The sequence below is a fragment of the Lolium perenne genome, chromosome 3 (assembly GCF_019359855.2).
Source record: "Lolium perenne isolate Kyuss_39 chromosome 3, Kyuss_2.0, whole genome shotgun sequence".
Lineage (NCBI taxonomy): Eukaryota > Viridiplantae > Streptophyta > Magnoliopsida > Poales > Poaceae > Lolium > Lolium perenne.
The window spans coordinates 120,949,774-121,093,952 of NC_067246.2; the positions used below are offsets into that span (position 1 = coordinate 120,949,774).

The 144,179-nt window shown below is 42.7% G+C and overlaps 3 protein-coding genes and 3 long non-coding RNA genes across 8 annotated transcripts; 4 read left to right on the top strand and 2 right to left on the bottom strand.

Annotated features, from left to right (window-relative positions):
• The first annotated feature begins 19,582 nt into the window (after window positions 1-19,582).
• On the top strand, window positions 19,583-19,966 carry LOC139837976 (uncharacterized). Its single transcript, XM_071827313.1, has one exon. The coding sequence runs from the start codon at window positions 19,583-19,585 to the stop codon at window positions 19,964-19,966; it is 384 nt and encodes a 127-aa protein (XP_071683414.1).
• A 186-nt stretch (window positions 19,967-20,152) lies between these two features.
• Window positions 20,153-20,476, top strand: LOC127339583 (uncharacterized). The gene has a single exon (XM_051365419.1). The coding sequence runs from the start codon at window positions 20,153-20,155 to the stop codon at window positions 20,474-20,476; it is 324 nt and encodes a 107-aa protein (XP_051221379.1).
• A 7,838-nt stretch (window positions 20,477-28,314) lies between these two features.
• On the bottom strand, window positions 28,315-40,476 carry LOC127342240 (uncharacterized). Its single transcript, XR_007876423.2, has 6 exons — window positions 39,596-40,476; window positions 38,658-38,733; window positions 38,392-38,504; window positions 30,727-30,802; window positions 30,461-30,573; window positions 28,315-28,649 (listed from the first exon to the last, which is right to left on the bottom strand). It is a non-coding gene; the product is annotated as an uncharacterized lncRNA (long non-coding RNA).
• Window positions 40,477-63,709: 23,233 nt separating this feature from the next.
• Window positions 63,710-78,061, top strand: LOC127342242 (uncharacterized). 2 transcript variants are annotated; one of them, XR_007876426.2, is made up of 5 exons: window positions 63,710-64,029; window positions 64,118-64,214; window positions 64,380-64,456; window positions 65,515-65,591; window positions 65,720-66,657. It is a non-coding gene; the product is annotated as an uncharacterized lncRNA (long non-coding RNA). The 2 variants fall into 2 exon arrangements; XR_011755329.1 differs by lacking the exons at window positions 65,515-65,591; window positions 65,720-66,657 and adding an exon at window positions 77,951-78,061.
• Window positions 78,062-83,492: 5,431 nt separating this feature from the next.
• Window positions 83,493-86,513, top strand: LOC127342241 (uncharacterized). 2 transcript variants are annotated; one of them, XR_007876424.2, is made up of 5 exons: window positions 83,493-84,281; window positions 84,370-84,466; window positions 84,632-84,708; window positions 85,594-85,667; window positions 85,837-86,513. It is a non-coding gene; the product is annotated as an uncharacterized lncRNA (long non-coding RNA). The 2 variants fall into 2 exon arrangements; XR_007876425.2 differs by having other exon boundaries at window positions 83,498-84,281; window positions 84,370-84,403.
• Window positions 86,514-139,135: 52,622 nt separating this feature from the next.
• LOC127339585 (MEIOTIC F-BOX protein MOF-like) lies at window positions 139,136-140,234 on the bottom strand. Its single transcript, XM_071827314.1, has 2 exons — window positions 139,349-140,234; window positions 139,136-139,206 (listed from the first exon to the last, which is right to left on the bottom strand). The coding sequence occupies exons 1-2, from the start codon at window positions 140,232-140,234 to the stop codon at window positions 139,136-139,138; spliced, it is 957 nt and encodes a 318-aa protein (XP_071683415.1).
• Window positions 140,235-144,179: the final 3,945 nt, after the last annotated feature.

Genomic DNA, 144,179 nt, shown 5'->3' on the forward strand with positions numbered 1-144,179 from the left:
TAATCAATAATAACTGTGTGTTAGACGTACAGACGCAAAAGGGGCCTGAGAGCAAGGAATTATGAACAAGGAGGGGGTTATCATCAATTATGCCTACTCTCCTACTAAGTTATCACCGTTGACCGACACAGTGGTGCCTTTTTATTTTTCTGCACTCGTTGTGTTCGTAGGACTGCAATTGTAAGACGTGCTTCACTTGACTCGGCCAGGCCATGTCTAGCAGAAACCACCGTTTCAGTGTAGCTGACCACACTTCCATAGAACATTTTTAGCCACATTAGATACATATATCAAACTAGTTATTTTTCACTTTTAGAATCACCAAGTAAATAATCTATATTTTGGATTTTCTACAAATGTTACATCGATTATAATGTTGACAAAAAAATACACCTGGTGCTACACAATGTACTTGACATGTTAAATAAAGTGAATTGTGCATAATCAATATATATACACACGGCATATTAATAAAAGCGCCGGCAACAACATGCCGGCCCCTTGGCCTAAGGCGCGAATCAGGCACGCCAGCGCCTCAAGACGCGGGAAAGTTTGGGCGTGGGAGCCACATATCAGTAACGCTAGGGAGCCACGAGAGATATTTTCACCCACGATGCCCGGCCGGAAACTCTCCCGCCTGCCGTGTAGGAAATTCTACCGCGTAGGAGGTTTCCCGCCTCGCCGACAGTCTATATTATCCCACCACCCCCGCCTCATTGGTTCAAACAACATAGAAATGGAAAAATGTTCAATTCATGGGACGACGTCGCGCTAGAGAGAACATCAGGTAGCGGTGCAATAAAAGCGCTAGGAGACGCGGCCGTTGCGGGACAAGCGGCGGCGACTGGAGGAGGAGGAGGAGGAGTTCCCGCGACGGCGGCGGGAGGAGGTGAAGGAGCAGCTGGGGCTCGATGAGGAGGAACGGCTATTTCGGGGATGGGGATGGTCGGGGATCGGTGCAGCGATGGTGGAGGTTTCCCCAGAGATCCCAGTACCCATCGCCAACTTGACCCATACCAAAGTGCTAACACATCGGTCAGTAAATGAAATGTTTATATCACTTGTTATAATAAAAAAAAAGATACAACGGGTGTCGGATAGAAGATGATGTGACACAATTTACTAACAATTACAATCGTTGTTACTAAACTGCGCAACATCACCTTATATCCATACACAGTTTTACCTCAACATAAATGACACGTGAGAGGAGTTGAACTCACAACCTATGCATAATACCTTCGAACCACTAGGACAAACCATTCTGTGTGTTGCAATCCTTATCTAATGTATCAAATACTAGTACTTATACTACATACTCTTCCCCCATTATTAAATTCTGCTGACTGCCAAACAGGGTTAGGTTTATCCAGTCCTCCGAACCAGGGCGTCGTGCAGCTGCGCTAATCAGTAGCAGCACTGCGCAGCATAGCAGCATCAACAACCGACAGGAGCACTGACAAAATCAATCTTCAGGACTGCTGATCTACTATAAGTCCTCTCACCGCTAGTCAACCTATACTGAGTCCCAAATCCTCAAAGGTAATTTTGTGTCAATTTTGCTTTTTCTGGTCTTGAATTAGGGTCGTCATGCCGGCGGGGAACCTGCTCTCACAGGCGAGTAATTTAACAGGATCTTTTTAGAAGTGGCTGTAATAAAAGATGTTACTATGCTTCCTATTATTATACGGTTTTGTTTGGTGCTGCAGCTGTACTTGTCTTAAGGTAAGAGATGTACTTCACCATACTGGGACCTGTACCTACCCAACGAAACCGAAAGATTGCAGATAAACAAATAAATAACCAGTTAAAAACAACAACACCTTGAATAACCAATAGACTGTTAATGCTTACAATACTGCCTTATTATAAGATTCTTCAATACAACCGAGACATAGGTACAAATAAAAATAAAAAATCCTTGACACAAACTTCAATAAAATTTCAACACATGGTTTGAACAAAATAACTGCATTATAACTGACTTAAAATACTTCACTAGCAATACTTCTAAAGTTTTTGGACACTTCTTCATATCTAAAAGCCAAATTCAAATCCATTTGTAACGGTAGGAACAAACCACATAGGAGACTCCACAATATCACCCCAGCCAGCCGCAGCATATTCGAAAGAGGAGCCAATGCCAACTCCACCATTGAGTGACATCCTACACCAATCTGGAACAGGCTGTGGTACTTGGTGGAAACGCTTGTGAGTAGCAAACACACAGTCTGATGTGAAAACTGAAGCTGCATTGACATCGTTGAGACCAGCTGCCTCGGGAGGACCAAGCAGAAACGGGTAGTTTATACCAAGAAACAAAGATGTGCCTTGTAGACCTTCAAGCCTGACCCAATTTGGTGTGGCAGGGTCATCACCATAAGAATCTTTAGCATAGACATGACAACGCATCGACGGGTAAATCAGTAGCTCCCTCCCCATATGATCGATCGGATTACCTTCACTGGGTTCACCATGACCTCTAACATTAATCCAAAGAATAGTGCCTTCATAGCCCGGAGAAAGGAACCACGTGACGGGAGCAATGTTGTTGCCATCATGAACACCACCATGTAGATTTGGCTGCTCAACAATCTCTGGAGCAGCTATCACCTGAGGAGCAGCACCGGCACCTGTTTTTTTTTTTGCTTAAACGTGGTCAAGATAGATCGGATACTATATAACTATAAGAAAAACGTGATGCAAAAAAAGTATAAAATAAGTGAAGAAATAAAGAAAAACAAACTATAAGCACAAAAATCAAAAACTCACCCCAAATAGTTGGATCCCAAACAAGGACATCCCCTCTGGGTGCAGTAACAGCGTAGATCCTACCACTGGTAAGAATGGCATCAACATACCTTGACGGTGCAAGGTAATCGTTGCGAAGGATCCTCCACTGCACGTCCCTACTACCACCACGCATGATTGCAATCATCTTATCAAACACTGCTATGACATAGTAGTTCCATTTGTTTCCAACCCTGTATGGTTCAGCAGTTATCTGAATCTTCAACAACTGCATGTGTGCCAAATCATACCGATACAAGAAAGGCCCATCAGGAGCGATGCCAACGTTACGAACGGATGGCAGAGGGATCTCCTCGTCTGTGTAGACGTTAAGCAGAGACCACCGTGCTTGCTCTTGAACAACTGCAACCCATTCGCCATTGGAACCAACCCAGTGCTTGTCGCCTGGCCCGACCTGTGTACAAGGTACAAATGCTTTTGCGAAAGGAGCGTCTAGTGGCATCAGCGATGCGTCAATACCCTGCGAATTTTCGAATTTTCTAGTATGAAATACAGTACACAAACATTTTGTTGCAATCCATGAAAAACAATGAATACCTGTTCAGTGCGATCAGCGGGCCATGAACTAGGATCAGAATGCAGCAGACACGGCGATCCAAAAGGAAACCTTGCATCCTCACGGATAGCATTGCGCATACCTGGCATACCTCGGGACATTCTAGCAACGGTGATGACGTCTGAGTGAGCACTGATATGCGTCAATGGACCAGAAGCGATCTCAGAAACGAGAGAGGAAGAACCCTTCTCCATTGATGAAGAAGAGTCGATATTCCTGTACAGCAGTATGTTGTTGTTTCTCAACGGATGATGTGATAGAGATACAAGGAAATGTTCAGAATATAAGAACTGGAGTTGGCAGTTAGTAGTAGCGGTTGCTAATTATAGACCATGAAAAACACTTATGCGCCAACACCTATGAAACCGTCAAAAGTAGTGGGGGTGAAAGCAGTTACAGGAGTGAGGGGGTCGTCCATCAGTTCCAAAAATAAGTTTAATACAGAGCATTAAAATCATCCATTTCATGATATGCAACCGTACTTACGCATCCATTGCATGCTATGCAACCATATTTATGCATCATGTTGTACAGCAGTATAGTGCACCTGCTGGTTTAGCACTCCATCAACAACATAAATGTACCTATGCAGCACATCGTTCGGTACTTATACATACTATGTAATAGTACTCGTGATTCTGATTGCACAATACTCAACTGGGATCAGCTGTACTCTACCCTATTACAAACTGTACCTATCACATAAAACAGAAGAAACAAACGGAAAAAAATCTGGTTCTCATCTACATGACACAACTGTCCTCGATTTAGTTGCAACACTGTACTCTACGCTATTACTAACTGTACCTATCCCATAGAACCGAAGAAACCAACTATACCGACAGAAACAATCTCGTACTCCTCTCCATGCAGCACCTGTACCCCAGGCGGGGCGGCGACAGCCTTCAACTTCCTCGACGCCCGGGGCACCTTGTCCTTGCTTCCAATAGGGCGACCGCGTCCCCGCTTCAGGTTGCTGACCGGGGAATTGGACGCCATACCTTCAGTCCTGAACAGTTTTTGGAGCGACGGATGAGACTCAACGATTCCTCTCTCGAGGCAGATCCAACGGCACCATAGCAACTGCCGTTCCGCATTCGCGGCGAAGATACTAGCAACATGTCACGCGTCCTGCCACATGCCACCGGAGGTACATGTGCAACCTTGGTTTAACCCTTACCAACAGTCTGTACCCGAGTTGGTGCCACGCCTGTACTCCCGCATACAGCACAACCGTACTACATAATATCAACAACATTAGATATTACAGAAAACAGAAACTATCATCTAAAACCAAAAAAGATACAGTTTTTGATCTTCGTGCCGCATCTGTAATTTCCCCAGCTGCAACCAAAACCAAAAGAAACAACCTGGTAATAATATTCATTATTAAAATAATGAATATTATCGTTAGAGTACAAGTGGTATTGTTCAGAATATCACAAAATCCAACAAAACCCTGACGTGGTGGGTCCCACAATATCAACCAATTCGTCTTCTACATCTATATTATAGCTGTATTAGGGCAAAAACCTACATACTCAACTCTAATCTACTCAAACACCCACGGAAGAACTCACCGCAAGGACGCGGTACAGGCCGACCCCGTTCAAGAACTTGTCGGAGAATCAAGATAGTCTCCACTGCTTCTCCATCCGAGGTTAGTTTCCCATCAAGCAACAGACTGCACTACGATGCCTGAATTCGTTGTCTCCACACCTGTATTCCTTTTATACGAATTAAAACACATAGACTGTGCGACAGCTCCCATTTCTTCCCCCACCACCGGTCCAGCAAAAAGTAAGGGCAAACCCTAGCGAGCCGCCAAACACCTATCCTCTCTACACTCCACTACTCCTCATCAACCAGCGGTGAAGGAAGCTGTGGAGATCTGAGTTATTGCTGCGGGGATCACAGTGGCTACTATACTCACTCCGCCGACTCCGTCGGCCACCCTTCAATCCGCGATGGCGCGTGCCTTTAGAGATCTGTGAGTTCGGGCACAGTATGGATCAATTCCACCGATGGCTCATCCTTTAGTTTCTTCTCCAATGGTATATAGAAATTAAGGAAGTAAATGGCATCTGCGTCTAAAGCAGACCTTTCGTTATTAAATATTTGTTTGCTTATTAATCTGACTGTTGTAAACAGTATTAGCTCTCTAATACACTCTGTAACTGCAGGTACAAACCTTATTAATCTAAGGCAAAACTACAACCTTATGTGTGTAACCATGAGTAGAAACCAAGGAAAATTTAAATAATAACTTTACCGCCCTGCACATATTGCCTTATCAATTTAAGACATAATTACAGCCTTATGTGTGAAAGTGCGCTAAGACACTCATCTTAACAAAATTAATTTAAGAATAGTTTCCATGATAAATTTAAACAGTTGCTTTCCTCACATGCAGATTTTTGCATTTCAATTTCAGGAAGAATAGCAAATCTCCGGTATGACAAGTCAGCAGCTATCACCGTCCTTGAATGAAGGTAATGTACAAACTTATCCCTCGATGCAAAAATGTGTTACTCTTATGATTCCTTTGAAGTCAAACCGGTTTATCTATAAAGCATATTAAAACAAAAAAATTGAAAATTTCTAATATAAATTTTTTCTGGTACTTACCATCCATGACAATGAGTTTAAGATTAACTAAAACGTCTCTACAACTAAAATGCGTCTGTATAAAAGTATAATAGCTTCAAACAATTATATTAAATTTTAAATACGAATTCCATGTATTAACCTTTGGATAGATGATTTCTGCGAAATTATTGCAGCCACTATAAATCATGAGGAAGCTCCAATTGCCCCACTAAACTTGAAGCCACTGGCGGTTGTGTTCCCAGAAGAACAAGACAACATAAATGCATTCAATGCAAATATACAGTCTAAAAGGAAAAATTGTGAAGCAAGAACGAGCGCAGATTCCTCTAAAAATATTGCGACAGCAGTCAGACTGCCTCCTCACAGAAACATTTTGAATAGCCTTGCAGGAAGAAAGCACAAGAATATATCATCAGAGAAAGAGGCAGCAAGAATGGAAAAAGAGTCTGAAAACATGTTAAAGAAAACTGCCGATATTGGTTCTAAAAGTCCAAGGAGAAGCAAACGATTGTCATCTACAAAAGAGACAGTAGTCACCAGCTCTAGCCAAAGTGCTCCAAATATCAATGAAGAAGAAAAAACACAGCCTACAAAATCTGCCAAAGAAGGAAAGAAATCAAAAAACGCCGCCGCAATAAGAAAATCGTATCGCAATACCAAACATCACGCTGAGCATGACGACAACGAAGAGAACAACACAAGCGAAAAAGAAAACGATGAATACAACGAGGTAAATATTATTATTTTTCTTAGTACCTTGGATCCAAAATAAATGCATTTATTATATTGTTAAACATTTTTGTCTAACACAATTGATTTTAATCATGCAGAACATATCTGAAAATTCAGAAGATAAAAAAATAAAGGCAATAAACAGGAAAAGGCAAGAAGGATTGCAAAAAAAGCAAAAATAAATTTTATGGCCAGAACGATCAACAAGACAGTAAGATGCTCACTTAGACAGCTATTCACCTGTGTTGAAATATTGGAGGAACGGCATATAAAAAGACTTCGGGATGCAGGTTTGGGTCCCTTGCTTGACAGCAAGATCAGGCAAAACATTAATATCCGACTTGCCTGCTTCCTTATGAATAGAATAGATCCAACAACCATGACTCTGAATCTAGGAGTAGGAAACAAAGTAATTGAGATTACATCTTATGCTATCCATCTGCTTTTTGGACTGCCAGACGGTTCAAACACAACTCCTAGACCATCAGAAAGTGGCAACGACAAAACATTGCATGAGCTGAAGATTGAGCTTGGATTTAGGAAAAATGAGGATATGAATACTGATGACCTTCGCAAGCTCCTAAGGCTGTTGGTTAAAGACGAAGCAAACGACGATTTGGCTCTGAAAGTATTTGTGTTGATAATGTACATGAAATTCATATGCCCTGGAACAGCTGTCCGTGTGTCAAGGGAGGCAGCAATGGTAAAAAATCTGGACATATCAAAGTTGAAGGACATGGATTTGTGTCAGTTGCTTGTAGATGAGCTCAAGAGAGCAGTCATTCAGTACAGAAAATCTAAATCAAAATGGACTGCCCTGCCTGGCTGCATCATAGCACCAGTTCTGTTATATCTTGACTGTTGTATGAAACAAGGCCTTTCAGACCTGGACACAAGAACACCTCGTACACACTTCATGGATTATGAAAAACTAAAGAGCATCGCTGCAGCAGATCGTGCTAAAAAAGGCGGGAAGACCCCAATACCTGGATATTTGGAAACTTACCTGTAAGAAAATTTCAATGACCCTTTATCTTTTTTGTTAATTGTATCTCATATTGCATAAGTTAATACAATGTTTTCATTTTCTCATCCCAACAGTGGAAAGCACCAAATGACATAGTTTACTACCAGAAAAGGAATCCACTAAAAAGAATGTATCCGCATCATGAAGACCAAATGATGTCGGCAAAGCGTACTTTCAGAAAATCAAGCATTCCAGCTGGTGGTTCCATTGAAGAAGAAAACACCAGTGTATCAGAAGATACATTGGAACAGATTGACAACCTGCTGACTAGCGCATACGACCTATCACACAAAGTACCAACTACATTTGACCGCCTCAAAAATGGAACAGCTGCTGAAAACCAAGCATCTACTGTCAAAGAAATTTCTGACAACGAAGCTAAAGTTATAGAAAGTTTACAGAAGACAACATTTCATCTCAGACAAACTTTCGCATTGTTCAAGAAAGCACAGGATGAACGTTGCAAGCAAATTCAGCAAGATGAAAGGATAGCAAATAATGAGGTACGACAAAAGACATAATCACACTGGCAATTTTTTGTTGTGTCTGTTCAAATTTAACTAATCGAACTACTTACAAATCATAATTTTAAATTTCCAAGTACAACAATATAAGACTAATAAAGTTTAAATACAAAAAACCAGGTTGACAAAGAAGCTGCATCTCCAACTCAAGAAGGCACTGCAGAAAAAACAAGAAGTGGAAAAAATGTGAGTTAACCTCGACTACATATGAGTTAACTTCAATTACAAATACAGCAACCGTTTAAATTATTTTTCTAACTTGTTAACATATCGTAACAGGTTGCGAAGTAACCTGCTTCTGCAAAAGAAAGGATTCAGGTACAATCAAACAATGAAGATAATATTAACTTGTTCATTGAATACAAAATAAAGTAATACTATTAAGTTGCTGTGGTGAATTTACAAAATAAATAATTTTTTTATAATAAACTTTTTATGTTATATCTTTGATTTACAGGTGCAAGATGATGGCCCAATGGAAGCATCAGAAAACTTTTACTTCTACAACTGAAGTGTGACGAATGTCTGTACTAAGACGTTAGTTTGAACTACCTACAACTTTTTTAGTATCTGTACTTTTTGTAAACGTCTGCAAAGTTGAAAATCCGCAAACATATCATTGCATAACTTCCTGATTCGAACCAGTGATTATCAATGTGAAACAAGTGTACTCTTTTCTAACCATGTTGGTTGCATTGTACCTCGCAGGAAAAAAAAAATCAAAAACAAAATCTTGCAGAACAAATTTTTGCTCCTCTTGGTGCGGACACTGTACTCGTATCTCCATCACCTTTTGTACTCCACAATCCTTGCACATGTAACTCCGCCAGACAAAACAGAAATTGTTGCAGAGAAACAAAAAAAAACACGGTTGGTACGGACGCTGTACTCGTCTCTATGTCACCTCCGTACTCCACAATCCTTCCACATGTACCTCCGCTAGACAAAACAGACATTGTTGCAGAGAAACAAACAGAAACACGGACCCCTGCTCCCATTGGTGCGGACACTATATTTGTCTCTCTGTCACCTCCGTAATCCACAATCATTGCACATGTACCTGCGTTAGACAAAACGGAAAATCACAAAGGGAAACAAAGGGAAACACGGTATAGTGCTCCTCACCGTGAGGATGCTGTACTCGTTTCTCCCACACATCTGTACTACACAAGCCTTGCACCTGTACCTGCGCTAGACAAAACGGAAAATCACAAAGGGAAACACGGTACCGTGCTCCTCACCGTGCGGATGCTGTACTCGTCACTACCTCATATCTGTACTCCACAAGCCTTGCACCTGTACCTGCGCTAGACAAAACGGAAAATCACAAAGGGAAACACGGTACCGTGCTCCTCACCGTGCGGATGCTGTACTCGTTTCTCCCTCATATCTGTACTCCACAAGCCTTGCACCTGTACCTGCGCTAGACAAAACGGAAAATAACAAAGGGAAACACAGTACCGTGCTCCTCACCGTGCGGATATTGTACTCGTCTCTACCTCACATCTGTACTCCACAAACCTTGCACCTGTACCTGCGCTAGACAAAACGGAAAATAACAAAGGGAAACACAGTACCGTGCTCCTCACAGTGCGGATATTGTACTCGTCTCTACCTCACATCTGTACTCCACAAGCCTTGCACCTGTACCTGCGCTAGACAAAACGGAAAATAACAAAGGGAAACACAGTACCGTGCTCCTCACCGTGATGATGGTGTACTCGTCTCCACCTCACATCTGTACTCCACAAGTCTTGCACCTGTACCTGCGCTAGACAAAACGGAAAATAACAAAGGGAAACACAGTACCGTGCTCCTACCGTGAGGATGGTGTACTCGTCTCCACCTCACATCTGTACTCCACAAGTCTTGCACCTGTACCTGCGCTAGACAAAACGAAAATCACAAAGGGAAACACAGTACCGTGCTCCTACCGTGAGGATGGTGTACTCGTCTCCACCTCACATCTGTACTCCACAAGTCTTGCACCTGTACCTGCGCTAGACAAAACGAAAATCATCCAGAGGAAACACAGTACCGTGCTCCTACCGTGAGGATGGTGTACTCGTCTCCACCTCACATCTGTACTCCACAAGTCTTGCACCTGTACCTGCGCTAGACAAAACGAAAATCATCCAGAGGAAACACAGTACCGTGCTCCTCACCGTGAGGATGTTGTACTCGTCTCCACTTCACATCTGTACTCCACAAGTCTTGCACCTGTACCTGCGCTAGACAAAACGAAAATCATCCAGAGGAACACAGAACGTGCTCCTCTTGATGCAGACGCTGTACTCGTTAATCCCTCACCTCCATACCAACCAAGCCTTGCACCTTCAACTACAATAGACAAAAACGGGAATAATCCAGAGAAACAAGGTCAAGTGCTCCTCTTAGTGAAGACGCTGTACTCGTATTTCCGCCACCGCTGTACTGTACAAGCCTTGCACTTGTACCTGCGCTATTGTCTTTCCTATTATTGTCTTTTTGAGAACAATCCCATCCACACATCGGAAACTAATGAACCACAACATCAACAGCATGCTGGAACAATATAATATATGTAAAAGGCACTGGACGACAAAACACCGCACTAGGTCCCGTATGTCATAAAGGCAGAATACAATAAGTGTAAAAGAGAGTGGACGACAAGACCTCACAGTAGCTCCCGGATGTAATAGTGGCAGAATAGAATAAACATAAAACAGAGTGGACAATAATGCCCCCAAGTAGGTCCCGAATGTATAGAGTCATAATAGAATAAATATAAAAGTGAATGGACAATAACACCCCGAAGTAGGTCAGAAATGTCTTTGGGTAAAAACCACACCAAAACTACTCTACTTGGCTTCTAAAATCAACAGTTCCACACCAACCGCTTTGCAAGAATCCACCTCCTTATCCAAAACAGGAAAAGAAAGCAACAACAGCAAGGGAGCATCACCGGCATCTCCATCACAGCACACCAGCTTCAATTCGGAAAACTATCCCAGGTTTCGGATCATTGGTATGTATATCTCCAAAACTTATAGATTCGGTGGAAACTCTATGTTATAAATAGATCAGTCGCATACCACAATAATGCAGAAAACAGATCTAGGGTCTACTGGAAAACAGTCTCACTACGCTTTCTTTTGCCACCTCGTGAATCAAGCACGAACTTGAAGTTTCGCTCATGGATCTAATAGGAACAAACATCACACACATACATCGTATTCGAGGTCAACCAAGGGAAAAAGATCAAATGTCGGCGGACACAGAGATATCAATAAGTATATAAAGTTTTCATTCCAAGTCAACCAAGAAAACAAGGTTAAATGATTAATATAGGTCATGAACAATATATTCGTTGCTAAAATATACTAATATTCCACACTATGATATTTAAATGACAAATAAGAAAAGATATAACTATAAATCAAATGAATTTCATTATCACTTCGAACTAAGTTGAAACAAATAAATTATTTATATCCAAAATGTATTTGTTTGCATTAGTGAATAATCTGTAGTTCCTTGGTCTCCAAAATATATTGCAAGCATATGCAATTTGATGGTTACCTTTTTGTTCTACATAGAAAATGCTCTCAAGACTGCAAAAGGATGCACACAACAGGGCAAAGAAGTACGGATACTTGTGCAGAAGCTGTCCAATATGCGAGGCCGACCCTCACTACCAGGTTTCAAAAAATATATTACTCATCAAATACAATGAAAGTTGACCTAAATTCAATTTAAATATGATTTACAATGAATGAATTAATAATTGAAATGTCATATCTAGGAAACACTGCTTGCAAGAATTCAGGAGACTGCGCAATCAAGGGCAGAGGAATACGGAAACTTGTGCAACAACTATCCAACATACGGCGTCGACCCTCAAGACCAGGTTTTAAAATAATCATAAGTTAATGCTTAGTTGCGTATAAACCATATTACTTCATGTCATGCAATGAAAGTTAATTTAATTTTATTTAAATCTTAATGCATCTAAACTATATGATCTTAATGCATCTAAACTGTAGAAAAGTCACGCAACAGGTAATCAGGGTACAACCAACACTGCCACTAAAAAGAGGCAAAGCAATGATGAAAGTGACAACAGCACGGAAAAAGGTGTTGACAGAGATATTGATGAAAGTTATGCACAGTTTATCTCAGAGGTGTTGAACAAGATAACTGTTAGAGGTACAAATAGTAGCAACCAAAAAAGCAAACATTACAGTGAATATATAGTTTTCAATGAAAAATTTATAATACCTCTTGATTGTAGGACCTGGACTGTATGGAAACGAAAATTTTGACGAAGCATGCGTCTTTGGAAACCACGTGGAGATGAATTACACTCAAGTACTCCAGCTGACAAATGAAGTCATCACGAACCAGACACCAGCTATTAAACATTATATTTGCACCATGACTAAATCATTTGTTACAAGAGGCATATCTAAGATGGTAAGTTTATCGGAGTTTTCGTAAGTCTATCTCGTCAATTATATAAAATACTTACTGTCTTCATGACAAGAAAACTTCTGACATACTGTACAACAAAACTAATAATGGTTCGTTAATATCTTCTTAGGAATTTTCAGAAGAATTCACTAATGAACACATTCAGGGATTCATACAAGAACCGGTTAAAGTTGCTGTCAGCTGCACATCCGGAGACATTACAATGTATGCTACCATGAAGATGGATAAGAATGGGAAAGCTATGATAAAGAAAGGTTTCTGAGATATAGTTCAAGAATTTTACCTGAAAGAAGGAGACATTTGCTCATTTAGCTTCAAAGATGAAAGAGGATCTCCATTCTTACATGGCAGTGCCTGGCTCAAGCTTGTCATAACAAAGCTAAAATGTGAGGCGTAAGTTAAAATAAGTACAATGTGTCGTACAGAAACAATGTGAACCACGCAACGAATTACGTTCAAGTATTTGTATTTGGTTATTAGTTAATGCTAGTGTCACGTGTACTTTTCAATATTTTATATGTAATATTTGAGAAACTACTCGAATTTATTGACACTGTAATGTTAATGGTAGTGTCATATGTCTGAAATTCATTTGCTGCGAACTGTACTCGACTCGTCCTCACCGCTGTACTCGACAAGCCTTTGCACCTGTAACTACACTAGTGAAAAAGGAAAGAGACACAGTCCTGTACTCCTACATAAGTTGTACTCGACTCCCGGTCACCCCTGCACTCGACACGCTTTTACACCTGTACCTGGGCTAGAGAAAACGGAAAGAGACAAAATCATGTACTCCTTTTTGTGCGAAACATGTACTCGGTTCGCCATCACCGTTGTACTTGACACGCATTTGAACCAAGATCACTGCGATGGAGAAGCACAGACTTGTACTCATTTTGATGCGAAACCTGTACACGACTAGCCGTCATCGCCGTACTCGACACCCAACAGAACATGTACCTACGCTAGAGAAAGCGGAAATCTTTCCAGATAAATCAAAAAGAAAAACACAGTACCGTGCTCCTCTTCCTACCTAACCTGTACTCGTATCTACGCCGGGGATGTACTTCACCACCATTCGAACATGTACCTGCGCTAGAAAAAATGGAAAATCTTTACAGATAAATCAAAAGAGAAATACAGTACCGTGCTCCTCTTCCTACATAACCTGTACTCGTCTCTACGCCGGGAATGTACTTCACAGCACTTCGGACGTGTACCTGCGCTAGGGGAAACGGAAATCTTTCCAGATAAATCAAAAGAGAAACACAGTACCGTGCTCCTCTTCCTACATAACCTGTACTCTACTCTACGACGAGGATGTACTTCACACCCCTTCGGACGTGTACCTGCGCTAGAGGAAACGGAAATCTTTCCAGATAAATCAAAAGAGAAACACAGTACCGTGCTACTCTTCCTACATAACTTGTACTCGTCTCTACGACGAGGATGTACTTCACACCCCTTCGGACGTGTACCTGCGCTAGAGGAAACGGAAATGTTTCCACATAAATCAAAAGAGAACACAGTACCGTGCTCATCTTCCTACATAACCTGTACTCGTCTCTACGACAAGGATGTACTTCACACCCCTTCGAACCTGTACCTGCGCTAGAGAAAACGGAAAATCTTTCCAGAGAAACAAACAGAGAAACTACCTCGTACTCCTCTTGGTTCCGACGCTGTACTTGTCTCTACGACGAGGATGTACTTCACAACCCTTCGAACATGTACCTGCGCTAGAGGAAACGGAAATCTTTCCAGAGAAACCAAAAGAGAAATACAGTACCGTGCTCCTCTTCCTACATAACCTGTACTCGTCTCTACGCCGAGGATGTACTAGACACCCAATAGAACATGTACCTATGCTAGAGAAAGCGGAAATCTTTCCAGATAAATCAAAAAGAAAAACACAGTACCGTGCTCCTCTTCCTACCTAACCTGTACTCTACTCTACGACGAGGATGTACTTCACAACCCTTCGGACGTGTACCTGCGCTAGAGGAAACGGAAATCTTTCCAGATAAATCAAAAAGAAAAACACGGTACCGTGCTCCTCTTCCTACATAACCTGTACTCTACTCTACGACGAGGATGTACTTCACACCCCTTCGGACGTGTACCTGCGCTAGAGGCAACGGAAATCTTTCCAGATAAATCAAAAGAGAAACACAGTACCGTGCTACTCTTCCTACATAACCTGTACTCGTCTCTACGACGAGGATGTACTTCACACCCCTTCGGACGTGTACCTGCGCTAGAGGAAACGGAAATCTTTCCAGATAAATCAAAAGAGAAACACAGTACCGTGCTACTCTTCCTACATAACCTGTACTCGTCTCTACGACGAGGATGTACTTCACACCCCTTCGGACGTGTACCTGCGCTAGAGGAAACGGAAATCTTTCCACATAAATCAAAAGAGAACACAGTACCGTGCTCCTCTTCCTACATAACCTGTACTCGTCTCTACGCCGAGGATGTACTTCACACCCCTTCGAACCTGTACCTGCGCTAGAGAAAACGGAAAATCTTTCCAGAGAAACAAACAGAGAAACTACCTCGTACTCCTCTTGGTTCCGACGCTGTACTTGTCTCTACGACGAGGATGTACTTCACAACCCTTCGAACATGTACCTGCGCTAGAGGAAACGGAAATCTTTCCAGAGAAACCAAAAGAGAAATACAGTACCGTGCTCCTCTTCCTACATAACCTGTACTCGTCTCTACGACGAGGATGTACTAGACACCCAATAGAACATGTACCTACGCTAGAGAAAGCGGAAATCTTTCCAGATAAATCAAAAAGAAAAACACAGTAACCTTTTCAGAGAATAAAAGAGAAAACGTAAGTACATGTTCGAACTGTACTCGACTCGTCCTCACCGCTGTACTCGACAAGCCTTTGCACCTGTAACTACACTAGTGAAAACGGAAAGAGACAAAATCATGTACTCCTCTTTGTGCGAAACATGTACTCGGTTCGCCATCACCGTTGTACTTGACACGCATTTGAACCAGTACCTGCGATGGAGAAGCACAGACTTGTACTCATTTTGATGCGAAACCTGTACACGACTAGCCGTCATCGCCGTACTCGACACCCAACAGAACATGTACCTACGCTAGAGAAAGCGGAAATCTTTCCAGATAAATCAAAAAGAAAAACACAGTACCGTGCTCCTCTTCCTACCTAACCTGTACTCGTATCTACGCCGGGAATGTACTTCACCACCATTCGAACATGTACCTGCGTTAGAGAAAACGGAAAATCTTTACAGATAAATCAAAAGAGAAATACAGTACCGTGCTCCTCTTCCTACATAACCTGTACTTGTCTGTACGCCGGGGATGTACTTCACACCCCTTCGGACGTGTACCTGAGCTAGAGGAAACGGAAATCTTTCCAGATAAATCAAAAGAGAAACACAGTACCGTGCTCATCTTCCTACATAACCTGTACTCGTCTCTACGACGAGGATGTACTTCACACCCCTTCGGACGTGTACCTGCGCTAGAGGAAACGGAAATCTTTCCAGATAAACCAAAAGAGAAACACAGTACCGTGCTCCTCTTCCTACAAAACCTGTACTCGTCTCTACGCCGAGGATGTACTTCACACCCCTTCGGACGTGTACCTGCGCTAGAGGAAACGGAAATCTTTCCAGATAAACCAAAAGAGAAATACAGTACCGTGCTCCTCTTCCTACCTAGGCTGTACTCGTCTCCACGCCGAGGATGTACTTCACACACCTTCGAACCTGTACCTGCGCTAGAGAAAATGGAAAATCTTTCCAGATAAATCAAAAGAGAAACACAGTACCGTGCTCCTCTTCCTACCTAACCTGTACTCGTCTTTACGCCGAGGATGTACTTCACACCCCTTCGGACGTGTACCTGCGCTAGAGGAAACGGAAATCTTTACAGAGAATAAAAGAGAAAACAGAAATCTTTCCAGAGAATAAAAGAGAAAACGGAAATCTTTACAGACAATAAAAGAGAAAGCGGAAATCTTTCCAGATAAATCAAAAAGAAAAACACAGTACCGTGCTCCTCTTCCTACCTAACCTGTACTCGTCTTTACGCCGAGGATGTACTTCACACCCCTTCGGACGTGTACCTGCGCTAGAGGAAACGGAAATCTTTACAGAGAATAAAAGAGAAAACGGAAATCTTTCCAGAGAATAAAAGAGAAAACGGAAATCTTTACAGACAATAAAAGAGAAAACGGAAATCTTTCCAGAGAATAAAAGAGAAAACGGAAATCTTTACAGACAATAAAAGAGAAAATCAAACAGAAACCTTTCCAAAAGAAAAAAAATAGAAAAAAAAACAACAGTTTGATGCACCGAAGGCGCCTTGATACGAGGCGAAGCCGAGCCGTAGCAATCGCTTCGACATATGGGGGTAACGACAAACGGGGACAACGACATATGTCTGCCATTCATTATGTTTATTAATGTTTGATGCGCCGAAGGCGCCTTGATACGAGGCGAAGCCGAGCCGTAGCAATCGCTTCGACATATGGGGGTAACGACAAACGGGGACAACGACATATGTCTGCCATTCATTATGTTTATTAATGTTTGATGCGCCGAAGGCGCCTTGATACGAGGCGAAGCCGAGCCGTAGCAATCGCTTCGACATATGTCATCTCGTAGCACTCTGTTGGAATTAAAAAAAATTGTAATTTGAAAGTGCTACCTCCCTCCCATTAATTCCCCAGAAAACTCACAGACCGGAAAGACAAAGGGAAAAAGCAAAAAAGAAAGTCCCGCCCAATTTTTTGAAAACGTACTGCGCGCGTAAAGGGAAAAAGAAGATTAACGGGTCCGCATATTGTTAACGGGTCTACCGGCGCGTAAAGGGAAAAAACCAAACCCGGAAAACGATTCGCGTCTTTTCCCGGGGACACGTTCCGCGCGCGACACGTGTCGTCGCGAGAGCGCGCGCGGGGGATGGGTTTTTCCCTTCTCAAAGGTCGGCCTTCGTGTAGTGGCACCCCGTGCATAAGTGTACGTTTATGCAATTGTTGGCTTGGGGGCCTATGGAAGCACTCGCTGTTTATGGGCCTAACGTTGTAGACCTCAAGCCAGTTTTCTTGGATGACCTCCAACAGCTGCAAGTCGCTTGTGCTGGGCCTTGGGCCATTGCGGGTGATTTCAACTTGATTTTGGCAGCATCCGACAAGAACACTCCCATTGTGGACAGGCGCTCCATGGGCATGTTCCACCGCTGATTCAACGACCTAGAGCTCCGTGAGGCACCTTTGCTTGGGCGTAGATTCACGTGGAGTAACAAGCGCGCCTCTCCCACGTTGGTCAAGCTGGACCGGTGGTTTGCGTCGGTAGAATGGAATGAGTTGTACCCCAAGGCGTCGCTCTCGGCCGTGTCCTCATGCCTCTCGGATCACTGCCCCATCCTCATGACCACGATGGTGCAATCGTTCGTCGGCCGGCGCTTTCGCTTCGAGTGGTTTTGGTTGAAGCTAGAGGGCTTTGCAGATGTGTTAAAAGGTCTTTGGGATGACCCCTCTGGCGATGTGCCTGCGGACCCGTTATGTAGGCTGGAATTCAAGCTTCGGAGAACCAGCCGTGGCCTACAGAGTTGGAGTCAACGCGAGGTTGGCTCCATCCGTAACCTCATTCTTGTTCCCAACGAGGTAGTTTCGCGCCTTGACGTGGCACAAGAGGGGCACCAGCTGTCCGTGGAGGAGCGTGACCTACGTTGTGGGTTGAAGCTCAAGGTTCTGGGCCTCGCGTCGCTCAAACGCACCATCTCTAGGCAGCATGCTCGGTGGCAGGGATTGTCGAGGGAGATGCGTCCTCCAAGTTCTTCCGTATTATGGCATCAGCGAGGCGGAGCCACAACAGCATCACCACGCTGCGTTCTGGGGAGCAGGTGGTGACTGATTTGCCAGGCAAGGTGGCGCTGGCCACTGATTACTTCGTGTGGTTTCTTGGGACGGTGTAGCCAAGGGACTTTGGCTTGTCTCTTCAAGCCTTAGGCCTCCAGCCTCTTGATTTGTCAGCTTTGGAGGGTCAGTTCTCTGAGGCCGAGGTTTGGGCGGCCATCCGCGTCATGCCCACCAACAAGTCCCCCGGGCCGGATGGTTTTTCTTGGGAGTTCTATCGGCATTGCTGGCCAATAATCAAAGTGGATGTGTTGGCTTCCCTGTGCGAGGTCTGGCTTGGTAGAGACCAAGGTTTCGATGGTCTGAATGAGGCCCTGATTACCTTGCTGCCCAAGAAGGAAGGGGCGGTTGACCTCAAGGATTTCAGGCTGATCAGCCTTGTGCACAGTTTCGCGCGCCTCCTCACCAAGGTTCTGGCATGTAGGTTGGCACCACGGATGCCTGAGCTTGTGGATTCGAATCGGTCGGCCTTCATTCATGGTTGCTGCATCCAAGACAACTTCCTCCTTGTCACGAATTCGGCGAAGCTCCTGCACTCGAGGAAAATCCCTTCCTTTATGCTCAAAGTGGATGTGGCCAAGGCTTTCGACAGTATCTATTGGTCCTTCCTCTTCGAGGTTCTCAGGCAGAGGGGTTTTCGGTCCTCGGTGGTTACGGTGGATCGTTCTGCTTCTGCGCATGGCCAGCACATGCGTCATGGTGAACGGCTGTGGGGGTTGAGCGTTTCGGCATGGTCGTGGGCTCCGGCAGGGAGATCCCATCTCCCCGTTGTTATTCATCATTGCCATGGATGTCCTTTCGGCCATGCTCCGGGTTGCCGAGCGAGCTAGTGTTCTTTCCGACCTCACTCCTCTCGGTTTTAGGAGTAGGGTCTCGCTGTACACCGATGATGTGGTTATCTTCGCCAAGGCGATGGTCTCGGACCTCCAGGCGGTATGGAGCGTCCTCGACTGCTTCAGAGCGTCCTCGGCTGCTTCGGAGCGGCCTCGGGTCTCAAGGAGAACCCACCCAAGAGCACTGCGGCCCCGATTGGTTGCTCCAACGATTTTCTTGCTGTGGTGGTGCCGTTGTTGCCGTGCCCTCTTGGGCGTCTCCCTTGCTCCTATCTAGGGCTACCGCTGTCTATTCGGAAGCCTAGGAAGGCGGAGCTTCAGGCCCTTCTGGACAAGCTCGCGTCCAAGCTTCCGTTCTGGAAGGGGAGGCTCATGACGCGTGAAGGGCAGTTGGTGTACGTCCAAGCCGTCATGACGGCCTCGGTTGTCTATCACCTTGCTCTCGATGTGGATCCTTGGTTCATCAAGGATGTGGACAAGCTATGACGTGGCTTCTTCTGGGCTGGGAAGGATGATGCTAGGGGAGGTTGTTGCATGGTTGCTTGGCACCTAGTTTGTCAGCCCAAGTCCCTCGGTGGGTTGGGACACCATAACCTCCACTGGCTCAATGTTGCCCTTCGCACGAGGTGGCTTTGGTTGCAGCGGTCCGACGAATCCAAGCTGTGGCAGGGCATGGACGTGCGGGTCAGCGGTGAGGCTCGTGCTTTGTATGACGCCTCGATGCGGATCAAAGTTGGGACTGGCGCTGCTGTACATTTTTGGGAGGATGCCTGGATCGGCGGCCTCACGGCCACGACCATTGCCCCTGACCTTGTCAAGCGCGTCAGGGTGGCCGTGCATCGTCAGTGCTCGGTTCAGGAAGGCTTCCCAGGGAATGCATGGGCAGCGGACATAGCCGGTGAGCTCTCCGTGGCGGCGGTGGTGCAATACTTGCACCTTTGGGCGACCATCGCAGAGGAGCCATGGAGCGGGGCTGCGGAGGACCGGTTCATCTAGAAATGGAGCAACGACGGCCACTTCTCCTCTAAGTCCTCTTACCGCGTGCTCTGGCACGGGATGTGCGGGCTGCCGGGGCGAATTTGGTCTGGGATTCTTTTTCGCGCCTCTACAGTATAAGCTGCATGCCTGGCTAGCGTTGCAACGTCGCTGTTGGATGGCGGACTGGAGGCTGCGCCGCGGCTTGCCCACCCACACGTTGTGCCCCTTCTATAACGTCACCGATGAAACATTAGACCATCTCTCGCTCTCTTGCTCCTTTGCACAGGGGTTGTGGATAGGTTTGGTGGCTCGGCTAGGCCTCCCAAATATCGTTCCCGCCAGGGATGACGACATCAATGACTGGTGGCTTTGGGCGGTCAGTCGGTTTCCACCGGCAGATAGCAAGAAGGCCAACACACTCATCATGATAACCATGCGCGTGCTTTGGCTAAAACGCAATGCAAGGGTCTTCGATGGGAAGTTGTCCACAGTCAATGTTACTTTGCACTTAGTCCTTGAGGAGTGGAGGATTTGGTGTGAGTGTAGAGGAAGGCGGCTAAGAGATGTCCACTAGATACACCCTTCTTTTTTAGGGCGGTATGTGTGGTGGCCTCTCTGTGTTTGTATGGGACATCTTGGTCCACTTCTTATGCTTAATACAATGACACGTGGATCTCCTGCGGGTTCTGAAAAAAATGGACTCCATGGAATCTCGCGTATGAAAAGTTCGGGTTTCTTGAGGTTGTATGTAGGCATGGCTACATCAAATAATCAGTCTATCCAGGGGGCCATGGCGAACGAGACGTTCGATCTCGAGGCCGAGACACGGCAACACGTGCCGCATGACATCATCTTTAAGATCCCGCTGCTGATGCGCTATGCCTGCGTTTGCAAGGCCTTGCCCAGCACCATCACTTCCAACCGGTGTTTCCCGCGCAAGCACCACCGCCTCCAGGAGCTGCACGTGCTCATCGCGCCGCGGGTTAGAAGCAGCATCGGTGACAGGGGTGGTGCTCCTCTTCATACGACCACTCCAGGCCTATACCGATGGGAGAGAAAGATCTGGTAGGGCAACTTCGCTACGACCCTCGTTCAGCGCCATGGACTCCTTTCTAGCCATGGAGTAGGCAAAGAGGCACACGCTTGCGCACTACCACGGTCTCATGCTGGTGCCGGCGGAGGGAGGCATGGTGCGCGTGCTCAACCCGGCCACACGACGCGTCCTCACCCTGCCCCGAGCCCCCAATGGTGTTGCCCCACCGGTTCCAACCATGGCTTTTAATCGGGCATTAGGTCTAGGGCACGACCCTCGCTCTGACACCTACAAGGTTGTTTGCTTCTTTTACCGGTCCATGGTTGAGCTTACCACGGGTATTTGTGGCTTCTTACCTGAAATGACCCAGCGTACCACTGCATGGTGTATTACACAAGTCGTTGACATAACACAAGTGAAACACCGTTCCACTCATATTACATCTCTCAGAGTGGTACAACAGAAACATATGTGAGTCTAAGGTATGTCTATAGAAGTACACACGAACTGTTTACATAAGATCAATACAGCCTCCTACTTTACAGTGAGGTAAAACTTCAAATAAAGCTCCAGAAGAACGACTCGTAGTCTATCTTATTGCTAACTCAAGTTTAAGAGTTAATTGGCTTGCTATAGAACTCTAGCTACTTAGGTGCTAGGATTAGGGAAAGGTTCCCTACTATTACTAGTCTAGGTTTCCATTATAGCTGATGCAGAAGTTGACTCCATTGACTTCTTTGATTGGATTCTTCATCTTGCTGCAGTTGACTCCTTTGTCTTCGAGTTCCACGGTTGTTTCTCCTTTGGTGCCTTGATCTAATAAGGGGGTTCAAATGGGAGGGAATGAGTACGAGCATACTCAGCAAGTTCATAATAGGAAATAGGTGTATCATGCACTAGCTACAGCCATAGACCAGAAAGTCATAGGCCAATGCAAGTTTTCATAAACATTTCTTCAAAAGGTTTATTTTATTCTGAAACTATGCCCGGCAGTCTTCACAGGTTGACCAGAACTTCGTGGAGTTCCTTTCCTGCCGCGTTCGCAGTTCCCTTCCCGGAACAGGGAGTGACAGTCACAATTCAGTATCCTCTGCAGAGGTGCGTTACTTTTCCCATAAGAGATCCCACCCTTTTTTCCATCCGCAGGGATTTGACCCCGTTCACACTTCCTTTGGTGTGAGGCCAGGTATGAAAATCCAAGCCCACACCGCCTTCTCCGCGACCCTGCAAACCCACCCTTTTGTCCAACCGTACACCCCCAGTAGACATCTCCCGTTAATACGGCTTTACTCACGATGTACTTTGGACAATCCATCATAGACCGTAGAGCTCATCATCACACATGGATGGGGATTTAAAAGGCTATCCCAACCTACGGCAGTGCCTCCAACACCCCGCAGCTCTACCAGTATGTTGGCATGCAGGAGGGAAAAGATACGGCTGGCTTCCCTAGAGCCATTATAGATCTCATGGTTAACGCGGTATGTACGGCGCTAGAATCACTGGACGGCATTGGTACTTAGTCCTAGATGAGTAGTACCCATGCAATGGAACCTCCACCATATCAACACATACCATGGTTCCATTGCCCACCACATAGTCATATTCATAATTGTAAAATAATACTTTGCTTTTCAATGCATGAGTGATAAGTATAGTACTTTGCATATAGTTTGATACAAATAATCAAATGACATGAGCAAGCGATGAAATTGCCTTTCTTCACTACAAGATTATGCAGGGAAAAGCTTCGATATGTGATAACTCCAAATTCTGAAATACCATCATCGTCCGGTAAGGAAAAAATGTTTAAATAACTGGCAAAGATGCTATAATGTATAGTATAAGATGCAATCGTCCCGAGCGTAATCTAACCTCGATGATTTAGGATCTATGAGTTGTAAAGATTTCTTTAGGGTTGGTTGCACTTTTAGAATGGTTCTCAAACAAGGTTCTTATTAGGGTTTGGTTATATTAGCATCATATCCAAGTGATATAAGACATCATAACAATCATACACATAAAGAGTAGTGGTGGATGACACGCGTACAGCACGCGGCCGTTGGGAACCCCAAGTGGAAGGTGTGATGCGTACATCGGTAAGTTTCCCACTGTTAGAAACCAAGGTTTATCAAACCAGTAGGAGTCAAGAAGCACGTTGAAGGTTGATGGCGGCGAAGTGTAGTGCGGCGCAACACCAGGGATTCCGGCGCCAACGTGGAACCTGCACAACACAACCAAATTACTTTGCCCCAACGTGACAGTGAGGTTGTCAATCTCACCGGCTTGCTGTAACAAAGGATTAGATGTATAGTGTGGATGATGATTGTTTGCAGAAAACAGTAGAACAAGTATTGCAGTAGATTGTATTCGATGTAAAAGAATGGACCGGGGTCCACAGTTCACTAGAGGCGTCTCTCCGATAAGAATAAGCATGTTGGGTGAACAAATTAAAGTTGGACAATTGACAAATAAAGAGGGCATGACCATGCACATACATGATATGATGAGTATTGTGAGATTTAATTGGGCATTACGACAAAGTACATAGACCGCTATCCAGCATGCATCTATGCCTAAAAAGTCCACCTTCTGGTTATCATCCGAACCCCTTCCAGTATTAAGTTGCAAACAACAGACAATTGCATTAAGTATGGTGCGTAATGTAATCAACAACTACATCCTTAGACATAGCATCGATGTTTTATCCCTAGTGGCAACAGCACATCCACAACCTTAGAACTTTCTGTCACTGTCCCAGATTTAATGGAGGCATGAACCCACTATCGAGCATAAATACTCCCTCTTGGAGTTAAGAGTAAAAACTTGGCCAGAGCCTCTACTAATAACGGAGAGCATGCAAGATCATAAACAACAAATAGATAATAGATTGATAATCAACATAGCATAGTATTCTATATTCATCGGATCCCAACAAACACAACATATAGCATTACAGATAGATGATCTTGACCATGTTAGGCAGCTCACAAGATCCAACAAGGAAGCACAATTAGGAGAAGACGACCATCTAGCTACTGCTATGGACCCATAGTCCAGGGATGAACTACTCACTCATCACTCCGGAGGCGACCATGGCGGTGAAGAGTCCTCCGGGAGATGATTCCCCTCTCCGGCAGGGTGCTGGAGGCGATCTCCTGGATCCCCCGAGATGGGATAGGCGGCGGTGGCGTCTCTGGAAGGTTTTCCGTATCGTGGCTCTCGGTACTGGAACTATTATCGACGAAGGCTTCTTATAGTCGGAGAGGTAGGTCAAGGGGTGACGCGAGGGGCCCACACACTAGGGCCGCGCGGCCAGGGGGTGGGCCGCACTGCCCTGGTGTCTGGCCGCCTCGTCGCCCCACTTCGTATCTTCCCCGGTGTTTTGGAAGCTTCGTGGAAAAATAAGATCCTGGGCGTTGATTTCGCCCAATTCCGAGAATATTTCATTACTAGGATTTCTGAAACCAAAAACAGCAGAAAACAACAACTGGTTCTTCGGCATCTCGGTAATAGGTTAGTGCCGGAAAATGCATAAATATGACATAAAGTATGCATAAAACATGTAGGTATCATCAATAAAGTGGCATGGAACATAAGAAATTATCAATACGTTGGAGATGTATCAGCATCCCCAAGCTTAGTTCCTGCTCGTCCCGAGTAGGTAAACGATAACAAAGATAATTTCTGGAGTGACATGCCGTCATAACCTTGATCATACTATTGTAAGCACATGTAATGAATGTAGCGATCCAAGCAATGTAAATGACATGAGTAAACAAATGAATCATATAGCAAAGACTTTTCATGAATAGTACTTTCAAGACAAGCATCAATAAGTCTTGCATAAGAGTTAACTCATAAAGCAATAATTCAAAGTAAAGGCATTGAAGCAACACAAAGGAAGATTAAGTTTCAGCGGTTGCTTTCAACTTGTAACATGTATATCTCATGGATATTGTCAATGTAAAGTAATATAACAAGTGCAATATGCAAGTATGTAGGAATCAATGCACAGTTCACACAAGTGTTTGCTTCTTGAGATGGAGAGAAATAGGTGAACTGACTCAACATAAAAGTAAAAGAAAGGCCCTTCGCAGAGGGAAGCATCGATTGCTATATTTGTGCTAGAGCTTTGGTTTTAAAAACATATAGAGAGCATAAAAGTAAAATTTTGAGAGGTGTTTGTTGTTGTCAACGAATGGTAGTGGACACTCTAACCCCCTTGCCAGACAAACCTTCAAAGAGCGGTGATGACCCACAAGTATAGGGGATCGCAACAGTCTTCGAGGGAAGTAAAACCCAATTTATTGATTCGACACAAGGGGAGACAAAGAACACTTGGAAGCCTTAACAGCGGAGTTGTCAATTCAGCTGCACCTGGAAACAGACTTGCTCGCAAGAGTTTATCAGTAGTAACAGTTTTATAGCAGTAGCAGTAGTGAAATAACAGCAGCAGAGTAACAGAGACAGCAGTAGTGATTTTAGTAAACAGCAGGATTAAAATACTGTAGGCACGGGGACGGATGACGGGCATTGCATGGATGAGAGAGACTCATGTAACAATCATAGTAGGGCATTTGCAGATAATAATAAAACGGTGTCCAAGTACAAAGCAATCAATAGGCATGTGTTCCATATATAGTCGTGCGTGCTCGCAATGAGAAACTTGCACAACATCTTTTGTCCTACCAGCCGGTGGCAGCCGGGCCTCAAGGGATACTACTGGATATTAAGGTACTCCTTTTAATAGAGTACCGGAGCAAAGCATTAACACTCCGTGAACACATGTGATCCTCACATCACTACCATTCCCTCCGGTTGTCCCGATTTCTGTCACTTCGGGGCCATCGGTTCCGGACAGCGACATGTGTATACAACTTATAGGTAAGACCATAAACAATGATTATCTTGATGAAACAATAACATGTTCAGATCTGAGATCATGGCACTCGGGCCCTAGTGACAAGCATTAAGCATAACAAGTTGCAACAATATCATCAAAGTACCAATTACGGACACTAGGCACTATGCCCTAACAATCTTATGCTATTACATGACCAATCTCATCCAATCCCTACCATCCCCTTCGGCCTACAGCGGGGGAATTACTCACACATGGATGGGGGAAACATGGCTGGTTGATGTAGAGGCGTTGGTGGTGATGGCGGCGATGATCTCCTCCAATTCCTCGTCCCGGCGGAGTGCCAGAACGGAGACTTCTGGCTCCCGCGACGGAGTTTCGCGATGTGGCGGCGTTCTGGAGGGTTTCTGGCGACTTCGACTTCTCTCCGTGCGTTTTTAGGTCGAGGCCGATAAGTAGTCCGAAGGAGGGCGTCGGAGGCCGGCCGAGGGGGCCACACCACAGGGCCCGCGGGCCCCCCTGGGCCGCGCCGCCCTATGGTGTGGGGCCCTCGGGCCTCCACCTGACTTCTCCTTCTGGCTCCGTTAGTTTTCTGAGAAAATAGGGCCTTCTGCATAAATTCCGAGGATTTTCCCGAAAGTTGGATTTCTGCACAAAAACGAGACACCAGAGCAGTTCTGCTGAAAACAGCGTTAGTCCGTGTTAGTTGTATCCAAAATACACAAATTAGAGGCAAAACAATAGCAAAAGTGTTCGGGAAAGTAGATACGTTTTGGACGTATCAACTCCCCCCAAGCTTAGCTTATTGCTTGTCCTCAAGCAATTCAGTTAACAACTGAGCGATAAAAGAACTTTCATGAACACATTTGCTCATATGATGTATATATTCTCATGCTATGGCTAATACTTAAGCAGTTCATAATGAGATACATGCAAATAAGATCATCTAACAGCTATGTCAATCATGGAGAGGTACCAACAATTAATAATAAGCATCATGAATCATGTATATAAGCAAGATTGCAATGTTCATAAGGGAGTATGATAAAGTGGTATCTCGCTTGCCTGTATTTGATTGGCAAAACATAAATGCCCGGGCACCTCTGGAGTTCATAGAAAGACTAGAAGTAGTGATTGTCAAAAGATAAATGCATCAAAGTTATACCACAATCAATCATATTTTGAGACAAGCATATTATACTAAGAATGACAGTTGTGCTCTCAAGATAGTGCTCAAAGAAATAATGGAGACACAACATAAAAGTAAAAGATTGACCCTTCGCAGAGGGAAGCAGGGATTAACATGCGCTAGAGCTTTTCATTTTTATAAAGACAGGAGTAAAATTATTTTGAGAGGTGTTTGTTGTTGTCAACGAATGGTAATGGGTACACCAACTACCTCGCCAACCGGACTTTCAAGAGCGGCTCCCATGAATTATTGCATATTTATTTGGCACTCCTTCCAACCTTTCTTGCACAAACCATGGCTAACCGAATCCTCGGGTGCCTGCCAACAATCTCATACCATGAAGGAGTGCCTTTTTATTTTAGTTTTATTATGATGATGACACTCCCCCCAACCTTTGCTTACACAAGCCATGGCTAACCGAATCCTTCGGGTGCCGTCCAACAATCACAAACCATGGAGGAGTGTCTATTTAAGTTAATTAATTCGGGACTGGGAATCCCATTGCCAGCTCTTTTCGCAAAATTATTGGATAAGCGGATGTGCCACTAGTCCATATGAGAGTCCGTAAAAAGTAAATGACAAGGTTGAAAGCTAAACACCACATACTTCCTCATGAGCTATGAAACATAAACACAAATTGAGAAGCATTTTGAAGGTTTTAAAGGTAGCGCATGAGAATTTACTTGGAATGGTTTGAAATGCCATGCATAGGTATTTATAGTGGACACTCTGGAATAACTTGGTTTTCATGTGTTTGGAAGCACGAGCAGCGTTCCTGTGGGGACCCCGGACTAGCTGTCCGAAATTCCCTGTTATGTATACAGTTCACGATCCCATGATCAGTGCGCCGTGAACACATAACCGAACTGATATCAAATTACACCATCCAATACAAAGCGGAATAAGAAAATTACAATATGGTCACATGACCAGTACTTACATAATAGCCTCGGAGGGCCTAACTAAACATCAGAGTAACATCATCACTTCAGCAGCGCAGTACCCAAGTCATCTGCCATAACCCTACAGGCAACTGACTGGGAAGACGTTCCTAGCTCGCATAGACGTCACCAACTCCTTCTTCATCCGTCGTGTTCCTCCAAATCTGGCCAAGTAAATAGCCAGGGACAAAGCCGTGAGTACATTTGGAATTGTACTCGCAAACCATCAAGAAGGTGATAAAAATTCTAACTAGAGAAGGCAAGAGAGGAAAAATAGTTTCTCTCGTGGATGTAGCATGTGGAAGAGAAATAGTTTCTCTTGTGGATATAGCATCCCGGCATCTCGAGTGATGCGAATACTATGGTGTTTTCAAAGACATCATGCTAACCTAATAAGAGGGAGGGTAGCATACCGCCCTCTCAATTGATGGGGACGCTAGGGAAGTCCTATGACATAGCTATATCTTTATTGGAGAAGAGTTAGCATATCGCCACCTTATTTGATGAGAATGCTAGAGAGATCCTATGACATATCTATATCTTTATTGAAGAAGAGTTAGCATATCGCCACCTCATTTGATGGGAATGCTAGAGAGATCCTATGACATATCTATATCTTTATTGAAGAAGATACTTCAAAAGAGTTCTACAACATAAAACACTAGGATGGGGGTAACCCAATTTATTTCCTTTCCGACCATCTCCATATGGTCAACCAAACCATTCCCGTACCCTTCCGGTACTCCGAAAACAAGTTCATTTCTTTCCTTTGTCAAACACTTTCATAAACAAAACACATTAGGCTAAGCAACAGCCATTCCAACCGTCCATGACCGCGGACACGGCTATTCGAATAGATTTGACTCTGCAGAGTTTGCACACTTTCCCCACAAGATCCGCGAGTTTATCATGTGGGCATCATCCCTGCATATCAACTATGCCATGACAAAAACTCGGACATAGCCTTTCGCCTATTCGACTTAGCACGGGATCCTACCCTATGGAGTATGTACCTCCCCGGCACCGTGGCAGCTCACCTCCTTTGAGCGTGGCTCCACCGCCAAGCCAGGAGACCCATAGTGTCTTCCGGACGGGTCAGCCCCGAAGGCCTCCCCGTTATACTATTGTCTCCACCAACGACAATCCGGATTCAGGGGTAACCTTACCCTTATATAGTTGTGCGGTGTCCCATGTTAAGAAGAACAAACTACGAGCTAAGCCCCGTCCCACTCCAGGGTAATGTGGTTGCGCGGGTTAATTGTCACGGGTGAATACTTAGGCGCCAAAGTTTTCGAAAACAAGATTTTCTTTCCAACCTTCTTTGCCAAGATCCTTTCCTTTCATAAACACACACTTGGGTAAGTCCAACTCACCCAAGGTTTTCAAAAACATTTACAACAAGGTAAACCTTGAGGGGTTCCCATCCTATAGTTTCATGAATGGAGCTAAAACATCACCATGGCCGAGATGAAGGTCATCACGCCCATGAGGGGATGTGTGAGTGGCGTAAAGAGGATCATACTTGCTTAAGGTAAGCATGTATAATGACAACATAAGAGGAAGCATTTTCAGATTGGTGGTGCTAAGTGTAAAAGTTAGATAGTGGAGTATCACTATCCAACCTACTTTCCCATGGGTACACGGCATACTTCTCTCAAGTTGAGAATACGCCAAGATCATGACATTGATACCTCTATACTACAAAGAGGGTGGATGTGGTGTAAGTTACTATCTTGAGATGGAACATGCTCAAGTTGAGCATACAAGATAACCAAGTGAAATAGCACGGCCATGATACCATGCATCCCATAATCACAAAGACAATAGTGGAGTATCACCACTAGGGAGTTCCCCACTTGAAATCACACATAGATGACATAAATAGAGAGAGTAACACACATAGAATTAAGGTGCTTTGGACATCAACAAATGACATCCAACTAGGCACCAAATCAGAGATCAAAAGATGGCTTGCCTTGGCTTATTTGTCCCTGTACTTCTTCAACTCCATCAATATAAGAATCCCAACAATATAAATAAAATCCTTGTCCAATTCCACTTCTTCTTCTTTTCCGGAATTGCTCGCGTCTATCGCCGGAAAATATAAAAGGAACACAATCAATCACATTGCACCAACAAAACAAACATACAACAACCATAATTTAACCATTCAATAAAGAGCTACCATACAAAGGACTTATAGATACCACAAACAACTTAAAGAAAACCCATGTTATTTACCTAGTAAAGGTATGAGAGTATCACAACTTAGCAATTTCCTCTCTCGGTTATCACCATAGTATAAACCAAACATCCCCTGGTAGATAACATCATAAAGAGGACAAAAGCATTAGTTTGACATCAAATACATTCACAAAACATTTTCAAACATTTTTGGAAAAAGAAGAAAACAGTTTTCCTCACTTAGTTTGCTCACGTAACACCACACAAGAATAGGAAGCAAATGATATGCCCTACCATTTGAAAACTTAAGCAAAACAAAAGAGCTAATGCTAAATTGCAGAGATTTTGTTTTGCAAACATAAAACAAAGGTTGCCCACCTCTACTAAAAAGAGTTGGTCAAGGGTTTTAGACAAACCGAAAAGTTTTGTTTCAACAATGCATGTCACACATAAACATTACTAACAGCAACAAATATGTATGAACAGAGACTAATAATATTTTTCCTAGATAGCCAGTACTAATACAAGACTAACCCAATTGGAATCACTCAAAAAGGTTGAACCTACAATTTTAGGACCTTGCTTGAATCTGACTGTACAGAAAACAAGATCTGTATGCCAAAAATTGTAGAAAAATCCTAAAAATATGAGGTCAGTTGCATCTGAAAGGTATTGACAATACGGTTCTAATGCAATTGGTTTCACTCGCAAATTCATCTCCAAGCTCATGGTATAAACAGACAAATTCAGATCTGACCAGAAATTGATCTGTGAATCATTTCAATTCTATGTGGTCATTTGAAGTGAACCCAACGCCAAAATGAAGGTACTGGAGAGGGCTTTCACCCAAAATTGAGTTTGCTCAAAACGGTTTTGTAAAACGGAAGAAATCTAACAAACAATGATTCTGCATGTTTGCAGAACTTTATTTATCATGCAAAATCCGTAACGAATTTGAGGATGAGACCAACGCCAAGTTGTAGATATTTTCCGTACCTATCTGCAGAACTTTGAACTACTCGATTTGGATCTGCACACGAGATTTGGCGGATTTTACAAGATCGTACCAGAATCTGAAACAGCAAGAAACAGAAATTACTGCAAGGTTTTGGACGAACTTTGCTCAAGAACTTCAGATCTGAGGATAGCTCAACATTCTCCATGCTTGGACCAACATGCACCTGCATCAAGATCCAATCTTAGCAATGGAGGGAGAAGAAGAGGAGATTAAACCATCTAAGGTTAGGGAGAAGAAGGAGAGGGAGGCTCTCATGGTGAGGATGAGCTTGAGGGAGGGGGAGAGCTTCATCTTGGTGGCTTGCCATGGCTATGGCCGGCCATGGGAGCAAGGGGAGCACCATTTTCGTGGGGAAGTGGAGGAGGAGAGTGTGAGGGAGTGGAGGAAATAGTAGGGAGTGAAAAGAAATGAGGCAAAGGAGAGGAGTGGAGAGGAGTGGAGAGTGGGAAATGAGAGCAAGTGAGGAGGGAGTGGGCTGCCAAGCCCCTTTATATAGAGGGAGAGGGGGTGGGTTGGCTGCCTCCTCATTGATTGAGTTGGTTGGGAGGTAGCCTCCTCATTGATTGAGTTGGTTGGGAGGCTGCCCATTTATGGATTGGGGTAGGTGGGAGGCATGGCTTGTATAAGAAGGAAAAGGGGAGATAGTGCTGGCCGAATTTTGAATGCAAACACAAATTGGCCGGCTCCATTCTTGCCAAACAAAAATGAACAATGAGAGAGAGATGCACATCATCCATGTGCATGATGTTGAGGAGGTAATGTTGATGGAGGTTGAGACATAGAGATAGAAATGGAGAGTGAGAGTGATATGCATTAAAAGGAAAATTTGTTATCACTTTGTTTGTGGCAAACAAATGATGGAAAGAGATAGATCCAAGGTTTAGAGGGGTAGTGATGGTAGTACAGATACAATACCAATGGTGACTATGGTGGCATAAAATCAATTCAAGAGGTCAAGGTGTTGATGGAAAAGAATGGGGGAGTGAGATAGGTATGAGGAAAAATAAGTTGTTCTAAAAAAAAAGAGGTCAATTGGGAGTGGTTTGAAATACTCCCTGAGTCTAGGGTTCAGTTGAAGGGAGTCCATTTGAAAGTATCAAATGATCATCCATTTGATCAAGAATTGGAGGATGAGGGGATACAATGTGGTAAATCAGTGATGTGCATAAGATGTGCAAGGATTGTCATTTGAAAATAAAGAATTTATTTGAAAGGGATTTGAAACACCTCAATTGGGAATGAACTCAAGTGGAATGGAATTTGAAAATGTTGAGAGAAACTAGTTGGAACATAGGAAGTCAAAATGTTCTACTTACTTTCTCAAGTGAAGTAGAGTTTTTCTCAAATGTAAAATAAGCAAGAGGAAGACAAGAAATGGTATAGGTACCATAAACAAGCCTTTTGTAAAATGGAAAACAAAATAGAAAATAATGTTTTAGAAATCAGTACTTGGTAGAAATGGGATGAAAAACAAAACCCATTTCAGTTCTTTGTTTTCTTTGAAGAAATATCCTGAAAAGATTTTATAAAACTAGAAGTAGTTTTGTGATCAAAACTAGAGAAGGAAAAACAATAGGGTTTTTGAGAAAGAAAACTAATTTAGGGAGGAGTGTTCTCAAGGGTAGATGGTGGCCTCAAAATGTACCCATCATTCCCAATCTTGGTTTTGTGAAGATTAAACTTGAATAAAAACAAGAGGTAAAAGTGAAGGAAGTGATCTTGAGGTAAAACATTGGATAGGGTACAAGATCAAGTTGAAAATATGAGCTGCAAGGATTGACTGAGACATGCAAGACGTGGAGGTTGAAGAGGATGTTGCATAGATGAGATCCATGCATTGAGGTCAACAATAACAGTGGTGGTTGCTTAGATATCAACTGCCAAAGTCTGGAACTTATAAGCTTGCCAAAACAGATTGTTGACTTGGCTTCAGAATCAACCTATGATGAGTGGGTATAAGAGAAGGATGTGATGAGGGTAGATGATCCCAAATTTTGGATTCAAGGATGGTTTGAGCTGGACTAACACAAATAGGAATATCAAGATGGCACACTCATGTTGCCATCAGGAGAAGAGTTTGATGTAGTAAAAAGGAAAACAATTTTACCTAAGTCACACATGTTTTTTTATTAGGTGAGTTGTATGTTTGACCACTAGAGGTGTTGTTCTTTGAGGTACTCAACACAGAACTCAACAAGAAATCAAGACAATATATCTAGCGGCAGATCAAAGCAATTCATCACAACAAATAAATCAAGGCAACTCATCTAAATTAGTCTATAGAAAAAGTTTTTGTTCCCCCTAATTTTTGAAATATGGACAATTAATCAAGGTTTCAAAAGTTGGGGTGTTACAGATCTTCCACCCTTAAAATAATCTCGTCCCGAGATTACTGAGCGTAGAACTGGAGGGGTTGTAAAGTTTAACGAAAATTAGACTCCATTCTTATGCATTTGTGTGGAGAGGGTCGCAACTTCAGGTTGTGAGAGACATGATGGATTTCTGACGATGGCGAGCTTCATGAAGAGGCTGACGACTCCGTGCAGAAGTTGGATCTATACCTTCTTAATGATCCTAGCGGGGTTCATGATTGTGGGAGAGTTAGTGCACCCAATGGTGCTTGAGCAGGGTTGAAAACTTTTTAGAGTTAGCTTAAATTTAGTGGAAGACAAAGTCTTCCACCCTTAAAATTGTTCATCGGGGAGGGGGCGTTAAAAACTGTAAGCTTCGGCCACGGGTCTTGTCGGGCGCTTTTTGGAGAAGCCATTGATCTTTGGAGTTGAACATCTTCAGCGGGCGTTGAGTAGTCCACGGCTTCAAGAGGGGTTAGTGCATCCCACATTTCCAACGATGTGTTAGAAAGGTTTAAAATATTAGGGTTAGCTCCAACTTTTAGTGGAAGACTTCCACCCTTAAGATTTTTCATCGGGCTTTCGGAAAATCTTAGAGCTTCTGCCTTGCGGTCCTGTCGGGGGCTTCTGAAGGAGTCATCGATCTTCCGTACTCAGTTGAAGAATCTTCAGGGGCGACGTGCAGACCGCAACTTCAAGAGGCACTCACGGTGTTAACTAAACCATAGGGGACGCGCCGTGAGTTAATAAGTTGATGAAACGCCTGGTTGGTACCCATATGAAGCCGCAACAGGGGTCGTCGAAGACAATCTTCAGCTTGAGGGTCGGTGCTGACTTCAGTAGCAACTAAGAAGTTAGCGGGTAAACTACGCCTAAAGTCTTGAGTCTTGAGGTATCTTCAGGAGCCTTCACTTGATGAGTACCAGATGAACCATGTGATGTAGCTTGGCTTTGACGCTATTGTTCACTCAACTTGTTAGACGGTGTGTTAGAGGGTAGTTTTCAAGAAAATATCCTCGAGGTTAGCGCGATTATGCTCCAAGGTTAGTCCAAATTAGTATGTCTTCTCGCAGAGGTGCAGTCGTTCTTGAAGGTAGGGCTTCTTCTTTCTTGGCGTAGTCGAGATGCTCCAGCTGATATTGAAGGAAGTTAGCGTAGATGGGGGTTTGGGTTAGTTTTCCTGACAACTGCTAATGGGGGTAGAGTTAGAGCTTTTCGTTAACTTATCCAACTAACTAGCAGTTAGCAAAACACCGGCGAGGTAGGTGAGGGTGAAAACATCTTTGGGAGGCTTTCTAAGCTAGTTTATCACACTAAGGGTGTTTTTCAGACCGAAAAGCCAAGACAATTATACACACAACAAACAAACAAAAGACACTCAAGGCAGCACACAAGGGAACTACAAGCAATCATCAAACCAGGCATGGTAACCTAAGTACCCATGGAATGCCTAATGCGTGGGGGTAGCTCAATCAAAGCGATTGAGTTTGTCCTATCCATCCTATTGGTTTGGGGGGGCTGGTCATATATGTTGCCGTCTTCATTTTGCTCTTATGGACTCCAACATGGATTTTCGGGGCAGTTGGTTGCGAAGCAGGCCTGGTGTTCGGTCTTCTATGTTGAGGCGGAGGAGAAAACTGCGTAGTCTTCTTGCTCAACATCCCGGGGACGTGAGGTCTTCGAAGAGGTAGTTGTTGAGGTACTCCCGAAATCGTCAACTTCTTGTAGCTGGCCTAAAAATTACTAGTCAAGAACCGAGGACTTGATCCCGTATGACCGCAAAAAGTGCAAGTCCTCGGAGGTAGTAGGTCAGCTCCTTGACAGACTTTGGTGACAACCAAAGACATGATGTTATCATCCCAACAAGCACACGGCTACGTCGGCATCCAATCTTCAATAGCTGCAGTTGGAGATATATGAGTCTTCCTGAGGGATTGAGCCATCTTCGAGTTCGAGTCTCCAGTCTGAGTTGGGGACATCGTCCAATATGTAGGTTTGAATTGGCTGAGACAATAGAGTAAGAATTTTCAAACCTTTTTATAAAGCGGAGAGGTAAGAATTTTAGAAGCTTTGAATAAATAAGAGGAGTAGAAGCTATACTTCCGACTAAAGAAACAATTTGTTTTGTAAATAGTTTTGTCCAAGTACTTGTTTCCTAACTAACGTCCATGCTAACTAAGGTCTCCTACAGTCAGGATGGCTCTGATACCAGCTACGTGGGGACCCGGACTAGCTGTCCGAAATTCCCTGTTATGTATACAGTTCACGATCCCATGATCAGTGCGCCGTGAACACATAACCGAACTGATATCAAATTACACCATCCAATACAAAGCGGAATAAGAAAATTACAATATGGTCACATGACCAGTACTTACATAATAGCCTCGGAGGGCCTAACTAAACATCAGAGTAACATCATCACTTCAGCAGCGCAGTACCCAAGTCATCTGCCATAACCCTACAGGCAACTGACTGGGAAGACGTTCCTAGCTCGCATAGACGTCACCAACTCCTTCTTCATCCGTCGTGTTCCTCCAAATCTGGCCAAGTAAATAGCCAGGGACAAAGCCGTGAGTACATTTGGAATTGTACTCGCAAACCATCAAGAAGGTGATAAAAATTCTAACTAGAGAAGGCAAGAGAGGAAAAATAGTTTCTCTCGTGGATGTAGCATGTGGAAGAGAAATAGTTTCTCTTGTGGATATAGCATCCCGGCATCTCGAGTGATGCGAATACTATGGTGTTTTCAAAGACATCATGCTAACCTAATAAGAGGGAGGGTAGCATACCGCCCTCTCAATTGATGGGGACGCTAGGGAAGTCCTATGACATAGCTATATCTTTATTGGAGAAGAGTTAGCATATCGCCACCTTATTTGATGAGAATGCTAGAGAGATCCTATGACATATCTATATCTTTATTGAAGAAGAGTTAGCATATCGCCACCTCATTTGATGGGAATGCTAGAGAGATCCTATGACATATCTATATCTTTATTGAAGAAGATACTTCAAAAGAGTTCTACAACATAAAACACTAGGATGGGGGTAACCCAATTTATTTCCTTTCCGACCATCTCCATATGGTCAACCAAACCATTCCCGTACCCTTCCGGTACTCCGAAAACAAGTTCATTTCTTTCCTTTGTCAAACACTTTCATAAACAAAACACATTAGGCTAAGCAACAGCCATTCCAACCGTCCATGACCGCGGACACGGCTATTCGAATAGATTTGACTCTGCAGAGTTTGCACACTTTCCCCACAAGATCCGCGAGTTTATCATGTGGGCATCATCCCTGCATATCAACTATGCCATGACAAAAACTCGGACATAGCCTTTCGCCTATTCGACTTAGCACGGGATCCTACCCTATGGAGTATGTACCTCCCCGGCACCGTGGCAGCTCACCTCCTTTGAGCGTGGCTCCACCGCCAAGCCAGGAGACCCATAGTGTCTTCCGGACGGGTCAGCCCCGAAGGCCTCCCGTTATACTATTGTCTCCACCAACGACAATCCGGATTCAGGGGTAACCTTACCCTTATATAGTTGTGCGGTGTCCCATGTTAAGAAGAACAAACTACGAGCTAAGCCCCGTCCCACTCCAGGGTAATGTGGTTGCGCGGGTTAATTGTCACGGGTGAATACTTAGGCGCCAAAGTTTTCGAAAACAAGATTTTCTTTCCAACCTTCTTTGCCAAGATCCTTTCCTTTCATAAACACACACTTGGGTAAGTCCAACTCACCCAAGGTTTTCAAAAACATTTACAACAAGGTAAACCTTGAGGGGTTCCCATCCTATAGTTTCATGAATGGAGCTAAAACATCACCATGGCCGAGATGAAGGTCATCACGCCCATGAGGGGATGTGTGAGTGGCGTAAAGAGGATCATACTTGCTTAAGGTAAGCATGTATAATGACAACATAAGAGGAAGCATTTTCAGATTGGTGGTGCTAAGTGTAAAAGTTAGATAGTGGAGTATCACTATCCAACCTACTTTCCCATGGGTACACGGCATACTTCTCTCAAGTTGAGAATACGCCAAGATCATGACATTGATACCTCTATACTACAAAGAGGGTGGATGTGGTGTAAGTTACTATCTTGAGATGGAACATGCTCAAGTTGAGCATACAAGATAACCAAGTGAAATAGCACGGCCATGATACCATGCATCCCATAATCACAAAGACAATAGTGGAGTATCACCACTAGGGAGTTCCCCACTTGAAATCACACATAGATGACATAAATAGAGAGAGTAACACACATAGAATTAAGGTGCTTTGGACATCAACAAATGACATCCAACTAGGCACCAAATCAGAGATCAAAAGATGGCTTGCCTTGGCTTATTTGTCCCTGTACTTCTTCAACTCCATCAATATAAGAATCCCAACAATATAAATAAAATCCTTGTCCAATTCCACTTCTTCTTCTTTTCCGGAATTGCTCGCGTCTATCGCCGGAAAATATAAAAGGAACACAATCAATCACATTGCACCAACAAAACAAACATACAACAACCATAATTTAACCATTCAATAAAGAGCTACCATACAAAGGACTTATAGATACCACAAACAACTTAAAGAAAACCCATGTTATTTACCTAGTAAAGGTATGAGAGTATCACAACTTAGCAATTTCCTCTCTCGGTTATCACCATAGTATAAACCAAACATCCCCTGGTAGATAACATCATAAAGAGGACAAAAGCATTAGTTTGACATCAAATACATTCACAAAACATTTTCAAACATTTTTGGAAAAAGAAGAAAACAGTTTTCCTCACTTAGTTTGCTCACGTAACACCACACAAGAATAGGAAGCAAATGATATGCCCTACCATTTGAAAACTTAAGCAAAACAAAAGAGCTAATGCTAAATTGCAGAGATTTTGTTTTGCAAACATAAAACAAAGGTTGCCCACCTCTACTAAAAGAGTTGGTCAAGGGTTTTAGACAAACCGAAAAGTTTTGTTTCAACAATGCATGTCACACATAAACATTACTAACAGCAACAAATATGTATGAACAGAGACTAATAATATTTTTCCTAGATAGCCAGTACTAATACAAGACTAACCCAATTGGAATCACTCAAAAAGGTTGAACCTACAATTTTAGGACCTTGCTTGAATCTGACTGTACAGAAAACAAGATCTGTATGCCAAAAATTGTAGAAAAATCCTAAAAATATGAGGTCAGTTGCATCTGAAAGGTATTGACAATACGGTTCTAATGCAATTGGTTTCACTCGCAAATTCATCTCCAAGCTCATGGTATAAACAGACAAATTCAGATCTGACCAGAAATTGATCTGTGAATCATTTCAATTCTATGTGGTCATTTGAAGTGAACCCAACGCCAAAATGAAGGTACTGGAGAGGGCTTTCACCCAAAATTGAGTTTGCTCAAAACGGTTTTGTAAAACGGAAGAAATCTAACAAACAATGATTCTGCATGTTTGCAGAACTTTATTTATCATGCAAAATCCGTAACGAATTTGAGGATGAGACCAACGCCAAGTTGTAGATATTTTCCGTACCTATCTGCAGAACTTTGAACTACTCGATTTGGATCTGCACACGAGATTTGGCGGATTTTACAAGATCGTACCAGAATCTGAAACAGCAAGAAACAGAAATTACTGCAAGGTTTTGGACGAACTTTGCTCAAGAACTTCAGATCTGAGGATAGCTCAACATTCTCCATGCTTGGACCAACATGCACCTGCATCAAGATCCAATCTTAGCAATGGAGGGAGAAGAAGAGGAGATTAAACCATCTAAGGTTAGGGAGAAGAAGGAGAGGGAGGCTCTCATGGTGAGGATGAGCTTGAGGGAGGGGGAGAGCTTCATCTTGGTGGCTTGCCATGGCTATGGCCGGCCATGGGAGCAAGGGGAGCACCATTTTCGTGGGGAAGTGGAGGAGGAGAGTGTGAGGGAGTGGAGGAAATAGTAGGGAGTGAAAAGAAATGAGGCAAAGGAGAGGAGTGGAGAGGAGTGGAGAGTGGGAAATGAGAGCAAGTGAGGAGGGAGTGGGCTGCCAAGCCCCTTTATATAGAGGGAGAGGGGGTGGGTTGGCTGCCTCCTCATTGATTGAGTTGGTTGGGAGGTAGCCTCCTCATTGATTGAGTTGGTTGGGAGGCTGCCCATTTATGGATTGGGGTAGGTGGGAGGCATGGCTTGTATAAGAAGGAAAAGGGGAGATAGTGCTGGCCGAATTTTGAATGCAAACACAAATTGGCCGGCTCCATTCTTGCCAAACAAAAATGAACAATGAGAGAGAGATGCACATCATCCATGTGCATGATGTTGAGGAGGTAATGTTGATGGAGGTTGAGACATAGAGATAGAAATGGAGAGTGAGAGTGATATGCATTAAAAGGAAAATTTGTTATCACTTTGTTTGTGGCAAACAAATGATGGAAAGAGATAGATCCAAGGTTTAGAGGGGTAGTGATGGTAGTACAGATACAATACCAATGGTGACTATGGTGGCATAAAATCAATTCAAGAGGTCAAGGTGTTGATGGAAAAGAATGGGGGAGTGAGATAGGTATGAGGAAAAATAAGTTGTTCTAAAAAAAGAGGTCAATTGGGAGTGGTTTGAAATACTCCCTGAGTCTAGGGTTCAGTTGAAGGGAGTCCATTTGAAAGTATCAAATGATCATCCATTTGATCAAGAATTGGAGGATGAGGGGATACAATGTGGTAAATCAGTGATGTGCATAAGATGTGCAAGGATTGTCATTTGAAAATAAAGAATTTATTTGAAAGGGATTTGAAACACCTCAATTGGGAATGAACTCAAGTGGAATGGAATTTGAAAATGTTGAGAGAAACTAGTTGGAACATAGGAAGTCAAAATGTTCTACTTACTTTCTCAAGTGAAGTAGAGTTTTTCTCAAATGTAAAATAAGCAAGAGGAAGACAAGAAATGGTATAGGTACCATAAACAAGCCTTTTGTAAAATGGAAAACAAAATAGAAAATAATGTTTTAGAAATCAGTACTTGGTAGAAATGGGATGAAAAACAAAACCCATTTCAGTTCTTTGTTTTCTTTGAAGAAATATCCTGAAAAGATTTTATAAAACTAGAAGTAGTTTTGTGATCAAAACTAGAGAAGGAAAAACAATAGGGTTTTTGAGAAAGAAAACTAATTTAGGGAGGAGTGTTCTCAAGGGTAGATGGTGGCCTCAAAATGTACCCATCATTCCCAATCTTGGTTTTGTGAAGATTAAACTTGAATAAAAACAAGAGGTAAAAGTGAAGGAAGTGATCTTGAGGTAAAACATTGGATAGGGTACAAGATCAAGTTGAAAATATGAGCTGCAAGGATTGACTGAGACATGCAAGACGTGGAGGTTGAAGAGGATGTTGCATAGATGAGATCCATGCATTGAGGTCAACAATAACAGTGGTGGTTGCTTAGATATCAACTGCCAAAGTCTGGAACTTATAAGCTTGCCAAAACAGATTGTTGACTTGGCTTCAGAATCAACCTATGATGAGTGGGTATAAGAGAAGGATGTGATGAGGGTAGATGATCCCAAATTTTGGATTCAAGGATGGTTTGAGCTGGACTAACACAAATAGGAATATCAAGATGGCACACTCATGTTGCCATCAGGAGAAGAGTTTGATGTAGTAAAAAGGAAAACAATTTTACCTAAGTCACACATGTTTTTTTATTAGGTGAGTTGTATGTTTGACCACTAGAGGTGTTGTTCTTTGAGGTACTCAACACAGAACTCAACATGAAATCAAGACAATATATCTAGCGGCAGATCAAAGCAATTCATCACAACAAATAAATCAAGGCAACTCATCTAAATTAGTCTATAGAAAAAGTTTTTGTTCCCCCTAATTTTTGAAATATGGACAATTAATCAAGGTTTCAAAAGTTGGGGTGTTACAGTTCCCGCTCAGTACAAGTGAAGGCTAGCAATAGACTAGGGAGCGACAAATCAAGAGAGCAGTAACTGTCATAATCATGCTTGCGGCAAAATAAATTAACGGAGGCATAAAAGTGATACAAGAACTCTGAAGCAATATAGATCATCGAGGCTTAATTGACTTTTTGTTCAGTCATATGCATGCGTGAGCATGTGCCAAGTCGATATAAATGAATTATTCAGAGGAGGATACCACAATGCCATACTTACTTATGAATAAAACAATGCAAACAAACATACATGACATGCTACTCATATTAATAAATTGGAGCTAAACATGAGAGATCATGAACTACTAGACTTTCTCAAATAACATATACCTCACATGAACCAACTAAGCATGCTCACATGGATGAGTATATGTACAAAAATGAAAACAAATAGAGTTCATACCAGCCTCTCACCACAATCCAATTGTTGTAGATTGTCATTATTGCCTTTTCACTTGTGTAGCTTGGATAATATGAAATGAAAACCACGCTCCAGCCACCGAAGACCATTGAACTCATAAAGAACTTTACAAACCAAAGAAGAACAGCAAATATTTTTGGTGTTTTCAAATTGCAAACAAGAACAAAAGGAAACAAGCAAACAAAGCAAAATCTTTTTGGGTTTTCTTATAGCAAACTAGCAACAGCAAATAAAGCGAAACAATTGCAAAAACCAAAGCAAACAAATGGTGAAGAGAAACAACAGAAATATTTTTGGTCTTTTTGCGTTTTGGGAAGGAAACAAAGCGAAAACAAGAAATAGCAAACTAAAAGAAACACAGAAAAGCGAGATGGCAGAAATCTGCCAAAACCTGACAGCAGTACAGAAACCGATTTTTACAAAAATCTTACGTTGCTCAGATCGAAAAGTGTTCAACTAATGAAAGTTAGATAACAACCTGGGGAACCTGCACAAAAATTGGCAGCTCAAGATGACGCTCTGGCTATTTTTGAGAATGTTTACGGTAACATTCCAGAATCTGTTTTCAGGCAGCACTTCCCCAAATATCATATTCCTCTCATTAGAAAACCACTCAAACGAACAAAACAAGTATGTGCAAGTATCCAGCAACCATAATATGCAAAGAATGAGTGCTGCCGGTATACCTCCCCCCAAGCTTAGGCTTTTGGCCTAAGTGGAGTTCAATCCCATCGATCCCATGAAGTAGTGTCTCCGTAGTATGACGAAGATGGATCGTATTCCGGGTATGTGCTAGAAGAAGCACCCGGATATGTGACGGTGTGGTCGTAGGAGGCCCCGGCGTCCTCGGAGTCATGTTGCTGGTGGAAGTCTTTTATCTTCAAATGCTCATCCACTTCCTACTTAGTGCACGACCATGATTGCCTGTCAATACTTAACAAACCTAGTTGGGGAAGAGGAATTTCTTTCTCATCCCCGTCAGAAAACAACATTCTATACACCATATTATCTAAAGTAGAATCATTGGTAACAAAATGATGACTCTTCATAGCAACAATATCAAGTTTCCTAGGGGCCAATGGCACATCATTAGGATCAATAGGAAGATTTAGATATGTTAAAACACGCAGTGCGATAGTTCCTCCAAAAATAGGCCCCCTGGTAGTCAGGCGGCGAGCAATAAGAGCACCAAGGTGATAAGATGTTTGACCAGTAAGTGCAATATTCAAGAAAGCAAGATGGTAACTAGAAATGTTGCTAGTGTTCTCCCTACCAAGAATGCTAGTAGCAATGTAGTATGCAAAATACTTAATGGCGGGGAGTTGAATGTTCCTTATCTTGCCACGCTGAATGGTGCGACAATCATCATCGGTAATCCCTCGATAGAGCTCCAACAAGTCCCGGGGGTTGTCATCAATCCTACTTGCTGTACCTACAGGGGCAATATCCAATGCACGACAAAAATCCTTCAATTGCATAGTAATAGGATTACCATAGATCCTGAATGCAACCGTCGGCTCATATTGTTTGTTGTTGAACTGGAAACTCTCGACGAAGATTTTGGTGAGCATATAGTATTGCTCCCTTTCATCTCCCATATAGGTGGTTAACCCTGCCCTGTTGACAAGGGTTAAGAAATCCTCCAATATCCCTGCATTCCTTAGAAAATCATAGCATGGAAAAGTCGAAGCATTAGGAGGCCCGTTGTCCTCTTCGGGCGCGAAGCTAGGCGCGATGATGTCTTCATTGTATGATCGCCTAATCCGGGTGGCGGCCCTGGAAGGCCTCCCGGTGCTGGTTGTCCCTTTCTTGAACAACTCTCCAAAGTTAAACTTCTTCATAGCTTCTCTGAAATTTTTAACAAATGATATAAAATTTGATTTGGTGACATATAATTGAGGGAAACTACCATAGGAACTTGCTAGAGTACTAATCATGCATCAAACTAGTTTCTACCACTTAGAACAAGCATGCAAGCTCACTAAACATGTTACCTACAGCAGCAAAATATTCAAGATATACTCAACCAAACAAAATTCTACTTGGATGGGTGGAGGAGTCACATACCGAAGAGCAAATGTGCCAAATTTCAGACAGAAATCTGGGCTGAGCAAAGAGATCGAGAAATATGGAGCTCTGGAGCAAAAACGCGAAAGAGAGGAACTTGGTACGAGTTTTTTCGGGAGAGAGAAGGTGCTGGGAGAAAGAGATGACAAAGTGGGGCAAAGGGGGGCCCACACCACATGGTGGCGCGGCCACCTCCTTGGCCGCGCCGGCCTGTGGTTTGGCGCCCTCTGGTGCCCCACAGGTCATCCTCTGGTGCTCCCAGGTGCCTCGGCGAAAAATAGGACCAACGGTATAATTTTTGTGAATTTTTGAAAATTTTGAAAAACGCACATTTCTGGGTATTTAGTTTATTATTACTGGCCAGGAAAATTTTTGAAATCTTCAAATAACTAAGGAACTTTGCAAATTAAAAATGCTACAGCAACTAGAGCAAGTGGAGGAAGAAAGATATGTTGTTTACCTCCTCTATGCATATAAAAAGTATCCGTTAACAAGGTTGATCAAGTCTTGTCACCAAATAACTTTTTCATAGCATAAGAAGAAATAAACCTCAAATCAATCATGTTACCTTGAATTGTATTGATATGGATCCAATCACGAGAGTTTGATATTCTTCTTTAGGCTCATATATAGGACAATCAATAGTTCCCACTTTGATAGTTCTCACATTAGAAATAGTATTAACTCCACACGCTTTTTCAATCCTCTTGGGAAAATAAACGGTATGCTCCCTATCATCAACATTGAAAGTAACCTTTCCTTTATTGCAATCAATAACAGCCCCTGCGGTGTTAAGAAAAGGTCTCCCAAGAATAATAGACATATTATCATCTTCAGGCATTTCCAACACAACAAAATCAGTTAATATCAAGCAGTTAGTAGTAACTTGAACAGGAACATTCTCACATATACCAACAGGAATAGCAGTAGATTTATCAGCCATTTGCAAAGATATATCAGTAGGTATCAACTTATCTAAGTAAAGTCTCTTATAAAGAGAAAAAGGCATAACACTAACACCGGCTCCCAAGTCACATAGAGCAGTTTTAACATAATTATTCTTAATAGAACAAGGAATAGTAGGTATACCTGGGTCGCCCAACTTCTTTGGAATTTTGCCATTGAAAGAGTAATTAGCAAGCATAGTGGAAATTTCCTCATTGGGGATTTTCCTTTTGTTAGTAACAATATCTTTCATATACTTTGAATAAGGAGGCAATTTAATAGCATCAGTCAAAGGGATTTGCAAGAATAAAGGTTTCATCCAATCACAAAATTTATTATAGTGTTCTTCTTCCTTTGATTTTAGTTTCTTAGCAGGAAAAGGCATTTGCTTTTGCACCCAAGGTTCTCTTTCATTACCATGTTTCTCAGCAATAAAGTCTTCTTTAGTATACTTTTTATTTTTAGCATGCTTTTCAGGTTCTTCTTCAACCTCTTCTTTATCAGGAGTATCATTCTTATCATTATCATTATCATTATCATGTTCGTTACCACTTTCAGTTTCAGCATCAGAAATAGAAATACTATTAGGATCATTAGCAGGTTCAGAGGATTCTACAACATTTTTATGTTTCTTCTTCTTTTTCTTCCTAGAATGAGCACTAGGTTCAATGCGTTGAGAATCTTGTTCAATTCTTTTGGGATGCCCTTCAGGATATAGAGGATCCTGGGTAGAGACACCACCTCTAGTTGTTACTTCATAAGTATGTTTCTCTTTAGAATTACTCCCTAACAAGTCATTTTGCACTTTAGTGAGTTGATCAATTTGAGTTTGAATCATATGGAAATGCTTAACAAGCATCTTAACATCATTGGAGGTTCTCTCCACAATATCATGCAATTCACTAATAGCTCGAGAATTTTCCATTAAATGATTCTCTACTCTCATATTAAAATTTTCTTGCTTAACAATATAATTATCAAACTCATCTAAGCATTGTGCAGGAGGTTTTGAATACGGAATATCTTCCCTAGTAAAGCGTTGAAGGGAGTTTACCTCAATCATGGATGAAGGGGGAATTATCTCACATATATCTTCTATAGGAGGTAGATTCTTCACATCTTCAGATTTAATACCTTTCTCCTTGAGAGACTTCTTGGCTTCCCTCATATCTTCATCATTCAATTTAATTAAACCCCTCTTCTTCAATATTGGCGTTGGAGTTGGTTCAGGCGTAGTCCAATCATCATGATTCCGGCTTATTTTAGCCAATAATTCTTCAGCGTCGTCTGGAGTTCTTTTCCTAAAAACACAACCAGCACAACTATCCAGGTATGCCCTAGACTCAATGGTTAGTCCGCTATAAAATATATCAAGTAAATCATGCTTTTCCAGATCATGCTCAGGCCGAGCTCTAATAAGAGAGCAAAATCTCACCCAAGCCTCAGGCAATTTCTCTTCATCTCCCTGGTCAAAATTATAAATTCTCTGCAAAGCAATATGTTGAGCACTAGCAGGAAAGTATTTGCGGAAGAAAACATCAAGCAATTCTTTTGGACTTTTAATAGAATTAGGTGGCAAATTATTATACCAAGTTTTAGCGTCATCCTTTAATGAAAATGGAAATATTTTAGCAACAAAGTAAGTACGCATCTTGACATCATCAGAAAACAAGCTACTTAGAGTAGATAACTCAGTCATGTATTCAACATCACTTTCTTTTTCAGTACCACAAAAGGGTGTTTTCTCAACAATAGCTATATGAGATAGATCAAGAGAAAAATCATAATCTTTATCCCTAATGTTTATAGGAGATGTGGCAAATTTAGGATCAGGAGACAGTTTATATCTAACAGCATGTTCTGCAAGCAACTTTTTAATTTTTCTTGCATCAGTAGTAGCATTGCATTTTTCAATAAAATCATCATTAAGCTCCACATAATCTTCATCAGGATCATCACTAAAATAATCAAGTTCAGGTGAATTAACAGGTGTAGTAGCATTAGGAGTTTCAGTATTTTCAATTTGTCTAGACCTAGCAATTGTAGCATCTAGAAAGGATCCCAAAGAACCACTATCATCAAGCACAGTAGAAATATTATCAATATTATGAGAGTGTTCAGATTCAGCAGATGTACCCGCATGCGAAGCATGTGGCGGTGAAACAAGTTTATCAATCACAGATGGTGAATCAAGAGCAGCAGAGGTATTCAGAATTGTACCTTTTCTTGTAGTGGATGGTAATATGGCGATCTTAGTATCGCGAGGTTTACCCATGATGGAGAATTTGCAGCGAACAATATCAATCCAAGTGAACTTCCAAATAAAGCTATGCTCCCCGGCAACGGTGCCAGAAAATAGTCTTGATGACCCACAAGTATAGGGGATCGCAACAGTCTTCGAGGGAAGTAAAACCCAATTTATTGATTCGGCACAAGGGGAGACAAAGAACACTTGGAAGCCTTAACAGCGGAGTTGTCAATTCAGCTGCACCTGGAAACAGACTTGCTCGCAAGAGTTTATCAGTAGTAACAGTTTTATAGCAGTAGCAGTAGTGAAATAACAGCAGCAGAGTAACAGAGACAGCAGTAGTGATTTTAGTAAACAGCAGGATTAAAATACTGTAGGCACGGGGACGGATGACGGGCGTTGCATGGATGAGAGAGACTCATGTAACAATCATAGCAGGGCATTTGCAGATAATAATAAAACGGTGTCCAAGTACAAAGCAATCAATAGGCATGTGTTCCATATATAGTCGTGCGTGCTCGCAATGAGAAACTTGCACAACATCTTTTGTCCTACCAGCCGGTGGCAGCCGGGCCTCAAGGGATACTACTGGATATTAAGGTACTCCTTTTAATAGAGTACCGGAGCAAAGCATTAACACTCCGTGAACACATGTGATCCTCACATCACTACCATTCCCTCCGGTTGTCCCGATTTCTGTCACTTCGGGGCCATCGGTTCCGGACAGCGACATGTGTATACAACTTATAGGTAAGACCATAAACAATGATTATCTTGATGAAACAATAACATGTTCAGATCTGAGATCATGGCACTCGGGCCCTAGTGACAAGCATTAAGCATAACAAGTTGCAACAATATCATCAAAGTACCAATTACGGACACTAGGCACTATGCCCTAACAATCTTATGCTATTACATGACCAATCTCATCCAATCCCTACCATCCCCTTCGGCCTACAGCGGGGGAATTACTCACACATGGATGGGGGAAACATGGCTGGTTGATGTAGAGGCGTTGGTGGTGATGGCGGCAATGATCTCCTCCAATTCCCTGTCCCGGCGGAGTGCCAGAACGGAGACTTCTGGCTCCCGCGACGGAGTTTCGCGATGTGGCGGCGTTCTGGAGGGTTTCTGGCGACTTCGACTTCTCTCCGTGTGTTTTTAGGTCGAGGACGATAAGTAGTCCGAAGGAGGGCGTCGGAGGCCGGCCGAGGGGGCCACACCACAGGGCCACGCGGGCCCCCCCTGGGCCGCGCCGCCCTATGGTGTGGAGCCCTCGGGCCTCCACCTGACTTCTCCTTCTGGCTCCGTTAGTTTTCTGAGAAAATAGGGCCTTCTGCATAAATTCCGAGGATTTTCCCGAAAGATGGATTTCTGCACAAAAACGAGACACCAGAGCAGTTCTGCTGAAAACAGCGTTAGTCCGTGTTAGTTGTATCCAAAATACACAAATTAGAGGCAAAACAATAGCAAAAGTGTTCGGGAAAGTAGATACGTTTTGGACGTATCAAGCGGCTCCCATTTTATTTTTATTTTTGGGTGGCACTCTTTCCAACCTTTCTTTCACAAACCATGGCTAACCGAATCCTCGGGTGCCTGCCAACAATCTCATACCATGAAGGAGTGCCTTTTTATTTTAGTTTTATTTAGATGACACTCCTCCCCACCTTTGCTTTCTCAAGCCATGGCTAACCGAATCCTTCGGGTGCCGTCCAACAATCACATACCATGGAGGAGTGTCTATTTTTGTGACATTGTGATGGTTAATTAACTTGGGACTGGGAATCCCATTGCCAGCTCTTTTTGCAAAATTATTGGATAAGCGGATGAAGCCACTAGTCCATTGGTGAAAGTTGCCCAACAAGATTGAAAGATAAACACCACATACTTCCTCATGAGCTATAAAACATTGACACAAATCAGAGGTAATAAATTTTGAATTGTTTAAAGGTAGCACTCAAGCAATTTACTTTGGAATGGCGGAGAAATACCATGTAGTAGGTAGGTATGGTGGACACAAATGGCATAGTGGTTGGCTCAAGGATTTTGGATGCATGAGAAGTATTCCCTCTCGATACAAGGCTTAGGCTAGCAAGGCTATTTGAAACAAACACAAGTATGAAGCGGTGCAGCAAAACTCACATAAAAGACATATTGTAAACATTATAAGACTCTACACCGTCTTCCTTGTTGTTCAAACTCTTACTAGAAATTATCTAGACCTTAGAGAGACCAATTATGCAAACCAAATTTTAGCAAGCTCTATGTATTTCTTCATTAATAGGTGCAAAGTATATGATGCAAGAGCTTAAACATGAGCACAACAATTGCCAAGTATCAAATTATCCAAGACATTTTACCAATTACTACATGTAGCATTTCCCGTTTCCAACCATATAACAATTTAACGAAGAAGATTCAACCTTCGCCATGAACACTATGAGTAAAGCCTAAGGACATATTTGTCCATATGCAACAGAGGAGCGTGTCTCTCTCCCACACATGAATGCTAGGATCCATTTTATTCAAACAAAACAAAAACAAAAACAAACCGACGCTCCAAGCAAAGTACATAAGATGTGATGGAATAAAAATATAGTTTCACTAGAGGAACCTGATAATGTTGTCGATGAAGAAGGGGATGCCTTGGGAATCCCCAAGCTTAGACGCTTGAGTCTTCTTGAAATATGCAGGGGTGAACCACCGGGGCATCCCCAAGCTTAGAGTTTTCACTCTCCTTGATCATATTGTATCATCTCCCTCTCTTGATCCTTGAAAACTTCCTCCACACCAAACTCAAAACAACTCATTAGAGGGTTAGTGCATAATCAAAATTCACATGTTCAGAGGTGACATAATCATTCTTAACACTTCTGTACATTGCACAAAGCTACTGAAAGTTAATGGAATCGAAAAATCCATCAAGCATAGCAAAACAGGCAATGCGAAATAAAAGGCAGAATCTGTCAAAACAGAACAGTCCGTAAATACGAATTTTATTGAGGCACCAGACTTGCTCAAATGAAAATGCTCAAATTTAATGAAAGTTGCGTACATATCTGGGGATCACTCACGTAAATTGGCATAATTTTCTGAGTTACCTACAGAGAATTAGGCCCTGATTCGTGACAGCAAAGAAATCTGTTTCTGCGCAGTAATCCAAATCTAGTATGAACCTTACTATCAAAGACTTTACTTGGCACAACAATGCAACAAAACTAAGATAAGGAGAGGTTGCTACAGTAGTAACAACTTCCAAGACTCAAATACAAAACAAAAGTGCAGTAGTAAAATCATGGGTTGTCTCCCATAAGCGCTTTTGTTTAACGCCTTTCAGCTAGGCGCAGAAAGTGTGTATCAAGTATTATCAAGAGACGAAGCATCAACATCATAGTTTGTTCTAATGATAGAATCAAAAGGTAACTTCATTCTCTTTATAGGGAAGTGTTCCATACCTTTCTTGAGAGGAAATTGATATTTAATATTACCTTCCTTCATATCAATGATAGCACCAACAGTTCGAAGAAAAGGTCTTCCCAATATAATGGGACAAGATGCATTGCATTCAATATCCAAGACAACAAAATCAACGGGGACAAGGTTATTGTTAACGGTAATGCGAATATTATCAACTCTTCCCAAAGGTTTCTTTGTAGAACTATCAGCAAGATTAACATGCAAATAACAATTTTTCAATGGTGGCAAGTCAAGCATATTATAGATTTTCTTAGGCATAACGGAAATACTTGCACCAAGATCACATAAAGCATTACAATCAAAGTCATTGACCTTCATCTTAATGATGGGCTCCCAACCATCCTCTAACTTCCTAGGAATAGAAGTTTCGCGATTTAATTTCTCTTCTCTAGCTTTTATGAGAGCATTTGTAATATGTTTCGTGAAAGCCAAATTTATAGCACTAGCATTAGGACTCTTAGCAAGTTTTTGTAAGAACTTTATAACTTCAGAGATGTGGAAATCATCAAAATCCAAACCATTATAATCTAAAGCAATGGGATCATTGTCCCCAAGGTTGGAAAAAATTTCAGCAGTTTTATCACCGCTTTCGTAGCTTTAGCAGTTTCAGGCAGTTTTTCACGCTTTGCATTAGAAGTGGAAACATTGCTAACACCAATTCTTTTGCCATTAATAGTAGGAGGTGCAGCAACATGTGGAGCATTAGCATTACTAGTGGTGGTAATAGTCCAAACTTTAGCTATATTATCTTCTTTAGCATTTTCTTCTCTTTCCCACCTAGCACGCAATTCGGCCATCAATCTTATATTCTCATTAATTCTAACTTTGATGGCATTTGCTGTAGTAACAATTTTATTATCAATATCCTCAGGTTTAGCAGCCATTTTATTAATTAAGGAAGATTGTGACGCAGACATGTATGAGATTCGGCTTTCAGCATTTGCAAGTTTAGTTTGCAATCCAGAGATCTCCATATTCAGATTTTCAAGTTGATTTCCTATATTCTTCAACAAGGTAGATTGTTCATTCATAGTTTTAGTAAACAATTTATTTTGATCATATTGTGATTGCATAAAGCTCTTGGTGGATCTTTCAATATCTAACATCTTTTCCTCATTAGGTGAAACATATCTACCATAAGAGTTACCATTAGTAGGATATGGCCTAGAATCATTGTAATTGTTATTTTTAATGAAATTCACATCACCATGTTCTTTTTGAGCAACCAATGAAGCTAATGGAACATTATTAGGATCAACATTAGTCCTACCATTCACAAGCATAGACATAATAGCATCAATCTTATCATTCAAGGAAGAGGTTTCTTCAACAGAATTTACCTTCTTACCTTGTGGAGCTCTTTCCGTGTGCCATTCAGAGTAATTAATCATCATGTTATCAAGAAGCTTTGTTGCGTCGCCTAGAGTGATGGACATAAAGGTACCTCCAGCAGCTGAATCCAATAGGTTCCGCGAAGAAAAATTCAGTCCTGCATAAAAGGTTTGGATGATCATCCAAGTAGTCAGTCCATGGGTTGGACAATTTTTAACCAAAGATTTCATTATTTCCCATGCTTGTGCAACATGCTCATTATCCAATTGTTTAAAATTCATTATGCTACTTCTCAAAGATATAATTTTAGCAGGAGGATAATATCTACCAATAGAAGCATCCTTGCATTTAGTCCATGAATCAATACTATTCTTAGGCAGAGGTAGCAACCAATCTTTAGCTCTCCCTCTTAAGAGAAAGGAAACAATTTTAATTTTATAATGTCACCATCTACATCCTTATACTTTTTCATTTCACATAATTCAACAAAATTATTAAGATGGGCAGCAGCATCATCAGAACTAACACCAGAAAATTGCTCTCGCATAACAAGATTTAGTAAAGCATGTTTAATTTAGAAGAATTCCGCTGTAGTAGCAGGTGGAGCAATAGGTGTGCATAAGAAATCATTATTATTTGTGGTTGTGAAGTCACACAACTTAGTATTTTCAGGAGTGCCCATTTTAGCAACAGTAAATAAAGCAAACTAGATAAAGTAAATGCAAGTAACTAATTTTTTTGTGTTTTTGATATGGCAAACAAGATAGTAAATAAAGTAAAGCTAGCAACTAATTTTTTTGTATTTTGATATAGTGCAGCAAACAAAGTACTAAATAAAATAAAGCAAGACAAAAACAAAATAAAGAGATTGGAGGTGGAGACTCCCCTTGCAGCGTGTCTTGATCTCCCCGGCAACGGCGCCAGAAATTTAGCTTGACACGCGTACAGCACGCGACCGTAGGGAATCCCAAGTGGAAGGTGTGATGCGTACAGCAGTAAGTTTCCCTCAGTTAGAAACCAAGGTTTATCGAACCAGTAGGAGTCAAGAAGCACGTTGAAGGTTGATGGCGGCGAAGTGTAGTGCGGCGCAACACCAGGGATTCCGGCGCCAACATGGAACCTGCACAACACAACCAAATTACTTTGCCCCAATGTGACAGTGAGGTTGTTAATCTCACCGGCTTACTGTAACAAAGGATTAGATGTATAGTGTGGATGATGATTGTTTGCAGAAAATAGTAGAACAAGTATTGCAGTAGATTGTATTCGATGTAAAAGAATGGATCGGGGTCCACAGTTCACTAGAGGCGTCTCTCCGATAAGAATAAGCATGTTGGGTGAACAAATTATAGTTGGGCAATTGACAAATAAAGAGGGCATGACCATGCACATACATGATATGATGAGTATTGTGAGATTTAATTGGGCATTACGACAAAGTACATAGACCGCTATCCAGCATGCATCTATGCCTAAAAAGTCCACCTTCAAGTTATCATCCGAACCCCTTCCAGTATTAAGTTGCAAATAACAGACAATTGCATTAAGTATGGTGCGTAATGTAATCAAGAACTACATCCTTAGACATAGCATCAATGTTTTATCCCTAGTGGCAACAACACATCCACAACCTTAGAACTTTCTGTCACTGTCCCAGATTTAATGGAGGCATGAACCCACTATCGAGCATAAATACTCCCTCTTGGAGTTAAGAGTAAAAACTTGGCCAGAGCCTCTACTAATAACGGAGAGCATGCAAGATCATAAACAACACATAGATAATAGATTGATAATCAACATAGCATAGTATTCTCTATTCATCGGATCCCAACAAATACAACATATAGCATTACAGATAGATGATCTTGATCATGTTAGGCAGCTCACAAGATCCAACAAGGAAGCACAATTAGGAGAAGACGACCATCTAGCTACTTCTATGGACCCATAGTCCAGGGATGAACTACTCACTCATCACTCCGGAGGCGACCATGGCGGTGAAGAGTCCTCCGGGAGATGATTCCCCTCTCCGGCAGGGTGCCGGAGGCGATCTCCTGAATCCCCCGAGATGGGATTGGCGACGGCGGCGTCTCTGGAAGGTTTTCCGTATCGTGGCTCTCGGTACTGGAACTATTATCGACGAAGGTTTCTTATAGTCGGAGAGGTAGGTCAAGGGGCGACGCGAGGGGCCCACACACTAGGGCCGCGCGGCCAGGGGGTGGGCCGCGCCGCCCTGGCGTCTGGCCGCCTCGTCGCCCCACTTCATATCTTCCCCGGTGTTCTGGAAGCTTCGTGGAAAAATAAGATCCCGGGCGTTGATTTCGTCCAATTCCGAGAATATTTCCTTACTAGGATTTCTGAAACCAAAAACAGCAGAAAACAGCAACTGGCTCTTCGGCATCTCGTTAATAGGTTAGTGCCGGAAAATGCATAAATATGACATAAAGTATGCATAAAACATGTAGGTATCATCAATAAAGTGGCATGGAACATAAGAAATTATCGATACGTTGGAGACGTATCAGTGGAATAATATATAAAGAACAATTGTCAATTTTAGGTTCTACAGAACATGGTTGATGATTACTTATACTATACTTCAAAAGAATAACTTTTGAAGAACATGTTAATTAAGAATTAATGAGTATTTCAAAGAAGGATTAGGGCTTCTAAGGTTTGATTGACATTTGTACTTCAAAAGAATAACTTTTGAAGAACAGGTTAAATAAGAATATGAACTACTATACATAGGAGCTATGGCTTTCTAGGGTTTACTATTGGATTCATTTAGTTCACTAATAGGAACTAGTTGGGTTCTTTAAGTAGAATGGGTTTATATGTAGCAAGTATTGATAGGGTTATTACCATGGTTTCCCATATACATCATATCAAAGGATGGTTATTAGGATGGTTCCATAGGCTTGCTATTAGGTTTACTATGGCTTCATATTTGCTTTACCAAATAATCTCTAATGGTTTCTAAGCTAAGTGGCTTATCATTTCCTAAGTAGGGTTTAGTGGAATAGAAGCATGTGTTGTGTATTGTTACATAAGGTTGGTACTAGGGTTTATCTTATGGTTCTACTAGGGTTTAATGATTGAGGTTTATCCTAATGGTGTGGTATAATGGAGTGGTGATCAATGGTACTAATCCAATTAACAAGCTAGGGTTTACATCTAGGTGGCACTAGTGAATCATATAGGTTTCAACAAAGAATATGGACATGAAATGATAATCTTATGTGACTTGGTTTTATGATAGTAGATCCTGAGCATGTATTCAATTGTTGCTTATCAGGGTTCTATATGTTAAGTAAATCTCACATGATCACATGTGACACATAACTAGGGTTTTAGAGTTACTTCTAAGGTGGAAGGATCACATGAAATGATGGGATCAAGGTCTTACTCAAATTGAAACAAGGGTTTCTAAATTATGATCCAATTCTTAAAGTAATACTTGGTACTAGAATTAATGTGATTAAGTACTTTTCACCAAATTAATAATAGCCTTATCATTTAATTATTTTACAGGGTTTAAGGATTAAGACAAATTTGAGTTAGGGTTTAATTTCCAGAATTAGGGTTTTATAATTATGATTAGGTTTTAAACTAATGACTTGTTAATTAAAGAATTTTTAAGTTCCAAATTTGAGTTATCAAAATAATATTAGTTGTTGGTATTTTCTGGCTTCATTAATATTTAAAGAAATAGGAAATGGCAATTTGCACATTAGGGTTTATGAATTACCACTTATATTTTAATTCATGAAAATATGATCAAGAAACTTAATCTTAACATTTTATTTACTTACTGAATAGATAATATTTAATTTCGAAACTTAACTATTTATTGAATTCAAATTGGATTCAAAACAATTGAAAAGGCATAATTAATAAAGTTAAAAATAAGTGAATTTTTATTTTGACACACATTTTTGTTTTATATTTTATTTTAATAGAGTTTATTTTTTTGAGCATTTTGATATATTATTCATAATTTTCCGAGTTGAAATGGATTTTATATAATTTTGCAAAGTTTCAGTGATTTTCTGGAATTTGAAATAAACCTAAATACTAAACGTACGGATTCGAGTTACACACACTGAGACAGACAGGTGGGACCTGCGTGTCCACCTCAGCAGCCACGCGGCAAGGACCGGTCAACCTTGACCGCGGGTTTGACCTCACCGGCGTTTAACCGCCGACGGTCTGCTGAGGACAGCGCCGCCGTTTTAAAGCCTCCCGAGACGAACTACCGATGGTTTTCGACTCCCAGGAACCTCATGAATATGATGGTGTCGTCGCCCTCCTCAGAGGACCACCGGAGCTACGCCGGTGACCTCCCTCCGCGGCGGTTTACTCCGGCGAACATACGAACTATGGCTACGGTTGATGCCAGGAAGAAATAGAGGTGTCCAGAGATGCGCAAGCTCACCCTGGTGCTCAAGGTGTGGTCGGCTCCGGCGATGGTCGACGGAGACGGCGAGAAATCCTCCATTACCGGCGATGTGCTGCGGAAGGGATCGACGAAATTCGCTGGCTTGAGGAAGATCGAGCATGATTACTTCCTCCCAGATGCTCTACGGCGTCAGGCGCTCCTCCCAGACCTCACGGCAAGCTCCGGGGTGGCCTAAATTGATGGCTAGCCGGAGAACGGCTTCGACAGCACGCCGGGGTGTGGTGAACATAGGGAGAGATTGAGAGCCTGAGAGAGATTGAGGAAGGGGTAACAAGCTAGCTAGGGTTCTGGCGCGTCTCCTCAAGCTTTTATAGCTCGAGTCGAGCTCGGAATCGACAACGACGACTCGCCGGAGACGGTAATGATGCGGCGGTGATGGTGTTGAGTGCTGTGGGCACGAATCTTGGCGCCAAGGGATAGACTCGGACGCGAGAACGATTGAGCGAGGTTCTGAGACTACTGACGACGTCCGGGATTGATCTTATCGTCGGCGAGGACGTGGCCGGCGAGCTCCATCGCGCTGTCGACCCTGGAGAAGATGACGGTCTCGTTTTTTTCTTCTACCAGCAGCGAAACGGTAAGTGGTGGTGGGTTGGTTTGCTTGTGGGCTGGGCTTCTGGTGGGCTTGGTCATTGGGCTCAGATGCTGGGCTGCTCGGCCAGGTAAGCCAGGTGAGTTTCCCTCCATTTTCCTTTTTCAAATTTCTGTTTTCTTTTTCTGTTTTTCTATTCTTATATTCTGGTTTGTATTCAAATCTGATTTCTGTTTGTTCTTGCAGGTTCTAAATTATTTGAACATTAACCTAAAATATAATAATGCTTACAGTATAATTTTGTTGTTTAAATAACATTGAATTTTTTATTGGATTGATATGTTGTGAGGTTTAATTATCATAGAAATAGGTTTAGATTTTTATCTCAATTCCTTTTTCATTTTAGAACCAAATCTATTTAAGTGGTTTGAAAATTTATAACCTGTGCATAATGAACACATGATTAGGTTGAGCTAGTACTTAACAATATGGATTGTTCACATATAATTTTCATTATGGCTAGAGTTTCATATAATTGATAATGAGGTTGGAATTGTGTTATGATTGTATGTGATGAATTATTCCTATGGTTTTAAGAAGATGGTTCATAAATTTCTATAATCACTAATCTGGTTTTAGTAAACTTGAGCTTGAAATAATTAAGATGGATCCCATGTTTATAATTAGCAATGCATTGGATAATGATGGTTTAATTTTATAGAACACTACTTCATTTGGTCTACTAGGATGGAAAGGTAAGGTTTAATATTTTATGTGAAGTGATTCTATGTGAAAGTTTAGGGTTTTGGTGATGCTTCACTAATGGAAGTATTAAATAGGCATGAGGCATGGCAGGGTTCTATTTGTAATCGAAATTATACTTGTATGGAAATTCAAATGTGGTCTAGGGTTTAAGTAGTGTTCACCAATGTAATACACCACTAGGATTAGGTATAAGCATAAGCTTGATTATGTTTAATTGGCTAGGGTTCCTCCTCCTACTTAGGTCACTACTAGAAAACAGCATATCAGTGGCGCACCTGTTTTTGCTATCAGTGGCGCACTAGTGGTGCGCCACTATTATCACGCCACTGTTAACTTTTAGCAGTGGCGCACCTCCTAATGCGCCACTAGGAAAGCAAATAGCAATGGCACACTACTCAATGCGCCATAGCTAGACACTTCATGCGCCACAGCTACGGTACTAGGAAACGAAAAATAGAAGACAGGTGCGCCACCACTAGGCAATGTCGTGCGCCACCGTTAACCACACTAGGAAACAAAAAAAAAATTGCAGACTGGGTTGTCCTTGTAATAATAAATTACATTATATTTTAGGAAACAAAATTACACTGATTAACTTACATAGCAGTAAAAATATAATTACAACACACATTTATAGAAACCACCCTACAAACAAAAATCAAAAAGCAATCAAGTCCTTGTCGCTTCCACCGCCTGCTGCCCGTCGATGTTGCAGGTTGGGGCAGTCCTGCCTGGTGCACCGGCGTCAGTAGCACGGGCCGGCGTCAGGAGCAACGCGGCCACTGCCGACCGAGGCCCTAATCGCCGAGCTGCAAGCCTGCAACCACCTTCTGCCCGCCGGGGAGGGGGCCGCGCGGGAGAGAGCAGTGGAGCGGCGGCGGTGTAGTCGTCGGCCGCGTTGGTGGAAGGACCCGTCCCCAGTCGCGCCCCGCAACCTCCAGGCCAGAAGGGAATGGAGCAGGGCGTGCGGGCGGGGCCGGGCGCCGCACGGGTAATGCATCAGGGAAGAGGGGGCCTCGGCCTCGATCTCGCTGTACAGCTCGGCCTGGAGCTGCTGCATCGGCTGCTGGACGGCGGCCTGCTGCGACGCGGCGGAGACGGCAGGGGCGGCGGCGATTGAGGGGCGTAGAGCGCCGGCGCATACGGGTACCCGACGGGCGCGCCCAGCACGGAGACCGGCGGCGGGGTGGTGGATTTGGGCTGCATTCCGGCGGCGGGGTGGGTTTGGGGAACCCTAGCTAGTGCCAGAGGGAGCGAGGAAGAGGAACTGGATCGAGATGCATCTGGGCATTAACTCTGCGCTGCGGTGGGTGGAGTGTGGGTGGGGTACTGGGGTGGGGTGGGGTGCGGTGTGGGTGGACAGCACATACATAGTGGCGCAGCAGTGCAGCACCCACAGCAGTGCGCTATTACTATTTGCAGCATAGTGGCGCACCACATATAGGTGCGCCATTGCTATTAAAATAGCAATGGCGCACCTATATGTGGTGCGCCACAGCTACCCTGAGACATGTATGTAATTCAGCTAAAAAATTACTAGTGGCCTATCACTATAGTAGTGCGCCATTGCTAATAAGCTAGTAGTGGAGCACCACTTTTTGCTGCGCCACTGCTATATAGCAGTGGAGCACCAATAAAGTGGTGCGCCACTGGTAGTTTTTTACGGCTAGCCCTTTTTCTAGTAGTGGGTAGAATTATTGTATCAAGGCAATACTAGGTTTGTCTCAAATGTTTGGATAGGCAAGGTTTAATTACTATATTAACACTACATAAGGCATGAGTATTGGTCTGGATTAAGTACTATTGATATATTTATTATTTCATGTGAAGAATGAGATCTATGGATCACATATATAGGTTTAACTTATCATCTCATTTTATAAGGTAAGATCATGCATTAGACATGATCCACTTATTCCTCACCAATATCTCTTCTTTAATACTTCTCTCAACACATTCACTTAGATTCTTAGGGTTTATGATCATCACTCAATTTGTAATGATCAAAGTATTGGCCTTATAACAATTCATTGGTGAATTATGGTCTCTCTCCAAGATCAAGTATAAGTCCATATACTTGAGTATACCTCTTTAGGTTGAGCTCTTCTGAATAGGTAGGGTTCCTCTAGGGTTTATGATCATTACCAAGTTGTAATGATCACAACACTTGCCTCTCTATAATTACTAGAAGAATAGGTTCTTGCTTACCATCAAGTGTGAGCTAGGTCAAGTAGGATTTAATACTTGATTTGTACTCCTTATAGCATTAATTAATATCAATGGCTTACCTCACTTAAACATGGTTTGAATATTAACATGTGTCTCTACTCAATGAATGGTATAAACATAATAAAATGATCCTCTCCTTTCTCTGAGGTTTAATAGGAATGAGTTGAGAAACAAGGTTGGAATGATCAAAGGTTAATGAAGAATAAATATGAATGTTCTTGACTTGGTTCAAGTATTGTAGTTGAAAAGATATACCATGTGACTCATGGTAGGAACATTTATTTAGTAGAAGACATGGATAAGATAAGTATAGAATAGTGTCTTAATTAATTGAGTTGTTTGTGTTATAGTTGAATAATTATTCATGAGTTGTTGTAAGGAATGTCATGTTGAGATCCTTTTAAAAGATCTGGTAGTTGATCCTTACTTAAGGTGTTGTTTGTTGTAAAACTAATTCTATTTGATCTAGCCCATAGATCAAATCATCTCTACCCAAAACAAGGTTTTAGCAAAGGTCACAGTGAGGTTTATAGCGCTTGACTTGATGATCTACTTCAATTCTAGCAAGCCAAGTGAAACTTCAGTTACTGTGGTAAGTTTTATTTGAAAGCGCGAACATTCCCCGGATTTTCTATGCATGAATGCAATGCACACTTTGGTGTTCTCTCATTTTATTGCCTCTAAACCTGGGATATTACAGCCTCTCCCCCTTAAACTGAACTTCGTCCCGAAGTTCGAACGCTCTCAGGTTTCGGAATGTGGAACAGACTTGAACGGATCACAATCCTTTCAAACTCGCTAGTGATCTCATTAGATATAATTGAATATATCCCTTTTCCAGATCCTTCCTGAAGTCTTCTGATGTCTGGCACTGATACTTTCTTTAATTCTATGATTTCTTCCAACACTCTAAGCTTATAGGCTTACTCTCCAAAGATTCTTGGATTAGGACATCTTATTGTGTTAATGGACTTTACTAATGGTTGTGGTGACATCTTCCTATTTGGGTACTCAAAGCTTGGTTCTACCCAGTACGGTAATCCAGCTGCGGTGCCCAAACCTTAAGTCTAAAGGATTGGTTTAAAGTAAGGTATTGTTTTCCCTTACTACCATAACGAAAGTAATGGTACTTAGTAAGGTATTTATAATAGGCATGGTCCTGATGGTTTAGTCCTACGAATGGATTAGACTCATTTAGTCCATCCAATCATGGCTTCTAGTTTATACTAGTTATCTTCCTTTTGGTTTCTTTAGGTTCCATGAAAGGAATCTTTCTAATAATAATTAGTTTTGGTATGGTCAAACCCTTTAGTCTTTTGTTTTCTTAGGCTTTGATTGTCCTCCGACATCTACTTCATCCAACTTCATTTTCTAATACTTACTTAAGTTCTCTTGGTTTTGAGTAATTACCATTACTGTAACACCCCAACTTTTTGCAAGCTTGTTTAATTATCCAAAGTGCAAAAATTAGGGGGAACAAAAACTTTTTCTATAGACTAATTAACATGAATTGCCTTGATCTGTTTGTTATGATGAATTGCCTTGATCTGTTGGTAGATAAATTGTCTTGATTTGCTTGTTGAGTTTTGTTTTGAGCTACCCTTAATAACAACACCTCTAGTGGTTAAACAAGCAACTCACTAAATAAAACACATGGTGGCTTAGGAAGAATTGTTTTTCTTTTTACTACATCAAACCTCCCTCCTGATGGCAACATGAGTGTGCCTACTTATAAGATTCCAACTTTGGCAGTTGATCTCTTAGCACCCACAACTGTTCTTGGTGACCTCAGTGCATGGATCTCTTCTATACAACACCCTCTGCAACTTCCACATCTTACATGTCACATCCTCCACTTGCAACTCTTATAATCACTTGATCTGGTATCCTATCCAATGTTTCAGCACCAGATCACTTCTTCCTCTTTTACCTCTTGTGTTTATTTAATCCAATTTTAATATCCACAAAACCAAGAGTAGGTATGATGGGTACATTTTGTAGCCACCATCTACCCTTGAGAACACTCCTTCCTAAATTAGTTTTCTTTCTAAAAAACCCTATTGTTTCTCTTCCCTGGTTTTAGCCACAAAAATCACTCCTTGTTATTAAAACTCCTTAAATGTTTTCTTCAAATAACAAGAGAGATTGTGGATGGTATTTTGTATCATCCCATTCCCTTCAACCCAAAAAGACTTTCTATAAAGGCATTTGATTTTCTTCCTTCTTTTAAGTGCATGGTTTTGGTACATGTGCCATCCTTGCACCTTTTGATAACACAAGGGAAAAATCTATTTGGCATTATTATGCAAGTAGACCCATTTTGTTTTAAAAATCATTGGATCTCTTTCAAAATGTTTTCAAAGGAAAGTTCAATATAAACCCTATCCAACATTTTGATCAACTCTCATAGTGGTGGAGACCCACCTCTGTAAAGTTCCAGATCTAATTAACAACTTCCATTCATTCATCACATCTCACTCTTGTATGGTTTACCATCATCATCTTGACCTCATGTTGATGGCTTATGCCACCATATTCATCCTTGTGAGTATGGTTATTTCACTCACCATCTCTCTTAGCCTTGCTCTACAATTGTCTAAACCACCATCACCACCATCATCTTTTGGCCAAGTTGATCACTTGATCAAAGTGCTTCATTCCTCAACATTGGCACCAATGTTTATTAACACCTCTCTCTTTTCATTCTTACTTCATCAAATCAACATTACCCATCTACCTTGGCATGCTCATGCATTGTTGCATGTGGTCAATGCCAATCTTTTCAATTTTGAATTCAAATAAAAAGTTTTATTCTTCAACTATACCTTTGGATCTATTTTCATCTTATGTTTGTCACAACCAAAGTGGTGGGAATTATCCTTAGAGTACATATCACCTCACACTTCTTTTTATCTATATGAATCCACTCATATTCTTATCATCATTAAAGTCACTCATTGACGTCATCTCCTCAACATCATGCCTTGGCCTACACACATGGATGTTGTGCATCTCTTTGTTTGTTCACTTATGTTTGGCAAGGATGGAGCCGGCCATTGTCTATGCATGGCAATTTCGGCCAGCCATTCCTCTCTATTTTTCTTCCTCTACAAGACTTGCCTCCCAACTACCCCAATCAATAAATGAGCAGCCTCCCAACCCACCCAATCAATGAGGAGGCAGCCACCATCCTCCCTCTTTATAAGGAGCTTGGCCGGCCACACCTCCTCTCCTTTGCCTCATTTATTTTCACTCCCTACTATTTTCTCCACTCCCTCACACTCTCCTCCTCCACTTCCCCACGAAAATGGTGCTCCCCTTGCTCCCATGGCCGGCCATGGCCATGGCAAGCCACCAAGATGAAGCTCTCCCTCTCCCTCAAGCTCCTCCTCACCATGAGAGCCTCCCTCTCCTTCTTCTCCCCAACCCTAGATGGTTTTCTCTCCTCTTCTTCTTCCTCCCTTGCTAAGATTGGATCTTGATGCAGGTGCATGTTGGTCCAAGCATGGAGAAGCTTGAGCTATCCTCAGATCTGAAGTTCTTGAGCAAAGTTCGTCCAAATCCCTACAGTAATTTCTGCTATCTTGCTGTTTCAGATTCTGTACGATTTTGTAAAATCCGCCAAAACCTGTGTGCAGGGCCAAATCGAGTGATTCAAAGTTCCGCGTATAGGTATTGAAAAGATCTACAACTTGGCATTGGTTTCACCCTCAAATTCGTTACATATTTTCCTCGGTAAATAAAGTTCTGTAAACATGCAGATTCACTGTTTGTTAGATTTGTTCCGTTTTACAAAACCTTTTTGAGCAAACTCAACTGTGGGTGAAAGCACCCTTCAATACCTTCATTTTGGCGGTGGTTTCACTTCAATTGACCTCCTGAAACTGAAATGGTTCACAGATCAAGATCTGGTCAGATCTGACTTGGTCGAATTAAATCAGGAGCTTGGGAACGAATTTTTGAATGAAACAAACTGGGTAAGAACCACCTTTTCAATAGCTTTCAGGTGCAACTGACCTCATATTTTTATGAATCATGTACGATTTGTGGTGAATTAAACTTGTTCTGTGTGTTCTGCAGACATGGCTGTTAGTTTTTAAATCACCAAAAATCCATCTTTGAACCTAATTGAGTGATTCCATCTTTGTAGGACTGCTGTATGTTTTCTTAATCATCTCCAACAAGTTTCAAACATTTATCTGTTATGAAAATCCAGTTGTAAAGAAATTGGTAAAGACATACAGTAACCTTGTTAATCTATTTGTGAGAGTTTCAGAAACTATTTGATCCCAAATCCAATTGTGTATGCATCTCTGTTTAAATATCTTTCAAATGCCAGTGGTCTCATATTTTTAGGATTTTTCTACGATTTATGGCTTACAGATCTTGTTTTCTGTACAGCCAGATTCAAATAAATTCCTAAATTTGTAGGTTTAATATTTTTGAGTGAATCCAATTGGGTTAGTCTTGTCACTAGTAGAAAACCTCTCATCCATCTAAGCCTTTAGTACCGGTTCCCTTACGAACCGGTACTAAAGGGGGCATTAATACCGGTTCCGTGCGTGGGACATCAATACCGGTTCATTATGGACCTTTAATACCGGTTCGTAACAGGAACCGGTATTAAAGGGTTTGGGCCCGATTTCCAGGCGGTGGTGGGGCCAGGGTTGCACCTTTAGTACCGGTTCGTGTAAGGAACCGGTACTAAAGGGTCTGTGCCTATATGATCGCGCGCGGCAGCGCCCCCAGCTCCCTGCATTCTCACTTCTCCTCTCACATTTCCAAATATTCTCCACCTCTCACACTCCAATAATCTTTATTTTTCTGCACCATTTTAACAAGATTAACGGCATACATCTATCCAAGGGTTAGCAATATCATCCTTCCTTCCGGCGTTCCTAATTTAGCTCAGTTCTTTGGTAGTTTTAACTCGTACTATTTTTGTAGTGCAAGCAAGGTGTTCGATTAAATGCCTAAGTTAGTGATTTTATTTTTTTATATGCAATTTGAGCTGAAATTATGGTATGTTTTGTAGGTTTTAATTAGTATCATCCCCGTCCTTACCGCTGTCGATCGCCAGCGTCGTCCCCTAGCCGGCACGGTACCACCTCGGTGAGCCCCTCTTCTTTTATAAAAAACAATTAGTTTTATGTGATGAACTTGAATATTAATTAAGTTGGTCACTCATATATCCATGATGTTATGTACTTAATGATTTTTGATATACATATAAAATGCAGATGAGTCGACAATGGATGTACGGTGACCGGTGCCATCCCGAGTTCATTACTGGCATGCATTATTTTCTCAACGTGGCTGAGGCAAACAGGGGGTCGAATGGTTTCATGTATTGTCCATGTAGTTCCTGTAAGAATATGAAGGATTACTCTACCTCGAAGACCCTTCACGTCCACCTGCTGGAGAATGGTTTCATGCCCAGCTATAATTGTTGGACCAAGCACGGAGAAAGAGGGGTTATATTGGAAGACAACGAAGAAGAAGAGGATAGTGACAACTATCCCTTATTCACTGAAGACGGTGGTAGAATGGGGGAAGACGAAGCTGAAGAAGAGCTCATTTTCGATGAGCCGATTTTTGATGACCCGGATGACGATTTGGGTCGGGCCATTCTTGATGCGAAGATGAACTGCGGAAATGAAAAGGAGAGGTTGAAGTTGGAGAAAATGTTAGAGGATCACAACAAACTGTTGTACCCAAATTGCGAAAATGGTCAGAAAAAGCTGGGTACCACGCTGGAATTGCTGCAGTGGAAGGCAGAGAATGGTACTTCTGACAAGGGATTTGAAAAGTTGCTGAAAATAATAAAGAAGATGCTTCCAGGGGAGAACGTGTTGCCCTCTAGCACGTACGAAGCAAAGAAGGTTGTCTGCCCTCTAGGATTAGAGGTGCAGAAGATACATGCATGCATCAATGACTGCATCCTCTACCGTGGGGAGTACGAGAATTTGAATGCATGCCCGGTATGTAGTGCATTGAGGTATAAGATCAGGCGAGATGACCCTGGCGATGTTGAGGGTGAGTCCACCCCCAGGAAGAGGGTTCCTGCGAAGGTGATGTGGTATGCTCCTATAATACCACAGTTGAAACGTTTGTTCCAGAACAAAGAGCATGCCAAGTTGTTGCGATGGCACAAAGAGGACCGTAAGAAAGATGTGATGCTGAGACACCCCGCTGACGGGTCACAGTGGAGAAAAATCGACAGAGAGTTCAAGTCATTTTCAGATGACGCAAGGAACTTAAGATTTGGTCTAAGTACAGATGGCTTTAATCCTTTCGGGGAGCAGAGCTCCAGTCATAGCACCTGGCCAGTGACTCTATGTATCTATAACCTTCCTCCTTGGTTGTACATGAAGCGGAAGTTCATTATGATGCCAGTGCTCATCCAGGGCCCGAAGCAACCCGGCAACGACATTGATGTGTACCTGAGGCCATTGGTTGAAGAACTTTTAGAGTTGTGGCGTGACGAAGGTGTACCTGTGTGGGATGAGCACGAACAAAAGGAATTTAACCTACGAGCGTTGTTATTTGTAACCATCAATGATTGGCCTGCTCTTGGTAACATTTCAGGGCAGTCAAACAAGGGATACAATGCATGCACACACTGTTTAGGTGAGACTGATAGTAATTATTTGGGAAACAAGAATGTGTACCTGGGGCATCGTCGATTTCTTCCAAAACAACATCACGTAAGAAAGAGAGGAAAGCATTTCGGAGGTGAGGCAGATAACCGAACGAAGCCTACCCGCCCTAATGGGGAAGTTATATATGATATGGTCAAGGATTTAAAAGTGATCTTTGGAAAGGGTCCCGGCGGACAATCTGTTCCGCATGATGTTGACGGACACGTACCCATGTGGAATAAGAAGTCGATATTTTGGGAGCTACCCTACTGGAAATTCTTAGAGGTTCACTCTGCAATCGACGTGGTGCACGTGACAAAAAATCTTTGCGTGAACCTGCTAAACTTCTTGGGCGTGTATGGGAAGACAAAAGATACACCGGATGCACGGCAGGACCAACAAAGTATCCACGAAAGAAACAACCTAAATCCAGAGAAGTATCAAGGTCCTGCCAGCTATGCTCTTACCAAAGAGGAGAAGGAGATCTTTTTTGAAGTCCTGAGTAGCATCAAGGTCCCGTCTGGCTTCTCGTCGAATATAAAGGGAATAATAAACATGTCGGAGAAAAAGTTTCAAAACCTAAAGTCTCATGACTGCCACGTGATTATGACACAATTACTTCCGGTTGCATTGAGGGGGCTTCTGCCGGAAAATGTTCGAGTACCCATTGTGAAGCTATGTGTGTTCCTCAATGCAATTTCTCAGAAGGTGATCAATCCACTTACTCTACAAAATTTACAGAAGGATGTGGTCCAATGTCTAGTCAGCTTCGAGTTGGTGTTCCCACCATCCTTCTTCAATATTATGACACATCTCCTAGTTCACCTGGTCGAAGAGATTGGCGTTCTCGGTCCTGTATTTCTACACAACATGTTCCCCTTTGAGAGATTCATGGGAGTCTTAAAGAAGTACGTTCATAACCGTGCTAGGCCAGAAGGAAGCATCTCCAAGGGCTATGGAACAGAGGAGGTCATTGAGTTTTGTGTTGACTTTATTCCTGACCTTAAGCCGATCGGTGTTCCTGAATCGCGCTATGAGGGGAGACTGCGTGGAAAAGGCACGCTAGGAAAGAAATCAGCAACGTGTATGGACGGATATTCTTTCACTCAAGCACACTACACAGTTCTACATAATTCCATCTTGGTGGCTCCGTACAAAGAGGAACACAAGGAGATCTTACGCTCTAAATACCCGGAGCAACGTGAAGATTGGATTGATGGAGAACACATGAAGACTTTCGGCGGTTGGTTGCAAACACGTCTCATGAATGTCACCGATGACGAGCAGCTGTACTTGTTGGCCAAGCAACCATCTTCTACTATATCGACTTTTCAAGGGTACGAGATTAATGGGAACACATTTTACACTTTCGCCCAAGACAAAAAGAGCACCAACCAAAATAGTGGTGTCCGCTTTGATGCAGAAGATGGCAATGGGAACAAGGTCACATATTATGGGTACATAGAGGAGATATGGGAACTTGACTATGGACCTAATTTCAAGGTCCCTTTGTTCCGGTGTAAATGGTTCAACCTGAAAGACGGGGTACAGGTAGACCCGCAGTACGGAATGACTACAGTGGATTTCAAGAATCTAGGGTACGACACCGAACCATTCGTCCTAGACAGTGAAGTGGCTCAGGTTTTTTATGTGAAGGATATGTCTAGCAAACCGAAAAAAAAGAAAAAAAAGGCAAGAGGACACATCATACGATGAGCCAAAGCGGCACATAGTTCTTTCAGGAAAAAGAAACATCGTGGGAGTAGAGGACAAGACAGACATGTCAGAAGATTATAATAAGTTTGACGATATTCCACCCTTCAAGGTAAAAATTGACCCAAGCATCATCTTAAACAATGAAGATTGTCCATGGTTGCGTCGCAGTAAGAAGAAAGGGAAACGGGCGAAGAAAACTCAGAAGACTAGAGGAGATGGAGTATAACTTGTGTATCTCAATATGGAAATCACTTTTGTGTAATGATGTTACTGTATGTAAGATATTAACAATGGAGATGGTTGGCTTGTTTTACTAGTTAAGTCACGGGCTTGCAGGGAAATTTTTCCGAGGCGGAACTTCCGAATATGCCATATATAGGGCATGTGCACCAAGGGCATATTCGAGAAGTTCCGCCACGGGAGATTTCCCAACCCTTTCCGCAACATTGTTAGAGGAGATGGAGTCTTCCACGGGCTTGCAGGGAAATTTTTCCGAGGCGGAACTTCCGAAGATGCCATATGGCGTGTGCACCAAGGGCATCTTCAACAAGTTCCGCCACGGGAGATTTCCCAACCCTTTCCCCAACATTGTTAGAGGAGATGGAGTCTTCCACGGGCTTGCTGGGAAATTTTTCCGAGGCGGAACTTCCGAAGATGCCATAGGGCGTGTGCACCAAGGGCATCTTCGACAAGTTCCGCCACGGGAGATTTCCCAACCCTTTCCTCCATCCATGGTGATGAAACTCTCCATCCATGTTGGCTTGTTGAGCTGCTTCCCATGGTGTATCGATGCTCCTTTTATAGGCAGAGCGTCCTTATCCTGCCGACAGCTTTAGTACCGGTTGCAGACACGAACCGGTACTAAAGGTTACCCACGCGTCCTTATCCCACCGACAGGGCGTCGTGCGCTACATACTTTATCTCATCGAGCAGGGCGTCCTTATCCTGCCGACAGCTTTAGTACCGGTTGCAGACACGAACCGGTACTAAAGGTTACCCACGCGTCCTTATCCCACCGACAGGGCGTCGTGCGCTACATACTTTATCTCATCGAGCAGGGCGTCCTTATCCCGCCGACAGCTTTAGTACCGGTTGCAGACACGAACCGGTACTAAAGGTTACCCACGCGTCCTTATCCCACCGACAGGGCGTCGTGCGCTACATACTTTATCTCATCGAGCAGGGCGTCCTTATCCTGCCGATAGCTTTAGTACCGGTTGCACCCACCAACCGGTACTAAAGGTTTGCCTCGATCTGTCTTCCCGCCTATTTTCTTCCCGCGCTTTCCACCGGTTCCCGCCTCTGTCTTCCCGCCTATTTTCTTCCCGCGCTTTCCACCGTTTCCCGCCTCCGTCCTCCCGCCATTTTTTCACTATATATATGTTGGCTTGGCCACCATTTACATATCACATCTAGACTCATATCTGCAAACCTCATCACCCGGTCACATGGCTTCCATCGTATCTCTAACCCTCCGGGAGGCGGAGGCGCTTTGCGCGTCGAACTACCCCTGCCCGTCGGGCTACCGCGTCCCTACCGGCTGGTTGCTGAGCGTCGGAGGCGTACCGGTCCCTCCTGTCCCTCTAGGCGTGGCGCGCGAGATGGCCATCACGAACCACTACTACTTCGAGCTCACGCCAGAGCAGCGGAGGAATCCCCAGTGGCATCCCGACTACAGCCCGACTTGGGAAAGCTTCTTCATCAATCGGCGTGAGAGGGCGCTTGCCAGGTACGAGGAGGGTGGCCCGCCTCCTCCGAACTTCAACGAGGCCTGCCGTCGGCTGTGGTGGCGCGGCCGGACTCTCCAGGGCGTCATGGCCTACCGTGGCCCCTGCCTGCGCTACCCTCAGTCCCAGCCCACGCGTGCTCACCCGCCGACGTTCGAGTACCGCGACCCCGATGCCAGCGACGATGATGAAGGCGACTACGACGACTACAGTGGCGACTACTATAGGGCTAGGCACGAGTATGACTGAATGACTCCAACAGTCAAATCTGGCACTGTATCTTAATTTTCAGTTTAGCTATGTACTTTTATAAAATTTTATTCCCGCCTTTTCTTTCCCGCATTTTTTCTCCCGTGCGGCGTCGTGGCGGGAAAGTTTCCCGCGCGACGTCGTACGTGGCGGGAAAGTTTCCCGCGCGGACGGCGTCGTGGCGGGAGTAAAGAATAGAAATAGAAAATATATAGAAAAAAAGAAAAAGAATTAGAAAATATATAGAAAAGAAATAGAAAAAAGATTATAGAAAAGAAATAGAAAAGAAAACAAACGGAAAAGGAAAAAGAAATAGAAAACAAATAGAAAATAAAAAGAAAAGAAAAGAAACACAAAAGAAAAGAAAAAGAAACAGAAAAGAAAGAACAAACAGAAAAGAAAAAATAAATAGAAAATAAATAGAAAAAGAAATATAAAAAGGATATAGAAAAGAAATAGAAAAGAAAACAGACGGAAATTGAAAAAGAAATAGAAAAGAAATAGAAAAGAAAAGAAATTGAAAATAAAAAGAAAAGAAAAGAAACACAAAAGAAAAGAAAAAAGAAACAGAAAAGAAAGAAGAAACAGAAAAGAAAAAAGAAACAGCAAAAGAAAAGAAAACAGTAAAAGAAAAAAGAAAACAAAAAAAAACCCTTTGGTACCGGTTGGTACCACCAACCGGTACGAAAGGTCATTCGTACCGGTGGGTGGTACCAACCGGTACCAAAGGGGGTTTCCTCTCCATTTGACTTAGCCGCACCGCCAAATCCCCCCATATCCTCCACAGACGCGCAGAGACCGCCGCGCCCATGCCGTCGCCGTCGCCCACGCGTGCTCCCACGCCGTCGCCATCTTCGCCGCCGTCGCCGACGCGCAGAGAGCCGACGCGCCGTCGCCGTCGCCCACACCGTCGCCAGCCGCTCTCCCCTCCTCCGCGCGTCGGCAACCCGGCCAAGGTGAGCGCGCCCCTCTCCCCTCCTCCTCCGGCAACTAGCTGCGCCGCCGCCGCTCTCCATGCTGCGCGCGCGCCGCCGCGTGACCACCTCGCCGACACCGCCGTCCGCCTCGCCGATGCCGCAGACGCCCGCTCCCCGGCCACCGCCTTGCACACGCCCCCGCTCCCCGGCCGGCCCCTAACATGTTCGATGAAATGCCCAGCCGCCCCGCCGCACCTTGCTCGCCCGCCTCGTGCGCACATCGCCTCACGCCACCACCTCCTCGCTCGCGCGCTTCGCAAGGCCGAAGCCTGCAGCCGTCGCTCGCTCGTTGGCCCCATCCCCGCTGGCCCACGCGCCACCCTCCACCGGCCGAACTGCCACGCCCAACTCGCTGCAAGCCGCCCACGCCCACGCATCGTTTCCGCCGCCGCCAGCGCTCGCCCCAACCACGCCCAAACGCAGCGGCAGCAACCGCCCCCGCGCACGAGCCGCGCCGCGCCCACGCTCGCTCCGCCTTGCAAATCGCCCAAGACAAACTGTGCGCGTCTAGTAGCACAGCTAGCGTCGCGACCCTGGAGCTTGAAGAGTAGCAAGGGACAACTGTGTCTCCGGTTTGAGTTTACTCAATTTAGCGATTGGTTTACTCAATTTTGTTTTGTATGCCAGAAAATCGCTTTATGTTTCCAGGCTGCTATATAGGAGCGTTGTTGTTCACACTTGTACGTGCATGAGTTTTCTAAATTCTTGAAATATGCACACAAAAATCAGGACGATTCTACGAACGGGGAAGTTATGATACCCGAGAAGCCTTTTCCTATATTCTTGTTTGTCTAACTCATCTCTGATTTCACCGCTATTTCCGCAATGTACACGATGTAAAATTAATTTAGCATAATGCATGTGAACGGCCAAATGTTGTGTTTGAGTTTCAGGATATAAACCACCATTTTATCTTATCTTCTCCACGCGATTGAAAAAACTCTCAAATTTTCAGGATATAAACCACCATTTTATCTTATCTTTGTCCTAAGTTTGACCGGATTTAAAGAAAAAAAGGTATGTCGTGGATGTTGGTATATATTTCTATCTCGGTCAAACTTACACTAGTTTGACTTAGGACAAACCTACGACTTGAATTATTTTTGGAACAAAGTGTGTTTCATCCAAGATCTGAACTACCAAAATTTCCATGTGCCAAGGTTATCCGTGAAACTAGAGAAACCTCACTGCTAGGGTCGAGAAAAAGAGAGAAGAGCGAGAGGAGGAGCGCCGAGTGTTAGGGTTAGGGTCCGTAGCGGTGCCGAGTACGTGGCGGTGCCACCACGACATAGAGAGAAGAGCGCGCCGAGTGTTAGGGTTAGGGTCGAGAAAAAGAGAAGAGCGCGCCGAGTGTTAGGGTTAGGGTTATTGTTTTCTTCATTTGAATTGTTTTCTAATTGTTTTCTTAATTTTGCAGTGACATTGAGGTATGGAGGACGGCACCTTCGTCCGAGATGAGGAGGGGGAAGAAGCGGTGCAACAATTGATCTATGAGAGTGCCCGTGGTCCGGAACCCGACGATGGAGATGACAACGAATTCCAAGACTTTCTGAATGATTTCGGCGAGGGACTTGAGTCTGAACAAATTAGAAGAGACAATGAAGTGTCCATCACAAACTCCGGCGAGGTGTATATCTATGTATCAATTAGTCTATATGTTCATCCCTAGATGCATTCATTTATTTGTATTGCACTTATTAACGAATAATTTTTTCTTTTAGCCTTCTGGATCATCGACCAAGTCTGTTAGATCAAAACGAGGCCCGACGCGGGTGCTAAAGTGCGAGGGCAGGTTAGCCCTCACGGCATTCAAGGATAATGGTGAACCAGTGGAGCCCAAGGAGTTTTGCCGCAAATTTACAAGTCAATCCGGAGTTATTGTTAGGGACCATGTACCGATCAGCATTCAAGAGTGGCATAAGCCGAAGAACCCGGAGAGTGGTGCTAGTTATGTCAACAACACGATGAAAAAATTTCTTTGGGACACGCTCATGACAAAGTTCAGCCTACCGGAAGACATGACGGAAGGCCAGAAGAATAAAGTCAAGGAATGGACATGGAAGAAAATGGCCATACAATTCCAGAGCTTCAAGAAAAATTTATGGGACAAATATAAGAATGAAGATCCAGTATTCGATGATAATCTAGTGAAGATAAAAGATCACTGGGCCGCATTTAAGGAGTATAAGAAATCATCTACTTTTGTGTCCCGATCGAAGAAAAATACCGAAAATGCTGCAAAGAAGAAACTTCCTCATCATTTGGGGTCAGGTGGCTACAAGAGTGCCATTCCGAAGTGGACAGCGTTTGAGAATAAACTGATGGATCATGGAATCACTCCACAGACATGGGACTGGCCCGAACGGTCCAAGTTCTGGTTGTTCGCTCATGGGGCAGGGTTGGACCCAAAGACAGGGTTGATCGTTGCGAAGGGAAAATGGAAGGAAAAAATTGAGGCAATTGTACCGAAGCTTGTAGATGCAATTGAAAAGGTCAGAAAGGGAGAGTACATTCCCGATCGAGAGAAATACGAGCTGACACTCGCTACGGGGAACCACTGAACATGTTGGACGGGTACGAGCTCGCCCAGGTCTCACCATGAAGGAAGCGTGGCCGGACAGCGCTGACACTTATAGAAGCCGTTCGCGAAAGAAGAAGAAGGACGCCGACATTGTAACGGAGTTGTTATCTAGGGTGGAGGCTCTTGAGAGAAATCAGAGGGCACCTGATCAGCCGCTGTTTCTACAGGATCCACAAGCCGATGCTGCCCCATCTCAGCGAAGAAGCAGTGTCGGTTCCTCGCATCTTGACGGATGTGGAGGAAGCTACCCCGTGGATTATGTCACGGAGAAGACAGATTGCGAGCTACATATGTTAATCAGGACCGCGTCTGTTAAGGTGGCGGTCGGCTATGTGTACCCAAGTGAAGATGGAGCAATGCACCATCATATGCCCATTCCACCTGGTTGTGTTCGTGTCGGGGTGGATGAAGTTGTTTCGGGTTTTGAAAAAGTGGAGCTTGATATTCCTAGAGGTGAAGATGAGAGGACACTGGCCGATGTCAAGCACGGTTTCGCCCTATGGCCGAAGAAGTACGTCGTCCTTTTGCAAAGGCCACCGACTCCTACACATGAGCAGCAAATGCCATCGACTCCTCCTGGTGGCAGTCCTGGTGAGCAGCCAAGTCCGCACCTGAGAGGGACCCCAGCGTGAGTCCACCATCTCGAGATCCTCCGCGTAAGACAGCGTCCGTTAAGCGGAACGGTACGCCGCCTAGGAAGAAAGCTAGAAAGGAGAAACAACTGCCGCCTACTGAGAAGTTACCTTGGGAAAAAACTCCAGAGGAAAACGCGGAGGCCGTTCAGGCCGAGGTGAAGAAATTTTTTGCACCGAAAGTGCCAGAGATACCTTTCGAGAAGACACTAGATCGGGAGAAAGTTGTGCGTACCGTTGACAATCTATATGACCCTGTACCATCGCCGCCATCTGACTATGCGCGTTCTATTGAAAGGTCGTATGACAAGATGATCGAGGCGACAAAACCCGTTCAATCGGGTATCAGGGAGATAAAAGGGATACACAGTGTCTACCAGCTCGGACAACAACCCGTTCAATCGGTCGCCCCTCTCAAGGTGTTTGACGGGAAGACCGTTCAAAGTTCTCGACAAGACGCAACTGATTACGCCTTAGCTGAACGAGCATATCAGTTTGTTCAAGGGAAAGATTTGGTCGAGAATCTCAGGAAGGTACCAACATGTATGCGTAACTTGCATTCGTGGTACCTTAAGGCCTCAAAGGAAGGGATCCAGACTATCATGGTGCGAGTTAGGGAAGAGCACTACTTCCAGGAGTACTGTGTGAACGTTGACTTCGCCGAACTCTTTCAGTTATACAATCTCCGGGCCCTCGACAAATCAATCATCAGTTGCTATTGTCTGTAAGTGATTTATTTATTTAATTTGAGAAGTCGTTCATTGTCTGCAGATTATAATCTTTTGTGCGCTATATTATGCAGATCGAAGATGCTTTCGAATGCTAAAGGGACGATATCACAGACATTGGGTTCATTGACCCGAACACAATGCATGTTAAAACCATAGAGAATCCCCTCTATAACAAGGATACACCGCAGACTTTGCTAAGGTTTTTGAAGCGACAACGTGACAAAAAGCTAATACTTTGGCCTTACAACTTCGAGTGAGTCTTACTGTCTTATAACACATTATATTTTGCTCACCGTATGTCAAAATTTTAACTAATGACTTATATATATGACACTACATATTGAAACGTGCGTAGGTTTCACTTTATTCTTCTCGTCATCAATTTGGAAATTGGAGAAGTTGAAGTCTTGGACTCACTAAGCAAAAAAAGGATCTATACATGTCTTGTTTTTTAATGCTCAGAAGGTAATTTTAATTCTTATCGGTTTGTTTCGTTAATTTTGTCGAGCAGCGTATGACTCTTTTATGCATTTTCTTTTGTCGAGCAGCGTATGGCAAACTTTCATCAAGGAAGATACGTCCCGTGAATGGACACCGAAGCTGCGATGGCGTGCGAAAGTAAGTAGTACTACCTAGGTCCACACACATTTTAATTATCATACTTGACTATTGTTTGATTGAATTATATTCTTGTAAAGAAATGCCCGCAACAACCTCCGGGGACCGATCTCTGTGGATTCTTCGTTTGCGAGTACATTCGCAGAATTGTCAACGAGAGAACGAATAATGAAAGAAATAAAGAGGTACAAAAACAATCTTCACAAATTTGTTTTGTTATCATAAGTTGTGCTGAGTTTCAGTAATAGTTGTTTCATGTATTCATTTGTATCTTATTCTTTTATAGTTGGCAAGAAAGCGGAACAAGCTCTCAATCGATGACCGCTTCATAGCAATAGGCGAGGAATTGGCGGGATTTTTCCTTCGGGACGTCATACCACAACTCGCAGAGCACCACTATGAATGAAGATCTACATGTTACATATATAGTTGACTCGAAGAGTACCACTATGCTACATGTAATAGACATATATAGAGTACGCCTCGGAGAGCACCACTATGCATGAAGATCGATCTTCATGCATAGTGCTACTTAATTTGCGATCTCATGCAATAACATGTGTGTTATATTATATGCACCAACTTGCTATGCATCATCTTGATCTTCATGTACTACCTAAACGCAAACGCGTTTCTGGTGCATCGACGCGATATGAAACAAACCGATATCCCTAAACCTCTCCAAAACCCTAAAAAGCCAATTCTCTGCCGCGGCAGAGATTTGGGCAAATTCCCTGCCGCGGGGGGAACCTTTGGTACCGGTTCGTATTACCAACCGGTACCAAAGATCCTTAGCCCTGAGCTCTCCTGGTGGCCCACGTGGAGGCCCCTTTTATACCGGTTCGTAAGCAACCGGTACGAAAGGGGGGGGGGGGCTTTAGTGCCGGAAGTTTTATACCGGTTGCAAAACCGGTACGAATGCCCCTCTGGAACCGGTACGCATGGACGTTTTTCTACTAGTGTGTATTAGTACTGGCCATCTAGGAAAAATAGTGTTAGTCTCTGTGCATGCATATTTCTTACTGTTACTAATGTGTATGTGTGACATGGATTGTTGAACCAAAACTCTTTGGTTTATTTTTAAACCTTTGCCCACTCTTTTATTTAAAAATTGGTCATCCAATGTTTTATTCTTGCAAAACAAAACCTCTGCAACTTAACCTTAGTTCTATTGTTTGGCTTAAGTCTTCAAATGGTGTGGCATATCATTTACTTCCTATTCTTGTGTAGTGTTGTGTAAGCTTTACAAAATAGAGAGAATGATTTCCCGCTTTTCCAAAAATGTTTCAAAAAATAATATGAATGTTTGTAATGCCCAACTAATGCACTTGTCCTCTTTATGATGCTATCTACCAGGGGATACTTAGTTGTGCCATGGTGATACCGAGAGAGGCAATTGCTAAGTTATGATACTCTCCTACCTTTACTAGGTAAATAAAATGGGTTCTCTTTTAGTTGCTTTGTAGTATCTATAAGTTCTTTGTATGTTAGCCCGTAGTAAGGTGGTTAGCTATTGGTTGTTGATTGTTGAATGTTGCATGCTTGTTATGATTGGTGCAATGTGATTGATTGTGTTCCTTTTATATTTTCCGACGATAGATGCGAACGATTCCGGAGAAGAAGAAGAAGTGGTTCGGACAAGGATTTTATTTATATTGACGGGATTCTTATATTGATGAAGTTGAAGAAGTCTAGGGAAAAATAAGCCAAGGCAAGCCATCTTTTGATCTCTGATATGATGTCTCTTTGGATGTCATCTTGTGCTATCAATAGCATCTTGGTTCTATGTGTGATGATCTCCATATTGTTGTCATCTATGCTTGGATGCAAGCATGGTACCTCTAGTAGTTTTATCTTGTCAAGGTCTTGGTAATTGGTTGGGTGTATGGTATCATGGCCATTGCTATCCAACTTGCTTTCTATATTTAGCTTGAATATGTTCCACCTCGGGACAAGATTCATACTACACCCCCTTCTAGTGTAGATGTATCAATACCATGTTTTTGGTGTATTCTCAAATTGTGATGAGTATGCCTGTTTTCCCTTAATGGTGTTGGTGTTGGCCAATTCTCATCCCTATCTATCTATTGATTGGGTTAGATAGCACCACAAATCTGAAAGTATATTTCCTCTTGTGTTGTCATAATACATGCTTAGCTCAAGCAAGTATGATCCACTCCAATACCTCTTTTTCATACCCTCAATGGCGTGATGACCCTCATCTCGGCCATAGTGTTGTATTAGTTCAACTCATGAAACTTTAGATTGGGAACCCCTCAAGGTTTACCTTGTTGTAAATGTTGAAAACCATGGGTGAGGCAATCTTACCCAAGCGTATGGTTTATGAAAGGAAAGGATCTTGACAAAGATGGTTGGAAAGAGGAAGGTGTGTGACTTGGGTTTTTGAGAAAAACGACACATGGTTCTTTGTATTCGCCCGGAACAACTAAACAGCGCAACCATAGCTACTCCAACGTGGGCACGGGGCTTAACTTGACGTTTGTTCTTCTTAGCATGAGGCACCGCACAACTATACAAGGGTACGGTTACCCCTGAGTCCAGGTTGTCATGGTTGGGACAATAGTATAACGGGAGGCCTTCGGGGCTGACCCGTCCGGAAGACACTATGGGTCTCCTGGCTTGGCGGTGGAGCCACGCTCTAGAGGAGGTGAGCTGCCACGGTGCCGGGGAGGTACATACTCCATAGGGTAGGACCTCGTGTTAAGTTGAATGGGCGAAAGGTTATGTCCGGGTATCCGTCGTGGCATATGTCGTTATGCGGGGATGATGCCCACACGATAGGTATCCGGATAGTTGTGGTGAAAGTGTGCAAACTCTGCAGAGTCAAAACTATTCGAATAGCCGCGTCCGCGGTCATGGACGGTTGGGATGGCCGTTACAGAGCTGTGTCGAGTTTTGGTTTTGAAAATGATTTCCAAAGGAAATGTGTGTTGGAAGTACCAGAAGGGTACGGGAAAGATGGTGTGCTGACCATGTGGAGATGGTCGAGGAAAATGAAACAAAAGAGGGTGACCCTTCCTAGTGTTTCATGTAGAGGAACTCTGCTTTAACAAAGATATAGGGATGTCATAGGACTTTCTTAGTGTCCCCTTCAACTGTGATGTGGGATGCTATATCCACAAGAGAAACTGATTCTCTTTCACATGCTATATCCACCAGAGAAACTATTCTTCCTCTCTTGTCTTCTTTAGTTAGAATTGTTATCACCTTCTTGATGGTTTGCGAGTACAATTCAAATGTACTCACGGCTTTGTCCCTGGCTATTTACTTGGCCAGACCTGGAGGACTTCGACAGATGAAGAAGGAGTTGACGACGTCTATGCGAGCTAGGAACGTCTTCCCAGTCAGTTGCCTGTAGGGTTAAGGCAGATGACTTGGGCTCTACGCTGCTGAAGTGATTCTGCTACTCTGATGATTAGATTAGGCCCTTCGAGGCTATCTTGTAAAGATGGGTCATGTGACCTTATTGTAATTTTCTTATTCCGTTTTGTAAAGGATGATGTAATTTGATATCAGTTCGGTTATGTGTTCACGGCACACTGATCATGGGAATGTGAACTGTATACATAACAGGGTATTTCGGACAGCTAGTCTGGGGTCCCCACAGAGCTGGTATCAGAGCCATCCTGACTGTAGGAGACCTTAGTTAGCCTGGACGTTAGTTAGGAAACAAGTACTTGGGCAAAACTATTTACCAAACAAATTCTTTCGTTAGTCGGAAGCATAGCTTCTACTCCTCTTGTTTCTTCAAAACTTCTAAATTCTTATCTCTCCGCTTTATAGAAGTGTTTGAAAATTCTTACTCTATTGTCTCATCCACTTCAAACCTACATATTGGACGATGTCCCCAACTCAGACCGGAGACTCGAACTCAAAGATACATCAATCCCACAGGAAGACTCATGAATCTCCAACGACAGCTATTGAAGATTGGAGGCCGACTTAGTGTGCACATAAAAGAATGATAATATCATGTCTTTGGTTGTCACGAAAGTATGTCAAAGATCTGACCTTGTTCCTCCGTGGACTTGCACTTTTTGCAGTCGTCAGGGATCAAGTCCTCAGTTTTTGACTAGTAATTTTTAGGCCAGCCACCAGAAGATGCCGACTTTGGGAGTACCTACACAACTAACCCTTCGAAGACCCCACGTCCCCGGGATGTTGAGCAAGAAGACTACACAGTTTTAGCCTCTACCTCAACCTCGACTACTCAACACCAGGCCGCATCACCACTCTCTGCTTCAAGAATCCTTGTTGAAGACGATGTCAACAAGCTGAAGACTGCAACATATGTGACCAGCCCAAACCTATAGGATGGATAGGACAAAACTCAATCGCTTTGATTGAGCTACCCCCGCGTATTAGTCATCCATGGGTACTTGTGTTACCATGTCTGGTTTGATGATTGCTTGTAGTTCCCTAAGTGTGTTGTCTTGAGTGTTTTTATTTGTTTGTTGTGTGTTTGATTGTCTTGGTCTTTAGGTCTGAAAAACACTCTTGGTGTGATAAACCAGCGTAGGAAGCCCCTCTAAGACGTTTTCACAGTCATCTACCTCGCCGATAAAATGCTTACTGCTAGCTAAATGGATAAGTTAACCCAGTTAACCATCGATTCTCAACCGTCAGAGAAACTGACCCAGACCCCTATCTACGCCAACTACTTTCAAGATCAGCTGAAGCATCTCTACTAAGCCGAGAAGACAGAAGACCCTACCTTCAAGAGTGACTGCACCTCTGCAAGAAGACATGCATACTAACTTTGTCTAACCTTGGAGTATAATCGCGCTAACCTCGAGGATATCTTTTTGAAACCACCCTCTAACACACCGTCTAACAAACTGAGAGAACAATAGCGTCAGACCCAAGTTACATCACATGGTTCATCTGTTCCTCATCAAGTGAAGCTCATGAAGATACCTCAAGACTCAAGATTAGGTGTATTTTACCTGCTCACTTCTTAAGTGGTATAAGTCAACACTGACCCTCAAGCTGAAGATTGTCTTCGACGGCCTTTGTTGCTGCTTCATATGGAGACCAACCAGGCGTTTCATCGACTTACTAACTTACCGCGCGTTATATGGTCTAATAAACACCGTGAGTGCCTCTTGAAGTCATGGACTACACATCGTCTCCTGAAGATTCTTCAACTGAATACGGAAATCGACGACTTCTTCAGAAGCCCAGACAGGACTACAAGGCAGAAGCTCTGAGTTTTTCCGAAACCCGATGAAAAATCCTAAGGGCGTCTTCCACTAAAAATTGGAGCTGACCCTAAAAATTTAAACCTTTCTAAAACACCGTTGGGAATTTGGGATGCACTAACTTCCCTTGAAGCTGTGGACTGCACCTCACTCCCTGAAGATGCTTCAACTCAAGACGAGAGAAAGATCACTTCTTCGAAAGCACTGACAAGACCCTTGGCCGAAGCTTAGAGTTTTTAAACCCCCCTATGAACAATTTTAAGGGTGGAAGACTTCGTCTTCCACTAAAATTTAAAGTTAACTCTAAAAAGTTTTCAACCCTGCTAAAGCACCTCTGGAGTGCGCTAACTCTCCTTGAATCGTGGACTCTAACACCTGCTTGGAGTATTCAACCTCTTCATGAAGCTCACCATCGGCAGGAATCCATCATGTCTCCCAGAAGATGAAGCAACGACCTTCTCAAAAAAATGGCACATCTACAAAAGAATGGAGTCTAACTTTAGTTAAACTTTACAACCCCTCTAGTTCTATGCTTAGTAATCTCGGGACAAGATTATTTTAAGGGTGGAAGATCTGTAACACCCCAACTTTTTGCAAGCTTGTTTAATTATCCAAAGTGCAAAAATTAGGGGGAACAAAAACTTTTTCTATAGACTAATTAACATGAATTGCCTTGATCTGTTTGTTATGATGAATTGCCTTGATCTGTTGGTAGATAAATTGTCTTGATTTGCTTGTTGAGTTTTGTTTTGAGCTACCCTTAATAACAACACCTCTAGTGGTTAAACAAGCAACTCACTAAATAAAACACATGGTGGCTTAGGAAGAATTGTTTTTCTTTTTACTACATCAAACCTCCCTCCTGATGGCAACATGAGTGTGCCTACTTATAAGATTCCAACTTTGGCAGTTGATCTCTTAGCACCCACAACTATTTTTGGTGACCTCAGTGCATGGATCTCTTCTATACAACACCCTCTGCAACTTCCACATCTTACATGTCACATCCTCCACTTGCAACTCTTATAATCACTTGATCTGGTATCCTATCCAATGTTTCAGCACCAGATCACTTCTTCCTCTTTTACCTCTTGTGTTTATTTAATCCAATTTTAATATCCACAAAACCAAGAGTAGGTATGATGGGTACATTTTGTAGCCACCATCTACCCTTGAGAACACTCCTTCCTAAATTAGTTTTCTTTCTCAAAAACCCTATTGTTTCTCTTCCCTGGTTTTAGCCACAAAAATCACTCCTTGTTATTAAAACTCCTTAAATGTTTTCTTCAAATAACAAGAGAGATTGTGGATGGTATTTTGTATCATCCCATTCCCTTCAACCCAAAAAGACTTTCTATAAAGGCATTTGATTTTCTTCCTTCTTTTAAGTGCATGGTTTTGGTACATGTGCCATCCTTGCACCTTTTGATAACACAAGGGAAAAATCTATTTGGCATTATTATGCAAGTAGACCCATTTTGTTTTAAAAATCATTGGATCTCTTTCAAAATGTTTTCAAAGGAAAGTTCAATATAAACCCTATCCAACATTTTGATCAACTCTCATAGTGGTGGAGACCCACCTCTGTAAAGTTCCAGATCTAATTAACAACTTCCATTCATTCATCACATCTCACTCTTGTATGGTTTACCATCATCATCTTGACCTCATGTTGATGGCTTATGCCACCATATTCATCCTTGTGAGTATGGTTATTTCACTCACCATCTCTCTTAGCCTTGCTCTACAATTGTCTAAACCACCATCACCACCATCATCTTTTGGCCAAGTTGATCACTTGATCAAAGTGCTTCATTCCTCAACATTGGCACCAATGTTTATTAACACCTCTCTCTTTTCATTCTTACTTCATCAAATCAACATTACCCATCTACCTTGGCATGCTCATGCATTGTTGCATGTGGTCAATGCCAATCTTTTCAATTTTGAATTCAAATAAAAAGTTTTATTCTTCAACTATACCTTTGGATCTATTTTCATCTTATGTTTGTCACAACCAAAGTGGTGGGAATTATCCTTAGAGTACATATCACCTCACACTTCTTTTTATCTATATGAATCCACTCATATTCTTATCATCATTAAAGTCACTCATTGACGTCATCTCCTCAACATCATGCCTTGGCCTACACACATGGATGTTGTGCATCTCTTTGTTTGTTCACTTATGTTTGGCAAGGATGGAGCCGGCCATTGTCTATGCATGGCAATTTCGGCCAGCCATTCCTCTCTATTTTTCTTCCTCTACAAGACTTGCCTCCCAACTACCCCAATCAATAAATGAGCAGCCTCCCAACCCACCCAATCAATGAGGAGGCAGCCACCATCCTCCCTCTTTATAAGGAGCTTGGCCGGCCACACCTCCTCTCCTTTGCCTCATTTCTTTTCACTCCCTACTATTTCCTCCACTCCCTCACACTCTCCTCCTCCACTTCCCCACGAAAATGGTGCTCCCCTTGCTCCCATGGCCGGCCATGGCCATGGCAAGCCACCAAGATGAAGCTCTCCCTCTCCCTCAAGCTCCTCCTCACCATGAGAGCCTCCCTCTCATTCTTCTCCCCAACCCTAGATGGTTTTCTCTCCTCTTCTTCTTCCTCCCTTGCTAAGATTGGATCTTGATGCAGGTGCATGTTGGTCCAAGCATGGAGAAGCTTGAGCTAGCCTCAGATCTGAAGTTCTTGAGCAAAGTTCGTCCAAATCCCTACAGTAATTTCTGCTATCTTGCTGTTTCAGATTCTGTACGATTTTGTAAAATCCTCCAAAACTCGTGTGCAGGGCCAAATCGAGTGATTCAAAGTTCCGCGCATAGGTATTGAAAAGATCTACAACTTGGCGTTGGTTTCACCCTCAAATTCGTTACATATTTTCCTCGGTAAATAAAGTTCTGGAAACATGCAGATTCACTGTTTGTTAGATTTGTTCCGTTTTACAAAACCTTTTTGAGCAAACTCAACTGTGGGTGAAAGCCCTCTTCAATACCTTCATTTTGGCGGTGGTTTCACTTCGATTGACCTCCTGAAACTGAAATGGTTCACAGATCAAGATCTGGTCAGATCTGACTTGGTCGAATTAAATCAGGAGCTTGGGAACGAATTTTTGAATGAAACAAACTGGGTAAGAACCACCTTTTCAATACCTTTCAGGTGCAACTGACCTCATATTTTTATGAATCATGTACGATTTGTGGTGAATTAAACTTGTTCTGTGTGTTCTGCAGACATGGCTGTTAGTTTTTAAATCACCAAAAATCTATCTTTGAACCTAATTGAGTGATTCCAACTTTGTAGGACTGCTGTATGTTTTCTTAATCATCTCCAACAAGTTTCAAACATTTATCTGTTATGAAAATCCAGTTGTAAAGAAATTGGTAAAGACATACAGTAACCTTGTTAATCTATTTGTGAGAGTTTCAGAAACTATTTGAACCCAAATCCAATTGTGTATGCATCTCTGTTTAAATATCTTTCAAATGCCAGTGGTCTCATATTTTTAGGATTTTTCTACGATTTATGGCTTACAGATCTTGTTTTCTGTACAGCCAGATTCAAATAAATTCCTAAATTTGTAGGTTTAATATTTTTGAGTGAATCCAATTGGGTTAGTCTTGTATTAGTACTGGCCATCTAGGAAAAATAGTGTTAGTCTCTGTGCATGCATATTTCTTACTGTTACTAATGTGTATGTGTGACATGGATTGTTGAACCAAAACTCTTTGGTTTATTTTTAAACCTTTGCCCACTCTTTTATTTAAAAATTGGTCAACCAATGTTTTATTCTTGCAAAACAAAACCTCTGCAACTTAACCTTAGTTCTATTGTTTGGCTTAAGTCTTCAAATGGTGTGGCATATCATTTACTTCCTATTCTTGTGTAGTGTTGTGTAAGCTTTACAAAATAGAGAGAATGATTTCCCGCTTTTCCAAAAATGTTTCAAAAAATAATATGAATGTTTGTAATGCCCAACTAATGCACTTGTCCTCTTTATGATGTTATCTACCAGGGGATACTTAGTTGTGCCATGGTGATACCGAGAGAGGCAATTGCTAAGTTATGATACTCTCATACCTTTACTAGGTAAATAAAATGGGTTCTCTTTTAGTTGCTTTGTAGTATCTATAAGTTCTTTGTATGTTAGCCCGTAGTAAGGTGGTTAGCTATTGCTTGTTGATTGTTGAATGTTGCATGCTTGTTATGATTGGTGCAATGTGATTGATTGTGTTCCTTTTATATTTTCCGACGATAGATGCGAACGATTCCGGAGAAGAAGAAGAAGTGGTTCGGACAAGGATTTTATTTATATTGACGGGATTCTTATATTGATGAAGTTGAAGAAGTCCAGGGAAAAATAAGCCAAGGCAAGCCATCTTTTGATCTCTGATATGATGTCTCTTTGGATGTCATCTTGTGCTATCAATAGCATCTTGGTTCTATGTGTGATGATCTCCATATTGTTGTCATCTATGCTTGGATGCAAGCATGGTACCTCTAGTAGTTTTATCTTGTCAAGGTCTTGGTAATTGGTTGGGTGTATGGTATCATGGCCATTGCTATCCAACTTGCTTTCTATATTTAGCTTGAATATGTTCCACCTCGGGACAAGATTCATACTACACCCCCTTCTAGTGTAGATGTATCAATACCATGTTTTTGGTGTATTCTCAAATTGTGATGAGTATGCCTGTTTTCCCTTAATGGTGTTGGTGTTGGCCAATTCTCATCCCTATCTATCTATTGATTGGGTTAGATAGCACCACAAATCTGAAAGTATATTTCCTCTTGTGTTGTCATAATACATGCTTAGCTCAAGCAAGTATGATCCACTCCAATACCTCTTTTTCATACCCTCAATGGCGTGATGACCCTCATCTCGGCCATAGTGTTGTATTAGTTCAACTCATGAAACTTTAGATTGGGAACCCCTCAAGGTTTGCCTTGTTGTAAATGTTTATGAAAACCTTGGGTGAGGCAATCTTACCCAAGCGTATGGTTTATGAAAGGAAAGGATCTTGACAAAGATGGTTGGAAAGAGGAAGGTATGTGTGACTTGGGTTTTTGAGAAAAACGACACATGGTTCTTTGTATTCGCCCAGAACAACTAAACAGCGCAACCATAGCTACTCCAACGTGGGCACGGGGCTTAACTTGACGTTTGTTCTTCTTAGCATGAGGCACCGCACAACTATACAAGGGTACGGTTACCCCCGAGTCCGGGTTGTCATGGTTGGGACAATAGTATAACGGGAGGCCTTCGGGGCTAACCCGTCCAGAAGACACTATGGGTCTCCTGGCTTGGCGGTGGAGCCACGCTCTAGAGGAGGTGAGCTGCCACGGTGCCGGGGAGGTACATACTCCATAGGGTAGGACCTCGTGTTAAGTCGAATGGGCGAAAGGTTATGTCCGGGTATCCGTCGTGGCATATGTTGTTATGCGGGGATGATGCCCACACGATAGGTATCCGGATAGTTGTGGTGAAAGTGTGCAAACTCTGCAGAGTCAAAACTATTCGAATAGCCGCGTCCGCGGTCATGGACGGTTGGGATGGCCGTTACAGAGCTGTGTCGAGTTTTGGTTTTGAAAATGATTTCCAAAGGAAATGTGTGTTGGAAGTACCGGAAGGGTACGGGAAAGATGGTGTGCCGACCATGTGGAGATGGTCGAGGAAAATGAAACAAAAGAGGGTGACCCTTCCTAGTGTTTCATGTAGAGGAACTCTGCTTTAACAAAGATATAGAGATGTCATAGGACTTTCTTAGTGTCCCCTTCAACTGTGATGTGGGATGCTATATCCACAAGAGAAACTGATTCTCTTTCACATGCTATATGCACCAGAGAAACTATTCTTCCTCTCTTGTCTTCTTTAGTTAGAATTGTTATCACCTTCTTGATGGTTTGCGAGTACAATTCAAATGTACTCACGGCTTTGTCCCTGGCTATTTACTTGGCCAGACCTGGAGGACTTCGACAGATGAAGAAGGAGTTGACGACGTCTATGCGAGCTAGGAACGTCTTCCCAGTCAGTTGCCTGTAGGGTTAAGGCAGATGACTTGGGCTCTACGCTACTGAAGTGATTCTGCTACTCTGATGATTAGATTAGGCCCTTCGAGGCTATCTTGTAAAGATGGGTCATGTGACCTTATTGTAATTTTCTTATTCCGTTTTGTAAAGGATGATGTAATTTGATATCAGTTCGGTTATGTGTTCACGGCACACTGATCATGGGAACGTGAACTGTATACATAACAGGGTATTTCGGACAGCTAGTCCGGGGTCCCCACAATTACCCACTCAAGTTAAGGTCTAACCCTTACTTCCTCAAGATATGCACCTCGGCTTCTGGTCTGACAACCTCCTGAGAGTACTTTTAGATGGGTACTTCCCAACAACCTTATAAAAATAAGATTGGACTTCCTTTCAGTTCAGACCTTTTTCTCCGTCTATCACACTACAAATAATATCTTAATACTTCTCCTTCAGCCTTCCTCTCCCCCTTGGAGTTTACTAATGATCTTCAAACTTCCTTTCTTCTAATCTTTAAACTCCAAGGTTAGAAGATTAGTCTTGGTCTAAGTCTGGTTTATATTTTGTACCTTTCTAAAGTCTCACGCAGAAAGCTTTGTGGTGTATCCACACAATTGTGGATATCCATTGTAAATCCTACAACTAAATATTTATTAGCTATGGAATACCAGCTAAGGAATCCCTCTTCCCTTTAGAGTGAAAGAACGATTAAGCTGTGGACTATTTGTTACCAGCTGCAGACTATCTAACACAAGATGTGGCTTACTTGATATCAGCTGTGGGCTATTTTATGGTTCTAGTCAATATCTACCTACCAGCTGTGGCTACTTTTATAGTTTTAGTTAAGATTTACCTCACTTCACATACTTTCTCTTCATGATTATCCTATATCAGCTGCGGTCTTATTATACCAGCTGCGACTTCACTTGTCTATTTTCCTTCTTCTAGGGTTAGTTTTGCAAGATAACCACTTGTTGATACTATGAAAATAGTATTGTAAGTGACTTCACTTGCATTCCCTTCTTCCATAATGAATACAGCTCTACTTCTTCTGCTCCATATTCACTTATTTTCTCACTTTCATGATACTTCCATATTGAAGTACTCCTTGATTCAGGATAGAAGTAAGTTTTGATTGGTCCTTCCTTCAGATTGTTGTGGTTACTTTCCACAATTTGACTTCCTTCTTTAAGTAAACCTTCATCTTGTCTTCAAAATCTTCAGAATTCGTCACTTCCTTACACGAATACCTTTACCCTCTAGATCTATAACATCAAGTAAGAGCTTGATATTGCAACATGCATTTGCATATCAAAGTCAAACTTCATGTATGGATCTAGTCAAACAATGAAAATCCAATAAAATCCAAGAAAATCAGCTTTGTGTTTATAATACACATCCTTATATACCTGAATATAATAGTTGGGTAAGACATCCCTAAACATCAGGTGTAGATGTGCAATATATAACACCACATAAGATAGGTTTAGGTTGTGATACTTAGCACGAATACGTGAATTTCTACTATTTGTCTCAACATTTATCTTAATTGCACATTTGCAATGAGACAAACTTGAAACAAAATGGCCTGGGATGGTTGAAATTAACCTAGTTTTCTTTGGAAGTACTAACAAAATAGTATACCATATATATGTGCTATTGAGGACTACTTCCTGTAATACAATTAGTTCTAACATGTCTACTCTGAACACATGATTGTTTAGGATATACCACCTATAACTCCCGGATTTCTCTATGTGATATGCTCTAAATAAGCCTTCTTTAAATTAAGGACTATGGTTCTAACATACTTGGTACAGTTATTAGGATTTTAAGGCCTAAGCTTTCGAATTATTCCTTAAATCCTACTCCTCATCATACTTCTGTTAACTCACTTATGATGTTCTACTCCCTCACACCATGATTCTCAAGTGAATCATATATGGTCACCAACTTTACCATGAAAAGTAGACTTAAATACTCCTATCACTCTTCCTTACCTCCTATAATTGACTCACCATAGACATATACTACCTCATATTACTTATCTATATTACTTAACATCAGTCATTTGACATTTTAAATGACTCTTACTTAACCATAACTTGCGTTGGTATACTTCTTCCAATAGGATATCTTCCTTATGGTTGTATCCTCTCTTTGGACTACCATATATTTTATACCAACTGTGGTCTACTACCACCCATTATCTTAAGCTTCAAAGGTGTTCTAGTTATTTGGAATGAAGCAAGATAACTAATTAACTTCATTTAAGAAATATTGATAAGAAAGATTGACTCAAGTGTGTCAGGATTATTCTCAAGTGAATACCCATCTCAAGTCAAAAGAATATTTGGTTTAGCATAGTTGACTTAGCTAATACACTTCCTACAGATACTACCAAAACCTATAGGTCTCCTTTAACGGTCATGCATTGGATGGATGCCCGGGCATTGAGAAGGAAGGACGCTTTCAGAGGCGAAAGGCCATGGGGAGAGAGCGTCTGTGATCCATGGATCTCCGATCGGGAAACCGCCTGCCACTATAGAAAAAAGGCGTTGATGGATCAATTTCTGTAGGTGGGTCTCAACTCGGAGTAAGACATTCGGTTTTAATCCTAGGGTCAAAGAATTTGCTCTGATACCAGCTGAAATGACCCAGCGTACCACTGCATGGTGTAGTACACAAGTCGTTGACATAACACAAGTGAAACACCGTTCCACTCATATTACATCTCTCAGAGTGGTACAACAGAAACATATGCGAGTCCAAGGTATGTCTACAGAAGTCACACGAACTTTTTACATAAGATCAATACAGCCTCCTACTTTACAGTGAGGTAAAACTTCAAATAAAGCTCCAGAAGAACGACTCGTAGTCTACCTTATTGCTAACTCAAGTTTAAGAGTTAATTGGCTTGCTATAGAACTCTAGCTACTTAGGTGCTAGGATTAGGGAAAGGTTCCCTTCTATTACTAGTCTAGGTTTCCATTATAGCTGATGCAGAAGTTGACTCCATTGACTTCTTTGATTGGATTCTTCATCTTGTTGCAGTTGACTCCTTTGTCTTCGAGTTCCACGGTAGTTTCTCCTTCGGTGCCTTGATCTAAGAAGGGGGTTCAAATGGGAGGGAATGAGTAAGAGCGTACTCAGCAAGTTCATAATAGGAAATAGGTGTATCATGCACTAGCTACAGCCATAGACCAGAAAGTCATAGGCCAATGCAAGTTTTCATAAACATTTCTTCAAAAGGTTTATTTTATTCTGAAAACTATGCCCGTCAGTCTTCATAGGTTGACCAGAACTTCGTGGAGTTCCTTTACTGCCGCGTTTGCAGTTCCCTTCCCGGAACAGGGACTTGCCCCCGTTCACACTTCCTTCGGTGTGAGGCCAGGTATGAAAATCCAAGCCCACACCGCCTTCTACGCGACCCTGCAAACTGATACGTCTCCAACGTATCGATAATTTCTTATGTTCCATGCTACTTTTATGATAATACTCACATGTTTTATACATACTTTATGTCATATTTATGCATTTTCCGGCACTAACCTATTAACAAGATGCCGAAGAGCCAGTTGCTGTTTTTTGCTATTTTTGGTTTCAGAAATCCTAGTAAGGAAATATTCTCGGAATTGGACGAAATCAACGCCCAGGGACTTATTTTTCCACGAAGCTTCCAGAAGTTCGAAAGGGAAACGAAGCGAGGCGACGAGGCGGCGACACGCCAGGGCGGCGTGGCCCAGGCCCTGGCCGCGCGGCCCTGTCGTGTGGGCCTGATACGCGTACAACACGCGTCCGTTGGGAACCCCAAGAGGAAGGTGTGATGCGTATAGCGGCAAGTTTTCCCTCAGTATGAAACCAAGGTTTATCGAACCAGTAGGAGCCAAGAAGCACGTTGAAGGTTGATGGCGGCGAGATGTAGTGCGGCGCAACGCCAGGGATTCCGGCGCCAACGTGGAACCTGCACAACACAAACCAAGTACTTTGCCCCAACGAAACAGTGAGGTTGTCAATCTCACCGGCTTGCTGTAACAAAGGATTAGATGTATAGTGTGGATGATGATTGTTTGCATAAAACAATAGAACAATTGCAGTAGATTGTATTTCAGATGTAAAGAATGGACCGGGGTCCACAGTTCACTAGTGGTGTCTCTCCCATAAGATAAATAGCATGTTGGGTGAACAAATTACAGTTGGGCAATTGACAAATAGAGAGGGCATGACCATGCACATACATGATATGATGAGTATTGTGAGATTTAATTGGGCATTACGACAAAGTACATAGACCGCTATCCAGCATGCATCTATGCCTAAAAAGTCCACCTTCAGGTTATCATCCGAACCCCTTCCAGTATTAAGTTGAAAACAACAGACAATTGCATTAAGTATGGTGCGTAATGTAATCAATAACAACATCCTCGGACATAGCATCAATGTTTTATCCCTAGTGGCAACAGTACATCCATAACCTTAGAGTTTTCTGTCACTCCCCCAGATTCACGGAGACATGAACCCACTATCGAGCATAAATACTCCCTCTTGGAGTTACTAGCAAAAACTTGGCCAGAGCCTCTACTAATAACGGAGAGCATGCAAGATCATAAACAACACATAGGTAATAAATTGATAATCAACATAGCATAGTATTCTCTATTCATCGGATCCCAACAAACACAACATATAGCATTACAGATAGATGATCTTGATCATGTTAGGCAGCTCACAAGATCCGACAATGAAGCACATAAGGAGAAGACAACCATCTAGCTACTGCTATGGACCCATAGTCCAGGGGTGAACTACTCACTCATCACTCCGGAGGCGACCATGGCGGTGTAGAGTCCTCCGGGAGATGATTCCCCTCTCCGGCAGGATGCCGAAGGCGATCTCCTGAATCCCCCGAGATGGGATTGGCGGCGGCGGCGTCTCTGGAAGGTTTTCCGTATCGTGGCTCTCGGTACTGGGGGTTTCGCGACGAAGGCTATTTGTAGGCGGAAGGGCAGGTCAGGGGGCGTCACGAGGGGCCCAGGAGACAGGCCCGCGCGGCCAAGACTTGGGCCGCGCCGCCCTACCTCCTGGCCACCTCGTGGCCCCACTTCGTTGACTCTTCGGTCTTCTGGAAGCTTCGTGTGAAAATAGGCCCCTGGGCGTTGATTTCGTCCAATTCCGAGAATATTTCCTTACTAGGATTTCTGAAACCAAAAACAGTAGAAAACAGCAACTGGCTCTTCGGCATCTTGTTAATAGGTTAGTTCCAGAAAATGCATAAATATGATGTAAAGTATGCATAAAACATGTAGATATCATCAATAATGTGGCATGGAACATAAGAAATTATCGATACATCGGAGACGTATAAGCATCCCCAAGCTTAGTTTCAGCTCGTCCCGAGCAGGTAAACGATAACAAAGATAATTTCTGGAGTGACATGCCATCATAACCTTGATCATACTATTGTAAAGCATATGAGCTGAGATCAAATCATTCAAAGCAAATATCTATATTGATATAAGAGATGATAATGCAAGAGTTAGACAAGCTAGAAGTTTTCATGAACTATTGCTTTAAAGACATGCAACCGTACAAAGTTCATTAAAGATGTATTAAGTATTCAGCATAGAAGTTCTATCCTTCATTCCAAGCATCAAGTAAATTTTCACAACATAAGAAGGATTCAGTCAAGTAAACATAAACATGAACGTCATGAATCAACTATTTCGAAGTCTACTCAACCGGTGAGCGCAAGCATTTGGTATTAGCACCAGGATGTTATGGCATAAAGAACGTTAATGGGGGTTTGGAAGGCCAAATGGAAGAAAGGCTTGCAAAGCTGTAAATGACCATTAGACAAGAGGAAGCCTTATGATCGAAGCTATGCAAGGAGTAGTGATTGCCATGCAACGGATGCACATAGAGCTATATGTGTATGAAAGCTCTCCAATGGAACTAGTGGGGGTGCATCCAACTTGGTTGCTCACGAAGACCTAGAGCACTTTTGAGGAGGCTCATCATTGGAATATACAACCCAAGTTCTATAGTGTAAATTCCCCACATAGTTATACTGGTAAAACATGAAAACTCTCTCATATGAATGTAGGTGCTAAACATGAGCACAAATGATGACTATGAATAATGCGGGTGCTAAAACATGAGCACAAGTGTGGATAAAAGATAGTACTGCTGCCCCCTTTTTCTTTTTTCTTTTTTTTCTTTTTTCTTTTTTTTCTTTTTTTTCTTTCTTTTCATTTTTTTATTTCTTCTTTTTTTTTTGATGGCCTCCACGGCTCTTTTCGTTTTTAGGGGCAACATCCTAATTATGACAACACACTTTTTGGTACAAATAACTCATAATGAATGAAACATGATGTATGAAACTGTATGCCTCTGCCAGTGTAGCAGGATGTGCAATGATCTAGCGTAACATGGGTAAACCACACATCAGCTGTATATGATCATGCAAAGCAATATATAAATAATAAATGACAACATGGCATGTAATGTAAAATGGATGTTGCATGGCAATATATCTCGGAACAGCTATGGAAATGCTGTGGTAGGTAGGTATGGTGGCTGTTTTGAGGAGATGTATGGGCTTATGTGTAGGAGAACAAGAGAAAGTTCTCCCACGGGTTTGGATGTACCGGCGAAGTATGTACAATTCTCAATGTGAGCAAAAGGCAATGCACAGTACCGAAGAGGCTAGCAAATTTGGATGGTGGAAGTGCCAAAAACCGTAGCTTAACATTAGTCAAAAAGAACTCACAAGCTTATTGCAAACAACTAGCAGGTTCATCATTAAGAGCATGATTAAAATTTACTCCAAGGAGGGCCATTCACGGTGGCACAAGTACCCCGCTAGCTCCCTCGACCTTCAGGACAACTTAGTTATTACGATGAACTCTCAGACATGGAAAGCTGTCAAGTCCAACTACGCCTTCAACTATTTAAATAGAATTTGTAGTACGGCACAAGCTTAAAGACAACAATCCACTACTAATTTTAGCTTATTTATCCAGCGAGCCTTACCATCTAAATACCTCAAAACATTTGCAAAGAATCAAGTTATCAAAGCTCAATGTTCTACAAGTATTTTATTATACACTACCACATGCAACATTTCCCGTTTCCAACCATACAACAATTTAACGAAGAAGAAACTTTCACCATGAATACTATGAGTAAAGCCTAAGGACATATTTGTCCATATGCAACAGCGGAGTGTGTCTCTCTCCCACACAATGAATGCTAGGATACATTTTATTCAAACAAAACAAAAACAAAAACAAACCGATGCTCCAAGCAAAGCACATAAAATGTGACGGAATAAAAATATAGTTTCAGGGGAGGAACCTGATAATGTTGTCGATGAAGAAGGGGATGCCTTGGGCATCCCCAAGCTTAGACGCTTGAGTCTTCTTGATATATGCAGGGGTGAACCACCGGGGCATCCCCAAGCTTAGAGCTTTCACTCTCCTTGATCATGTTGTATCATCTCCCTCTCTTGATCCTTAAAAACTTCCTCCACACCAAACTCAAAACAACTCATTAGAGGGTTAGTGCACAATCAAAATATTCATGTTCAGAGGTGACATAATTATTCTTAACACTTCTGGACATTGCACAAAGCTACTGAAAGTAAATGGAATCGAAAAATCCATCGAACATATCAAAACAGGCAATGCGAAATAAAAGGCAGAATCTGTCAAAACAGAACAGTTCGTAAAGAAGAATTTTATTGAGGCACCAGACTTGCTCAAATGAAAATGCTCAAATTGAATGAAAGTTGCGTACATATCTGAGGATCACTCACGTAAATTGGCATAATTTTCTGAGTTACCTACAGAGATTTTTTCCCAGATTTTGTGACAGCAAAGAAATCTGTTTCTGCGCAGTAATCCAAATCTAGTATGAACCTTACTATCAACGACTTTACTTGGCACAACAAAGCACAAAACTAAGATAAGGAGAGGTTGCTACAGTAGTAAACAACTTCCAAGACACAAAATAAAAACAAAGTACTGTAGTAAAAACATGGGTCTCCCATAAGCGCTTTTCTTTAACGCCTTTCAGCTAGGCGCAGAAAGTGTGTATCAAGTATTATCAAGAGACGAAGTGTCAACATCATAATTTGTTCTAATAATAGAATCAAAAGGTAACTTCATTCTCTTTCTAGGGAAGTGTTCCATACCTTTCTTGAGAGGAAATTGATATTTAATATTACCTTCCTTCATATCAATGATAGCACCAACAGTTCGAAGAAAGGTCTTCCCAATATGATGGGACAAGATGCATTGCATTCAATATCCAAGACAACAAAATCAACGGGGACAAGGTTATTGTTAACGGTAATGCAAACATTATCAACTCTCCCCAAAGGTTTCTTTGTAGAATGATCAGCAAGATTAACATCCAAATAACACTTTTTCAATGGTGGCAAGTCAAGCATATTATAAATTTTCTTAGGCATAACAGAAATACTTGCACCAAGATCACATAAATCATTAAAAATCAAAGTCATTGACCTTCATCTTAATGATGGGCTCCCAACCATCCTCTAGCTTCCTAAGAATAGAAGCTTCGCGTTCTAGTTTCTCTTCTCTAGCTTTTATGAGAGCATTTGTAATATGTTTTGTGAAAGCCAAGTTTATAGCACTAGCATTAGGACTCTTAGCAAGTTTTTGTAAGAACTTTATAACTTCAGAGATGTAGCAATCATCAAAATTTAAACCATTATAATCTAAAGCAATGGGATCATCATCCCCAATGTTGGAAAAAATTTCAGCAGTTTTATCACAGGCAGTTTCAGCAGTTTTGGCAGTTTCAGGCAGTTTTTCACGCTTTGCATTTGAAGTGGAAACATTGCTAACACCTATTCTTTTACCATTATTAGTAGGAGGTGCAGAAACATGTGTAGCATTAGCATTACTAGTGGTGGTAATAGTCCAAACTTTAGCTATATTATCTTCTTTCTCATTTTCTTCTCTTTCCCACCTAGCACGCAATTCGGCCATCAATCTTATATTCTCATTAATTCTAACTTGGATGGAATTTGCTGTAGTAACAATTTTATTATTATGATTCTCATGAGGCATAACTTTCGATTTCAAAAGATCAACATCAGCAGCAAGACTATCGATTTTAGAAGCAAGTATATCAATTTTCGCAAGCTTTTCTTCAACAGATTTGTTAAAAGCAGTTTGTGTACTAATAAATTCTTTAAGCATAGCTTCAAGTCCAGGGGGTGTGTTCCTATTATTGTTATAAGAATTCCCATAAGAATTACCATAGCTGTTGCCATTATTATAAGGATATGGCCTATAGTTGTTACTAGAATTGTTCCGATAAGCATTGTTGTTCAAATTATTATTTTTAATGTAGTTCACATCAACATGTTCTTCTTGGGCAACCAATGAAGCTAACGGAACATTATTAGGATCAATATTTGTCCTATCATTCACAAGCATAGACATAATAGCATCAATCTTATCACTCAAGGAAGAGGTTTCTTCGACAGAATTTACCTTCTTACCTTGTGGAGCTCTTTCCGTGTGCCATTCAGAATAATTAATCATCATATTATCAAGAAGCTTTGTTGCTTCGCCAAGAGTGATGGACATAAAGGTACCTCCAGCAGCTGAATCCAATAGGTTCTGCGAAGAAATATTCAGTCCTGCATAAAAGGTTTGGATGATCATCCAAGTAGTCAGTCCATGGGTTGGGCAATTTTTAACCAAAGATTTCATTCTTTCCCATGCTTGTGCAACATGCTCAGTATCCAATTGTTTAAAATTCATTATGCTACTCCTCAAAGATATAATTTTAGCAGGGGGATAATATCTACCAATAAAAGCATCATTGCATTTAGTCCATGAATCAATACTATTCTTAGGCAGAGATAGCAACCAATCTTTAGCTCTTCTTCTTAATGAGAAAGGGAACAATTTTAATTTTATAATATCACCATCTACATCTTTATACTTTTGCATTTCACAAAGTTCAACAAAATTATTGAGATGGGCAGCAGCATCATCAGAACTAACACCAGAAAATTGCTCTCGCATAACAAGATTTAGTAAAGCAGGTTTAATTTCAAAGAATTTTGCAGTAGTAGCAGGTGGAGCAATAGGTGTGCATAAGAAATCATTATTATTTGTGGTTGTGAAGTCACACAACTTAGTATTTTCAGGAGTACCCATTTTAGCAGTAGTAAATAAAGCAAACTAGATAAAATAAATGCAAGTAACTAATTTTTTGTGTTTTTAATATGGCAAACAAGATAGCAAATAAAGTAAAACTAGCAACTAATTTTTTTGTATTTTGATTTAGTGCAGCAAAAAAGTAGTAAATAAAATAAAGCAAGACAAAAGCAAAGTAAAGAGATTGGGATGTGGAGACTCCCCTTGCAGCGTGTCTTGATCTCCCCGGCAACGGCGCCAGAAAAAGAGCTTGATACGCGTACAGCACGCATCCGTTGGGAACCCCAAGAGGAAGGTGTGATGCGTACAGCGGCAAGTTTTCCCTCAGTATGAAACCAAGGTTTATCGAACCAGTAGGAGCCAAGAAGCACGTTGAAGGTTGAAGGCGGCGAGATGTAGTGCGGCGCAACACCAGGGATTCCGGCACCAACGTGGAACCTGCACAACACAAACCAAGTACTTTGCCCCAACGAAACAGTGAGGTTGTCAATCTCACCGGCTTGCTGTAACAAAGGATTAGATGTATAGTGTGGATGATGATTGTTTGCAGAAAACAGTAGAACAATTGCAGTAGATTGTATTTCAGATGTAAAGAATGGACCGGGATCCACAGTTCACTAGTGGTGTCTCTCCCATAAGATAAATAGCATGTTGGGTGAACAAATTACAGTTGGGCAATTGACAAATAGAGAGGGCATCACCATGCACATACATGATATGATGAGTATTGTGAGATTTAATTGGGCATTACGACAAAGTACATAGACCGCTATCCAGCATGCATCTATGCCTAAAAAGTCCACCTTCAGGTTATCATCCGAACCCCTTCCAGTATTAAGTTGAAAACAACAGACAATTGCATTAAGTATGGTGCGTAATGTAATCAATAACTACATCCTCGGACATAGCATCAATGTTTTATCCCTAGTGGCAACAGTACATCCATAACCTTAGAGGTTTCTGTCACTCCCCCAGATTCACGGAGACATGAGCCCACTATCGAGCATAAATACTCCCTCTTGGAGTTACTAGCAAAAACTTGGCCAGAGCCTCTACTAATAACGGAGAGCATGCAAGATCATAAACAACACATAGGTAATAAATTGATAATCAACATAGCATAGTATTCTCTATTCATCGGATCCCAACAAACACAACATATAGCATTACAGATAGATGATCTTGATCATGTTAGGCAGCTCACAAGATCCGACAATGAAGCACATAAGGAGAAGACAACCATCTAGCTACTGCTATGGACCCATAGTCCAGGGGTGAACTACTCACTCATCACTCCGGAGGCGACCATGGCGGTGTAGAGTCCTCCGGGAGATGATTCCCCTCTCCAGCAGGGTGCCGGAGGCGATCTCCTGGATCCCCCGAGATGGGATTGGCGGCGGCGGCGTATTTGGAAGGTTTTCCGTATCGTGGCTCTCGGTACTGGGGGTTTCGCGACGAAGGCTATTTGTAGGCGGAAGGGCAGGTCAGGGGGCGTCACGAGGGGCCCAGGAGACAGGCCGGCGCGGCCAAGACTTGGGCCGCGCCGCCCTACCTCCTGGCCACCTCGTGGCCCCACTTCGTTGACTCTTCGGTCTTCTGGAAGCTTCGTGTGAAAATAGGCCCCTGGGCGTTGATTTCGTCCAATTCCGAGAATATTTCCTTACTGGGATTTCTGAAACCAAAAACAGTAGAAAACAGCAACTGGCGCTTCGGCATCTTGTTAATAGGTTAGTTCTAGAAAATGCATAAATATGATGTAAAGTATGCATAAAACATGTAGATATCATCAATAATGTGGCATGGAACATAAGAAATTATCGATACGTCGGAGACGTATCAGGGCCCCTCGCGTCGCCCCTGACCTACCCTTCCGCCTACATATAGCCTTCGTCGCGAATACCCCAGTACCGAGAGCCACGATACAGAAAACCTTCCAGAGACGCCGCCGCCGCCAATCCCATCTCGTGGGATTCAGGAGATCGCCTCCGGCACCCTGCCGGAGAGGGGAATCATCTCCCGGAGGACTCTTCACCGCCATGGTCGCCTCCGGAGTGATGTGTGAGTAGTTCACCCTTGGACTATGGGTCCATAGCAGTAGCTAGATGGTTGTCTTCTCCTCATTGTGCTATCATTGTTTGATCTTGTGAGCTGCCTAACATGATCAAGATCATCTATTTGTAATGCTACATGTTGCGTTTGTTGGGATCCGATGAATATGGAATACTATGTTATGTTGATTATCAATCTATCATATATGTGTTGTTTAAGATCTTGCATGCTCTCCGTTGCTAGTAGACGCTCTGGCCAAGTCGTTACTTGTAACTCCAAGAGGGAGTATTTATGCTCGATAGTGGGTTCATGCCTCCATTAAATCTGGGACAGTGACAAAATGTTCTAAGGTTGTGGATGTGCTGTTGCCACTAGGGATAAAACATCAATGCTTTGTCTAAGTATATTTGTGTTGATTACATTACGCACCATACTTAATGCAATTGTCTGTTGTTTGCAACTTAATACTGGAAGGGGTGCGGATGCTAACCTGAAGGTGGACTTTTTAGGCATAGATGCATGCTGGATAGCGGTCTATGTACTTTGTCGTAATACCCAATTAAATCTCGCACTTCTCATCATAATATGTATGTGCATTGTCATGCCATCTTTATTTGTCAATTTTCAAACTGTAATTTGTCAACCCAACATGCTATTTCTTATCGGAGAGACACCACTAGTGAACTGTGGACCCCGGTCCATTCTTTACATCGAATACAATCTACTGCAATACTTGTTCTTCCTGTTTTCTGCAAACATCATCATCCACACTATACATCTAATCCTTTGTTACAGCAAGCCGGTGAGATTGACAACCTCACTGTCACGTTGGGGCAAAGTATTTTGGTTGTGTTGTGCAGGTTCCACGTTGGCGCCGGAATCCCTGGTGTTGCGCCGCACTACACTCCGCCGCCATCAACCTTCAATGTGCTTTTTGGCTCCTAGTGGTTCGATAAACCTTGGTTTCTTACTGAGGGAAAACTTGCTGCTGTACGCATCACACCTTCCTCTTGGGGTTCCCAACGGACGCGTGCTGTACGCGTATCAAGCCTCTTTTTCTGGCGCCGTTGCCGGGGAGATCAAGACACGCTGCAAGGGGAGTCTCCACTTCCAATCTCTTTACTTTGTTTATTGTCTTGCTTTACTTTATTTACTTCTTTGTTTGCTGAATTATATCAAAATACAAAAAAATTAGTTAATAGCTTTACTTTATTTACTATCTTGATTGCGTTCCCTATATTAAAAACACAAAAAATTAGTTAATTGTTTTTACTTTATCTAGTTTGCTTTATTTACTATTGCTAAAATGGGTACTCCTGAAAATACTAAGTTGTGTGACTTCACAAACAAAAATAATAATGATTTCTTATGCACACCTATTGCTCCACCTGCTACTACAGCAGAATTTTTAAAATTAAACCTGCTTTACTAAATCTTGTTATGAGAGAGCAATTTTCTGGTGTTAGTTCTGATGATGCTGCTGCCCATCTTAATAATTTTGTTGAACTATGTGAAATGCAAAAGTATAAGGATGTAGATGGTGACATTATAAAATTAAAATTGTTTCCTTTCTCATTAAGAGGAAGAGCTAAAGATTGGTTGCTATCTTTGCCTAAGAATAGTATTGATTCATGGACTAATTGTAAGGATGCTTTCATTGGTAGATATTATCCTCCTGCTAAAATTATATCTTTGAGAAGTAGCATAATGAATTTTAAGCAATTGGATAATGAGCATGTTGCTCAAGCATGGGAAAGAATGAAATCTTTGGTTAAAACTTGCCCAACCCATGGACTGACTACTTGGATGATCATCCAAACCTTTTATGCAGGATTGAATTTTTCTTCACGGAACCTATTGATTCAGCTGCTGGAGGTACTTTTATGTCCATCACTCTAGGCGCCACAACAAAGTTTCTTGATGATATGATGATTAATTACTCTGAATGGCACACGGAAAGAGCTCAACAAGGTAAGAAGGTAAATTCTGTTGAAGAAACCTCCTCCTTGAGTGATAAGATTGATGATATTATGTCTATGCTTGTGAATGGTAGGACTAATGTTGATCCTAATAATGTTCCTTTAGCTTAATTGGTTGCCCAAGAAGAACATGTTGATGTGAACTACATTAAAAATAATAATTTCAACAACAATGCTTATCGGAACAATTCTAGTAACAACTATAGGCCATATCCTTCTAATAATGGTAATGGTTATGGTAATTCTTATGGGAATTCTTAAAGCAATGATAGGAATTCACCCTCTGGTCTTGAAGCCATGCTTAAAGAATTTATTAGTACACAAACTGCTTTTAACAAATCTGTTGAAGAAAAGCTTGGTAAAATTGATATTCTTGCTTCTAAAGTTGATAGTCTTGCTGCTGATGTCGATCTTTTGAAATTGAAAGTTATGCCTAATGAAAATAAAGATATTAAGTCATTTGCTACAGCAAACGCCATCCAAGTTCGAATTAATGAGAATATTTGGCCGAATTGCGTGCTAGGTGGGAAAAAGAAGAAGATGCTAAAGATAATGTAGCTAAAGTTTGGACTATTACCACCATTAGTAACGCTAATGCTTCACATGTTGCTACACCTCCTACTATGAATGGTAAAATAATTGGTGTTGGCAATTGATACGTCCCCGACGTATCCATAATTTCTGTCGTTCCATGCTTGTTTTATGACAATACTTACATGTTTTGCTTGCACTTTATGATGTTTTTATGCGTTTTCCGGAACTAACCTATTAACGAGATGCCACAGTGCCAGTTCCTGTTTTCTGCTGTTTTTGGTTCCAGAAAGGCTGTTCGGGCAATATTCTCGGAATTGGATGAAATCAACGCCAAACCTCCTATTTTTCCCGGAAGGCTCCAGAACACCGAAGAAGAGTCGGAGAGGGGCCAGGGGGCCACCACACCACATGGCGGCGCGGGCCAGACCCTGGCCGCGCCGGCCTAGGGTGTGGCACCCCCAGGTGCCCCCTTGCGCCGCCTCTTCGCCTATAAAACCCCTTTCGACCTAAAAACACCGTACCAATTGACGAAAACTCCAGAAAGACTCCAGGGGTGCCGCCGCCATCGCGAAACTCCAATTCGGGGGACAGAAGTCTCTGTTCCGGCACCCTGCCGGGACGGGGAAGTGCCCCCGGAAGCCATCTCCATCGACGCCACCGCCTCCATCATGCTCCATGAGTAGTTCCCCCATGGACTACGGGTTCTAGCAGTAGCTATGTCGGTATACTCTCCCCCATGTACTTCAATACAATGGTCTCATGAGCTGCCATACATGATTGAGATTCATCTGATGTAATCGGTGTTGTGTTTGTTGGGATCCGATGGATGATACATTATGATTAGTCTATCTATAAAGTTTGTGAAGTTATTGTTGCTGCAATCTTGTTATGCTTAATGCTTGTCACTAGGGCCCGAGTGGCATGATCTTAGATTTAAGCTCTATACTTATTGCTTAGATTGTATCTACAAGTTGTATGCACATGTCACTGTCCGGAACCAAAGGCCCCGAAGTGACAAGAATCGGGACAACCGGAGGGGATGGCGGTGATGTGAGGGACACATGTTTTCACGGAGTGTTAATGCTTTGCTCCGGTACTCTATTAAAAGGAGTACCTTAATATCCAGTAGTTTCCCTTGAGGCCCGGCTGCCACCGGCTGGTAGGACAAAAGATGTTGTGCAAGTTTCTCATTGCGAGCACGTACGACTATAATTGGAAAACATGCCTACATAATTAATAAGCCTGATGTTCTATCTTAATGCTTTGATTCCTATCAATTGCCCAACTGTAATTTGTTCACCCAACACTTGTCACTTGTTATTGGAGAGTTACCACTAGTGTAGATCGCTGGGAACCCCGGTCCATCTCTCATCATTATATACTCGTTCTACATGTCATTGGAAGTAGTATCAACTATCTTCTGGTGCCATCACTCTCATATTGCTATTCTTTGCTTTCTTTGTATTCTTTGTTACTATTGCTCTCATATTACTGCTACTTTCACATCACCCCTGTTGCTAGTGCTTTTCCAGGTGCAGCTGAATTGACAACTCAGTTGTTAAGGCTTATAAGTATTCTTTACCTCCCCTTGTGTCGAATCAATAAATTTTGGTTTTACTTCCCTCGAAGACTATCGCGATCCCCTATACTTGTGGGTCATCAAGACTGTTTTTTGGCGCCGTTGCCTGGGAGGCATAGCTCTACTCATAAGTTCACCTGGGGAGTACACTCTACCTCTCTCTCTGTTTTGTTTTATTTTGCTTTGCTTAGTTTACTTTCGCCTAGTTTATTTATGCTTAGTTTATTTCTCTCTAGTATTAGTTTGCGTAATTTACTTTTGCCTAGTTTATTTTTGTCTTGTTTTATTTGTCTCATATACCCAAAAATCCATAAAAATTTGAAAAACCAAAAAATTAAAAACTGCTGTTATGGGAGAACCAACAACCTACTTGGAGCTTATAGAATGTTATAATAATTATAGAAAATCAAGAGCTGGTGAAGTAATGAGTGCTATGATAGAAAAAGTGAATACAATTGCTAAAATCTTGCTTAAACGCCATGATATAAACTGTTGCTCTCAACAGGATACTAAACATCTTAAATTTCAATGTGGCTTTACTGAGGAATTTTTAATTAAGAACTATAATCAGAATTGCTATATTCATTATGGGTTCGAAGAGGTAGAACAATTTGTCGTGTTTATGGGAGCCTCTGAGATCGAATCCTTCATGGTTGAGAATTATGAAACTTGTGTTGTTTGTAAGGACCTTAAAGATTATGTCTCTTCTATCCTTAATTGTTGCATAGAATGCTTCGGTGATAATCCTTATATCATTGATTATAAAGAGAGACACATTAATGCACAAGAATGCACTCACAATTTGCAGGAACCGGTGGAAGAAGAAACTGATGAACCTGAAAGCTCATTGGATGAAAAAGAGGAGGAAATTGATGAACCTGAAAGCTCATTGGATGAAAAAGAAGAGGAGAGCGACGAACAAAAGGGGAAAGAATGGATTAGCTACCCATGCCAACCTTCTAATGAGAGTAACTCTTTATCTCTTACACTATTTGATTGTCCTCCATGCTTACCGGAAGAGGTTGAATGTTATGTTCCTGTGGATTCTCTTGAAATTTTCCCTATGAGTAATACTTGTGAAAATAATTATGCTACTGTTATATATGATAATCCATGCTACTTTGATAAATCTTATGATAATGCTTTGTGTGTGCCTGATGTCGAAATGCATGGTACTAAAGAATTTTGCTTAGCAAATGTTTATGATAAATCTCTAGATGATGGTCCTATGTTACTTGATAATATTAATTGTACTACTAATGAAAATGGGATTGGAGAATTCTTGACTTTATCTATGAGTCCCATATCTCTTGAGATTGATCAACTACCTTGTTATATTATTAATAAAAGTAAGTTTGAAAGTTTTAATTCCACTATTCTTGAACTTGATAAAAATTATGTGTTTGGAAATCATGAAAAGTATGCTGCATGTGATAGTTATATTGTTGAGTTTGTTCATGAAGCTACTGAAAATTATTATGAGAGAGGAAAATATGGTTGTAGAAATTTTCATGGTACTAATACACCTCTCTATATGCTGAAATTGTTGAAGTTACACTTGTTCTATCTTCCTATGCTTGTTACTTTGCTTTTCATGAACTTGTTTATTTACAAGATTCCTTTGCATAGGAAGCATGTTAGGCTTAAATGTGTTTTGAATTTGCCTCTTGATGCTCTCTTTTTCTTCAAATACTATTTCTTGCGAGTGCATCATCAAAACTGCTGAGCCCATCTTAATGGCTATAAAGAAAGCAACTTCTTGGGAGATAACCCATGTGTTATTTTGCTACAGTACTTTATTTTATATTTGTGTCTTGGAAGTTGTTTACTACTATAGCAACCTCTCCTTATCTTAGTTTTGTGTTTTGTTGTGCCAAGTGAAGCCTCTAATCGAAGGTTGATACTAGATTTGGATTTCTGCGCAGAAACAGATTTCTATCTGTCACGAATCTGGGATGTTTTCTCTGTAGGAAAATCAGAAAAATATGCCAATTTACGTGCGTGTTCCTCAGATATGTACGCAACTTTCATTAGTTATGAGTTTTCTGATTTGAGCAACGGAAGTATTTTATTAAAATTCGTCTTTACTGGCTGTTCTGTTTTGGCAGATTCTGTCTCTGTTTTTTGCATTGTCTCTTGTGGACTTTAAGCGAGCTTTTCTAGACATAGAGAGCTGTAGCTAATGTTTTATTGAGTTCTTGCAATGTGCCACTACAGGACCAAGGTGGATTCAAATTTTTTGAGTACTAACCCCTCTAATGAAGTTTATGAGAAGTTTGTTGTGAAGGAAGTTTTCAAGGGTCAAGAGAGGAGGATGATATATCATCAAGAAGAGTGAAAAGTCTAAGCTTGGGGATGCCCCCGTGGTTCATCCCTGCATATTTCAAGAAGACTCAAGCGTCTAAGCTTGGGGATGCCCAAGGCATCCCCTTCTTCATCAACTTATCAGGTTCCTCCCCTGAAACTATATTTTTATTCGGTCACACCACATGTGCTTTACTTGGAGCGTATGTGTGCTTTTATTTTTGTTTGAATAAGATCGGATCCTAGAAATCCTTGTTTGGGAGAGAGACACGCTCCGCTTTTTCATATGAACACTTGTTCTTCATTTTACTTTTAATGTTCAATGATAAAAGTTGGAAGCTACGGCACTTATTTGGTTGGAAACAGAAAATGCCTCATTATGTCTTGGATAATTTGACACTTGGCAATTGTTTTGAGCTCTCAAGTAGATCATAAGTTTTTTTGCATATAGTTTAAACCTATTAGTGGAGAACTACCGTAAAGCTTGTTAAAATTGGTTTGCATAGTTGATCTCTCTTAAGGTCTAGATATTTTCTGGTAAAAGTGTTTGAGCAACAAGGAAGACAGTGTAGAGTATTATAATGCTTGCAATATGTTCTTATGTAAGTTTTGCTGTACCGGTTTATACTTGTGTTTGCTTCAAACAACCTTGCTAGCCTAAGCCTTGTATCGAGAGGGAATACTTCTCATGCATCCAAAATCCTTGAGCCAACCATTATGCCATTTGTGTCCACCATACCTACCTACTATGTGGTATTTCCTGCCATTCCAAAGTAAATTGCTTGAGTGCTACCTTTAAACAATTCAAAATTTATCACCTCTGATTTGTGTCAATGTTTTATAGCTCATGAGGAAGTATGTGGTGTTTATCTTTCAATCTTGTTGGGCAACTTTCACCAATGGACTAGTGGCTTCATCCGCTAATCCAATAATTTTGCAAAAAGAGCTGGCAATGGGATTCCCAGTCCCGAATTAATTAACTTAAATAGACACTCCTCCATGGTATGTGATTGTTGGAAGGCACCCGAAGGATTCGGTTAGCCATGTCTTGTGTAAGCAAAGGTTGGGGGGAGTGTCATCATCATAATAAGACTAAAATAAAAAGGCACTCCTTCATGGTATGAGATTGTTGGCAGGCACCCGAGGATTCGGTTAGCCATGGTTTGTGAAAGAAAGGTTGGAAGGAGTGCCACCCAAAAATAAAAATAATTCATGGGAGCCGCTCTTTGAAGGTTTGTCTGGCGAGGGGGTTAGAGTGTCCACTACCATTCGTTGAGAACAACAAACACCTCTCAAAACATTACTTTTATGCTCTCTCTATGTTTTCAAAATAAAAGCTCTAGCACAAATATAGCAATCGATGCTTTCCTCTTTGAAGGACCATTCTTTTACTTTATGTTGAGTCAGTTTACCTACTTCCTTCCACCTTAGAAGCAAACACTTGTGTTAACTGTGCATTGATTCTTACATACTTGCATATTTGCATTCATCATATTACTTTATGTTGACAATATCCATGAGATATACATGTTGAAAGTTGAAAGCAACCGCTGAAACTTATATCTTCCTTTGTGTTGCTTTGATGCCTTTACTTTGAATTTATTGCTTTATGAGTTAACTCTTGTGCAAGACTTTTGATGCTTGTCTTGAAAGTACTATTCACGAAAAGTTTTGCTACATGTTATCTATTTGTTAGCAACTATAGATCATTGCCTTGAGTCACTTCATTCATTTCATATGCTTTGTAATAGTATGATCAAGGTTATGTAAGTATCATGTCACTACAGAAATTATTCTTTTTATTGTTTACCTGCTCGGGACGAGCAGGAAATAAGCTTGGGGATGCTGATACGTCCCCGACGTATCCATAATTTCTGTCGTTCCATGCTTGTTTTATGACAATACTTACATGTTTTGCTTGCACTTTATGATGTTTTTATGCGTTTTCCGGAACTAACCTATTAACGAGATGCCACAGTGCCAGTTCCTGTTTTCTGCTGTTTTTGGTTCCAGAAAGGCTGTTTGGGCAATATTCTCGGAATTGGACGAAATCAACGCCAAACCTCCTATTTTCCCCGGAAGGCTCCAGAACACCGAAGAAGAGTCGGAGAGGGGCCAGGGGGCCACCACACCACATGGCGGCGTGGGCCAGACCCTGGCCGCGCCGGCCTAGGGTGTGGCGCCCCCAGGTGCCCCCCTGCGCCGCCTCTTCGCCTATAAAACCCCTTTCGACCTAAAAACACCGTACCAATTGACGAAAACTCCAGTAAGACTCCAGGGGCGCCGCCGCCATCGCGAAACTCCAATTCGGGGGACAGAAGTCTCTGTTCTGGCACCCTGCCGGGACGGGGAAGTGCCCCCGGAAGCCATCTCCATCGACGCCACCGCCTCCATCATGCTCCGTGAGTAGTTTCCCCATGGACTACGGGTTCTAGCAGTAGCTATGTCGGTATACTCTCCCCCATGTACTTCAATACAATGGTCTCATGAGCTGCCATACATGATTGAGATTCATCTGATGTAATCGGTGTTGTGTTTGTTGGGATCCGATGGATGATACATTATGATTAGTCTATCTATAAAGTTTGTGAAGTTATTGTTGCTGCAATCTTGTTATGCTTAATGCTTGTCACTAGGGCCCGAGTGGCATGATCTTAGATTTAAGCTCTATACTTATTGCTTAGATTGTATCTACAAGTTGTATGCACATGTCACTATCCGGAACCAAAGGCCCCGAAGTGACAAGAATCGAGACAACCGGAGGGGATGGCGGTGATGTGAGGGACACATGTTTTCACGGAGTGTTAATGCTTTGCTCCGGTACTCTATTAAAAGGAGTACCTTAATATCCAGTAGTTTCCCTTGAGGCCCGGCTGCCACCGGCTGGTAGGACAAAAGATGTTGTGCAAGTTTCTCATTGCGAGCACGTACGACTATAATTGGAAAACTTGCCTACATAATTAATAAGCCTGATGCTCTATCTTAATGCTTTAATTCCTATCAATTGCCCAACTGTAATTTGTTCACCCAACACTTGTCACTTGTTATTGGAGAGTTACCACTAGTGTAGATCGCTGGGAACCCCGGTCCATCTCTCATCATTATATACTCGTTCTACATGTCATTGGAAGTAGTATCAACTATCTTCTGGTGCCATCGCTCTCATATTGCTATTACTGCTGCTGTGTTACTGTTACTATTGCTCTCATATTACTGCTACTTTCACATCACCCCTGTTGCTAGTGCTTTTCCAGGTGCAGCTGAATTGACAACTCAGTTGTTAAGGCTTATAAGTATTCTTTACCTCCCCTTGTGTCAAATCAATAAATTTGGGTTTTACTTCCCTCGAAGACTATCGCGATCCCCTATACTTGTGGGTCATCAGCAATGTTTCTACTCCTAATGCAAAGCTTGCAAAATTGCCTGAAATTGCTAAAACTGCTGAAACTGCCTGTGATAAAACTGCTGAAATTTTTTCACATATTGTGGACAATGATCCCATTGCTTTAGATCATAATGGTTTAGATTTTGATGATTGTCACATCTCTGAAGTTATAAAGTTCTTACAAAAACTTGCTAAAAGTCCTAATGCTAGTGCTATAAATTTGGCATTTACAAAACATATTACAAATGCTCTCATTAAAGCTAGAGAAGAGAAACTAAATCGTGAAAATTCTATTTCTAGGAAGTTAGAAGATGGTTGGGAGCCCATCATTAAGATGAAGGTCAATGATTTCGATTGTAATGCTTTATGTGATCTTGGTGCAAGTTGTCAACACCCGGAATTTTAAGTCCGAATGCCTATTATGTCATACATCGCAATCCCAGGAATATTGTTGTTGCGAGGCATAATAGTTAAGTATCACAGTCATCATTCATTACAAACCATAATGTCTTACAATTGGAATCACATCATCCATATTACACGAATAGTTGATCTATTGATCAACGAACAAACACAAGTTCATAGCGGAAGTGTAAGATACAAGGACTCTCTAGTCCACAGGCCAACGCTTGACGTCGGAAGACTACTAGTTGTCGTAGGCGTCCTGCTGGTCATCTCCTTGTTCATCTTCATACTCTGGCCATTTGAATAGCCAGGGACAAAGCCGTGAGTACTTCAAGTACTCGCAAACTAATACTAATGTAAGTGCTAGACATTTATAGTAAGGTTTGCTAAGCTCTAGTTTATTTGCGTAAAGCCAATTTTTGTTCACAAGTCTTTGAGAAAAGCTTATTCAAATGCTAAATAACTCAAGTGGGAACATTAGTGTCATTCCCACCATTCAAGTGGTGATTTCAATTCAATTCACCACAAGTCATTTCGTTTCACCTATTTCACCTCAACATCATTTTCAAGAATTTCACATCGGAAACTGTATGGCATTTCCAACCGTCCGTAACCGTGGACGCGGCTATTCGAATAGATTGACACTCTGCAGAGGTTGCACACTTGTGCCACAACATTTGATTTCATCCGTCGGGATTACCCCAAATCATCGTAACACAGTACGCGGATCATCAACCATAACCTTTCACTTACAAATCCTAGTATGAGCACCTCTCCCCATGAGCTTGGCCTCCCAGTGAAGACCAACTGTCAACCTGGGAACTGCACAGGGCTTGGCCATACAATTCACATCATTTCTCAACAACGGAGGCAGCCTCAAGCATAACCCCTATGATGTGTGTTTAGAGGGAACCCATACTAAGATGCATAAACTTCCAGTTAAGCCCTACCCATAATCAGGTATTGTGGGGGTACTCAATATTGGAAAGGTATCGCATTCAAACCAATATCAGTTTTATCAAAAATCACCATCTTCTCTTTGTCATATTCACCTTCAAAAATCATTAAATGGAATGCTTCATCATTCCAAGGTTTCAAAATTCAATTCAAGTTACATTGTTCCCATCTAGAGTAGTCAAGTTTTAATTCGTTAGCACTAGCTCTAAATCATGAGGGGTGCTATCTTGCTTTGCTTGATGGGGACTAACTTTACTAGTCTAGTAAACTTCTTTTACTTTGACCAAAGTTAACTATAAAAGTAACTCTTGGAAAACAACAAGTAAAACTTGTATGGTAAAAACTTGGGGTAGCCTTATGGTAAGAAAAGGTAAGACTAATGGTGCCTTGCCCCAAAGTGCTTTGCACTTTGCAAGAATATTAGCTTGCCTTGGTAGTTCTCAAAGTTCTCCTCCTCCTCTTGGTAGCAACCTTCTTCCTCCGGGTATTCTCCGGTGCTAGCGTCTAAATTTAAATACGAGTATAATCACTCAACTAATTCAATGGCTATTCCATACATCACATTTAATCACACAAACTATTCTAAGCACACAATTAATCTAATTATGGTGCATTGGTTGTGTTGCTTGAGGATAAATAATTTCTTTTTATTTAATATGTAAATGATAGTTTCCATAGTGTTCTTGAGAAATAATTTCCTCTCATTGAAATCTTCTTAAGATTTAATTTCTCAAACAATCATACATGAACTTATATTGACCTAAGTCAAACATTCATTATCATCATTTGAGAAAATGATTGAAATTAGGTAAACCACCTCATATCATTTAATAATACTACATATGATTTAAATCTCCAAGTAATTCATATAAGAGAGTTTGGCCAGGGGTCCAAACATCACATGAATTCATTTGAGACAAGATTTAAATGAAGTAAAATACTTCATATGATTTGCATAATAGTTTTGGACAATATCACTTAGATAAACTAGCCATATTGTGCATTAATTAAACTAGGGCATGATCATGCAAAGTGACCACACCATTTTCTTGCATAAACAATTAGTGTAAGTCAATTGTGAGCTATTGGAGTTGGAATTAACTTAATATCTATTTTGGTTGATTTTTGATAATTATTTGAATAGGGAAAGTCCCTGCCTTCTTCTTTTTATCAGATTAATTCTAAAACTAATCTTGACATGGGACCAGTGGCATATTGTAGATCTTTTTACTAGCTTTCCAACAGTATAAAATTCACCAAATTTGGTTAAGCCAATTTGAATCTATTCAATTTTGAACACAGGGCCACTATTGAATTTGATTTAAACAATTTTCACATTTGAATTTGGAAACGGGCCGGCGGGAAACTAAACGGGCCCAAATCATTTAAACGGACAGAGTCCAGCCCACCACGCGTCCATGCACACGTGGGCCGTCTGACGGTGGGCTCCACCCGTCAGTGGGTGTTAAACACCGAATCGGTACGGGGAGTGTGGAGCGTTGGATTAGATGGCGATCTAACGGCTCTGGGTCATCGTCGTCGCCGGCGAGAGAAGCTCACTGGCGTGGCGGCACTAGGGGGTCGGAGCGCTCACCGAGGCTCCAGCAAGGGTGGGCAGTATGCTCGATGACGATGTCGACGACGGTGAAGCTCCTTGTACAAGCGGTGCGTCCTGGGGCAGCTCCAATCGACGGCGGCGACCTCCGGGTACTGGCGGCTCCGATCTTCAAATTGGGGCAGCTCCGGCGACGATTGAGTGTGTGGTTTGGTCGTTGAGAAGCAGGGATGGGAGGAGAAGAGGTTGGCGTGCTCAGCTTCGTCCAGGGAGTCCTCTATTTATAGAATCGCGAGAGGGTGGCGGGGCAGTGGCGTGGTCGACAATGGCGCGGCTCCTCCGGCAAGCTAGCGAGCTAGGCGAGGGCGTGGTGGTGTTCACGACGTCACGGCGGTCCTCTGGGTGGCGACAGGTAGGGTAGGCGGTGCCTAACGCGGTCGCATTGTTTCCTTGTCTGGCGGCGTCCGCGGCGGGGTCTCGTCTTCGTCTCCGGCGGCGGCGGTCACGGGTCGCGATCGAGAGCGTGTCTAGCGGCTTCGTGCGTGTGCGGTGATGCTCAACTCGTGGCGAGGTGGTCCAGGGCGTGCTCGAGGTGGCCAGGCGGCGCGTGTCCAGTGCGCGTCCGTGGGCATGCACGCGCGAGGGCGTCGGCATGGCGTGGCCGTCCCTGGGCGTGCGTTGTCCGGCGGCTGTCGTGCTCCTCCTCGACCATGGCTTGCTCCAGTAGGTCCAGTAGGGTGCGGTGGCAAGCAATGGCACGGTGGCCAGGGTTGGGGAAGGAAGGAGAGAGGGGTTGGGTGGACATGGTGTCCATGGCCGGCATGGCCATGTCAATGCCATGCATAGCTCCTCCTTAGGGTTCCTATGCTGGTGAGAGAGAGAGGGGACCAGGGGACATGTAGGATAGGTTTGGGGTAGATTAGGGTAGTGGAGATCACTATTTGACATAGTGTCATATAGTTCCCTAATTGAATAATTCAAACTTTGCCAAATTTTGAGTGAATTCAAATGGTGGCAATATTTGAATTGTGTGTGTTTAGGTAAGTTGTATTTGACCAGAGATGATGAGGTCTGGTGGTGGAATTGTTGAATTCAAAGAATTGCAAATTTGGCTAAGTGTGAGATTGTTCCACTTAATAAAATGTTGAAACTTTGGATGAGCATAAGATTTGATCTAAAAGGAATTTGGCATGGTGATCTTTACAAAAAGTGTTCACCTTGATGTTGTCTTGGATGAGGTGCAAAGAGTTAGCAAGGTTTAGTTTGAAAATTTTGAATTGCAGGGGCTCAAAGTAGTGATCAGACTATAATTGGCAGATTTGACCATTATCATATGTGATCCAATTTTGAGTTTGAAAATCATTTGAATTGTGTTTCTTTGATTCCAAAAGTTGTAATAAGTGTTTAGTAACATTATTCAACTAATGGTGAAGACCAAAATGGTCTAGGGTCAAAATTTATAAAAATGGCATAGAGCCATATGTGAGGGTTTTAGGGTTTTTCTTTTATTTGATTTATTTCTCCTTTTGGATTTATTTGGTTGGTGATCTTCATATGATCAAGTTAGGGTTTTAGAGTATAGCATATACACATAATAACAGTCATCATGGCATATCACTCAAATGCACAAGTCCTATGCAGGGCACTATATGCAATTTGAAAAGTTTTTGTTGGTTTGAAATTTTGCTCTCTGGAATTCTTCTAACTTTCTTTTTATTGAAATTTGGGATGTTACAAACCCTTCCCCCTTACAAAAGATCTCGTCCCGAGATCGAAAAGAAAGTTAGGTACTAAAGAGATCTGGGTACTCCTTCTTCATGAAGTCTTCGCGCTCCCAGGTGGCTTCATCTTCAGTATGATTGCTCCACTCTATCTACAGAAACTTGATGCTTCGGGTGCGGGTGGTTTGGTAAGCTTCCTCCAGGATGCGAATCGGCACTTCGCGGTATGTCAGGTCCTTGTTGATATCCACCGATCGGTGATCGATGTTCTTGAACACTTCGGTTTTCTCAGGGACCTCAAGGCACTTCCTGAGGAGTGAGATATGAAACACGTCGTGCACAGCCGACATTTCTTCAGGTAGCTCCAGTTGGTAAGATACTTCACCTCGGCGGCTGAGAACTTTGAAGGGTCCGACATATCTGGGTGCGAGCTTTCCTTTCAGCTGAAACCTCTGCATTCCTTTCAAGGGGGATACCTTGAGATAGACGAAGTCTCCGATCTCGAAGGTCATCTCCCGACGTCTCTTGTCGGCATAGCTCTTCTGTCTTGATTGCGCCGTCTTGAGGTACTTGCGAATCTTGTGTACTTTCTCTTCGGCTTCTCGAAGAACATCTGGGCCAAACACTTGGCTTTCTCCGACTTCCGACCAGTTCAGGGGGGTATGGCATTTCCTTCCGTACAAGGCTTCAAAAGGGGCCATCTGCAGGCTAGCTTGATAGCTGTTGTTGTAAGAGAATTCTGCATAAGGTAAGCAGTCTTCCCATTTGGATCCATATTCCAGTACACATGCTCTCAGCATGTCCTCCAATATCTGGTTGACTCTCTCAGTCTGTCCGTCGGTCTGAGGGTGATAGGCGGTGCTGAAATTCAGACGGGTTCCTAGTCCTTCGTGCACTTTCTTCTAGAACCTTGAGGTGAACTGTGATCCTCTATCTGACACTATCGACTTCGGGGTTCCGTGCAGGGCGACTATTCTGGAGATGTACAGTTCAGCTAACTTTGGGCCTTGGTATGTGGTCTTGACGGCGATGAAATGGGTTACTTTGGTCAGTCTATCGACAACTACCCATATTGAATCATTGCCTTTGCTGGATTTGGGCAGACCTGTGATAAAGTCCATTCCTACAGAGTCCCACTTCCATTCTGGAATCTGAAGTGGTTGCAACAGTCCGGCGGGTCGTTGATGTTCTGCCTTGACTCTCTGTCAGATGTCACACTTGGCGATGTAGCTGCCGATTTCTCTCTTCATTCCATGCCACCAGAATTGCTCCTTCAGGTCTTGATACATCTTGGTACCTCCGGGGTGGATTGAATAAAGGGTGTCATGGGCTTCTTGCAGGATGACTTGCTTCAAGTCTGAGTCCGATGGTACACAGAGGTGTTCTTTGTACCAAAGAACTCCGGCGTCATCAACAGTGATTCCGGGGACTTTTCCTGCGGCTATCTGTTTCTTGATCCCGTCAATGCTAGCGTTGTCCTTCTGGGCTTCCTTGATCTGGCTAACCAAGGTGGGTTGCAGTTCTATGCTGGCTAGGAATCCTTCACTAACAAGTTCAAGTCTGAACTGTTCAAACTCTTGATACAAGCTGGGCTGCTCGATTGCGATCATGGAGTTCAACTGGCACGGCAGTCGACTCAAATCATCCGCTACCACATTGGCCTTGACGGGGTGGTAGTGAATCTCCATGTCGTAATCCTTGATTAATTCGATCCATCGGCGTTGTCTCATGTTTAGCTCCTTCTGGGTGAAGATATATTTCAGGCTCTTGTGGTCGGAGTAGATCTCGCATCGATTACCCATGAGGTAATGACGCCAAACTTTCAAGGCTAGGACCACGGCTGCATGCTCGAGGTCATGGGTTGGGTAGTTCTGTTCATGTTGCTTTAGCTGTCTTGAAAGGTAGGATACAACTTTGCCTTCTTGCATAAGCACACATCCAAGACCAGTCTTGGAGGCGTCGCAATATACGTCAAAGGGCTTGGTGATGTCTGGCATGATCAGGATTGGGGCTGTGGTCAGTCTACTCTTGAGCTGTTGAAAGCTCTCTTCACATTTGTCAGTCCACTCAAACTTCTTGTCCTTCTTTAGCAGTTGGGTCATTGGTCGAGCGATGCTCGAAAAGCCTTCTACAAATCTGCGGTAATATCCGGCTAATCCAAGAAAAGCGCGGACCTCGGTTTGGGTGGTTGGGGCTTGCCATTCCATAACAGTTTTGATCTTGGCGGGATCTACGGCAATTCCTCCTACAGACAAGATGTGTCCCAGGAATCCTACTTCTTCCAACCAAAACTCACACTTGCTGAACTTGGCATACAACTGGTGGTGTCTAAGGGTTTCTAGGACAGTCTCCAAATGTTGTTCATGTTCCTCTTCGGACTTGGAGTATACAAGGATGTCATCGATGAAGACAACGACAAACTTGTCCAAAAAGTTCATGAAGATCTTATTCATGAGATTCATGAAATAAGCGGGGGCATTGGTTAATCCAAACGACATGACGTTGTACTCATACAACCCATATCTGGTGGTAAAGGTAGTTTTGTGGCTCGGATCTTCAGCTGATGATAACCAGTTCTAAGGTCTATCTTGGAGAAAACTTTGGCTCCGGTTAGTTGATCAAACAGGTCTTCTATCTTGGGTAGGGGGTATTTGTTTTTGATGGTGACATCATTAAGCTTATGATAGTCCGTACATAAACGATTTGCACCATCCTTCTTGTCCACAAACAAAACTGGGGATCTCCAGGGGGATGCACTAGGTCTAATCAGAACTTTGGCTAACATATCATCTATCTGTTTCTTCAGCTCCACAAGCCCCGTTGCGTTCATGCTGTAGGCTCTCTGGGCTATAGGTCCAGTTCCGGGGATTAACTCGATGATGAACTCGATATCCCGATCCGGGGGCATACCGGGTAGATCATATGGAAACACGTCAGGGTAGCGACAAACGACCCTGATTTGATCCAGAGTTGGCTTGGATACACTTTGGTTGCAGGTGAATTTTCTGGGTAGTCTTTCAGAGACATGTTCTACTATGATACCGATGCTGCTAGTCATGGTGATGGCTTTCTTGGCACAGTCTATCAATCCATTGTGTTTTGACATCCAGTCCATTCCTAGTATGACTTCCAAACCTTTGGTTCCCAGAATGATTAAATTGGCATAGAAATCTACATCATGGATTTTGATGGGTACATTTTTGCAAATTTTTTTGGCTTTGGTGGTTGATCCGGGAATTTGAACTATCATAACATGCTTTAAACTGAGGGGTTGAATTTTACTGGTTGATGCAAAGTCCTCAGTGACAAAAGAATGAGATGCTCCGGAATCAAACAACACTCTGGCAGGGATGTGGTTGACAGAAAACATACCCAGTACAACATCTGGCGCTTCCTGGGCTTCTTCGGCGTTCATGTGGTAGAGACGGCCGTTGCGGTTATTGGGGTTGTTGGGGGCGAACTTCTTGCCGGTGGAGACACGGCGTTGCTGCTGAGCAGGTGCAGCGGTGTTGCCTGCGAGCTTGGCGAGCCTCTTGGGACACTCGTTGGAGTAGTGCCCCACTACACCACACTCATAACAAGTGATGGTGGCCTTGTCCTTGGTCGCAACGGGGATGGCGTTGCTTCCGGTTCTGGGAGCGGTGTTGGTGTTGCTGTTGTTGTTGTTGGGGGCTCTGGGCGGAGCGCGGTTGTAGTAGTTGTTGTTGTTGTAGTTGTTGTTGTTGTAGCCTCCTGGCTTGGAGTTTCCTCCACTCCAGTTCTGATAACCGGGGCGCGAGTTCTGCATCGGGGGTTTGTTTTTGTTGCTTCTCGGAGTGAAACCTCCGCTTGAGCTAGGGCGATACTTCTGGGCATTGCTAGACCCACTCTGGTGCATCATACGACGTTTGCGGTTCTCATTGGCTTGGTTCAGCTTGCCCTCCATCTGGATGGCGAAGTCAACAAGGGCTTCAACGTCGGCGAAGGGGATGTTGACGAGGACAGTCTGCATCTCATCATGCAGTCCGTTCAGGAATCTCTCCTTCCTCTTCTCGACAGCGTCGGTCTCATCAGGGGCGTACCTTCACAGTGTAAGGAACTTGTCGCGGTATTCCACCACCATCATGCGACCCTGCTTCAGTTCACGGAACTCATCCCTCATCTTTTTGATAAGACCCGGGGGTACATGGTACTTGCTGAACTTTAGCTTGAAATCCTCCCAAGTCATGAACTGACCTCCATTCATGGCACGGGTGCTTGTCCACCAAGCGCGGGCTGGTCCGGCGAGATAGTGGGTTGCAAACAAAACCTTCTCATTTGGTTCCACTCCGGCTACTTCCAAGTTGTTCTCCATAGTCTGGAGCCAGTCGTCGGCGTCGAGGGGTTCCTCCGTCTTGCTAAACACCGGAGGGTTGGTGTTCTGAAAGTTCTTGAGCTTGGATCCGGGGTGGTCATGATTTCCAAGGCCTTGATTGGCAATGTTCTGCAAAGCCGCGTTGTTGGCTTGGCGTTCAGCTCTTTCTGTCTCCCTGTCGGCAAGCAGGATTTGCAGCAGTTGCATCATCGCATCATTGGTGCAATTGGGAGGGGCCATCTGAAGATAGAGAAGATCATAAGATAAGAGGGAAATTTCTACGTTTTATTGTGGGTAAGTTCGAAAACATTTGAAACTTGTAGTCTTTTCGTGACAAACATAACATTCATTCATTCATTTATCACATAGTACAAACTAACACACACATACTTCCATGGTTTTAAGAACCATTTTCATGCTACGATACAAAGGACGGGATACAACTCAAACCTACATAAGTGAAACTAGTGCAACTACTCCTCATCCTCGATGTCGATCGGGACGTAGTCGTCAGGTCGTGCCTCCAGGAACTCGTGGTCCTCCTCCTCAGTGAACTCGTCCTCCTCAAAGTCGTCGTCGCCGCTCAGGAAGGCTCCTCCTCCCTGAAAGTCGATACCTCCGTCGTCGTCCTCCATCTCTCTAAGCTGATCCTCCTGGGCCTTGACAGTGGCCTCAAGTGCTGCGATCTTGGCGTGAAGGCGCACAATCGTAGCGTCCTTCTTGGCACGCTGCTGGCGAAGGGCCTTGCGGTAATTGTTGAGTAGCTTGATCGCCTCACCCTGCTCGATGATGTGAGCATGGGTCTGGTTCGCGTAAACGCGAGTGGCGTCGAGGTCCTTCTGAGTCTGGTAGAGCATGAAGTCCAGGTGCTCAGCATGGTGCCTCAACTGCGGGTGCGGCTGCAGCTCCATGGGCACTCCCATGGCATCACGCCTCACGAGATGCGCGAAGCGAGAGGCGAGGATGTGCACCACGTTCTGTCCACAGAGGCGCGCAAGTGCCTCCTGAAGGCCACGTGCGAGTCCGTCGAGCCAGTTGCTCTCACGGAAGGAGAAGAGGATCCTCTTCGAGGTGGGAGGCTCCATCTTGCCCCTCAAGTCAGCGGTGATGATCCACTGCAACTCTCCTCCAGGAGTGTCGTCCACCTGAATCCCGTGGAACTCAGGGTGCGGGCGCTCGAGGAAGTCCGAAAGGGCGTTGAGGTCGTGCTCGAAGATCAAGCTCCCTCCGTTCCCAAGCTGGTAAAACTTGGTGTTGATGGGTTCATTCGGCTCCATCTGAAAGAGAATTGGATGAGTAAGTTAGAGAGTGCAAAGTGTGGCAAAATTTTAAGTAGATTCAAATAAGATAGAACATGATTCATCAAATTTTTAGAAAAGTCTCAAAGGCAAGAGTGTAAGTAAATTTTTACAAATATTTCTGTCATTTGATTTCCAAGTTAAGTTTTTCAGAATGCCCATTCTAACTAAAGTCTTCTAAGGTCAAACAATGGCTCTGATACCAACTTGTCAACAACCGGATTTTTAAGTCCGAATGCCTATTATGTCATACATCGCAATCCCAGGAATATTGTTGTTGCGAGGCATAATAGTTAAGTATCACAGTCATCATTCATTACAAACCATAATGTCTTACAATTGGAATCACATCATCCATATTACACGAATAGTTGATCTATTGATCAACGAACAAACACAAGTTCATAGCGGAAGCGTAAGATACAAGGACTCTCCAGTCAGGCCAACGCTTGACGTCGGAAGACTCCTAGTTGTCGTAGGCGTCCTGCTGGTCATCTCCTTGTTCATCTTCATACTCTGGCCATTTGAATAGCCAGGTACAAAGTCGTGAGTACTTCAAGTACTCGCAAACTAATACTAATGTAAGTGCTAGACATTTCTAGTAAGGTTTGCTAAGCTCTAGTTTATTTGCATAAAGCCAATTTTTGTTCACAAGTCTTTGAGAAAAGCTTATTCAAATGCTAACTAACTCAAGTGGGAACATTAGTGTCATTCCCACCATTCAAGTGGTGATTTCAATTCAATTCACCACAAGTCATTTCGTTTCACCCATTTCACCTCAACATCATTTTCAAGAATTTGACATCGGAAACTGTATGGCCTTTCCAACCGTCCGTAACCATGGACGCGGCTATTCGAATAGATTGACACTCTGCAGAGGTTGCACACTTGTGCCACAAAATTTGATTTCATCCGTCGGGATTACCCCGAATCATCGTAACGCAGTACGCGGATCATCAACCATAACCTTTCACTTACAACTCCTAGTATGAGCACCTCTCCCCATGAGCTTGGCCTCCCAGGGAAGACCAACTGTCAACCTGGGAAATGCACAAGGCTTGGCCGTACAATTCACCTCAGTTCACATCATTTCTCAACAACGGAGGCAGCCTCAAGCATAACCCCTATGATGTGTGTTTAGAGGGAACCCATACTAAGATGCATAAACTTCCAGTTAAGCCCTACCCATAATCAGGTATTGTGGGGGTACTCAATATTGGAAAGGTATCGCATTCAAACCAATATCAGTTTTATCAAAAATCACCATCTTCTCTTTGTCATATTCACCTTCAAAAATCATTAAATGGAATGCTTCATCATTCCAAGGTTTCAAAATTCAATTCAAGTTACATTGTTCCCATCTATAGTAGTCAAGTTTTAATTCGTTAGCACTAGCTCTAAATCATGAGGGGTGCTATCTTGCTTTGCTTGATGGGGACTAACTTTACTACTCTAGTAAACTTCTTTTACTTTGACCAAAGTTAACTATAAAAGTAACTCTTGGAAAACAACAAGTAAAACTTGTATGGTAAAAACTTGGGGTAGGCTTATGGTAAGAAAAGGTAAGACTAATGGTTCCTTGCCCCAAAGGGCTTTGCACTTTGCAAGAATATTAGCTTTCCTTGGTAGTTCTCAAAGTTCTCCTCCTCCTCCTCTTGGTAGCAACCTTCTTCCTCTGGGTATTCTCCGGTGCTAGCGTCTAAATTTAAATACGAGTATAATCACTCAAGTAATTCAATGTCTATTCCATACATCACATTTAATCACACAAACTATTCTAAGCACACAATTAATCTAATTATGGTGCATTGGTTGTGTTGCTTGAGGAGAAATAATTTCTTTTTATTTAATATGTAAATGATAGTTTCCATAGTGTTCTTGAGAAATAATTTCCTCTCATTGAAATCTTCTTAAGATTTAATTTCTCAAAAAATCATACATGAACTTATATTGACCTATGTCAAACATTCATTATCATCATTTGAGAAAATGATTTAAATGAGGTAAACCACCTCATATCATTTAATAATACTACATATGATTTAAATCTCCAAGTAATTCATATATGAGAGTTTGGCCAGGGGTCCAAACATCACATGAATTCATTTGAGACAAGATTTAAATGAAGTAAAATACTTCATATGATTTGCATAATAGTTTTGGACAATATCACTTAGATAAACTAGCCATATTGTCCATTAATTAAACTAGGGCATGATCATGCAAAGTGACCACACCATTTTCTTGCATAAACAATTATTGTAAGTCAAATGTGAGCTATTGGAGTTGGAATTAACTTAATATCTATTTTGGTTGATTTTTGATAATTATTTGAATAGGGAAAAGTCCCTGCCTTCTTCTTTTTATCAGATTAATTCTACAACTAATCTTGACATGGGACCAGTGGCATATTGTAGATATTTTTACTATCTTTCCAACGGTATAAAATTCACAAAATTTGGTTAAGCCAATTTGAATCTATTCAATTTTGAACACAGGGCCAGTATTGAATTTGATTTAAACAATTTTCACATTTGAATTTGGAAATGGGCCGGCGGGAAACTAAACGGGCCCAAATCATTTAAACGGACAGAGTCCAGCCCACCATGCGTCCACGCATGCGTGGGCCGTCTGACGGTGGGCTCCACCCGTCAGTGGGTGTTAAACACCGAATCGGTACGGGGAGTGTGGAGAGTTGGATTAGATGGCGATCTAACGGCTCTGGGTCGTTGTCGTCGCCGGCGAGAGAAGCTCACTGGCGCGGCGGCACTAGGGGGTCGGAGCGCTCACCGAGGCTCCAGCAAGGGTGGGCAGTATGCTCGATGACGATGTCGACGAAGGCGAAGCTCCTGGTACAAGCGGCGCGTCCTGGGGCGGCTCCAATCGACGGCGGCGACCTCCGGGTACTGGCGGCTCCGATCTTCAAATTGGGGCAGCTCCGGCGACGATTGAGTGTGTGGTTTGGTCGTTGAGAAGCAGGGATGGGAGGAGAAGAGGTTGGCGTGCTCAGCTTCGTCCAGGGAGTCCTCTATTTATAGAATCGCGAGAGGGTGGCGGGGCAGTGGCGTGGTCGACAATGGCGCGGCTCCTCCGGCAAGCTAGCGAGCTAGGCGAGGGCGCGGTGGTGTTCACGACGTCACGGCGGTCCTCTGGGTGGCGACAGGCAGGGTAGGCAGTGCCTAACGCGGTCGCATTGTTTCCTTGTCTAGCGGCGTCCGCGGCGGGGTTTCGTCTTCGTCTCCGGCGGCGGCGGTCACGGGTTGCGGTCGAGAGCGTGTCTGGCGGCTTCATGCGTGTGTGGTGATGCTCAACTCGTGGCGAGGTGGTCTAGGGCGTGCTCGAGGTGGCCAGGCGGCGCGTGTCCAGTGCGCGTCCGCGGGCATGCACGCGCGACAGCGTCGGCATGGCGTGGCCGTCCCTGGGCGCGCGTTGTCCGGCGGCTGTCGTGCTCCTCCTCGACCATGGCTTGCTCCAGTAGGTCCAGTAGGGTGCGGTGGCAAGCAATGGCACAGTGGCCAGGGTTGGGGAAGGAAGGAGAGAGGGGTTGGGTGGACATGGTGTCCATGGCCGGCATGGCCATGTCCATGCCATGCATAGCTCCTCCTTAGGGTTCCTATGCTGGTGTGAGGGAGAGGGGACCAGGGGACATGTAGGATAGGTTTGGGGTAGATTAGGGTAGTGTAGATCACTATTTGACATAGTGTCATATAGTTCCCTAATTGAATAATGCAAACTTTGCCAAATTTTGAGTGAATTCAAATGGTGGCAATATTTGAATTGTGTGTGTTTAGGTAAGTTGTATTTGACCAGAGATGATGAGGTCTGGTGGTGGAATTGTTGAATTCAAAGAATTGCAAATTTGGCTAAGTGTGAGATTGTTCCACTTAATAAAATGTTGCAACTTTGGATGAGCATAAGATTTGATCTAAAAGGAATTTGGCATGGTGATCTTTGCAAAAAGTGTTCACCTTGATGTTGTCTTGGATGAGGTGCAAAGAGTTAGCAAGGTTTAGTTTGAAAATTTTGAATTGCAGGGGCTCAAAGTAGTGATCAGACTATAATTGGCAGATTTGACCATTATCACATGTGATCCAATTTTGAGTTTGAAAATCATTTGAATTGTGTTTCTTTGATTCCAAAAGTTGTAATAAGTGTTTAGTAACATTATTCAACTAATGCTGAAGACCAAAATGGTCTAGGGTCAAAATTTATAAAAATGGCATAGAGCCATATGTGAGGGTTTTAGGGTTTTTCTTTTATTTGATTTCTTTCTCCTTATGGATTTATTTGGTTGGTGATCTTCATATGATCAAGTTAGGGTTTTAGAGTATAGCATATACACATAATAACAGTCATCATGGCATATCACTCAAATGCACAAGTCCTATGAAGGGCACTATATGCAATTTGAAAAGTTTTTGTTGGTTTGAAATTTTGCTCTCTGGAATTCTTCTAACTTTCTTTTTGTTGAAATTTGGGATGTTACACAAGTATCTCTGTTATGCCTAGGAAAATCTATAATATGCTTGACTTGCCACCATTGAAAAATTGTTATTTGGATGTTAATCTTGCTGATAATTCTACAAAGAAACCTTTGGGGAGGATTGATAATGTTCGCATTACGGTTAACAATAACCTTGTCCCCGTTGATTTTGTTGTCTTGGATATTGAATGCAATGCATCTTGTCCATTATATTGGGAAGACCTATTATTCGAACTGTTGGTGCTATTATTGATATGAAGGAAGGTAATATTAAATATCAGTTTCCTCTCAAGAAAGGTATGGAACACTTCCCTAGAAAGAGAATGAAGTTACCTTTTGATTCTATCATTAGAACAAATTATGATGTTGATGCTTCATCTCTTGATAATACTTGATACACACTTTCTGCGCCTAGCTGAAAGGTGTTAAAGAAAAGCGCTTATGGGAGACAACCCATGATTTTACTTCTGCACTTTTATTTTATATTTGAGTCTTGGAAGTTGTTACTACTGTAGCAACCTCTCCTTATCTTTATTTTGTTGCATTGTTGTGCCAAGTAAAGTATTTGATAGTAAGGTTCATACTAGATTTGGATTACTGCGCAGAAACAGATTTCTTGCTGTCACGAATTTGAGTTGTATTCTCTGTAGGTAACTCAGAAAAATCTGCCAATTTACGTGAGTAATCCTCAGATATGTACGCAACTTTCATTCAATTTGAGAATTTTCATTTGATCAAGTCTGGTGCACCTAAAAAATACGTCTTTACGGACTGTTCTGTTTTGACAGATTCTGCCTTTTATTTCGCATTGCCTATTTTGCTATGTTTGATGGATTTCTTTATTCCATTAACTTTCAGTAGCTTTGTGCAATGTCCAGAAGTGTTAAGAATGATTATATAACCTCTGAACATGTGAATTTTTGATTATGCACTAACCCTGTAATGAGTTTGTTTTGAGTTTGGTGTGGAGGAAGTTTTCAAGGATCAAGAGAGGAGGATGATACAATATGATCAAGGAGAGTGAAAGCTCTAAGCTTGGGGATGCCCCCGTGGTTCACCCCTGCATATTTCAAGAAGACTCAAGCATCTAAGCTTGGGGATGCCCAAGGCATCCCCTTCTTCATCGACAACAGAAAATTGGATCCTAGCATTCATTGTGTGAGAGAGACACGCTCCGCTGTTGCATATGAACATATATGTTCTTAGCTTTATTCTTAATGTTCATGGCGAAGGTTGAAACTGCTTCGTTAATTGTTATATGGTTGGAAACAGAAAATGCTACATGTGGTAATTGGTATAATGTCTTGAATAATATGATACTTGGCAATTGTTGTGCTCATGTTTAAGCTCTTGCATCATGTACTTTGCACCTATTAGTGAAGAAATACATAGAGCTTGCTAAAATTTGGTTTGCATGATTGGTCTCTCTAAAGTCTAGATATTTTCTAGTAAGGGTTTGAGCAACAAGGAGGACAGTGTAGAGTCTTATAATGCTTGCAATATGTTATTATGTGAGTTTTGCTGTACCGGTTCATACTTGTGTTTGCTTCAAACAACCTTGCTAGCCTAAGCCTTGTATTGAGAGGGAATACTTCTCATGCATCCAAATCCTTGAGCCAAAAACTATGCCATTTGTGTCCACCATACCTACCCACTACATGGTATTTTCTGCCATTCCAAAGTAAATTTCTTGAGTGCTACCTTTAAAATTCCATTCTTCATCTTTGCAATATATAGCTCATGGGAAAAATAGCCTAAAAACTATTGTGGTATTGAATATGTACTTATGTATCTTATTTCCTAATAAGTTGCTTGTTGAGCGATAACCATGTTCCTGGGGACGCCATCAACTATCCTTTGTTGAATATCATGTGAGTTTCTATGCATGTTCATCTTGTCTGAAGTAAGGGTGATTTATCATGAGTTGAATGGCTTGAGCATGCATATTGTTAGAGAAGAACATTGGGCCGCTAACTAAAGCCATGATCCATGGTGGAAGTTTCAGTTTTGGACAACAATCCTCAATCTCTTATGAGAATATTATTTGTTGTTGAATGCTTATGCATTAAAGAGGAGTCCATTATATGTTGTCTATGTTGTCCCGGTATGGATGTCTAAGTTGAGAATAATCAAAAGCGAGAAATCCAATGCGAGCTTTCTCCTTAGACCTTTGTACAGGCGGCATAGAGGTACCCCTTTGTGATACTTGGTTAAAACATATGTATTGCGATGATAATCCATGTAAATCCGAGCTAATTAGGACAAGGTGAGGGCACTATTGGTATACTATGCATGAGGCTTGCAACTTATAGGATATCTTATACATAACACATATGCTTTATTACTACCGTTGACAAAATTGTTTCTATGTTTTCAAAATAAAAGCTCTAGCACAAAAATAGTAATCCATGCTTCCCTCTGCAAAGGGCCATTCTTTTACTTTATGTTGAGTCAGTTTACCCACTTCTCTCCACCTTAGAAGCAAACACTTGTGTTAACTGTGCATTGATTCTTACATACTTGCATATTTGCATTCATCATATTACTTTGCATTGACAACTATCCATGAGATATACATGTTACAAGTTGAAAGCAACCGCTGAAATTTATATCTTCCTTTGTGTTGCTTCAACGCCTTTACTTTGAACTTATTGCTTTATGAGTTAACTCTTATGCAAGACTTATTGATGCTTGTCTTGAAAGTACTATTCATGAAAAGTCTTTGCTATATGATTCAGTTGTTTAACCATTATCTTTACCATTGCTTTGGATCGCTGCATTCATTACATATGCTTACAATAGTATTGATCAAGATTATGATAGCATGTCACTTCAGAAATTATCTTTGTTATCGTTTACCTACTCGGGGACGAGTAGGAACTAAGCTTGGGGATGCTGATACGTCTCCAACGTATCGATAATTTCTTATGTTCCATGCTACTTTTATGATGATACTCACATGTTTTATACATACTTTATGTCATATTTATGCATTTTCCGGCACTAACCTATTAAAAGATGCCGAAGAGCCAGTTGCTGTTTTCTGCTGTATTTGGTTTCAGAAATCCTAGTAAGGAAATATTCTCGGAATTGGACGAAATCAACACCCAGGGTCTTATTTTTCCACGAAGCTTCCAGAAGTCCGAAAGGGAAACGAAGTGGGGCGACGAGGCGGCAACACGCCAGGGCGGAGCGGCCCAGGCCCTGGCCGCGCGGCCCTGTCGTGTGGGCCCCTCGCGTCGCCCCCTGACCTACCCTTCCGCCTACATATAGCCTTCGTCGCGAATACCCCAGTACCGAGAGCCACGATACGGAAAACCTTCCAGAGACGCCGCCGCCGCCAATCCCATCTCGGGGTATTCAGGAGATCACCTCCGGCACCCTGCCAGAGAGGGGAATCATCTCCCAGAGGACTCTTCACCGCCATGGTCGCCTCTGGAGTGATGTGTGAGTAGTTCACCCCTGGACTATGGGTCCATAGCAGTAGCTAGATGGTTGTCTTCTCCTCATTGTGATATCATTGTTGGATCTTGTGAGCTGCCTAACATGATCAAGATCATCTATTTGTAATGCTACATGTTGCGTTTGTTGGGATCCGATGAATATGGAATACTATGTTATGTTGATTATCAATCTATCATATATGTGTTGTTTAAGATCTTGCATGCTCTCCGTTGCTAGTAGAGGCTCTGGCCAAGTCGTTACTTGTAACTCCAAGAGGGAGTATTTATGCTCGATAGTGGGTTCATGCCTCCATTAAATCTGGGACAGTGACAGAAAGTTCTAAGGTTGTGGATGTGATGTTGCCACTAGGGATAAAACATCAATGCTTTGTCTAAGGATATTTGTGTTGCTTACATTACGCACCATACTTAATGCAATTGTCTGTTGTTTGCAACTTAAAACTGGAAGGGGTGCGGATGCTAACCTGAAGGTGGACTTTTTAGACATAGATGCATGCTGGATAGCGGTCTATGTACTTTGTCGTAATGCCCAATTAAATCTCACACTACTCATCATAATATGTATGTGCATTGTCATGCCATCTTTATTTGTCAATTGCCCAACTGTAATTTGTTCACCCAACATGCTATTTCTTATCGGAGAGACACCACTAGTGAACTGTGGACCCCGGTCCTTTCTTTGCATCGAATACAATCTACTGCAATACTCGTTCTTACTGTTCTCTGCAAACATCATCATCCACACTATACATCTAATCCTTTGTTACAGCAAGCCGGTGATATTGACAACCTCACTGTCACGTTGGGGCAAAGTATTTTGGTTGTGTTGTGCAGGTTCCACGTTGGCGCCAGAATCCCTGGTGTTGCGCCGCACTACACTCCACCGCCATCAACCTTCAACGTGCTTCTTGGCTCCTACTGGTTCGATAAACCTTGGTTTCTTACTGAGGGAAAACTTGCTGCTGTACGCATCACACATTCCTCTTGGGGTTCCCAACGGACGCGTGCTGTACGCGTATCACAAACCCACCCTTTTGTCCAACCATACACCCCTAGTAGACATCTCCCATTAATACGGCTTTACTCAGATGTACTTTGGACAATCCATCATAGACCGAAGAGCTCGTCATCACACACGGATGGGGATTTAAAAGGCTATCCCAACCTACGGCAGTGCCTCCAACACCCCGCAGCTCTACCAGTCCATTGGCGTGCAGGAGGGAAAAGATACGGCTGGCTTCCCTAGAGCCATTATAGATCTCATGGTTAACGCGGTATGTACGGCGCTAGAATCACTGGACGGCATTGGTACTTAGTCCTAGATGAGTAGTACCCATGCAATGGAACCTCCACCACATCAACACAAACCATGGTTACATTGCCCACCACATAATCATATTCATAATTGTAAAATAATACTTTGCTTTTCAATGCATGAGTGATAAGTATAGTACTTTGCATATAGTTTGATACAAATAATCAAATGACATGAGCAAGCGATGAACTTGCCTTTCTTGACTGCAAGATTATGCAGGCAAAAGCTCCGATGTGTGATAACTCCAAATTCTGAAATACCATCATCGTCCGGTAAGGACAATGTTTAAAGAACTGGCAAAGATGCTATAATGCATAGTATGAGATGCAATCGTCCCGAGCGTAACCTAACCTCGATGAATTAGGATGTATGAGTTGTAAAGATTTCTTTAGGGTTGGTTGCACTTTTAGAATGGTTCTCAAACAAGGTTCTTATTAGGGTTTTGTTATATTAGCATCATATCCAAGTGATATAAGACATCATAACAATCATACACATAAAGAGTAGTGGTGGAATAATATATAAAGAACAGTTGTCAATTTTAGGTTCTACAGAACATGGTTGATGATTACATATACTATACTTCAAAAGAATAACTTTTGAAGAACATGTTAATTAAGAATTAATGAGTATTTCAAAGAAGGATTAGGGCTTCTAAGGTTTGATTAACATTTGTACTTCAAAAGAATAACTTTTGAAGAACAGGTTAAATAAGAACATGAACTACTATACATAGGAGCTATGGCTTTCTAGGGTTTACTATTGGATTCATTTAGTTCAATAATAGGAACTAGTTGGGTTCTTTAAGTAGAATGGGTTTATATGTAGCAAGTATTGATAGGGTTATTACCATGGTTTCCCATATACATCATATCAAAGGATGGTTATTAAGATGGTTCCATAGGTTTGCTATTAGGTTTACTATGGCTTCATATTTGCTTTACCAAATAATCTCTAATGGTTTCTAAGCTAAGTGGCTTATCATTTCCTAAGTAGGGTTTAGTGGAATAGAAGCATGTGTTGTGTATTGTTACATAAGGTTGGTACTAGGGTTTATCTTATGGTTCTACTAGGGTTTAATGATTGAGGTTTATCCTAATGGTGTGGTATACTGGAGTGGTGATCAATGGTACTAATCCAATTAACAAGCTAGGGTTTACATCTAGGTGGCACTAGTGAATCATATAGGTTTAAACTAAGAATATGGACATGAAATGATAATCTCATGTGACTTGGTTTTATGATAGTAGATCCTGAGCATGTATTCAATTGTTGCTTATCAGGGTTCTATATGTTAAGTAAATTTCACATGATCACATCACTACTAGGAAAAAGCCTATAGGTGGAGGCAATATGTGCCGGCGCACCACCTTGCATGTGCGCCACTGGAAAGTGTTGCCGGCGCACCCCTTTTCCGCCGCGCCGGCGATGGACCTATACTGCCGGCGCACAGAAAAAATTAGTTCGCCGGGGATAAAATTCGAAGAGATCTGGTCGGAACCCCAAATTTTGGGTACCTTACCCCCGGCGCACCTCTATGGTGGTGCGCCGGTGGTAGAAAATTTACCACCAGCGCACCACCATAGAGGTGCGCCGGGGGTAAGTTGCCTAGATTTTTCTCTCCACCCCCCCCCCCCGGGGAATCGCCTTTTCAGTTTTCGAAAAAATAATAGAAAATGATAGAAAATTCAAAAAATAAAATACTTTGAAATGCCCATGTAATATGTGATCTAGTTTTAGTGAAAACTTGAAAATTTGAATTTCGATGTATTATGCAAAATGGCGTCATGTTTCGGTAAAACGGGATTTCTGGTTGCATACGACCTCCGATGAAAAACTTTTTTATATCAAAATTGATCTACTCGAAATTTGGAAAACAGAAACTGGACTTTTTTGAGATTTAAGATTTGGGTGAAAAAAATAAAAAAATACCCCCGGCGCACCACCCTACTTGGTGCGCCGGCGGTAACCCACACTATATAGTCAAGCCGGCCCTCATCCCTCTTCTCCTTCCTCACTTCTCCCCCTTCTTCTCTTTCCCTCCTACTCTTCTCCTTGCAATACTCACACCGACGGCCTCCGAAGACGACTACTACTCCGGTGACCTCCTCCTACTCCGGTGACCTCCTCCTACTCCGGTGAACTCCTCCTCCTCCGGTAACCTCCTCCAGTAACCTCCTCCACCTCGGGACTCTACCTCCATCTCCGCCTTCTCCTTCTCCTCTTCCACCACCTTCACCTCCGGCCATCTTCTCCTCCTCCTCCTCTTCCTAAACCACCACCACCTCCGGCCTCCTCCTCCTCCTCCTCCTCCTAAACCACCACCTCCGGCCTCATTCTCCTCCTCCTACATCGGTGCGGCAACGACGACAAGGCAACGCACGGCCACTGTTTTTAAGGACCCGAGCTAGATGAACCCGAGCTAGATGAACCCGAGCTAGATCCAGATCTAGATCTAGATCTAGATCTGGCTTTTTTTTGAATTTCGAAAAAACATACCGCCGGCGCACCAGGCCTGGTTCGCCGGGGATAATTCATCTTACTGCTGGCGCACCTGCTGGTGCGCCGGCGGTAACTCATTACCACCGGCCTGTTCCCACCGGCGGGCTCTAGTGCGCCGGCAATAGCCGTTTTTGGTGCGCCGGCAATAAGGCTTTTCCTTGTAGTGCATGTGACACATAACTAGGGTTTTAGAGTTACTTCTAAGGTGGAAGGATCACATGAAATGATGGGATCAAGGTCTTACTCAAATTGAAACAAGGGTTTCTAAATTATGATCCAATTCTTAAAGTAATACTTGGTACTAGAATTAATGTGATTAAGTACTTTTCACCAAATTAATAATAGCCTTATCATTTAATTATTTTAAAGGGTTTAAGGATTAAGACAAATTTGAGTTAGGGTTTAATTTCCAGAATTAGGGTTTTATAATTATGATTAGGTTTTAAACTAATGACTTGTTAATTAAAGAATGTTTAAGTTACAAAATTTGAGTTATCAAAATAATATTAGTTGTTGGTATTTTCTAGCTTTATTAATATTTAAAGAAATAGAAAATGGCAATTTGCACATTAGGGTTTATGAATTACCACTTATAATTTAATTGATGAAAATATGATCAAGAAACTTAATCTTACCATTTTATTTACTTACTGAATAGATAATATTTAATTTTGAAACTTAACTATTTATTGAATTCAAATTGGATTCAAAACAATTGAAAAGGCATAATTAATAAAGTTAAAAATAAGTGAATTTTTATTTTGACACACATTTTTGTTTTATATTTTATTTTAATAGAGTTTATTTTTGTGAGCATTTTGATATATTATTCATAATTTTCCGAGTTGAAATGGATTTTATATAATTTTGCGAAGTTTCAGTGATTTTCTGGAATTTGAAATAAACCTAAATACTAAACGTACCGATTCGAGTTACACACACTGAGACAGACAGGTGGGACATGCGTGTCCACCTCAGCAGCCACGTGGCAAGGACCGGTCAACCTTGACCGCGGGTTTGACCTCACCGGCGTTTAACCGCCGGCGGTCTGCTGAGGATGGCGCCGCCATTTTAAAGCCTCCCGAGACGAACTACCGATGGTTTTCGACTCCCAGGAACCTAACGAATACGATGGTGTGGTCGCCCTCCTCAGAGGACCACCGGAGCTACGTCGGTGACCTCCCTCCGCGGCGGTTTACTCCGGCGAACACATGAACTATGGCTACGGTTGATGCCAGGAAGAAATAGAGGTGTCCAGAGATGTGCAAGCTCACCCTGGTGCTCAAGGTGTGGTCGGCTCTGGCGATGGTCGACGGAGACGGCGAGAAATCCTCCATTACCGGCGATGTGCTGCGGAAGGGATCGATGAAATTCGCCGGCTTGAGGAAGATCCAGCATGATTACTTCCTCCCAGATGCTCTACGGCGTCAGGCGCTCCTCCCAGACCTCACGGCAAGCTCCGGGGTGGCCTAAATTGACGGCTAGCCGGAGAACTGCTTCGACAGCATGTCGGGGTGTGGTGAAGATAGGGAGAGATTGAGGAAGGGGTAATAAGATAGCTAGGGTTCTGGCGCGTCTCCTCGAGCTTTTATAGCTCGAGTTGAGCTCGGAATCGACAACAACGACTCGCCAGAGACGGTACAGATGCGGCGGTGATGGTGTTGAGTGCTGTGGGCACGAATCTTGGCGCCAAGGGATAGACTCGGATGCGAGAACGATTGAGCGAGGTTCTGAGACTACTGACGACGTCCGGGATTGATCTTATCATCGGCGAGGACATGGCCGGCGAGCTCCATCGCGCTGTCGACCCTGGAGAAGACGACGGTCTCGTTTTTTTCTTCTACCAGCAGCGAAACGGTAAGTGGTGGTGGGTTGGTTTGCTCGTGGGCTGGGCTTCTGGTGGGCTTGGTCATTGGGCTCAGATGCTGGGCTGCTCGGCCAGGTAAGCCAGTTGAGTTTCCCTCCATTTTCCTTTTTCAAATTTCTGTTTTCTTTTTCTGTTTTTCTATTCTTATATTCTGGTTTGTATTCAAATCTAATTTCTGTTTGTTCTTGCAGGTTCTAAATTATTTGAACATTAACCTAAATTGATAATAATGCTTAGAGTATAATTTTGTTGTTTAAATAACATTTAATTTTTGATTGGATTGATATGTTGTGAGGTTTAATTATCGTAGAAATAGGTTTAGATTTTTTTCTCAATTCCTTTTTCATTTTAGAACCAAATCTATTTAAGTGGTTTGAAAATTTATAACCTGTGCATAATGAACACATGATTAGGTTGAGCTAGTACTTAACAATATGGATTGTTCACATATAATTTTCATTATGGCTAGAGTTTCATATAATTGATAATGAGGTTGGAATTGTGTTATGATTGTATGTGAAGAATTATTCCTATGGTTTTAAGAAGATGGTTAATAAATTTCTGTAATCACTAATCTGGTTTTAGTAAACTTGAGCTTGAAACAATTAAGATGGATCCCATGTTTATAATTAGCAATGCATTGGCTAATGATGGTTTAATTTTATAGAACACTACTTCATTTGGTCTACTAGGATGGAAAGGTAAGGTTTAATATTTTATGTGAAGTGATTCTATGTGAAAGTTTAGGGTTTTGGTGATGCTTCACTAATGGAAGTATTAAATAGGCATGAGGCATGGCAGGGTTCTATTTGTAATCTAAATTATACTTGTATTGAAATTCAAATGTGGTCTAGGGTTTAAGTAGTGTTCACCAATGTAATACACCACTAGGATTAGGTATGAGCATAAGCTTGATTATGTTTAACTGGCTAGGGTTCCTCCTCCTTACATAGGTAGAATTATTGTATCAAGGCAATACTAGGTTTGTCTCAAATGTTTGGATAGGCAAGGTTTAAATACTATATTAATACAACATAAGGCATGAGTATTGGTCTGGATTAACTACTATTGATATATTTATTATTTCATGTTAAGAATGAGATCTATGGATCACATATATAGGTTTAACTTATCATCTCATTTTATAAGGTAAGATCATGCATTAGACATGATCCACTTATTCCTCACTAATCTCTCTTCTTTAATACTTCTCTCAACACATTCACTTAGATTCTTAGGGTTTATGATCATCACTCAATTTGTAATGATCAAAGTATTGGCCTTATAACAATTCATTGGTGAATTATGGTCTCTCTCCAAGATCAAGTATAAGTCCATATACTTGAGCATACCTCTTTAGGTTGAGCTCTTCTGAATACGTAGGGTTCCTCTAGGGTTTATGATCATTACCAAGTTGTAATGATCACAACACTTGCCTCTCTATAATTACTAGAAGAATAGCTTCTTGCTTACCATCAAGTGTGAGCTAGGTCAAGTAGGATTTAATACTTGACTTGTACTCCTTATAGCATTAATTAATATCAATGGCTTACCTCACTTAAACATGGTTTTAATATTAACATGTGTCTCTACTCAATGAATGGTATAAACATAATAAAATGATCCTCTCCTTTCTCTGAGGTTTAATAGGAATGAGTTGAGAAACAAGGTTGGAATGATCAAAGGTTAATGAAGAATAAATATGAATGTTCTTGACTTGGTTCAAGTATTGTAGTTGAAAAGATATACCATGTGACTCATGGTAGGAACATTTATTTAGTAGAAGACATGGATAAGATAATATAGAATAGTGTCTTAATTAATTGAGTTCTTTGTGTTATAGTTGAATAATTATTCATGAGTTGTTGTAAGGAATGTCATGTTGAGATCCTTTTATAAGATCTGGTAGTTGATCCTTACTTAAGGTGTTGTTTGTTGTAAAACTAATTCTATTTGATCTAGCCCATAGATCAAATCATCTCTACCCAAAACAATGTTTTAGCAAAGGTCACAGTGAGGTTTATAGCGTTTGACTTGATGATCTACTTCATTTCCAGCAAGTCAGGTGAAACTTCAGTTACGGTGGTGAGATTTATTTGAAAGCGCAAAAATTCCGAAGATTTCTATGCATGAATGCAATGCACACTTTGGTGTTCTCTCATTTTATTGCCTCTAAACCTGGGATATTACATTACCAGGGCTGGAGGTATTCACCATCGAAAGAGACCAGCAATGGCGCGACACAACTGTTCTGCTGCCGTACCCTGTAATGGAAGGAAGAACGGCCACCTTCTTTAAAGGCTCCTTGCTCTGGCCAATCTATGAGTCAGCATACCTAGTAGACAACGGCTTGCACACCCAAGGTGTCCTCCGATTCAACTTGGAAGATGAGTCCTTCACCCTAATGCCATCGCCGCCTGGATGTCCGGTCCTCAGAGAACACGTGTCCAACTTTGTCGAGCTGCATAGTGGTTGGAAAAAGGACCGGTTCGCTGTCCTCGTGTCGCCTCCTCCAGGCGATCAATGAGGCGGAACCCTAGCTCCATCGCCGCCACTCCCCCTCCTCCATATCCTCCTCCTTGTCGCCCACCGAGACGCCGCCGGCCAAGCTCGCGATGCAGGTGAAGGGGCGGCGGGGATCTAGGCTCTCGGCCCTCCTGCGTGGGCATAGGTGGAGGACCCCCGCGTGAAAACTCTCCTGTAATGGCGTTGGGTACTCTGCTGGTGCCCTCTGCGCCGATCTTCTCTGGTTGGAGCGGCCTCGGGCCAGGGTGGTGGTCGACGGGTGCTCTCCTCGCTGGGAGCTCGGGATTCTGAGGCGGAGGCCTTGGGTGGTGACAGCGGCATTGCCGGCGGCAGGGGCGCTTGCTGGTGCTGTGGGCTCTCTTCTCGGCCGCGCGGGTGGCGAGGGAGCGAAGGCTGTTACTCGCGATCTGAAGACGGCGAACCCCTGTGTGCGGTTCCCTCCACGATGTTGCTGGTGCCTGGCGTCCTCGCTAGGTATACGATGTTGAGGAGGCGGGATATGGGAGCTCTAGCCCGGGGGAAACCCTTGACCATCGGGGACGGTCACATCGGCGATGACACTCTGCGTCGTTCCCCTCCCTGGACGCGCTGATGAGGTCCATCTTCCTTCCCCCCTCCTCCCCCGGGTGAAAACCCAAATCTTTCAGATTTTCCGGTGGCGGTGTGGTGGCACCGTTCCATTGTTGAAGGCGCCGTCTTGCGTGGGAGGTTGGGTGCTGAGCTGCGTGTCGTAGTGGGTGCCAATGGCAGCATCTGGCGTGTCTTCATTCGACGACTTCAGTGCTAAAGCTTGCGTCTTGGTGGGTGGTCATGAAGGCGGTCGACGATGTTGTATTTGGGTTTGCGTGCGGAGGTGTTCTTGGTGTTAGTTCCTGCTCCGGGAAAACCGTCATGTGTGACCTTCGTGCTCTCGGGGAGCTTTCTCCGCCTCTCAACAGTGTGGCGGCCTCGATCAATGGCGAGAATGTATGGTCCTTCTGCGGAGGTTAAGGCAGATGCTTATACTCAGACGGTAAGCCAGGAGATTACGAAGCCTGGTTCATTCTCCTGGCGCACCATCTCGGTGTGTCTTCTCCAATGTGTGATCAAGAGGATGGACGAGGGCCTCGACCTTCAAGATGTGTTTCTTGTTGTTTCTTTTTTTTCTTGTGGTGGGAGTTGCATGTAAGCTGATCATTCAACACTATGTACTTACCATTAAGGCGTTATTAATTTAACGCAGGGCCAAGGCCTACTGTTTTAAAAAAACTTAGCTGAGATGCAGGGGGAGCTGTGCCTTGCTTATGAAAGTCATCCAAGGCAAGGACCACATCCGTCTTGCTGAGTCAGCGTCGATATGTTTGTGCAATGATACCGATCCGCCACAATTGTTTCACCGCAATGATACAGATCCGTCTTGCCAATGATAGCTGCGGTTGACGATGGCAGCATAATGTTCCAAGTGAGATCTCACACTCTCGACTGCTTCGATGGCCAGACCACACATGATGCTAGGCGTGTGACCAGCATGGATAATTTGAGATATCACCATCCAGATGAGAAGAAGCTTGTTGCCTACACAAAAAAAGGATGTCCATGGCTATGACGTAATCCCATATGTTCCCAGCTTGGTTCCTATCTAGTTAGTCGGTAGCAAAGAATGTACTTCCGCATTTCTGTGGCAACTGGGAAGGCAATATATAAATAAGGCGGTGAGAACCAATTCTCTCCAAGAGTTCGTGATGCCACATTAGTTTCCGATCATTATATATAGCCCCCCTTATACACTCATGTTTTCTCCCTTCTATTTATGTGGAAGATTAACTAGTATATTTCATGTTTCGGTTGCTTAATTCACTTGGTATTGGTCTTGGCTGTTTTCCTCTCTCTATTTTTATGCAAGTGTTAGTATCAAATAACTACAAACTAATTATCTTGCAAAGCCTTTACACTTTGCACAAATAGATAGTTCATACGGTAAATTTATCACTACCCATGACAAATGGGTTCCCCAATTAGTACTGCTGCTAGAAGACTTGTGATTTCATCCAATATAAAGACTACTTGTGATTTTGCAATAGCTTCCTGTGTGTGGGTGTTACCGAAACCATGTGACTAAATCGTATGGCACAATACATGGAAAAAATAAGATGAAATGTCGAACACATTTTTCTACCGATACTGTTGAGCGTCCCAAGGGGATTAGAATTCCCAGCCCTGGGTCCTAGCCGTCCGATCGAATCATCTCCAACCGTCGGATCTAATAGTACTAGGCTCGTTCGCACTTTTGCTGTCGGGTAACAAATATCCCGCTTTTGCTTCAATGTAGAAAAAAACAGTTCACCCACAAAATAAAAGAAAAGAAAGCTTGCCAGACAGACCATCGAAGACTCGCCAGAGAGCGCGTAGCAAAATATTGTGCTATTGCAGCAAAAATGGATATCGTCGGCGACATCGATGGGAAACTTGCCGGAGAACTCAGTAGAGACCCCGTGGGAGAACCCCCATAACAAACATATCACATAATTGTAGAAAAACCACAAAAATATTGTAGCAAAAAATTATTACTAGGTTGCAAATCCACATAACAGTGACCTCGCCAGAAATCTCGTAGCAAAACATTTATACCCTAGTCCATGATAAGTTCTTTTTCACCAGAGAGTGAACCTTGCCGTCTCCACCTATGGCTCGCAACAACTTGAGGTTGGGGACGAGTTCCTCAATCTCCAAATCTTCTTTCTGATCGCTTCTAGTTCTTCGCCACTATGTACAAACACAATGAGGGTATTAGTTACACCATCATATTTACACAATGAGGGTATTAGTTACACCATCATATTTATTAATAAGACTAGATAGGGGAGTATATACTACTACTCTGTGTGTGAATTCTAAAATAAAAATAAAAAATGAGAACTATTCTTTTTATAGCATTTTGTTGTAAGATAGTCTTTTATGTGCAGGAAGAGAGGTACCTTGCAGCTATTGAGAAAAAGTCTGCTGATGGCAGGAGTGGTGTGCAGAAAACTCCAGAGTGTTTGCGTGTCGTCACCAAGCTCACAATCTTCAAGGACCAAGCTTGTGAGGTTAGGAAAAGATAACACAGAGGTCCATGAGCATGCCACGTGATCCAGCACCTCCTGCAACAGCATCTGCTTCTGCAATGTAATGCAATGCACGCAAGGTCAGGAAGTGCGTATGATATAAAAATTATCACGTCAAAGCGATGGAACAAGGAGGATCGAGAAGCTAGTAGAAGCACCGTTTGTTGAAAGCCTGATAGGTGCAAGCTAGTCACACTGGACAGGGACTTGAGGAGAAAGCACAGATCACTTATATTATCGTCAGGATCATCACCGTCGTCCTCGAGTAGGCGGACGGATGCATCAACGAGAGAAGCTCGACCATCGACTATTATGTTGAATTGAACGCTGGAGAGGCGACCCTGCGGGAAGTCCAGCCTCAGCGACGTGAGGTGAGGCGCAACGATGTCGACGCTGCATCTACTGTGACGGCGGCAGGACGCGTCCACGACGGCGAGGCTAGTGAGCGTGTCAGACGCGATCCGCCAGATGCCGGACACGATGACGGCGTTAATGATCTGTAGGTCTTGCAGGACGGGGAGGCCGCCCGAGCCAAGGAGATCCTCAAAGTCATAGTGAAGGAGCACGTTATCGAGACGAAGCCTTGTGAGGCGGCCTGCACCGCCGCCGGAGACAGAGACCGAGGAGGAGAGGAAATCCAGGTTGATCGGCTGGCCGTCGCCCCCGGATACGTCTAGCGCCGCCGGTGACATCTTCAGGCCGCGGCGAACCCACCTGCCCACATTGATGTCCCCGCGTAGACCTGCGCCGTGGACGCGCAGCAGCAGGGCGTCCAACGGCGGCTCCAGGCCACGACGGAGCAGGAGATTGTCGGCGAAATCCTCCAGCCTGGCGAGCGCCTCCTCCTTGGCGCCCGGAGAGACCCGGTGACCACCTTCGTGGGTCGAGAAATTGGCACTGTCGATGTTGATGCAGGTGATGGCGCCGCACCAGAGGCGTGGCCACCTCCGCGCCAGAACACATGTCTGCACGGCCTGCCGGTAGTCGAGCCGAGAGAGGATGGCGTGGATGAGGCAGTCCGGCAAGTTGCTCAGCCGGTCCCTGCCGTCGGCGGTGGCGTGATTTTTTTTGCCACCGGCCATCCCGGTCTCCGTGAAGGCACGCTCGTGGATCATGGAAGGACAAAGGAGATGGACATTATATCTCAAAAAAAGGAGAAGGAAATCGCGTTGCATGTATGGGTATTAATTTTCTCCCTGTGATTGATGTGTTTCCTTTTTTTGCACGAATATCTGAGATAAGCGGAACGAGATTCTCTGACTTACTCCGGAAAACTGCCGAGGGACGTTGATCACTCCGGTTCGTTCCATAAGCATCCACTAGTAGTAAAAGGGCCTTTAGTCCCGGTTCACAACGGGGCTTTAGTCCCGGTTGTGCAACTGGGATTAAAGGGTCGCGACTAAAGGCTTCCCCCTTTTGTTCAGGTTGCTTACGAACCGGGACTAAAGGTCAGTCCGCGCGGGTTATGTGCATCCTGGCGAAAATGTCTTTCCAGGTGAATTTTTCTAATTTTATATTTTCTAATTTTTTTCCACTCCATTTTTTTTAGAATTTCTATTATTTTAGTTATTTGCATAGTTTAGTCTCTATCTCTAACTACACTTATCTCTAGTCAAATTACTTACTCGTGGTCAAACTTCCCGCTCGATCACCCATCCTCCCACTACTCTAGCACTAGCACGTTTAACTTCCGAGTTTCATCCCGTCTAGCATCTAAGTGCTTCGCGCGTATGTATGCGATACTAGTATCATATCAATCCTATCAACATATGTTGGTCGATGTCACATTTCTTTATTGTATCAATTTTAAATAATTTTTTAAATAAACAAAAGTAATGATGTAATAATAATCTTGAATAAATAAATAAACATTAACTTTATAACTTGTATTTTTTAATTTTTTTGCAAAACCTAAAACCTAAAAAATTTAATTTTTAAAAAAGTATAAAAAATATAAAATCCGTAATTTATAGCAAAAACTAAAATCTTCCTGCTTTCGTATTTTCATTTGGAATTTTAAGAATCTAAAAATTGGTTAACCGGGTAAACCCGGGTGAATTCGGATGTAACTTTTTCCCACGATGATTTTGATATATTATACGTTTTTTTCGACATCGTATGCAAAAGTTAATACGGTTTTACCATTTTTCAAACTTTTTTTGCAAAAAAGTAAAAATTCAAATTTGTTAATTTTCCCTAATACTAGGTTGCATAACATACAAGAATCTGAAAACATTTTATTTTTTGAATTTTCTATCATTTTATTTTCTATTTTACAGTGCTAAAAAAGGTGATCCTGTTATCACTAGATTTTAACCAAGTCAGGAGGTGGGCCGTGATTGAGATGGGCCTGGAGAATATACACGGGAAATATTCATGAATCGGCCTCGTGCAAGAGTTTTGGCTAGATTGTCCGTGTATCTGTAAATTATAGTAGGTTACGTGTCGGTTAGAATTAAAAGATGGAGTTTAGCTCGTGCACGGTTGGGATTATTCCCAAGTTAGAAAGTCTACGGACTATAAATATGTATCTAGGGTTATTAAGAAAGGAGGACGATCACGTTTAGAACAAACCAATCTAGGCGCATCGCCACCCCTTGTTTCGAGGGTTTCTTCCGGGTAAGCGCTATGCTGCCTAGATCGCATCCTGCGATCTAGGCAGTAGCTTGTTTATTCGTTGTTCATGTGTTGCTCGTACTGAAGCCTTTTTGATGGCGAGCAACACCATTATCATAGATATATTAGGGTTTGCATTGATATTTACTTGATGTATTCGCTTAGCTTTGCTATCCCTAGATATCTAACTATCCCTACACCTATCTTAGGTGTAAGGGCAGCACCTTGCTTAGTCTTTATTTGGTAGATCCGATCTGTTACGGTTGTTCCTTGTTCTTCAAGGATTAGTTTAATATCCATATGGTTAGGCCTTGCAAACGGGTTGAAGGATCCAGTAGGGCGTGAGGTACGGTTTGTTAATCCTAGAAGGGATGTTCCGAGGATCAACTTCATGTTGGTTTTTAGGCCTTTTCTAGGGTTGATTCTCCGTCATCTTTCGTGCCTGTCAGGCTCAATTACGTGCAAGATGTTCCGGTTATGCGGTGAAAACCTTAAATCGTTGTGGATCGTGTTAGCTTAGTATTGATCAAGCAGGACCACCATGTTATCGTAGATCCAATACGAATCATGGGTGGATCGGCTCCATGAGCCGATTCACAGGATAACCTGAGAGCCGATCGAGGCTCGTATTTAATGTTTACGTGTATGCCATGCAGGAAACTAGTCGAAGCAATCCATCACCTTCCTGACCAGGTATAGGTCAGGTGGCACGCCCTTGCACCAGCTTGGACGTGTGCCGGAGCATTGCGGGCCGTCGCCCGAGGGACCAGGGCCCACCAGCAGTCCTGGGAGCCTCCCGGCTCTACGTGTTGCCCGTCGCTGCTCGCCGGTGGGTTTTGGTGGTCAACACATTCTGGCACGCCCGGTGGGACCTTCTTCTACGTCAACTGCATCAACATCTGCATCAGGGATGGCGGAAGACCCAGTCACGTACGAAGATCTGACTGAGGAGTACAAGAAGAAGTATGACGAGATCAAAGCTCTCTTCGAAGTCGACCTCATCGGCTCTTTCCAGAGGACCCGCTCACACGGCATTAGGTGGAAAGGGTTCTCAGCTGAAGGCGCTCTCGATGAGGTGGATCTGTCTACTGCTTCAGAAGAACGCACCAGAGCTCTACGCCAGGAAGTTAACTACATGGTAGCTCATTCGCTACACTGTCATTCTGAGAGCCTGGTGAACGCTTTCGAGCGCGTTGCGCTTCGCGTGGTCCAGGAAATCATGAAGCATCAGTACTCTCCGTCAGGACCTACACTAGGGACTCACCAAGGAGAGATGCAGCTCTACACCAGACCACAGCTGTCGTTCTCGCTAGCAGCTCCAGAGCCGCCGGGTTCATCGGCGTTCGTCGTCTACAAGATTGGAGGCGACCCTGCTGATTACCAGTTCATGCTGGAACCGCCTAAGGGAATCCCGCATGGATACACGTGCATGTACGTGCCAGACTGCAACAACTTGGCGCGCACGAACCAGACTACAGCAGGAGGAAGTTCTGGAGCCACAAGAGGAATTTCTGGAGCCACAGGAGCAATTACTGGAGGAGACGCCGATAAGCAGGCGTGGCTGGCTAAATACGCCACCCCAACAGATCAGCAAAATTCAACCCCTGCAGCTCCTACAATGGACCAGATCAGCGCAATCTTGAGAGACCAGTTCGGCATGGTGCCGAAAAGAAGGGCAATCGGCTATTCCAAGCCGTACCCCAACGAGTATGATGTGATTCCACTGCCGCCCAAGTATCGGCTCCCTGAGTTCTCAAAGTTTAGTGGCTCAGAAGGCTCTAGTTGAATTGAGCATGTGAGCCGATATTTGGTACAGTTGGGCATGATCTCAGCATCAGACCCGCTACGCGTAAGGTTTTTTGCGCAGTCTCTCACGGGATCGGCTTTTGGATGGTACACCTCGTTGCCACCAGATTCAATCCGGACGTGGAAGCAAATGGAAGAGCAGTTCCACATGCAATATCATTCAGAAGCTTCCGAGGTTGGCATTGCCGATCTGGCACAAGTACGACAGAGGCGCGGAGAAACAGTGTCAGAATACATTCAGCGCTTCAGGGACGTGAGGAACCGATGCTATTCGGCTCGTTTGAATGAGAAAGAAGCGGTTGATCTGGCAGTGGTAGGTCTCGCGTCGCCGATCAAGGACATGGCTTCCCAAGCGGAGTACACTTCACTGGCGCATATGGTTCAAAAACTTTCATTGTATGAACAGCGCCACCCAGAATTGTACCAGGACAAATTCAAACGCGCGATAAGCCTAGTTGAGACAGAAGAGGATGAAGACTCTCCAGGAGACCAGGAAGTAGCCGTGGCTGAATGGGCTCGGGGGGCAAACCCCGTGTCCTGCAAGTGGGTTAAACCACAAGGTCCTGCAAAAGGGTTTGACTTCGACGTAAGCAAAGCTGAGCAGA

Excerpts from the sequence above, each read along its gene's own strand:
- LOC127339585 (XM_071827314.1), bottom strand. The coding sequence starts at position 140,234 with ATGGCCGGTGGCAAAAAAAATCACGCCACCGCCGACGGCAGGGACCGG. Across the intron at positions 139,207-139,348 it reads TCTCCTCAAGTCCCTGTCCA|AAGCAGATGCTGTTGCAGGA; the intron begins GTGTGACTAGCT and ends ATTACATTGCAG.
- LOC127339583 (XM_051365419.1), top strand. The coding sequence starts at position 20,153 with ATGGACGTGCGGGTCAGCGGTGAGGCTCGTGCTTTGTATGACGCCTCG.
- LOC139837976 (XM_071827313.1), top strand. The coding sequence starts at position 19,583 with ATGGAGCGTCCTCGACTGCTTCAGAGCGTCCTCGGCTGCTTCGGAGCG.